The sequence below is a fragment of the Scyliorhinus torazame genome, chromosome 13 (genome assembly GCF_047496885.1).
Source record: "Scyliorhinus torazame isolate Kashiwa2021f chromosome 13, sScyTor2.1, whole genome shotgun sequence".
Taxonomy (NCBI): domain Eukaryota; kingdom Metazoa; phylum Chordata; class Chondrichthyes; order Carcharhiniformes; family Scyliorhinidae; genus Scyliorhinus; species Scyliorhinus torazame.
This window is the reverse complement of record NC_092719.1, coordinates 120,723,810-120,867,988: the sequence shown is the minus strand read 5'-3', so window position 1 is coordinate 120,867,988 and position 144,179 is coordinate 120,723,810. Positions and strand designations below refer to the sequence as shown.

The following is a 144,179-nucleotide window of genomic DNA, read 5'->3' as shown; positions in this document are numbered from 1 at the left end:
CAAAACCCCGGCGTCGGAGAATTTGGCAACCGGCGGGGGCGGGATTCACGCCGCCCCACCAGCAATTCTCCGACGGGGGGGGGGGGGGGTCGGAGAATCCCGCTCATGATGAGAGAGTTTCAAAAATGGAGACCAAGGAAAGAACGAGGATGAAACAACAAATATCAAGACCCCGAAGGAAAAAAAGTGGAAAGATAAATTAAAACACTGGTCCGAACAGGTTGACCTCGCCATGTGCTGAGGGAAGGAAGGTTAAACATCGGGCAGTAGTAGCTTTTCAACACGGAAGGCGAGGAGGTTATTAACTGGTTGGACTCAATTTTAGTGACATGAGATGCTCGCTCCTGTTATTGGGAGAGATGTTTGAGAAGACGGTTTGTAGTGGCAAAGAGAAAGCAGAGGCTGTCTTTGAGCTGCAAGCAGTCCGCAATCTTGAGGAGCCCAGGTAAATATGGAGGTGGGGCCTTGACAAGGGGGGTGGGTGGAGATGTGTGCCAGGTTTAAGAGGCTATGGAGGAGCGTTAAAGAGTAGATGACCTTCGAGGAAGAGTGGGTGCCTCTGATGGGCCCAAAAGAGGTACCCAATAGCAGCAGCCCAACCTCCACCTTGCCCAACACCAGCCCATATAGCTAATGTTATCGGTTTTCCTGCAAGGCATGGACCTCAGACCGCTATGGATAAAGTATAATTGGCAGCAGGATGAGGCTCTTAAGTGACCATTAATGACCTCCTAAGAGCCTCAATGGGCCCAAGGACAGATCTGACCCTGTAAATTTCAGATAGTTTGCGGTCAGGTGAGAAGATGAAGGGAAGCCCACTCGTTGGAGTTTACTTACCCCCGCCTCCCAACTGGTCAGCAGGGTTGCGTAAAATCTAGGCCCCCATGGTGAAGACATTTCTCAAGAATTTGCTAATGGATACATTAGTGACTAACTTATGTTTGGACTCACTCACAAGTGGAAACTGCGGGTGCAATTCTCCTGAAAAGCGGGCATCACTGGTGTGCTTGTGCGTGCGTGTGAACATGCATGTTGCATGTGTGTGCATGTGTCTGTTTGTTCACAAGCATGTGTGTGTGCACATGTATTGCATGTGTGCAAGTGAGTATGTATGCATGTGCCTGTGTGTTTATGCATGTGTTTGCATGTGTGTGCACATGTATTGCATTTGTGTGTGCACGGGTGTGTGTGCATGTGTTAACATGCATATGCGTATGAATGTGTATGTGTGTGTGCATGTGTCTGTGCACATCATGTGTGTATGTGTATTGCACATTTGTGTAGGGGAGGTTTATGTGTGTGCATATATATGTTATTGTCGTGTTGGGTGTTCTGGTTCACAAACAAACCAACAATGCTGGAAGTGGTGTAACGCTATTTTATTAACTGTTCAACTATGCTAACATACTGTAAACGTGGGTATAAGCGATACCAGCTTAACTATGGACCCTTTCCTATCACTAGCTATGGTGAGGCACTCAGCACATGGTGAATGTCTGTGATGCAGGCTGTGAGCTCTGTGCTCTGAGCTGGCTGCTGCTAGAGTGAGCGGGAACTCTCCTGTCCCCTGTCTTTATAGTGCTTGTGCTCTCACTGGTGATTGGCTGCGGTGTTATGTATGCTGGTTGGTCCAACTGCATGTCCATCAGTGTGTGTATGTAATTGCACCATAATGTACTGATGTATATTATGACAGTTATGTGTGTGGTGCATGTGTATATGTGTGTGCACATGTATTGTGTGGGTGTGCACGTGTATGCATATATGTTAGTATGTACATGTGTTCATTTGTGCATGTGCATCCATGTGCGTGTGTGCGTCCGTGTGTGTGTATGTAAGTGAAGTGTGTGTATGTGGGCATGTATGCATGTGGGTGTGCGTGCATGTCAATGTGCATGCGGGTGTGCGTGCATGTCTATGTGTATGTGTGTGCGGGTGTGTGTTTGTGTCCCAGGCTCTCTATGGCTGCTGGCTCAGTTAGTAATGAATGACAAAAGAAAGAGGTGAGAAAGTTACCTGAATAAAAAATGTAATGTAAAATATGTCACTATTGACATGAAAAGAGCAGGAAAGGTGTCTTTGCCAATATTGATCTTTCACTGAATATTACTGAAAAGAGATGATCTGATCATTTATTTTGTTGCCTTTTGTGGGGCCTTGCTGTGCACAAAGGGGTCATTGTGTTTCCTACATTAACTACACATCAAAAGTATTTAATTGGTTGTGAAACAATTTGGGGCTTGAAAATTGCTATGTAAATGAATATTCTTCCCCAAAAGACTGTGAATGCTGGGGCGAGTGGAAATGTCAAAACTGAGGGATTTTGGCAGCACGGTGGCGCAGTGGTTAGCACTGGGACTGCGGCGCTGAGGACCCAGGTTCGAATCCCGGCCCTGGGTCACTGTCCGTGTGGAGTTTGCACATTCTCCCCATGCCTGCGTGGGTTTCACCCCCACAAACCAAAAGATGTGCAGGTTAGGTGGATTGGCCACGCTAAATTGCCCCTTAATTGGAAAAAATAATAATTGGTTACTCTAAATTTATTTTTAAAAAAGAAAAAATAAGAGTATCAAATGCTGTGGAGGTAATCCAGGTGAATGGGAGGTGCAGATTAGCCATGATCTGCGCAATGACTCAGTGCTTAGCACTGCTGCCTCACAGCGCCAGGAGCCCGGGTTCGATTTGAACTTTGGGTGATTGTGTGCAGTTGGCACGTTTTTCCTTTGTCTCTGTGGGTTTCCTCCAGGTGTTCCAGTTTCCTCCCACAGTCCAAAGATATGCAGGTTAGTTGGATTGGCCATGATCAATTGCTCCTTAGTGTCCTAAGGTTAGGTGGGGTTACGGGGGTAGGGCGGTGGATTGGGGCTCGGTCGGGGGCTCTGTCAGAAGGTTGGTGCAGACTCAGTGGGCCAAATGACCTCCTTCTGCGCTGTAGAGATTCTATGATTCTATGATGGTATAATTGAATTAAGCAAATTTGATAGGAGTGTTCAAAAGCAAGGTGCATCTGGACAGAGTAGATACAGAGAAACTGTTCCTATTGGCAGAAGTGTTGTGAACCTGAGGGCACAGATTTAAGGTGATTGTCAAAAGATCTAAAGGTGAAATGAGCAAAAAAATCTTTCAGTGAGCAATTATGGTCTGGGATGCACTGCCTGAGAATGTGGCGGACACAGATTCAATCGGAGCTTTGAAAACGGAATTGGATAAGGACCTGAAGGAAAGTAAATTTGCCTGGCTAGGTGGATGGGCTGAATGACGGCCTTCTGCACTGCACCAACTCCGTGATTCAGTGGAAGCACTGGGGGGACAGGACAAGCCGAGTTGCTCTTGGTAGGAAAGTGATGGGCCGAATGGCCTCCTTCTGTGCTACAACTATTCTGTAATTCTATTTTATGAATGGTGAGCAGGCCAAGGAGCTGAAAAGCCACCTCTCCTTGTTCACAATGTTCCTAATCATCCCTCTTCCCCCTCCGCCAATTCACAGTCCAGGATTCTCCTGGGTCCACTCGATGCATACGGATGTCTGTTGAAATGAGTGTGTGATGACAATCCTGTACAGAGCCTTGGGATCACTTGCTGCACCAGAGGCGCAACGTAAATGCAGAGTGACACTGTAATGCCAAAGCTCGCAGCGAGGAATAGCTGCCCGACCGATGTACCGTGGGCTGACTGCCTACCGCGGAGCCACTCCTTGGCAGACGTTAACACCTTCAAAAGAGGGGAGAAGGAAATAGGAGAAAGTTGTCCTTAAGGAAACATTTTAAGGGTTGAATCAGTGATCAATACCCACCTCTGCAACCAGCTGTTGGACAGGAAATTCTAAAAAGTCACGTTAAGAACATTCAATTTTATTTACACTCACCAGATGTGCAGACAACTTAGAATCGCGAAAAGGACTCCAGAGATTAAAGATACTGGAACAGCAAATATAAGTGAGATGATTCTATAGCACCATAGTTTAGACACTTCAAACAATGCATCACTCCAAATCCAGACTTTGTCAAAACTGTGCACCGAATCAGGCTCTGCAATCACATCTTCAAAGTTTACCTTTAAAGAAACAAATATAAAGCAGGGTTCATTGAAAATCTACTCAATGCAAAGGAGAAATTCATGCACTGGTCACTGATTCCATTCCCCTCCCTCATTCACTCTCATTGTCTTATCCTGGGTTGTGCTTCTGATCTGCTACCCTCCCTATCACCAAGGCTGCCTGTTTCCACCTCAGTAACAGTGCCTATTTCCACCCAGCCGATTACCATTTAAAACTCTCATGCAGGCCTCTGTTATCTCCAGGTTCAACAATTACAATTCACCCCTGGCTGCTCTCTCATTGTTTTACCTGCATTAAACTGCAACTCATCCAAAACTCTTCTGTCCACTCATTGTCTTGCACCAAATCCTCTTGACCGACCACCGTCTTCTCTGACCTGGCTTCTGGGTCCTCAACAGCTTAAATTTAACGTTTTAAATTCTTGTGTTTAAATCATTCCAACACCAAACCCTTTCCTTATCCTTTAATCTCTTCCTTTGCCACCAACCCGTCCAACCTCTCCTTCCTCTGGCACTGCTCCCTGGTTCTCACTGTCCCTCTATTTGCCCTAACCATTGGGGGCCAAAGCGTCAGTTTATAAAGGCTCCTGCCCTATGATTTCTTCCCTAAGCCACCCTGTGTCACCATCTCTCTCTTCATCGCTTTCACTAAACGTTTAGTCCACCCCTCCGATCATCTCCTCATGGGCAGCAACCATTTTGCATTTTTACCCTCAGCCCCTGGGGAGTAAAGGTGCAACATGAGTGCAAACTGTTGTGTTTGTCTTATAGAAAGGATATAGAGACACTGAAGAGGGTGTGGAGAAGATTTACGAGGCTTCACAAAGAAATACGCAGAAATACATATCAGGAAAGAATTGTATATCTTTTCCCTTAAAAGAAAGTGTGAGGGGGCAGCTGAATAGAAGTCTGTAAAATAAGGAAAGATTTTGAGAGAGCGGATACAGAGACAATGTTTCCTCTTTTGGGGAGGAGCATAACTAAACGCCGCCAATCTAAGACAGTCAGTGAGAAATCCAATTCAGAAGAAACGTCTTCATCCAAAGAGTGTGAGAATGTGGAATGCATTAACACAATGGCTGGTTGTAGCTACTAGCATTTAAGGGGAATGTAGACAAGCATTTGAGGGAGAAGGGTGTTACGACCCTCTCGGGGGCCAAGGACTATGCTCTATAAGATTGAACTCCCCCAGTAATTCAGGGTAGGATTTCCCCTTAACAAGGGGGAACCTCTCAGCATAAAAACCCCGACCTGGGTGCAGGTTGAGGAGGGTGGCCCTTCGGGGAGAGGAGTTGTGTGCTCTGTAATTATTGTGTACATCGTAATAAATCCTTGTTCATTCCTATCCCATCATGTGTTCCTGCGACTCTTCCATTGGACTCTACAAAGAGAGTAGCAAGTTATAATGGTACATTTAGGTGAAAAAGATAAGGGGTTTGAGTGGGCATGAGCACCACCATGGACAGGTTGGGGCGAATGGCCTGTTTCTGGGTCATGTATCCTTTGCAATCCTGTGTAATCCTATGAAAGGGGGACAGGCATAAACTATATTTTGAGAGTTGCAGCACTGATTTCTCGACACGGCAAGCTTCCATTTACACAGGGGGAACCTATCATGAACAATCCATATATTATCAGTCGCTGTGAGCGTGCTTGGATGGCATTCCTGTGTCTGCTATTTTAGTGGGAAGCATTATCCCATTTAAAATAAATGCTTTGTGGCCTGCATGAAAATAGTACTCAGAGAAATGTCACGTGAGCCAGTAAGGTAGCCATCCTGTAATTTCACCAACTCCGGCCTCCAGATGAAGTTTTCAGCTTCCATCATTCCTGGCGGCGGAAAGGCTGAATATTCTCGTTGGAATTATGGATCATGTGCTGGTGTCGCCTCGCTCGATCGACGCATTATGATCAGTGTTTATACTCCTGTCACAACCTTGATGATATTTTGATTTTCCAGTTAGAAAGAATTTCTGCTAAGCGTTTGCACAATGGAGCAGGAGTGGGGGATGGTGTTGGAGTGAGCTCGGGACACAAGAGGGGGAGGGATGGGCTGGGCTAGAGGAGGGGACAATGGATCCTCCTGGGGGCCTCAGATGATATGAAAGGACAATTTATTTCAATACAACAACAACTTGCATTTACATGGTACCATTAACATAATAAAACCCCAGGTGCTCCACAGAAGTGTTATTGGACAAAATTATTGACACTGAGTCACAAGGAGATTTTGGGGACACGTGACCAAAGCTCGGTCAATGAAGTATGTTTTAAGCTGCACCTTAAAGCAAAAGAGCAGCAGAGAGAATTCTGAAGGCATGGCCACCAATTATGGAGGAATTTGGAGATGCACTAGAGATCAGAATAGAAGGAACCACAGGCATCGCGGAAGGTTGTAAGGATGGAGGGGGCTTTGTAATTTTTTAACATTCATGCTAATGATGTGAACGTTACTGGCAAGGTCAGGATATTTTGTCCTTCCTTACTTGTCCTGAGTGAGTGACTTGTTGGACCACTTCAGGGGATGGTTCAGAGTTGACCACATTGGTGTGGGTCTGCTATCATACATGGGCCAGGGTAGGTACAGTTGGCAGGTTTCCTCCACTAGAGAACACAGGGGAACCAATTTAATTTTCACATCAGGGTCACTTGTACTCACATCACCTTTTATTCCCAGATTTTCTTTAAATTTCAGGCAATTTTGCAAAGCCTTTCTTCTTCATCAGTCCCTCAGCTTCGAGGATGACTTGCTTCACTCAGGTTTGATGAGATCCAAGTTGGCTGATAAGTCCGAGGTGTGATCTGCAGACTCTGCCGCAAGTGGGGCAGGTGGTGCTTGAAGGGCCGGGTAGATGGGTCGTTTGGAGATTTGTGTGCTCCCTCCAACACCTCGACTTTGCCTCTGTGTTCCCAAAGAAATCTCTTGGCGTTAGGAGTGAACCATCTCCATTTTGATCGTTCACAAGTCAGAGACTCCCATGGGTCTGTGGGGATGTTTGACCCCTTTGGGGATGCTTAGAGGACATTCCCTGAAGTGTTTTCGCTGTCCTCCTGGGAGTCTCCTGCCACGATTGAGTTCCAAGTAAAGCGGTTGCTTCGAGAGTTTGATGCCAGGTATACGAAGGACATGTCCCACCTAGCGTAGCTGGTTTTGAGTGATTGGTACATTGATGGTTGGCTAGGGAGAGAATGCTGCTGTTGGACCGCCTTTCTTGCCTCTTGGAGGGTCTTGCAAAGGCACCATTGGGGGTACTTCCCCGGTGCTTTGAGGTTCCTGGTACGTTACCCAGGTCTTCAAAGCTTATAGGAGTGTGAGGATCGCTGTTGCCCTGTAAGCCATGACCTTAGTCTCAGATTTGGGTTCCAAGCCATCAAAAATCTTTTCCTCAGTCAGCCGAAGGCTGAGCATTGGAGACCACGATGAATTGTGTTGCCTTCGCTGAGAGGAGACTCTCAAGAAGTGGAAGGTGGTCAACATTTGCAAAAGCTAAATGCTGAGGTATAAGTTAAAACTCCCGGGATTATTAGTCCTCCAGATGACTGGCACAATAACATAATTATACACTACCAGACCTTACTATCTAAATTGGACTTTATTTGATATCTTTACTGAAGTAAGTAGCTTCACGGGTGAGAAATGAGCCCTGTACAGCAGTGCAAGGAGTGGAGAAGGCGATTTAAGTTGAATAGAGAGATTTTTGAGGTTTCTCAAGGTGAAGATAAAAGTTGGCGGGATAAGGGATTTAGAGAGCGAGAATTTCCGATTATCGGGTCATCACCTCATTGTGGAATGGTTAAATCTTACTTCCCCACTTGATGCTGATTAAATAACAAGTATTGCCACTGGGGTTGATCAGGTTCATTTTATAACGTTACTCCAATTGCACGGAGTCTAATAGAACATAAAACTGATAAACCCAGCTATACAAAACACAATTTCAACATCTGTGCCCAGGGTCTTCCTCCTATCAATGGCATCCATGTCAGAAATTGCTTGTACATCTTATCTGTGAGACAGCACCTCCCTCAGTGCTGCAATAGCGGATTAACCTTGATCCCGTGTTCAAATCCAGAAGTGGGACATCACCCCGGCACCTTCTGACTTGCAGGCTGGGGTGGTTTCCGGGGGGGTCAAGGTGAGAGTACTACCCAACGGGCCACAGCTTCTATTTGCAGTTCAAGGTAAACAACGTCACACTCAGATAGGTCCTGCATAAACAAAATCTGGAACCCCTTCATTGGCAAAGACTTGGTTTACATTGCACCACTTTAAAATGCCGCATCGAGCCAAATACACAAAGCTGCGTTTAGTGGGATTTCATTGTATATTTGCAAACACACAATACAACCTCAAAAGCGTCACCTGATGACATCGCCAAGTTACAGGGGATGCGTTGTTCCTGCAGATCCTCTTCTCCCCTCTTAACAAAAATATATTTGCCCAAAGTTCAGAAGGGATTATTTATTCATACATCACGAGAATCAGGCTCAGAGATCAACTGTCATAATGTCAGAAACAGTACATATTAAGTGTAGTGCCCAGTGAATGGAGAGCACCATGGATGAGCTATTGGAACCTCTGTGCTCGATTCTCTTATCTGCCTTCTCTTCAAGCTAGACTTCACACTAGGGGGCGGAGTGTCTGAAAATATATCTTTGTATCCTTCATTGACGAGTGTTACAGACATGCTTTCTTAGTAAGCGTACAGTTAACATCGGCACTCCAGGTTACTGCAAGGGTCACTGACTGTATTGCTTAAAGTACTTTAAGTCTTGCTTGCAACCTTACTTGCTGCTGCCATGACAGGGTCACGTGTCACTTACCTTTAAGTGGGCATTGATGCCTTTGGGGTCGCGGTCTTCCAATGGCGAGGACTGCCCCTTGGGCACTGGGACATTTTGATCCGCTCCCCCTTCCCCCTCGCCAAGGTCAATTTTGGTTTCGTTCAAATGCTCGCCTGTGTGCATGCTTGCACATCCGACCACGGAGCTTTGGCTGTCGGGCGGGAGGGCTACGCGGCAGTAGTGGCAGGGGTAGTGCCAGAGTTCTGATGGAAGATGCAGATGCTGCAGATCTAGCCCATGTAAACCTATAGCTGCCTCAGACAGCCTGTGCTATGTGATCAGCCTGTCACTGACCTCAGCTGTTCCCGAAAGCAGCAGAGAACATTCTGCCTCTGACATACCAGAGAAAGGAATGCCCCAGTCGCCTGTGCGCCAATGGCAGCCAACATTTGAGTTTTCAGTCTAATGCTGAATAAATATTGATTGTTTGAACCTGAGGTGACAGATTTCTCTCACTAAATACAGGCACTTTCCTTCAAGTGTTAATGAAACTAGGAGCACTTTCATGGCAGAGTGCAATATTCCAACAATTAAGCTGTCCTGTAATATTACACTTCGGCTTCCAGCTTTCCCATAGTTTCTCCCTCCCACCCCCACCACCAATCCAATTCTATTTAATGCCCCCTTGCCCTATTTATTACTGTTGAAGGGGCACTGTCTTTAAAGGAGCATTGAGTTTAAAGGGTCACTATGTCTCGGCTGAGGAGACAAAAGCTGATTTCCATTATCGTGAAGAGGCATCAGCATTGCTGCTTTTACATCACAACCTGTAAAATGAGATTCCATGTCAAATGTATGATATCATTATTCAAAGGGTTAGGAACTAATGCCATGACTTCGGAGTTCCTCGAGGTCATATTAGGGGAGGTGGTACTCCAAAGTAGTGTTGGGGACCCCGTCTCGGATGTTCACAGGTAAGGTTTGCAATGGCAATTGCTCAGAAGTGCAAGCCTGGACAATTGTCCTACCCTGTGACCCATCCAAAAATGCGATTTAAATAGCAAACTTCCGATAGTTCCAACTGGGTTGCATCAATACTTACCCAGAAAACGTTAAAGGAATTAAAACTGCATCTAACTTCTGGGTAACTATTATACAGACCCAGACCAACCCCTCACAGGACTCATCCATACCCCTAAACCCCATGGGGCTTCCCCATATGGGACTCCCCAGCCACCCCACCCCACCCCACCCCCAACTACCCAGCGCAGGACTCCCCCAACCCTCCAGGGGAGCCCCCCACCTCCCAACCCCTCAGGGGTCTCCCCCCACTCCTGAATGCACCCACAGCCTGCCCAGCTCCAGTTGCCTTTTTTACTCACTATAAATAGAGCAGTCAATAAGGCTGCCCTTTTTTCTTTAGATATCGATATTATATTGCTCAGAGTCGCCAGGTATCAAATGATACCACCACAAGGTTCAACCGGCTATCGATCAAAGAGTCAAACACCAGTTAGTTAGTTCAAGATCAATGGTACTTTATTTACACACACGATTAATCATGCAACATAAACACTACTAATTAAACTACACCTATCAACTATGACAACCTGTACTTAACTTCAGGCACCCAGCTTAGGTCAGAGGAACAGTGGCCTTTGTTCGAATCTGGATCTACTGGGTCTGGAGAAGTAACTGCTGCTCAGCTGGGCTCATCCGTCTGGTAGCGAGCGTTGAACTTGGACTTGCTTCTGGTGGTGCTGCGATTGGAGATGGACGTAGCCGGAGTGCCAGGTCCAAAAGAGATGGAACACATAGCAGTGTCTCTCTTTATCCTTGGGGAGTTTCGCGCTCTTTTGGGCGGTCCTTCGGTTTGGACCTCATTAATTGGGTAGTTCCCAATCACTGTATTCGATCTGAACCAATAAAGGGGCGGGTGCCTTGATGGCTGAGCGTGTCCTAAGCGGTCATTGACCCTGTTGTTTACGCTTCCTGAGTACAGGGAGTGGTGCCGATCTGTCTGGGATTGTGTCGGTTACTCGAGTATCAGTTCTTTGTCTTACGGAGATGGGCCATCAAAATGCAAATCGGCTGGGGGTTTCGATGCTGTCTGGATTCCTTGCTCACAAATATACATTCAGGCTCTGAGCCTGCCTGAATCTTACATTGTCCATATTTCCCATTAGGCTTGGCGAACGTCCAGGGCTGTTTAGCACAGAGCTAAATCGCTGGCTTTGAAAGCTGACCAAGGCAGGCTAGCAGCACGGTTCAATTCCCGTATCAGCCTCCCTGAATAGGTGCCGGAATGTGGCGACTAGGGCCATTTCACAGTAACTTCATTTGAAGCCTACTTGTGACAATAAGCGATTTTCATTTCATTTTTCATTTCATGTTTCTTGTTGTAAGTGGCCATCCCAGATCTCTGATCCTAAACGCGAAGCGTGAAGGATCACACTACTGAATCTTCTCCTGTTGTCTGGAATGCCGGGTACCCTCAATCAGGAAACGGGTTCTATCCTACTCTGTCCTATGGGTCAGAACATTTACCTAAGTTTTCCCTCATACAACACACATCTATAAAGATTCTAAGGGGGCACTACAACATTCAATCATACATTTCAGTTTCTTTACACAAAAGGGGAACCTCTAACTGTCCTTAACTAAACTACACTCATGCTGCTATCTAATAATCAAAGGAACTCATATTACAGTACAAAACAATAGCAGCATCACATTCCTACTTAACACTTATTTCAATTTACAGAGAAGGTAATTTTATTTTTTTTTAAACGCGGAATTTATTAGGGAGAAAAAGGTTCAAAAGGAGTGTGGGGTCTGCTGAAGTCCGAGAAAAGGGGCTCTGAGTGTGTACACAGGAGGGCGGGAGGCTCTCCTTCGCCATTTCCAAAGTCTCATCGTCTGGATGACACTGCAAAGTATAGCTATAACCAGTAGGGCCTCTACTGTGTACGAAAGGGAATACCACTTTATGATATTATCACACCATGTGGGGGTATCAGTGGCTGTGTCTATGTGTGGTGTAGTGTCTGGGCTAGGGGTGTCGTGTTGGGTGGTCATGTTTAGGGCCTGTGTAGTGAGGGGTGTAGGGGCGGATAACGCATGCAACTGTATTGATCCAACGACGATCATGATGCAGATCATCAGGTCCGTCTTCATCTTGTCTGTGTCTTCTTCTGTCTCCTCGTATATTCGTATCTTCCTGGGGGTACAAGCATAATATCTGTTATTATCTTGTTGTTTAATATCTCGTTTGTCTATCTGTTTCTCCTTAACATCAATTTCCCATTTACAATCATCACCATATGTGACTCCCTCATTTTGTTTTTTTTAAAACCAACCATTTGGGAGATAAGCCATCTGAAAAGTAATTCTGTCACAGTGCGGGCACTCTCGCAGCCTGTCTTTGATGGGCTGAGTGAGCGGATAATTTTTCCGTCCAGTGCAAAGTCATTTCAACCAAGTGTTTTAACATGTAAATAGCAGGCGGGGTTTAGCAACCGAAGGGCACCAGAAAGCAATCAAAAGTTGTGGCAGGGTGCATTCTTTAAACCACATTTTTAAAAGAACAGCAAAAGAGTTTCGAAAATAATTTTCCGAATGGGGTGCGTATGAGCCGCAGGGAGGAAGAGGTGGAATCCCCGGGTAGGGCGGTGATCAGTGCCATTACTCCACTACCCAAGCTTGGCTGACCAAATACATAGGGGTCCTCAGGCAGGACGGGGATCAGTGCCGTTACTCCACTGCCTGGGTGACCTCACACGAACGGTAAGAATTTGAATATTTATGGACTTTCAACAAACTTGTGCCTTTAACTACCATGTGGCATCAAAGGAGTAGTCATAACTGTATCAAGAAATTTTGAATGTGATCGACAAACAAAGTCGTACAAGAGAGAAACATTCAACACTAAAAAAAACAAACTAAAGAAGAAAGCGGGCAGGTTCCATCAGAGAATAGGACGCCATAAATCTCAATCGGTTCCTTTCTCTCATCATCTGGACACCTCAGGGTTCCAGTCCAAAAAGGGTCCTAAATGGGTTAGCATGGTGGGAGTCAGACTCTGAGTCATCACCATCTCCCGGTTGCCAAACTCGTGACTGGCGTGTCTATGCCAAAGCAGCGTGGGCCGATGTGGGATCCATCTCGTTGTTTCTTATCAGTCGATAATAATTGTCGCGGTGCCATTGTTTCTTATCCTGTAGGGTGGTAGGGGCAAGGGGGGTGTCGCTATCATCAGGCGGTGGGTCAGGTTCTGGTGACGGCAAAGAAATTGTCTCTGAGGGGCTGAACATATTGTGGTCGGGGTCACTGGAGCCATAGTGACTGGGGCCTGGTCTTTTTTCCATTGGGCAGGAATATCGTTGTGGTTTTGCTGTCGCTATCGCAATGGCTAGCAGCCGAATCAAGTGTGAGGGTGAAGTTCGTCTTTGGGGGCAGAGTCAAGGTCGTGTCTGTGGACGTGCTGTCCTGGCTGGGGGAGGGCTGGATTGGGTTGCCAGTGGGCGGGTCTTCGTTGTCTGCCAGTGCCAGTGAAATGTGGTGTGAGTGGCTGCACTGCATTCCATAAACCTTAAGCTGGTTTGTATGGAACCATCCTGATTTTCCATTTGGATAAGTAATCTTACAAACTGAGGGGCTTACTTTATCAGAAATTGAGTAGGGTCCTGCAAATTTGGGGGAGAGGAATGAACTAGGATTGTATAGGGAGATCATGACTTGCTGTCCGACTGTATACTCTATCGGGTGTACTGTCTTATCAAAGCAGGTCTTATTCTGCTTTTTTCTAGCGCCTAGTCGAACAGCTGCAGCGAGCTGTGCTACTTTAATATTTTCCATTATGTTTTGGACCGCTTTTTCATGGGTAAGGGCGGTGACTGTGGGGCTCATCAAATCAAGTCCAAATAAATACTCGGTACCCTTCATGGGTCGTCCGGTCATGAGGGTATGGGGAGTGTATCCTGTCGAACTCAACACCGTGTTTCTCATAAACATCAGTGCAAATGGGAGCACTGTGTCCCATGTCATATTGTGCTGTTGTACCATCTTCCTAAGTGTTGCCTTTAGGGTTCGGTTCATGCATTCCACAATGCTGCTGAACTGTGGGTGATAGGCAATGTGAAACTTCTGTTTTATTCCGAAAATCGTCAAGACGTTTTTCATTACTCTGCCTGTGAAGTGCGAACCTTGGTCCGACTCAATACTACGGGGGAGTCCCCATCCAGTAAAAATGTGCTCATCAGAATTTTCGCTGTTGCTTTGGCCGTGTTTGTTCTTGAAGGGAATGCTTCTACCCATTTTGTGAAGGTGTCGATGACGACCAACGCACATTTAAATCCATTTCTGCAGGGGGAGGAGGGGACCAATATAGTCTAACTGCAAGTTCGTCCATGGGCCATTAACAGGGCGGGTGTGTTTTAGCTGACCTTTCTTTGCATATCTGTCAGGGTTGTTCTGGGCGCAAATCAAACAATTCTCAATGTAATGGGTTACATCAGTTTTTAAATCGGGCCACCAACAGAGAGGTTTGAGGTGGCAAGGGTGGGTTCTATCCCTTGGTGTCCGTGTCCGTCATGGAATTGACAAATAATCTGGTTCCTGTCCTGGGTGGGGACGACATAAATACCATCCTTTAATATGATTCCCTCGTGTATTGTTAAAGTGTCTCTAAACCTATCATAGGGAGCTGGGAAGTCGCCTTTTAACATTTCCTTTAGCGTGTCATCTTCCTTCTGTGCCTGTGCCAAATCTTGAATATTGGTCGGTGAGACCTGGACTGCGTGTACTGGGGCACTCTCGGGGAGTTGCCAAAAGTGACCATGTCGTGAGCCTGCTTTCGCTAGGGCGTCTGCTTTCACGTCACCGCGTGGGGATGAACGATGGTGGCTTCTAACTTTTATGATTCCATATTTTCGACCTTTCGCTGTCTGGAGAATGTGTTTTAGTAATGGCGCTGAGGGTAGGGGTTTTCCGTCGGCAGATATAAATCCTCTAGATTCCCACAGGGGCAGGAATTCTGTCAAGCTGTTGCACACATATAAACTGTCTGAATATGTCTGCTGGGGTTGGGAACGAATCTGGGTGCTGCACAATGTATGCAATGGCTGCTAACTTGGCTGCCTGCAAACCTAAATGTTGGCCACTTTTTTTTTAACTTTAGAGTACCCAATTCATTTTTTCCAATTAAGGCACAATTTAGCGTGTTCAATCCACCTAACCGGTACATTTTTGGGTTGTGGGGGCGAAACCCACGCAAACACGGGGAGAATGTGCAAATTCCACACGGACAGTGACCCAGAGCCGGGATCGAACCTGGGACCTCAGCGCTGTGAGACTGCAGGGCTAACCCACTGCGCCACCGTGCTGCCCTTGTCCAGGCAACTTTAACGAGATTTCCTCTAAAGCACGTCCCTGCGCGTCCTCTACATAAATTTTTAGAGCTTTGTCTGTGGGCTGGGTCATCTGTGGTCGGATGCCTGTCTTGTTCGGCACCGATTTGGGAACAAAGGGGCCTGTGTTGTGCTTGGGTGCAATGATCTCGCACTCGTGGGGTTCCTGCATAGTGTAAATTGTCGGCCAGAAACGTGTGCGTCTTTGTACTTTTTACCGTAATGTTGCGTCCTTGTAGGAGTAGGGTCCAGCGCGCTGTGCGAATTTGGCTTACTGTGCCGTCTTTTAGTCTACCGTCTAATAGTAGCTATGTCCGGGTGTGCTCGGTCAAAATGGTTATGGGGTTGAGTCCTGTTATGTATGAGAAGTATTGGGCAGCCCAAAAACCTGCGAGCAGGTGTCTTTTGCAGGCTGAAAATCCTTGCTCCACCGGATCTAAAACTCGTGAGGCAGATTCTCTTGGAGAATTTGGGCTTTTTGGGGGTTGATTTTACATCCAATTTCTTTCAGGAGTCCTAATAGTTCCGAAAGAAGCGAAATGTGCTCTTTCTTGGTGTCAGTCTGTAGGAGCAACTCGTCCACATACAGAACGAGGCATTCGGGTCGGGAAAATTTTGCTAATCCGTTCGCCAATTGTCTGTGAAAAATGGAGGGGGAGTTGTGGAAGGCATGTCCACATGTACCGCTGTCCCTGGAAGGTGAACGCAAATTTGTACTGGCACGTTTTGTCCAATGGAATGGACCAAAAGCCATTGCTAATGTCCAAAACATTGAAACATTTTGACTGAAGTCCCTGCTTTAACATGGTCTCGGGACTTGTGGCAACGGTGGGGCTGCTAACGGAGTTACATTGTTTAATTCTCTATAATCGATAGTCAGTCGCCATGAACCACCTGGTTTTCTTACGGGCCAAATCGGAGCATTGTTCATTGAGGCTACGGGCCGAATTACTCCTTGGTCCAATATACTCTGGATTACTTCAGCTATCTCTCCCTCGGCTTGCTGTGGAAAACCGTATTGTTTCTGGGGCTTAGGATCGGGACCTGTAATGTTGACCATTCCTGGAATTTTACCGCAATCGTGCTTGTGCTGGGCAAACGATGCTTTATGTCTCTTCAAGACTTCTCTAACTGTTTTGTCTGTGGTGATGGTTTGTGGATCAAAGCAGTACTCTCCCACTGAGCTAATCCTGTGTGCGTAGTCTCCTACTGTGAGCATGGCGGGGGCTTGTGCTGCTGTAGCCATTTTCCACACACATTTATTTACGAGGTCGAAAGAAAGGTTGTGTGAGCTCATAAAATCTATCCCAAAGATGTGCTCTGCTGTCTGGGGTAAATCTACCAAAACGACTGAGTGCTTGATTTTAATGTTACCGATCTGGATAGCCACAGGGGCCGTAATGTGTCCCTGCTGGAGGTGACCTGTAAAGCCACTAAGAGTGATGGTGTCTGTAGTAGGCCATATATCTCGCTGGTACATCGTGGAGGAGTTTAACGTAGTTCGGGACTCTCCTGTGTCCCAAAGGAACTCTACTGGGTGTCCCCGGACTGTGCCTGCAACGACCGGTCTTTCGGACTTGTCCCAAAGTGTGTTGCAGACCCAAGTTGGGGAGTCCGAACAGCGTCAATCGGTGCCATTTATGGCCAAATTGTCTGCACGAGCGCTAACGCTGTGGATAGGCCTGGCATTGTTCCTAGGTGGGGCATTTGTGGGCTGATTCCGTTGCTGTTTCGGGGGGGGAATTGCATTCTTGGGCGTAATGTCCCTCATGTCCACAATTGTAGCATTCCTGCACTTTCGGGTGCTGCGTGTTACTTCTACCTTCATTTACCCATACGAGGTCTTGGTGTGCCCTTACTGGATTCTTGTTGGCGTCTACTCTCTCCTGCTCTGTCTTTTTCTGTAGGGATTGTTCCCAAGCTCTAGATAGTCACTTCAGTACCCACACATCATTGTGTGCCAGGTCTGAGGGGTCGTAATTCGCCCATGCCTTTTGTCCTACCTCCGTGATGTGGGAGACTAAAATACGGGTCCATTTGGCCATATTGTCTGCAGATAAATGGGCGCGTGTTACATCACCAAATACTGCACTGAAGTGGATCCAGAAGCGTCCAGCAAATGCTGTTGGATGCTCTCCCTTTTTCTGTCTGCACCGGTTCAGTCCTTCTACTGGATCTCCTCTATTATAGCCAATGACATCTAAGGTGACTGTTTTCATATCTTGGATGCTACCTCCTCCTACATTTTGTGGGTCAGGAAAGGCTGAACTAACAGACGGGTCAAGGCTCATTACTATGAGCTTTACTTCTTCCTGCTCGTCCAGACCGTACATGATGGCCTGTTGCCTAACTCATTCAAAAAAGTGGTGTGGGTCTGATGTGGGGTGAAAGGTTTCTGTTTTATCGCGGGCATCTCTTAACTGGGCGATGGTTAGTGGGGTGGTGTACACAGAATTGGGTTGGTCTTCTGTTGTTACTCTACGCTGCGTGGTGACGGGATTCATAGGGTTGGGTGCTGCCTGTGCAGTCGGTGGTGCGGGTGCTTTCTTTTTCGGGGCCTGGGGGGCTCTATTCTGACTTTCTGTTTCGTTCACATATCGTTGGGCCGTTTCATGAAGTTCCTGCCAATCGGGGCCATCTTCCTGATCTAACTGTGGGCCAAAGGTATCTCTGAACCCGTTCTGAACGGATAGCAGGGATTGCAATCTTGCAATTTGCTGCCTGCACTTGGCATGGTCTACCGAACTCTGCCTCTGTTCCATGGTGGAACTGTGGAGTGCTCATCGGGCTGCCTTTAAGTCCTCGCATTGTTTTCTGAATTGTTCTGCTTGGTGTTCTGTTTCCCTGCTTACCAAAACCGCCGTTGCGTGTCCTGGTAGGCCTTATCATATTGGATCTGAAAGCTACTTAGGTGAACGAGACAAATTGGTGTGCCCATTTGACATCAGCCATCCCCTTGTCCTTCGCCGCTAGCTGCTCTCGGAGTTGCTCATTTACTCTCTCACACTCGCTAACATTTCCCTCTCTACTCTTCTCCTTCTCCTCAAACTGTCTACAGAGCATCCTCACGACCTCCTCTGTGCCTCGCAATTGTGCCAAGCAGGATACGATTGCCATCGGCTTACGAACTCTACTCAAATTCTTCTTGTGGATCTCGGTCAGGTTATCCCACCAAGTTTGTCCTCTACTACCAGGACCTGTTTCCTCATTCACACAAAACTCAGACCAACTTTCCCCTTTAGGTACTTCCTAATTTCCTCTTCCCATGTGGGACACTGTTCTGCTCTGTTGGTCGCTGCAACCTCGGGTTCTTGTGGGTGCATAAGGCATTCCATTGCCTTCATTGCCATCTCTACGATTATCTTTGTATCTCTACCGGGAATTTGGGACGGGGGGAATAAAGCCGTGGTGCAAACAGCGGGTATGGCTTAAGCTATTTTCCGGTTTACACAAGTCCCGAAAGTTTCACGCAACAAAATCTATCGAGGTTACCTTGTATCCCTTGTTAGTACGCATGCAAATTACACACTTCCGAACCGTGGAGGTTTGATCGATACTGGTCTCACGCTTGTGGTTTCTTTTACTTTTCCAATTGGATTTCTAATTCAACCGTTTTGTGGGTTCTCTCGTCACTCCTGGGTCGAGTCCCGTCGCCAATAAATGTTGCCTTTTTTACCTGCTATAAATATGGCAATCAATAAGGTTGCCCTTCTTTCTTTAGATTAATCATGCAACATAAACACTACTAGTTAAACAACACCTAACAACTATGACAACCTGTACTTAACTTCAGGCACCCGGCTTAGGTCAGGGGAACAGTGGCCTTTGTTCGAATCTGGATCTACTGGGTCTGGAGGTGTAACTGCTGCTCAGCTGGGCTCATCCGTCTGGTAGCGAGCGTTGAACTTGAACTTGTTTCTCGTGGTGCTGCGTTTCAGCAGGAAGGAGATGAGACGTACCCAGGGTGTAAAGGAGCAGTCAGCATAGCCATTGATATCCAGGTCTATGGTGTTGATGTAAAAGATCACAACCTCCATTTATGTGAAGGTTATGGAAAGAATCAGGAAAGTTAGGATCAAGCTAAAGGCAGACAAATGCTTATTCATCAGAATAGTGAACAAATCTGACGTTGTCAAGCTGAATCCGGGAAACGTCACAGCTATCTCTGAGATGGAATCTCCAAGGGACAGGAAAGAGTTGAGATATATCCTTGGCCTGATACGGTTCATGAACTTTCTCATACCTCACATGTTAGAGCGCACAGCAAACCTGCGAGAACTGATGGACGAAGATGCTGGGTACCAGTGATCAGAGTCACACAAGAGGAGTTTCAACAAAGTCAAAGATGTGATACGCAATGCGACAAATCTGTCTTTCAACGACAGAAGGAAACCGCAAGTAGATGCTTCTACGAAAGCACGATAGCATTCCCATCCAAAACTTCAACAACAGCTCTAACACCAGATACGACAACACTTGGCAGTCGTGTATGGATGTGAGAAGTTTCATACATAACTCTACAGGAGAAAGAGCATAGCCAAGAGTGATCATTGTCATTGGAGTAGGCACAAGAAAAATCTATATTGAGCTCGAGCGGGGCTTCAGATGTTACTCTTGAGACTTCAGAATTATGATGGTGTTAGCAGATACTGACTCCATAGGAGAAATACAAGAGATCATAGATCATAGAATTTACAGTGCAGAAGGAGGCCATTCGGCCCATCGAGTCTGCACCGGCTCTTGGAAAGAGCACCCTACCCAAGGTCAACACCTTCACCCTATCCCCATAACCCAGTAACCCCACCCAACACTAAGGGCAATTTTGGACACTAAGGGCAATTTATCATGGCCAATCCACCTAACCTGCACATCTTTGGACTGTGGGAGGAAACCGGAGCACCCGGAGGAAACCCACGCACACACGGGGAGGATTTGCAGACTCCGCACAGACAGTGACCCAAGCCGGAATCGAACCTGGGACCCTGGAGCTGTGAAGCAATTGTGCTATCCACAATGCTACCGTGCTGCCCGATCTAGGTATAAAGATCTGGGTAGGTATCAGAAAGACACTGAAAGAATGGTGTCTGCATCCAATACATGTCAGAAGTACAGAAATATACGGGAGAAAGAGGAGATGATAGCTACTGAAGTACTGCAGACTATGGCGACATGGTGAATTATTGGTTAGCACTGCTGCCTCACAGCACCATGTACCGGGTTCAATTTCGGCCTTGGGTGACAATTGGAGTTTGCACGTTCTTCCCGTGTCTATGTGGGTTTCCTCCGGGTTCTCCGGTTTCCTCCCACAGTCCAAAGATGTGCAGGTTCGCTGGGGTTACGGTGATAGGGTGGGGGAGTGGGCGCTCTTTCAGAGGGTCGATGTGCGCTCGGTGAGCTGAATGGCCTCCTTCTGCACTGTAGGGATTCCATGAAAATATGGCACACTATGGGAACCTATTTATTCGCACAAAATCAGGAAAGGTATCTTGCAGTTGTAGACTACTACTCAAAGTTCCCTTCTATCTAAAAGGTGAAAGATTTGAGAGCTACAATAATCACCTCAACAGTATGAGTTCTTCTCACTGAGCCAAGCATTTGTGAAAGAAATATATGTGACAATGAAATCCAAATCGCCTCCAGAGAATTTTCAGCAATTTGCTGAACAGTGTGGGTTCAACATCATCGCCTCATCACCAAGTTACCCAAGGGGATACAGGTTTAGAAAAAGATGTTTCCAGGTGGCCAAAAGAACCCTCACAAAATGCTGAGTGACAATAAAAGACCCAAACCTTGAATTATTGTCACTCTGATCTACACCTCTCGAGGCTGGCATGAAATCCCAAATGGAAGAAATGACAAGACAACTCTGCCAAGCAAGATACTCCCTCCAGATAACAAGATGATAAAAACCTGGAATCCATCAAACGTTGTTGGTGAGGTTGAGACTCCAAGGTCACAAATCATTGAGGCGGAAAGCGGAGAGCAAATGAGAAGGAGCAGAGTCCATATTCGGCCTACACCTGAACTAGAAAAGCAGAAACGATCCTCGACATCAACATCGCTAAGCAGCAAGACATCAACCACATCACCAACAAACAGTGACACAACGTTAGTAGCATCAAGCACAACTCCTACAACACCAGGAGTAACAAGCACGACATCAGGGCAGGGCAGCACGGTAGCACAAGTGGATAGCACTGTGACTTCACAGCGCCAAGGTCCCAGGTTCGATTCCCTGCTGGGTCACTGTCTGTGCGGAGTCTGCACGTTCTCCCCGTGTCTGCGTGGGTTTCCTCCGGGTGCTCCGGTTTCCTCTCACAGTCCAAAGACGTGCAGGTTAGGTGGATTAGCCATGATAAATTGTCCTTAGTGTCCAAAAAGATTAGGAGGTGTTATTCGGTTACGAGGATGAGGTGGAAGTGGGGGCTTAAGTGGGTTGGTGCAGACTCGATGGGCCGAATGGCCTCCTTCTGCACTGTATGTTCTATGTTCTATATCACTTGCACAGTACACCAGTACATCACTGGGAGCGATGAATACCAAATTTACAAGATGGAGGCACAGCATCCTATCACCTGAGGCTGTTATAACCTGCCTGCTTACCACTGGCTGGGGACTAATGGCAATCCCCTTAGGGAGTATGAGCTTCCCCAATGAGGGGGGCGGAGAAATCATTTGCAGGCCCCTGCATAAATAAAGCCGGCCAGTATGGAACCAGCGAGAGAGGAGTGAGCAGCAAGGGAGTTACTGCTGCTGTTGTATATATATATTTATTGTAAATAAAGTTTTCTTTCTGTTCCATAAACTCGTGCTGGATTCTTCGTGGCCCTCACAAAACTGGCGACGAGGGTTAAAGTGGACAGCTGTCTACGCTGCTGAAGCCACCTCCCTGGATTTTTTTGGGATACAGGTTGGAAGTTTTTTTCTGTTACACCATGCCTCTTTATGGACATTTGATGCTGCGCTGGAAAGTTAGAACCAGTACACACAACGGATGCGTTACTATTTCCGGGCAAACAACATCACCGAAAACGAGCGCCAGGTGGTCATTTTGCTCACTGCCTGCAGCCCGCACATGTTTGGAGTGATAAGGAGCCTTACATACCCAGCTGTGCCGGACACCAAGACGTTTGATGAACTTGTGACCTTAGTGGGGCAACATTTTAACCCAACCCCGTCCACGATAGTCCAGCATTACCGGGTTAATACCACTGAGAGTTTCTATCCATGCAACGTAGGATTGCGGAGTACTGTGACTATGGTGAGACATTGTCAGAAATGTTACGCGACCGTTTGGTTTGTGGTATTAACAATGCGGCCACCCAGAGAAAGATGTTAGCTGAGCCAACATTGACTTATCAACAGGCCATTCAGATAGTAATGTCCCGAGAGAGCGCAGAACGGGGAGTGCAGGAGCTACAGGGAATGGAGCTGCAAGCCTTGGGGCGCAACCCCTTCCGTCCAAAAACACCTCCCCGCACCCCTGCTGTACCTTGGGCGGGGCGGTGTCCGGATCGACGCCAGTGGCCACCGAACGTTCCTCCCCGAAGGGAGTCTTCTCCAGAACAGATGGATGAGGAGCCATGTCAGTGTCGGACTTGTGGACACCGACCCAGTCGTGGACGCCGGTCCTGGGGGCGCCAGAGGCGCTGCCGTTCCGACAGAAACTGGTGGTCCATACCTTCCATTTGGATGAACCTGCGGGGTCTACTCCCGAGGACATAGAGATGAAGGATGACTGCCTGCAGCTGCATTGTGTGGCAGCTCCCCGTGTGGCCCCCATTAAGGTGACAGTACGGGTCAATGGTCACCCGCTTGAGATGGAGTTGGACACTGGCGCAGCGGTCTCCGTGATCGCCCAGAGGATATTCGACCGCTTCAAGCAGGGTACTCAGACCCTTACATTAACCGATACACAGGCCAGGTAGGCCACCTACACGGGGGAACCATTGGACATCGCTAGAACTACGATGACTCCTGTTGTTTATGGTCGCCAGGAGGGGTGTTTCCCACTTATCGTGATGCACGGCCACGGGCCCAGCCTGTTGGGTCGGAACTGGTTGTGCCATTTGCGGCTGCAGTGGCAGCACATCCTTCAAACTGGTTCTGGAGGGTTGACGGAGGGACTAAGACGGTACCCAGATGTATTCCAGCCCGGTTTGGGGAAGATAAAAGGGGCCAGAGCCCATATCCAGGTCGAACCAGGAGCCATGCCGACCTATTTACCGGCGCGCCCAGTGCCTTACGCCTTGCTCGAGAAGGTAGAAGGGGAGCTCACTCGTTTGGAGTCCTTGGGTATTATCAGGCCCGTCTGTTTCACTGACTGGGCAGCGCCAATTGTACCTGTAATGAAGCCAGATGCCACAGTTCGCTTGTGCGGCGACTATAAACTTACAGTGAATACGGCTTCCCGACTCGACCGATATCCAATGCCCCGCATAGAAGATCTCTACGCGAAGCTTGCAGGCGGACTCTCGTTCACAAAATTAGATATGAGTCACGACTACCTACAGTTGGAGCTGGACCCTGCCTCCCGCCCATATGGAACTATTAATACACACCGGGGCCTGTATGAATATACACGGTTGTCCTTTGGGGTATCCTCTGCCTGCGCTATCTTTCATGCGTCATGGAGGGCATCTTGAGAGGTTTACCACGTGTCGCTGTCTACTTAGACAACGTTTTGATTACAGGGACGTTGGAGCAGGAACATTTGGAAAATTTGGAGGCTGTCCTTCGATGCTTCTCAGAGGCTGGAGTCCATTTACATCATACAAAGTGCGTCTTTCAGGCGAAGGAAATGGTCTATCTGGGTTATCGGGTGGACCGCGAAGGTTTGCACCCTGTCACAGAGAAGGCGCGTGCGATTCAACAGGCCCCCGCCCCGACTGACTCTTCGCATCATCATTGTTTTCTCGGCCTCGTAAATTATTACGGGAAGTTCCTCCCCAATCTGGCAACTACACTGGCCCCGTTGCAACTTCTGCTAAAGAAGAATCACATCTGGGTTTGGGGTCAGCCGCAAGAAACCGCTTTCCGGCACGTAAAACAGCAATTGTCGTCGCCATTGTCGGAGTTACTAACCCACTACGATCCTGGAAAGCGTTTACTCATCATGGGTGATGCATCCCCATATGGTATTGGGGCCGTCCTGTCCCACAAGATGGAGAACGGGACCGAGCGGCTGATAGCTTTCGCCTCCCGCACATTGACCGCAGCGGAAAAGAAATACGCGCAGATCGAGAAGGAGGGCCTGGCAGTGGTTTTTGCGGTGAAACGCTTCCACCAGTACGTGTATGGCCGCCATTTCACTATCGTGACTGATCATAAGCCTCTGCTGGGACTTTTCAGAGAGGATAAGCCAATACCGCCCATTGCTTCCGCACGGATCCAGCGCTGGGCTTTGTTGCTCGCTGCATACGAGTATTCACTGGAGCATAAACCAGGGACCCAGATAGCGAATGCCGACGCACTGAGCTGATTGCCTTTATCGACTGGCCCCATGTCGACCCCACGACCGTTGAGGTGGTTGCAACCCTTAATTTTATGGACTCCTTGCCTGTCACGGCATCACGGACGGAGCCAGTCCTGTCAAAGGTTCGGCACATTGTCCTGTATGGTGGGCAACATAGACAGCTCCCAGGCGAGTTGTGGACATTTTAGGGCAGCACGGTAGCATTGTGGATAGCACAATTGCTTCACAGCTCCAGGGTCCCAGGTTCGATTCTGGCTTGGGTCACTGTCTGTGCAGAGTCTGCACATCCTCCCCGTGTCTGCGTGGGTTTCCTCCGGGTGCTCCGGTTTCCTCCCGCAGGCCAAAGATGTGCAGGTTAGGTGGATTGGCCATGATAAATTGCCCTTAGTGTCCAAAATTGCCCTTAGTGTTGGGTGGGGTTACTGGGTTATGGGGATAGGGTGGAGGTGTTGAAATTGGGTAGGGTGCTCTTTCCAAGAGCCGGTGCAGACTCGATGGGCCGAATGGCGTCCTTCTGCACTGTAAATTCTATGATAATCTATGATTTTCCTCCAAGCTGTCAGAATTTAGCGTGGAAGACGGTATCCTCTTGTGGCGGATGCGTGTAATTGTCCCGGAAAAAGGACAGGACCTGATACCACAGAACTTGCACAATGGGCATCCGGATGTGACCAAAATGAAAATGTTGGCCCGGAGTTATGTCTGGTGGCCAGGCCTCGACACCGACATTGAGAAGGTGGCCCAAAACTGCTCCATTTGCCAAGAGCATCAGAAGCTTCCGTTGGCCGTGCCCCTACATCACTGGGAATGGACAGGGCGGCCTTCGGCGCGCTTGCATGCGGATTTCGCCGGCCCTTTTCAGGGATCCATGTTCCTTCTATTAATCGATGCCCAGTATAAATGGCTAGAGGTGCATAAGATGGTAGGCACAACGTCCTGCACAACGCTCAAGAAGATGCGTTTGTCTTTCAGTACGCATGGCCTCCCCGAGGTGCTCGTCACGGATAACGGCACTCCATTCAAAAGTGAGGAGTTTGCGAGGTTCATGAAGATAAACGGCGTACGTCACATCCGCACTGCTCCATACCACCCTGCTTCCAATGGGTTGGCGGAGCGCACAGTGCAGACATTCAAACGGGACCTAAAGAAGCAGTCTTCAGGGTCTTTGGAGTACGAGACTGGCTCGTTTTTTGTTTTTATATAGGACCACTCCACATGCGGTGACTGGGGTAGCTCCCGTGGAACTCCTAATGGACCAGAGACTTCGCACCCACCTTAGCATGGTTTTCCCGGATATTGGCACAAAAGTACGCCGCACTCAAGAACGGCAGGGACATGGCCTTTTTCAGCATCGGCCGATTCAGCAGTTTGCGCCCGGTGACCCGGTGTTCATTCAAAATTTTGCTGGTGGTGCCCAGTGGGTCCCTGGCGTTATCTTTCGCCGAACGGGCCCTATCTCTTACCAGGTGCAAGCCCAGGATCGTCTCCAACGCAAGCATGTAGACCACGTTCGGTCCAGAAGGCTGCCTCTTCCAAAGATTCCCTGCCCCCGGAGCTCACTTCTACAGCCGCAGAGACCAGACACAGTGGAGGGTGTTCCTCACAATCTTCCTCTGGCGGCGCACTCAAAGCCTGCGCAGGTAGTGGCAGAACCGCGTGGAGATAGGGACGCTGAGATGACAGAGGCTTTGGACTCTGACTCAGGGATGGAGACACAGGACGCCTCAGAAGGGGAGTCCTCGGTCCCACAGGCCATGGATGTACAACTGTTACGCCGTTCATCACGGAAGCGTTGTTCTCCGTCTCGTTACACGCCACCCAATCTAGTGCCTCGTGCAAATGGTGTCCGGCCTGTGGCAAAATGAGTCCAACGCCCTCCTTCGCCAGGGTCATCGGTGGATTCCTTGGACTTTGAGGGGGAGCGATGTTATAACCTGCCTGTTTACCACTGGCTGGGGACTAATGGCAATCCCACGATCCTTAGGGAGTATGAGCTTCCCCAATGAGGGGGGCGGAGAAATCATTAGCAGGTCCCTGCATAAATGGAGCTGGCCAGTATGGAACCAGCCAGAGGAGTGAGCAGCAAGGGAGTTACTGCTGCTGTTGTATATATATATATATGTTATTGTAAATAAAGTTTTCTTTCTGTTCTACAAATTCGTCCTGGATTCTTCATAAAAGAGGCACACCGTGCTGAATTAGACTGAAGTGAAGAACCTGGAGGCCTTTTACTGCATAAATACAAATTACTGTTGATTTTGATTCTGAAATTCTGGTTACCTCATCATCGTTTTTTAAACTCTTGCCTGATAAATATTCACAAATTAAAAATTATTTTTTATAAAATATGTATTTTTATTTTTTAAAATGTTGTTTCATCCGGTTGCCGATTTGTAAGAGGTGGCTGCAGGCTTGGTGATGTCTTCGATTCCAGCTGTTCTTCCCACGTTTTAGATAAAAACTTGCCAAAAATTGAACCTGGTAAGTTTGATGATTGAGGATGCATCAAGCCCAGTGGAAATTGTCCAGAAAAAAGACAGTGGGCGGGATTCTCCCCTACCCGGCGGGGCGGGGTGTCCCGGCGTAATGGAGTGGCGGGAACCACTCCGGCGTCGGGCCGCCCCAAAGGTGTGGAAATCTCCGCACCTTTAGGGGCCAAGCCCTCACCTTAAGGGGCTAGGCTCGCGCCGGAGTGGTTTGCGCTCCACCGGCCGGCGGGAAAGGCCTTTGGCGCCACGCCAACCAGGGCCAAAAGGTCTTCACCGGGCGACGCGGGTCGGCGCATGCGCGGGAGCGTCAGCGGCTGCTGACATCATCCCCGCACATGCGCAGTGGAGGGGGTCTCTTCCGCCTCTGCCACAGTGAAGACCATGGCGAAGGCGGAAGTAAAAGAGTGCCCCCACGGCACAGGCCCGCCCGCGGATCGATGGGCCCCGATCGCGGGCCAGGCTACCGTTGGGGCACCCCCCGTGGCCAGATCGCCCCGCGCCCCCCCCCCCCCCCCCCCCCCCCCCCCCAGGATCCTGGAGCCCGCCCGCGCCGCCTTGTCCCGCCGTTCAAAAGGTGGTTTAATCCACACTGGCAGGACAGGCATTCCAGCAGCAGGACTTCGGCCCATCGCGGGCCGGAGAATCGGCGGGGGTGGGCCCGCCGTTCGTGGCGGCGCGATTCCCGCCCCCGCCGAATCTCTGGTGGCGTAGACTTCGGGACACGGTGGGGGCGGGATTCACGCCAGACCCGGTGATTTTCCGACCCGGCGTGGGGTCGGAGAATCCCGCCCAGTATTAAACGTTTCTCCATCGATGGTGGCAAATTAATGCCTGAGCTCCGAGGAAGGCAGGGTGGAGAAGATAATGCCGCCAGATAGTGCGGCCAAAATGGTGGGAGTTAAGCCGTTGGATGCTGCTGCTGTTGTTGCTGCGCTTATCATAATAATCGCAAATAAAGGTCGAAGCCAGATAGAAGCAAAATAACAGAAGTAATACCATCGGATTGTACAATCAAAATGGCGGATATAAAACCGTCGGGTGGTGCTGCTACATTTGGCACAGTAGACGTTAAGGCTGCTTTGAAAAGCAATTCACCAAACACTTTGAAAGACAAGGTAAAGAGATGATGAACACCCTAAAGCTGTCAGTGGAGCACATATTGACCCCAAGAAAAGAAGGCTTTGAGCAAGACATCAGCGACAGTGCGGGAACATGGGCAAGTGCTGTCAAGACATAGCGACCACCTCAAATCACTAGAAATAATAGTAGCAAGGATTCATACCATAAATAAAGTCAAAGATGGAAGACCCGGAGGACCAGTCGAGATGGAACAATCTTCGGATTGTGGGGTTGTTGGAGGGTCTAGAAGGCCAGTGGCCAACAGAATACTTTGGCAGAATGTTTACAAAGCTGTTGGGTGAAGAAGAGGAGGTTACCCCTTTCGAGCTAGACAGAGCCCACCGATCACTTCGCCTGGAACTACAGGTGAACCAACCACCAAGGGCAGTGATCATTTGCTTCAGCAGGTATCAGGCTAAGGAACGAGTGTTGCAATGGGCGAAGCTGAAATGGGAGGTGAGATGGGAAGACAACGCCATTTGCATCTATCAAGATGTGAAACGGAGCTGGCGATAAAGATGTACTGCTTTCAATAAGGCGAAAGCAGCACTCGACAAGAGGGATATACGATTCGGAATGATCTACCTGGTGAGGTTACAGTGACATACAACTCCCAGGACCATTGATTTGATTCTGCAGAGACGGCAGAGATGTTTGTAAGGGCTGAAGTCCTGCATCTGGATTAAATCTGCCAGGTTTCGGCCAGCCTAGGAAGTGTAAATAAATGGGGAATAGGGGAAAGGATGAGGAAAGTACTTTCAAGAGTAAGTATCTGAGTGATTTGTGGGATAGGGTGGGGGTTTGGGCAAGCCGGCTGACAGAGGTAAGGGATAAGGATTGGGCCTACCCGACGGCTAAGGCCAAAGGTTATAAAAGTGAGTTGAGGAATATGAAATATGGTTGGATCAGCAGACATGTCCCTTGGAAGGGTGATGGTTGAATGGGTGCAGGGTCGGGGGGTGGAGGGGAGGGAGCGACAGAGAATCCCGGTCCAGTTGGTATGTAAGGGGACTGGCTGGTCTGGTAAAGAGGACAAGAGTCCTCTCACATCTGAAGAGTTTGAAAGCCGATGTGGTGCTGCTACAGGAGACTCATTTGAGGGTAAAGATCAGTTGCGGCTCCAAAAGGGATGAGTGAGTCAGGTGTTCCAGTCCGGTTTTAATAGTCGGGCCCGAGCGGGGGAGGGGGGGCACTATTGGTAAGCAAAAGAGTTAGGTTCCAGATGGAGCAAGTAATAGTAGATCAAGGGGGCATGTACGTCATCGTCAAAGGTACATTGGGGGGTAGATCAGTGGTACTGGTCAGTGCATATGCCCTAAAATGGGGCGATGTAGGATTTATGAAAAGGCTGGTGGCAGCCATTCCAAGTCTAGATAGACATCAGTAGGCACTACGTGGGGATTTAAACACTGTACTGAACCTAAAGTTAGATAGTTCGAAGTTGCGCACATTTATTCCTTCAGGTGGGGTGAAAGTGTTGGCAGCATTTATGAAGTAGACCCTGTATATGTATATAGTCAGGTTAGTGAAGGGTTAATAATTACATCTCTGCATAAATCAAACACTGGAGGGTGTCACTACGTCTCTATATTTAAATCAGACCCTAAGGGAATTCTGGGAGTAGCATAAGGAGAAAACATGTTGAAAGCATAAGAAGAAGATTAGATTAGACAGAGTTAACACGAGGTTAGATCATAGTGTAGTTAAGTGACTATTTAGATTATTGAGTACTACTGGACAGATTCAATATTACTTAATTATTATCTGTAGCTCAGTAGAGTGTGCGAACTTCATTTAATTAATAATACTAAATTAATTAGTTTTGTTTCAATCTTTTGATTGGTGGATTCTTTGTCAACAACACATCGGATTATTCTGGAAGAAAAGACAAAGAACAATACATATTAGCACAAGTGGTAATATAACAGACCCATGGCAGTTTTTACACTGGGAGGAAAGAGAATACTCCTTCTTCTCTCAGGTACCCAATGTACATTCAAGGATTGGTTTTTTTCATCATAGTGAGGGCGCTACTACTGGGGGTCAGGAAAGCAAATTATTCTGCCATTCTTATTTCATCGGTCATCTCCCTCCAAAACAGATATACCATTTTGGATACAGTTGGGGGAGATGGCTCATCAGGGGAAAGCGGCAGCAGCCAGGTTCAAGACACCCTGGCTGCGCCTGCTACACAGGAGGACAGGAGAAAGAGTGGCAGAGCTATAGTGATAGGGGACTCAATGGTAAGGGGAATAGATAAGCATTTCTGCAGCTGCAAACTTGACTCCAGGATGGTATGCTGCCCCCTGGTGCAAGGATCAAGGATGTCTCAGCGCAGCTGCAGGGCATTCTGGAGGGGGAAGGTGAACAGCCAGTACAAGATATGCACCAACGATATAGGTAAAGGATGGGATGACGTCCTACAAGCTGAATTTAGGGAGTTAGGAGTTAAACTAACCTCAAAATTAGTAATCTCAGGACTGTGATGTGTTACTCAGAGTAGGAACGGCAGGACAGCTAAAATGAATATGTGGCTTGTGGGCTGGTGCAAGAGGGAGGGATTCAAATTCCTGGGACATTGGAACCAGTTTTGGGGGAGGTGGGGCCAGTACAAAGCGGACAGTCTGCACCTGGGCAGGACCGGAACAAATGTCCTGGGGGGGGGGGGGGGGGGTTTACTAGTACTGTTGGGGAAGGTTTAAACTAATATGGGAACTGATGCAGGAAGTCAGAGGGAAGTAAGGTGAGGACAGAAAAAGCACTAAAGGGAAAAGTGGAAGGCGGAGAAATGAAAGACAAAAATCAAAAAAGGCCACATTACATCATAATTCTAAAAGGGCAATAAATGTCAAAAAAACAAGCCTGAAGGCTCTGTGTCTCAATTTGAGAAGCATTTGTCACAAGGTTAATGAATTAACTGTGCTGACAATCATTAACGGGTATGATATAATTGGGATCACGGAGACCTGGCTCCAGGGTGACCAAGGATGGGAACTCAACATCCAGGGGTATTCAATATTCAGGAAAGATAGAAGGAAAGGAAAAGGAGGGAGGTAGCGTCGCTGATTAAAGAGGAGATTAATGCAATAGTAATGATGGACATTAGCCTGGACGATGTGGAATCTGTATGGGTGGAGCTGCGGAACACTAAAGGACAAAAAACATTAGTGGGAGTTGTGTACTGACCACCAAACAGTAGTTGTGAGGTTGGGGATGGCATCAAACAGGAAATTAGAGATGCGTGTAGTAAAGGTACAGCAGTTATTATGGGTGACTTCAATCTGCATATTGATTGGGCCAATCAAACTGGTAGCAAAGCCATGGAGGAGGATTTCCTGGAATGCATAAGGGATGGTTTTCTCGACCAATATGTCGAGGAGCCAATTAGAGAGCAGGGCATCCTAGACTGGGTATTATGCAATGAGAGCGAATTAATTAGCAATGCTGTGGTGCGAGCTCCTTAGGGAAGAGTGACCATAATATGGTAGAATTCTTCTTTAAGATGGAAAATGACACAGTTAAGTCTGAGACTATGGTCCTGAACGTAAAGAAAGCTAACTTTAATGGTATGAGATGTGCATTGGTTAGGATAAGCTGGCAAAGGATACTTAAGGGGTTGACAGTGGATAGGCAACGGCAGACCTTTAAAGAATACATGGATGAACTTCAACAATTGTACATCCCTGTCTGGTGCAAGAGTAAGACTGGGAAGGTGGCTCAACCACGGCTAACAAGAAAATCAGGGATAGTGCTAAATCCAATGAGGAGGCATATAGATTGGCCAGAAAAAGCAGCAAGCCTGAGGACTGGGAGAAATTTAAAATTCAGCAGAGGAGGACAAAGGGTTTAATTCAGAATGGGAAAATAGAATACGAGAGTAAGCTTCAGAAAACATAAGAACTGACTGCAAAAGCTTCTATAGATGTATGAAGAGAAAAAGACTGGTGAAGGCAAATGTAGGTCCTTTACAGTTAGAATCAGGTGAATTCATAATGGGCAACAAAGGGATGGCAGACCAGTTGAACAAATACTTTGGATTTGTCTTCACGAAGGACATAAATAACCTCCTGGAAATACTAGGGGACAAAGGGTCTAGCATGAATGAGGAACTAAGGAAATCTTTATTAGTCAGGAAATTGTATTGGGAAAATTGATGGGATTAAAACCCCAAGGCCTGATTCTCTGCATCCCAGAGTAATTAAGGAAGTGGCCCTAGAAATGGTGGACGCATTGGTGATAATTTTTCAGGATTCTATAGACTCTGGAAGAGCTCCAATGGATTGGAGGGTAGCTAATGTCACTCCGTTTTTTTAAAAAGGAGGGAGAGAGAAAATGGGGAATTATAGACCAGTTAGCCTGGCATCGGTGGTGGGGAAAATGCTGGAGTCAATTATTTAGGATGAAATAACTGAGTATTTGGAGGAAAGTGGGGACAGGATTGGTCATGCTTGACAAATCGTCTGGAATATTTTGAGGATGTGGCCAGTAGAGTGGACAAGGGTGAACCAGTGGATGTTGTGTATCTGGATTTTCAAAAGGCTTTTGACAAGGTCCCACACAAGAGATTAGTGAGCAAATTAAAGCTCATGGTATTGGGGGTAGTGTTTGACATGGATAGAGAACTGGGGCGAAATTCTCCCCCAACGGCGGGATGCCCGCCGACTGGCGCCAAAGCCGGCGCCAATCAGACGGGCATCGCGCCGGCCCAAAGGTGCGGAAGTCTCCGCATCTTTGGCGGCCTAGCCCCAACATTGAGTGGCTAGGCCGACGCCGGAGGGATTTCCGCCCCGCCAGCTGGCGGAAATGGCGTTTGTTGCCCCGCCAGCTGGCGCGGAAATGCGGCGCATGCGCGGGAGCGTCGGCGGCCGCTGTCAGTTTCCCAGTGCATGCGCGGGAGCGTCAGCGGCCGCTGTCAGTTTCCCGCGCATGCGCAGTGGGGAGAGTCTCTTCCGCCTCCGCCATGGTGGAGGCCGTAGCGGAGGCGGAAGGGAAAGAGTGCCCCCCACGGCACAGGCTCGCCCGCGGATCGGTGGGCCCCAATCACGGGCTAGGCCACCGTGGGGGCACCCCCCGGGGTCAGATCGCCCCGCGCCCCCCCCCCCCAGGACCCCGGAGCCCGCCCACGCCGCCTGGTCCTGCCGGTAAATACCAGGTTTGATTTACGTCGGCGGGACAGGCAATTCCTGGGCGGGACTTCGGCCCATCCGGGCCGGAGAATCCAGCGGGGGGTCCCGCCAACCGGCGCGGCCGGATTCCCGCTCCCGCCCAATCTCCGGGAGCGGAGACTTCGGCGGGGGCGGGATTCACGGCGGCCAACGGCCATTCTCCGACCCGGCGGGGGGTCGGAGAATGACGCCCCTGGTTGGCAGACAGGAAGCAGAGAGTGGGAAAAACGGGTCCTTTTCAGAGTGGCAGGCAGTGACTAGTGGGGTACCGCACGGTTCAGTGCTGGGACCCCAGCTGTTCACAATATACATTAATGATTTGGACGAAGGAATTGCAATATCTCCAGATTTGGAGATGACACTAAGCTGGGTGGCAGTGTGTGCTGTGAGGAAGAGGCAAAGAGGCTGCAGGGTGACTTAGACAGACTGGCTGAGTGGGCAAATACTTGGCAAATGCAATATAATGGGGGTAAATGGGAGGTTATCCACTTTGGTGGCAAAAACAGGAAGGCCGATTATTATCTGAATGATGGCAGTTTAGGAAAAGGGGAAGTGCAACGAGACCTGGTGTCATGGTAGAACAGTCGCTGAAGGTTGGCATGCAGGTATAGACGGCTGTGAAGAACGGTAATGGTATGCTGGCCTTCATAGTGAGAGGATTTGTGTATAGGAGTAGGGATGTCTTGCTGCAGTTATACAGGACTTTGGTGAGGCCACACCTTGGGGATTGTGTGCAGTTTTATCTCCTAGTTTGAGGAAGGACACTCTTGCTACTGAGGGTGTTCAGCTAAGGTTCACCAGACTAATTCCCGGGACGGCAGGACTGGCATATGAAGAAAGACAGGATCGACTGGGCTTGTACTCACTGGAGTTTAGAAGAATGAGAGGAGATCTCATAGAAACATATAAAATCCTGATGGGACTGGGCAGGTTAGATACAAGAAGAATGTTCCCGTGTTGGAGACATCTAGAACTAGGTGTAGTGATCTTTACATGAGTATGTACATAAGGGGTTAATGGGAAATTTAAGGGGCAGCACTTGCGGGTATAAAAGCCAGACGCAAGCGGCTCTCTGCCTCTCTGGGTGATTAGACTGTGACGAGAGCAGGAGTATAGATCTAGCTCAGGGCTACTAGTGTGGTCAGACACAGCGCCTGTATATAAACGTTGTAACCTTTCTACTGGTATTGATCTTAAAGTAAGAACTCATGCAGTTGTTAAATTCTGTTACTCAATAAACCTTTCAATACCTCTGGACGACTTCGAGCCTTCTTCATCAAGGTGGAGAAAGCCTCTGCCGCAACCGGTTTGGGTAACGCATGTTACATACGGTAGTGCTAGCAAACACACTACAGTAAGGTAACAAAAGATAGGGGTCACAGCCTAAGAATAAGGGGAAAACCATTCAGGACTGTGATGAGGAAGAACCCCTCCTCTCAGAGAGTTGTAAGCTTGTGGCATTCTCTACCACAGAAAGTTGTTGGGACCAGGTCATTCGATATATTCAAGAAGGAATTGGATGTGGTCCTTACGGCTAAAAGGATCAAGGGGTATGGAGAGAAAGCAGGAGCGGGATACTGAATTTGCATGATCAGCCATGATCATATTGAATGGTGGTGCAGACTCGGAGGGCCGAATGGCCTGCTCCTGCACCTATTTTCTATGTTCAGACCAAGTAGTGTTGGTGAAGGGGTCGATTCAAAGACCGGCGTGGCGGTGGGGATATTTGGCGGATTTGAGCTTTTGCTGAAGGATGAGTGAAGTTACCGATGAATAATAATAAAGGGGAGGTCCCGCCCTCCTCAATGGTTTGGGAAACTCTAAAGGCAGTAGTGCGGTGGGGGGGGGGGAATGATCTGATACAAGGCACAGATGGATAGGGAAGTAAGGGAGGAACACCAACGGAACTGTGGAGGTGAATGGGAAATATGCAGAGAAGCCCACCCTGGAGTTATTGATCAGCAGGAAGGAGCTTCAAATGAAGTTTGATTCACTACCAACTAGGAAAGCAATATGTCAGTTAAGACAGGCTAGAGGGGAGGTGTATAAATATGGTGATAAGGCTCGTCAGATTTTGGTGAGCCAGCTTAGGCGTCAGGCGGCCTCGAGGGAGATTATACAGGTCTAGGATGAAATGGGGAGGTTCATCACCGGAACAAGTGAATAAGGTGTTCAAGGAGTTTTAAGGAATTCACATAGATCAGAGCCTCTGGGCGATGAGTGGAACATGCAAAAGTTCTTCAAGGAATTTCAATTTCCAATGCTAGATGAAGATAAGGTCTAACTGGAGGGGCCCATTGAGGTGGAGGAATTACAGACTGCAGACAGGGAAGGCAATAGGGCTAAATGGATTCCTGGTGGAGTTCTACAAGAAATTTATGGATAAGCTGGCTCCACTGCTGGTAATGATGTTTAAAGATGCAGTGAAAAGGGGGGTGCTCCCAGAGATGACAGGGGAAGCTTCAATTTTGCTATTGTTGAAGAAAGATAAAGATCTGATGGAGTGTGGGTCATTGAATCATAGAATTTACAGTGCAGAAGAAGGCCATTCGGCCCATCATGTATGCATTGGCCCTTGGAAAGAGCACCGTACTTAAGCCCACACCTCCACCCTATCCCCGTAACCCAGTAGCACCACCTAAACTTTTTGGACACTAAGGAGCAATTTAGCATGGCCAATCCACCTGACCTGCACATCTTTGGACAGTGTGAGGAAACCGGAGCGCCCGGAGGAAACCCACACAGACACGGGGAGAAAGTGCAAACTCCACACAGACAGTGACCCGCGGCCAGAATTGAACCTGGGACCCTGGAGCAGTGCTGACCACTGTGCCACCGTGCCGCCCATATCTGCCGATATCATTATTAAGTGTAGACGTTAAAATATTGACAAAAGTATTGGATCTTAGTTTAGACAAATACCTGCCGCGGATAGTGGGGGAAGATCAGACAAGATTTGGAAAGGGGAGACGCTTAGCTTTGAATGTACAACGCCTGTTAAACATGGTTTTGAGGGGAAGGAGCAGGAGGTAATACTGGCATTAGATGCAGAGAAGGCGTTCTATAGAGTATTTGTTTGCGGTGTTGGAACAGTTTGTAATTGGGCCTAAATTTGTAGCATGGATCAAATCATTGTACACAGATCCGAGGGCGAGTGTGCAGATGAAGCAAGTGAGCTCGGAGTACTTTCGCCTGCAGAGGGGAACATGACAAGGGTGCCCCATGTCCCCTCTACTGTTTTCTTTAGCAATAGAGCCCCTGGCCCTTGCGTTGAGGAGCTCGAATAAATGGAAGGGGGTAATGAGGGGGGTGGAACACAGGGAGTCATTATAGGCCAACAATTTACTTCTATATATATATATATCTGACCCGACACCTATGAGTGGAGACATTAAGGGGCTACTAAAAAGGTTCGGAGGCTTCTCGGGCTATTGTTAAATTTTGAAAAAATTTCAATCTCAACAGCGAGGGAATGACAAACATGGGAGAGATGCCGTTTCTGGCAGCAACCAACCACGTTAGATCCTTGGGGTGCAGTTGGCTCAAGACTGGTCTCAGATACATAAATTACATTTTACAAGCCTGACAGCACGGGTTAAGGAAGCTTTACAAAGATGGGATCGTCTGCCCCTATCGCTTGCGGGCCGAGTGCAAGTGGTAAAAATGAACATTCGACCATGGTTTTTGTTTTTATTTCAGTGTCTCTCGGTCTTTTTATCGAAAGAGTTTTTTGCAAGATGGAACGATTGAGCTCTTTGTCTATATGGGCTGGGAATGTCCCTAAGATTCATAAATCGTTGCTTCAGAGGGGGTGACAATTGAGCGCTTGAGCCCTGCCGAATCTTATACACTATTACTGGACGGTGAATGCCGAGAAGGTTCAGTGCTGGGATAGGGAACTGGATATGGTGTGGGTGCGGATGGAGGAAAGGGCAGATGAGGGGTCGGGGCTATGAATGTTGGCTATAGCGCCACTCCAGTTAGTGCCGTAGAAATACTCGAAGAGCCTGGTTGTGGTGGCAACACTGAAGATATGGAAACATTTTAAATTAGGGACAAGCTCAAAACTGATGCCAGTCCAAGAAAACCATCTGTTGGAACGGGCAAAAATAGATACTGGGTTACAAGACCGGGAGGAAAAAGGTGTGATCACATTGAAAGACTTCTTCCTGGAAGGACATTTTGCAACATTTGAAGAATTGAGGGAGAAATACGAGCTCCTGAGGAGGGAGGCCTTTAGACATATGCAGGTACGTGCTTTCGCAAAGAAGATCTTCCCTACCTTCCCATTGTTACCCCCCCTTCTTTGCTGGGAGAGGTGTTGATAGTGTTGGGATGAGATGGGGGAGTTACCTTGGTCATTTATGGAAAAATTATGGAAGCAGGATCAGAATCCCTGAATGGGGTGAAGACCAAATGGGAGGAGGAATTGGGGGAGACGTTGAAGGAAGAGCAGTAGTGTGAAATTTTACAGGAGTTAAATGCATCGACCTTGTGTGCGAGGTCTAATACGATTGAAGGCAGTTCACAGAACACATTTGACAAAGTCGAGAATGAGGCACCTGTTCGAAGAGGTTGAGGACATTTGTGAAAGATATGGGAGAGGGCCGGCCAATCATGTGCACATGTTTTGGTCATGCCTAAAATTGAGGAGGTTCTGGCACACCTTCTTTAGCACCATCTCGACAATGTTACAGTTGGACCCAGTCCCCTGGGGGGCATATTTGGGGTATCTGACTTGCCGGAGCTCCAGACAGGAGCGGGGTAAATTTCTCAGCCTTTGCCTTGCTGGTGGCAAGGAGGTGGATTCTATTGGGTTGGAAGTCAGTGGTTCCACCCTGTGCTTCAATATGACTGGGAGACCTAATGGAGTTTTTGAGCCTAGAGAAGGTTAGATTTAGCTTAAGAGGGAATGAGGAAGGTTTCACAAGAGATGGTGTCCGTTCATATCTCACTTTAAGGAATTAGCCTCAGTCAGTTGCTAAAAGGGGGTTAGTTAGTTGATTAATTGTTTTCAGATTGAGGGGGGGATTGTTAAACATGTGTAAATGATGTTAAACAATTTGAAAAAGCTAATAAAAATATTTATTTAACAAAATTAAGAAAATATTTTCCATCTAACACCGTAAAAAAACATATTTCACAAGTACGAATCCAATTCTAGACTCAACCCCCACAAAGAAAAACAACCAAGACAACAACCCAAAACCAATCGCGAACACCCCCCTCCCCATCATCTGACAGTGACCAGCTTCCTGCAATAGGAAATGAACGGTTGCCACCTCGAATAGAACCCTTCTGCCCACCCCCTCATGCTATACTTGACCTTTACTAAGTGCAAGAACGTCACAAGGTCACTCAACCATGACGAAGCACTGGGCGGAACTGGAGTACTCCACTCAAGCAGAACTTGCCTTTGGGCTATCAGCCAGGCAAAGGCCAGAGCATTCGCTCTGCACAATGGTCAGCACCATTTGTGAATTCTCAGATACTGAAGCAGTCCATGGGGCGGTGGCACCGTGATTAGCACTGCTGCCTCACAGCGCCAGGGACCTGGGTTTAAATCCGGTCTCAGGTGACTGTTTGTGTGGAGTTCTCCCCGTGTCTGCGTGGGTTTCCTCCGGGTGCTCCAGTTCCCTCCCACATTCCAAGGATGTGCAGGTTAGGTGGATTGGCCATGCTAAATTGCCCCGCAGTGTCCAAAGATGTGCAGGTTAGATGGTGTTATGGCGATAGGGCAGGGGAGGGGTCTAGGTAGGGTGTTCTTTCTGAGGGTCGGTGCAGACTCGATGGGCCGAAGGACCTCCTTCTGCACTGTAGAAATTTCATGTCTAAATGCAGCAAGACCTGGACAATATCCAGGCTGACAAGTGGCAAGTAACATTTGTGCCACACAAATGGCAGGCAATGACCATCTCTAATAAGAAGGATTGAATCTTCACCCCTTGAAATTCAATGTCATTACCATCGCTGAATTCCTCATTGTCAACATCCTGGGGGTTACCATTGATCAGAAACTGAACTGGACTAACCATATAAATACTGTGGCTATCAGAATAGATCAGCGGCTGGGAATTCTGCAGTGGGTAGCTCACCTCCTGACTCCCCAAAGCCTGTCCACCATCTACAAGGCACAAATCAGGAGTGTGATGGAATACGTTTGACTTACCTGGATGAGTGCAGCTCCAACAACACTCAAGAAGCTCAATGCCATCCAGGACAAAGCAGCCCGCTTGATTGGCACCCCCTCCACCACCTTCAGCACTCACTCCCGACACCACCGACGTATAATGGCAGCAGTGTGTACGAGATACATGATTCACTGCAGCATCTTTCCAAGGCTCCCTTGGAAAGCCACAACCAAACCCACAACCTCTACCACTTAGAAGGACAAGGGCAGAAAATGCACAGGGCACACCATCAAGGGTGACACAGTGGCACAATGGTTAGCACGGATGCCTCACAGCACCAGGCACCCGGGTTCCATTCCGGCCTTGGGTGACTGTCTGTGTGGAGTTTGCACGTTCTCCCAGTGTCTGCGTGCGTTTCTCCGGGTGCTCTGGTTTCCTCCCACAGTCCAAAGACGTGAGGGTTAGGTGGAGTTATGAAGTTGCGGGAGAGTGGGCCCAGGTAAAGTGCGTTTCCAAAGTGTCAGTGCAGACTCAATGGACCGAATGGCTTCCTTCTGCACTGTAGGAATTTTATGGTTCTATGAAATGAGCTCCGGGGGCAGGGAATCTTTTGAGGGGATAGTCTTCTGGACCGAACGTGGTCTACATGTTTGCGCTGGAGACGACCCTGGGCTTGCACCTGGTAAGAGAAAGGGCCCGTTTGGCGAAAGATTACACCAGGAACCCACTGGGCACCACCAGCAAAATTCCGAACGAACACTGGGTCACCGGGCGCAAACTGCCAAATCGGCCGATGCCGAGATAATCCCTGTCCCTGCCGTTCTTGTGTGCGGCGTACATTTGCGCCAATGTCCGGGAAAACCATACTTAGGCGGGTGCGAAGTCTCCGGCCCATTAGGAGTTCTGCGGGAGCTACCCCAGTCACCTCATGGGGGGTGGTCCTATACGTAAACAAACAGCGAGCCAGTCTCGTGTCCATTGATCCGGAAGACTGCTTCTTTAGGCCCCGTTTGAATGTCTGCACTGCGCGCTCTGCCAACTTATTTGAAGCCGGGTGGTAAGGGGCAGTGCGGATATGGCGTATGCTGTTCATCTTCGTGAACCTCGCAAACTCCTCACTCGTGAATGGAGTGCCATTATCCGTGACCAGCACCTCGGGAAGGCCATGCGTACTAAACGACAAACGCATCTTTCCAATTGTTGCGCGGGACGTTGTCCCCTGCATCTAATGCACCTCTAGCCATTTAGACTGGGCGTCAATTAATAGAAGGAACATGGATCCTTGTAAAGGGCCTGTGAAATCTGCATGCAAGCATGCCCAAGGCTGCCCTGGCCATTCCCAGTGATGTAGGGGCGCGGCCGGCGGAAGCTTCTGATGCTCCTGGCGAATGGAGCAGTTTTGGGCCACCTTCTCAATGTCGGTGTCGAGGCCTGGCCACCAGACATAACTCCGGGCCACCATTTTCATTTTGGTCACTCCTGGATGCCCATTGTGCAAGTCTGTTAGTATCAGCTCCTGGCCTTTTTCCGGGACAATCACACGCGTCCCCCACAAGAGGATGCCATCTTCCACGCTGAATTCTGACAGCTTGGAGGAAAATGCCCGCAACTCGCCTGGGAGCTGTCTATGCTGCCCACCATACAGGACTATGTGCCGAACCTTTGACAGGACTGGCTCCGTCTGGGTCCACTCACGGATCTGTGATGCCGTGACAGGCAAGGTGTCCATAAAATTTAGGGTTGCAACCACCTCACCGGTCGTGGGGGTCGACATGGGGCCGGTCGATAAAGGCAATCGGCTCAGTGCGTCGGCATTTGCTATCTGCGTACCTGGTTTGTACTCCAGAGAATACTCATATGCAGCAAGCAACAAAGCCCAGCGCTGGATCCGTGCGGAAGCAATGGGCGGTATTGGCTTATCCTCTCTGAAAAGTCCCAGCAGAGGCTTATGATCAGTCACGATAGTGAAATGGCGACCATACACGTACTGGTGGAAGCGTTTCACCGCAAAAACCACTGCCAGGCCCTCCTTCTCGATCTGCGTGTACTTTTTCTCCGCTGCAGTCAATGTGCGGGAGGCAAAAGCTATCGGTCGCTCGGCCCCGTTCGCCATCTTGTGGGACAGGACGGCCCCAATACCATACGGGGATGCATCACATGTGACGAGCAAAGGCTTTCCAGGATCATAGTGGGTTAGTAACCCAGACGGCGACAATTGTTGCTTTACCCGCCGGAAAGCGGTTTCTTGCGGCTGACCCCAAAGCCAGGTGTGATTTTTCTTTAGCAGAAGGTGCAAAGGGGCCAGCGTAGTTGCCAGATTGGGGAGGAACTTCCTGTAATAGTTTACGAGACCGAGAAAAGAACGAAGATGCGAAGTGTCAGTCGGGTCGGGGGCATGTTGAATCGCACGCACCTTCTCTGCGACGGGGTGCAAACCTTCGCGGTCCACCCGATAACCTAGGTAGACTACTTCCTTTGCCTGAAATACGCACTTTGTGCGACGTAAACGGACTCCTGCCTCCGAAAGGCGTCGAAGGACAGCCTCCAGATTTTCCAAATGTTCCTGCTCCGACGTCCCTGTAATCAAAACGTCATCTAAGTAGACAGCAACACGTGGTAAACCTCTCAAAATGCCCTCCATGAAACGTTGAAAAATTGCGCAGGCAGAGGATACTCCAAAGGGCAACCGTGTATATTCATACAGGCCCGGTGTGTATTAATCGTTACATATGGTCGGGAGGCAGGGTCCAGCTCCAACTGCAGGTAGGCGTGACTCATATCTAATTTTGTGAACGAGAGTCCACCTGCAAGCTTCGCGTAGAGATCCTCTCTGCGAGGCATTGGATATCGGTCGAGTCGTGAAGAAGTTTATAGTTGCCACACAAGCGAACTGTGGCATCTGGCTTCATTACAGATACAATTGGTGCTGCCCAGTCAACAAAACGGACGGGCCTGATAATACCCAAACTCTCCAAACGAGTGAGCTCCCCTTCTACTTTCTCGAGCAAGGCGTAAGGCACCGGGCGTGCCCGGAAATAGCGCAGCGTGGCTCCTGGTTCGACTTGGATACGGGCTGCGGCCCCTTTTATTTTTCCCAAACCAGGCTGGAATACATCTGGGTATCGTCCTAGCACCTCAGTCTACCCTTCAGAAACTGTTTGGAGGATATGCTGCCATTGCAACCGCAAATGGCGCAACCAGTCCCGACCCAACAGGCTGGGCCCATGGCCGCGCACCACGATAAGTGGGAAACGCCCCTCCTGGCGTCCATAAACAACAGGGGTCATTGTAGTTCCTGCAATGTCCAGTGGTTCCCCCGTGTAGGTGGCCAACCTGGCCTGTGAGTCGGTTAATGTAAGGGTCTGTATACCCTGCTTGATGCGGTCGAATGTCCTCTGGGCGATCACGGAAACCGCTGCGCCAGTGTCCAACTCCATCTCAAGCGGGTGGCCATTGACCCGTACTGTCACCTTAATGGGGGCCACACGGGGAGCTGCCACACAATGCAACTGCAGGCAGTCGTCCTCCGTCTCCACGTCCTCAGGAGTAGCCGCCGCAGGTTCATCCACATGGAAGGTACGGCCCCTGGGCTGGTCCCAGTTACGGCCCCTGGGCTGGTCCCAGTTTCGGTCGGAACGACGGCCGCCCCCAGGACCGCCGTCCGCGACGGGGTTGGCGCCTACAAGTCTGACACGGACATGGCTCCTCATCCATTGGTTCTGGAGAAGGCTCCCTTCGGGGAGGAATGTCCGACGGCCACTGGCGTCGGTCCGGACGTTGCCTCGCCCAAGGTACCGCAGGAGTGCGGGGGGACGTTTTCGGACGGAAGGGGTTGCGCCCCAAGGCATGCACTTCCAATCCCTGTAGCTCCTGCACTCCTCGTTCTGCGCTCTCTCGGGACAATACTATTTGAATGGCCTGTTGAAAAGTCAATGTTGGCTCCGCTAACAACTTTCTCTGGGTGGCCGCATTGTTAATACTACAAACCAAACGGTCGCGTAACATTTCTGACAAGGTCTCACCATAGTCACAGAACTCCGCAATCCTGCGTAGCCTGGATAGAAAATTGGCAAGGGATTCTCCAGGGGTCCTCTCAGCGGTATTAAACAGGTAACGCTGGACTATCGTGGACGGGGTTGGGTTAAAATGTTGCCCCACTATATTCACATGTTCATCAAACGTTTTGGTGTCCGATGCAGCTGGGTACGTAAGGCTCCTAATCACCCCAAACATATGCGGGCCGCAGGCGGTGAGCAATATGACCACCTGGCGCTCGTTTTTGGTAATATTGTTTGCCCGGAAATAGTAACGCATCCGTTGTGTGTACTGGTTCCAGCTTTCCAGCGCAGCATCAAAAACATCCAAACGTCCGTACAGAGGCATGGTATCATAGAAAACAACTTCCAACCTGTATCCAACAAAAATCCAGGGAGGTGGCTTCAGCAGTGTAGACAGCTATTCACTTCAACCTTCGTCGCCAGTTTTGTGAGGGCCACGAAGAATCCAGCATGAGTTTTAAGGAAACAAAGTAATAACATTTATTTACAATAACATATATATAACAGAAGCAGCAACTTCCCTTGCTGCACACTCCTTCCTGCTGGTTCCTAAACTGGCCAGCTTTATTTATACGAGGAGTTTGCTAATGGTTTCTCTGCCCCCCTCATTGGGGAAGCTCATACTCCCACAGGATTGTGGGATTGTCATTAGTCCCCAGTCAATGGTAAGTTGGCAGGTTATAACACTGGGTCAAAAGTCTGGTACTGGTTCCTAACAGTACTTTAGCTATACCTACACCACAAAGTTCAAGAAGGCAGCTCACCACCACAGGACAACTGTGGATGGGCAATAATGCAGGACAACTAGGGATGGGCAATAAATGCTGGCCAAGACAGTGACACCCACATCCCACAAAATAATACATTTTTTAGAATAAAAAAGGTCTCAGAGTGTTATCCAGAACACAGTCTTTTAAATATGAGGTTCAAAAAATGTCTGGGGCATATCCTCAGCCTGGACTAGAAGTCTGGGGAGCACAGATTCAGAAATGGGTACAATTTTAAACTTGCTGTCTGAGTTCCCCTTGAAATCAGGAACAGTCTAATGGTGCCACCTGCTGGTAAACAAAGCATTAACAGGCTGAGTATGAAAAAAACGAAACAGAACTTGCATTTATTTAGCATGACCTTCCAAAGCTGATTAAATACTTTTGGAGTATCGTCACTGCTGTAATGTCGGAACTATAGCAGCTAATTGCTGCACAGCAAGATCCCAGAAACTGGTAAGATTGGAGAAACCGGGGCTGTTGTGTCAAAGTCAATATTTTCCCACTTCTGTAGTAGAAAGATTCAACACACTCGTTAAGACAGAATAACAACGTTTTATTTTCGAAACAATTGCATGCAGTAATGGCTGAAACTTGAAGTCAGAGAGTATTCAACAAAACTGCTGAGTCTTTCACATTTTCCGCGCTTTCGCACAGAATTAGCTCAATATTTAGACATCATCATTATCAAGATTGTGTGACAACAGTATAGTCAGGAGTTTGATCGGAAATACAAACGGAAGCATAGACCAGACCATGTTTGGTCAGATCACTCATACCATTATTTAGTCCTTGGAGGGAACATTGAAAGGTCGGAATAGACTTGTTTCTTCCTAAGCTTATCTTGTTTTAATTCCTACGGCCCTGGGTTATGACGAGTTAGTTTTATCAGGAGTTGCCGAGGTCCGGTGTTTTGGAATGGCGCGACCTTCGCTGATCTTTTCAGACTTCAAGTTATGCAGAGTTGGCCTATGGCCATACTAGTCTGAAAATAGTTAAGGCAGCATTCTTTACCTGGGCCTGGGGAGCTGGAATGAGTAGTTTCAGTCTTTCTTACATTGTATCACACCTTTTGACCAGTCTTCCCATTGACCAGTTTTCCCATCATGCCATTACTTAATTCGTACCATATCCCAGTTGTCCTTGGAGAAGAGAAGATTCAAAGGAGATTCGAGGAGGTGCTCAAAGGCACGAGCAATCTGGACAGGGCAGAAAGGGTGAAAACTTGACATCTTTCTTTTTTAAATATTTGTTCCACATCAACATACTGCCAATCTAGGCAATCCTCTTCATGCTACTCCACTCCGCAGATCTCAATCCTTGCCTCACTTCGTGTTTGGGGGTAAATATCAAACGTCCCAGAGGATTTACACGAGAACAGAAGCAAAATTCTGCAGATGCTGGAAATCAAAATCAAAACATTCTCTCAAAGCCTGTTCTGAGGAAACACCATGTTCAACTCAAAACGTTAACTCTGTTTTGCTCCCTCCACAGATGCTGCGAATTTCCTGCACTTTTCTATTTTTATTTCTATCTGTAAATGTTCCTCCACACTCACCAGTGGCAGAGCACTTAATATCACTAAACAATTATAATTTAGCCCAGGCCGTTTCAAAAACACACTTGTACCAAAATTAGTCATTCCACTAACATAAACTTACTCTATTTTAGAAGAAATCTGTTTGTTTCCTTCCACCCTTAAAAATTAAAAACACATTGCGGTTCTAGTCCAATATCTTAGCCACTATTGGGATCTGACCAGGGATTCGTAACACATGGCTATGTTGGCCATTCCCACGGTTGTGGAGTGGTCTCTTAGTTTTGCACAGGACTGACATTGACCCACTTGCTCTGCAATTTGAGCATCTAATCCTGGCCACCAAAAGTAACTGTGTTCAAAATCCTTCATCCTCACCACACCAGGAGGTCCCTCATGCAGTTGATCAAGGATTTTATTAAGCAAGCACGGAGGAATAATCACTCGGATTCGCCACAATAAAACTCCATTCTATCATAATCTTTCATCAGTGTCACAAGTAGGCTTACATTAACACTGCAATCAAGTTACTGTGAAAATCTCCTAGTCGTCACAGTCCTGCGCCTGTTCGGGTACACAGAGGGAGAATTCAGAATGTCCAATTCACCTAACAAGCACATCTTTCGGGACTTGTGGGAGGAAACCGGAGCACCCGGAAGAAACCCACGCAGACACGGGGAGAACGTGCAGTCTCCGCACAGACAGTGACCCAATCCGGGAATCGAACCTGGGACCCTGGAACTGTGAAACAACAGTGCTAACCACTGTGCTACCGTGCCGCCCTGGACTCTCAACTCAAGTCTTCTTGTGATGTAGGGCTTGAGGTCTGGATTTTTACCATGTATTTCAGTCATTGTTCCTTTTTGGACCACGTCCATAGCCTTCTCCATCCCTGGATTGTTTATTTTATATGTGTACTTGAGGAGAATTCACAGGTACATTATTCACGTGTGAGAAATATAGGAGGCAGGATTCTCCGTCACCTGACGCCGGAATCGGGAAACGCGATTGGGCGGAGAATCGGTTTTGACACCGAAATTGTGGTAGACGCCGGTTTCACGCCAAAACGCAATTCTCCGGTGCCTCAACAGCAGCATCAATACGGTCCAGAACGTGTGTACGGTAAACACCATTTGCATATCATTAGCGGGCCTCCGCGACTCTCCACCTCCACTGGGGCGAATTCCCCACGGCGAGGTTCACTTGTGCTTTTAAAATTCATGAAGCAGGCGCTGTGGCTGCTGAGGGAGAGGGAGGGGGTACGGAAAGTGTACAACATCACCAGAGCTTGCTGACAGGTGTGCCGTTGGCCAGGGGGGCTTCAGCCAGGGCCTGTTTTGTTACCTGTAAGGCAGATAATCTGTGCTACTCAACTCAGTTACAGTAGACGCTCTGGAAGAAGGCTCAAAGTCGTCCAGAAGTTTTACAGAAGGTTTATTGAGCAACACAACTTAAATAACTGCGTGAGTTCGTACTTTAAGAACTGTACTAGTAGAAAGGTTACAACTTTTCTATACACTCCAACTAGGCCTGACCACACTAGCAGCCCTGAGCTAAATCTCTGCCTCTGTTTTCCTCACGGTCTAATCCACCCAACATCCCAGAGGGCTGCTTGCTCCCCCTTTTTATACACGCCAGTGCTCCCCCTAGTGGTCTTTCCATTACCCATCAGCCCCTTCTATACATACCCAAGTATCTACAAGGCCGAGAGGAAGTAGCGGGGGGGGGTGGGGGGGGGGGGGGGGTGACAAAGGTGGGCTGTGGGGTTGGGGTGGACCGGCACGCAACACCATTGCCACAGCCGGCAAGGCAGCCATGCAGCTGCACACGCTGCTGACTGCCCACTGTGAATGTAAGGACACAGATCATATAGGTGTCTCCCCAGGGCCCCCCCCCCCCCCACAACACCCCGGGTGCCCCTTGGTCCTGGTCCCAGCCGACCCATCAGCGGGATGGGTGTACTCCAGCGTAACCAATGCCACCTTGTTGGCTGGGATGAATATGTGTGGGGCGTGTAATGTGTACATGCGGCTGCAGCTGGTCAGGCTCCCAAGTGTCAATCACAGACCCGGCGAATCCCGCACCGTTTCTCATTAGAATCAATTGTGTTCCACGTCCCTCCACAGTCGCTGAATCAGTCCAAGTTTGGAGCCAGTTTTACCGTCGTGGCAGTCCATGAATTCTGCCCTGGCGTCAACATTTAGTCTCAGGAATGGAGCATCCCGCTGATGATGTTTACAAAATATTCTTCCGAATGCTGTTTGATTTATAACGGCTATCTTGACAAAGCATCAGCGTTCGCACGGTGCTCCGATTTGCGAGATTTAATATTCTAGGTGTGAGATGATAGTATGAAACACCATCTCTGTAACCTACCAGCTGCTGAAGAAGGAAAAGCTTTATACGGCCCAAAGATTGTCGTCAAGGTTCGGCGATCCGTCAAGCAACGAATATGATGTCCATAAAGGTAATGATGAAACCTTCTTCCTCCAAATCTAATGCTCAAGCTTCTTTTTACAGTTTAGCCTAATTTGTTTCTGTGCCAGTGAGAATTTGTGATGCAAATGTTATCAGGCGTTCCTCTACTAAAGGCAGAATGTGTGAGGTAACCGCACCAACCCCATAGAGTGAAGCATCACATACAAGTTGCAACTTCATCTCGGGATTATAATAAACCAACAACAGGGCAGCACCGTTGCGCAGTGGTTAGCATTGCTGCCTCACGGCGATGAGGACCCGGGTTCGAATCCAGGCTCTGGGTCACCGTCCGTGTGGAGTTTGCACATTCTCCCCCTGTCTGCATGGGTCTCACCCCCACAACCCAAAGATGTGCAGGTTAGTTGGATTGGCCACGCTAAATTGTCCCTTAATTTGAAAAGAAAGAATTGGATACTCTAAATTAATTTTAAAAAAATAATGAACCAACAGCTCTGATATCTTTAAGTCTTCTTTTACCTTTTTATCCGCACTTTCACATTCTTCTGTCCCGCACATAACAAAGTGCGTAAAAGCTTCAGTTGCGTTGCTAAATTTGGGATGAATGTATTGTAATAATTGATGAATCCCAGAAACAACCTCAGCTGTGTCACATTTTGAGGACGTGTTGCTCTAAGATCCTGGATGGAATTCTCTGATAATGGGGCTATGTCCCCATGCCCGCAAGAAAATGGGTGCAAATCACTCTGGATTTTTTTCTAGAAAGTCCAGAGTGATTCTCCGTTTTGAAGGGGGCTAGCAAGGCCCCGGAGTAGTCCACGCAGCTCTGGCTGCTGATACGAGGCCCTTCATTTGCGGCCGCGAGTCCGCGCTGTAGCCATCTGGGATGGCCACTTCCCGATTACAAAATGGACACTTTGCAAAGATTGCAGGGGAAATGGACGATACTAAGAAAGCAAGCAGGTGCAGGGTTTGTCTGTTGATTGGAGCCGTAGCTCCCAGACAAAACCGATACTGCAAATCATTTCCATACTAATGAGTCATCCCCAGGGACAAAAAGATAACATTTAAGTAAACAATATCAAGACAGATACCCCGGCGCCAGAGGAGACCAGAACAAAGCAGGCCATCGGCCACCTAGGACACGCCCAGCAATTAGGGCACCCACCCCTCTATTGGAGGAAATCGATAGGAGCAATTGGGAAACGGCCCAATTAATTGGGGCCAAGTTCAAGGCCCGCCCAAAAGCGCACAAAGCCCCTTTTGGGTATAAGAAGAATCCCCCAAGAGAGAATCGCTCTCTTGCGGCCCCGGCTCTCACCAAGGAGAGACCTGCCCAACAGCAACATCACAACAAGTAAGTCCAAGCTCAATGCACGCTACGAGACAGATGCTCCTAGCTGTTATTCCGTACCAATTCGACCCCAGCAGCCTCAGAACCGAACAACGGCCATTGTTCCTCTGACTGAGTGGGCGCCCAAAGCTAAGTATAGGCTTTTAGCAGTAGTGATAGTTTAGTTTGTAGAATTTTATGCATGAGTATATTTGACTGTGTAAATAAATGAGCATTGAGTTTGAACTTACTAACTGGTGTATCGAGTCTTTGATCAATATTCGGTTTTGAACCTTGTGGCGGTATCAAGAGATACCTGGCAACTCTAGAGCAAACGTAATTAGAATTAAGGAAGGGGACCATATTGGCCGCCATCTTCAAAGCCAAATTAAGAAAAACACAATTAGCAACAGCGCCTGTGGCGGTGGCCCCGCGCAACATGGCGGACCTACACAGCGGGCTCACTGCCACAATATAGGCCCACCGTTGCCCCCAATCGTGAGCCTGCCCGTCCTGGAGGCCCCCCCCGGTGACAGATCCCCCCGCGACCCCCCCAACCAGGGCAGCCGTGGACTGTGTCCGCAGCCACCACGCCAAGTGCCCACCATGGGTGGAACCATGATTGAATCACGACGGTGGGAACTCGGCCAGTTGCTAGCAGAGAATTGCCACGGGAGCCTCTTCAAATGGCCCCCGACCCCTGGTGTCCGGAGAATTATGGAAGGCGTCGGACCCGATCGCGGGTCTGACACTCTATTCTCCACCCCCGCGCTGGGCGCGATTGCGATGCGGAGGCTCGGAGAATCCCGGCCCCTTTCTTTTCCGGCTCCATAAGTAAATAATCTTTATCAATGATGTGATCCAGGTTGTTTATGGATGTCTTGAAAAAGGCAAACATTTCCGTTTTAATACTGAGATTATGGTTTTGTAGATGTTCCAGTGTAGCTTCCAAGTTCTTCAACTGCTCTCGTTCACTTGCACCAGTGAGGAGGCTATCATCCAGATAACATTGCATCTCATTTAACCCACTCAAAATCTGATCCATGGACCTATGAAAAAGAACAGGATCAGATGTCATCCCAAATGGTTCTGTTCTAGCTTTGAGACATTTCAGCACACTGTTAGGCATAATGTATTTGGGGTTGGACTTCTCCTGCCATTGATCCCAATGAGTCTTCAAATAGTTTTTAATACTTTTCCAATAGCTGTTGTAGGTCACTCTTTTAATCTGTCAGTTGATTTACCACTCCTCAGTTGATTTAGATTTTTCTTCCTGCCATGTTTTACCAAATAAAGCAGGAAAATCTCCATGGACGAAGTGGAGAGACAACTCCGCTGTTTGTCCATTTACTTCTTCTTTTACCATGATGTAGCCTTTTAATGGTACAGCCTCTTCTGTGTACATCCTTAGGATCACATTTGATGGTTTTAACGGTAGATGCTTCAACTTTTGACTAAAATTTGTTTCAGGTATTAATGATACAGTTCCACCCGTATCCACTTCCATTTTGACTTGGTTACCAACAAGTTTTGGGAATACCAGAAACTTTGTTGATCGCCCTGTACTGACAAGACGTCACGTTTTAGCTTTTGAAGTTGTTCGGGTACATCGTCTCCTGAGGGATCTTGAACTATGTCTGTTAGCTTATCATAGTGGCATAGTGGTATTGTTGCTGGACGAGTAATCCAAATACGCAGAGTCATGCTCTGGAGACCTGGGTTCGAATCCCACCAATGCAGATGGTGAAATCTGAATACAATAAAAATCTGGAATTATAATTCTAATGGTGACCATGAGTCGATTGTCATAAAACCCCATCTGGTTCACTAATGTCCTATAGGGAAATCTACCACCCTTACCTGGTCTGGCCAACATGCGACTCCAGACCCACAGCTATGTGGTTGACTCTTAAATAACCCCAGGGATGGCCAGTGACGTCCACATTCCATGAACTAAAAACAATCGACTTGACTAATGTGCTTGGTTGTGTTTTATTTTCCTGCACATCTTGGGTGTTGGTGAGGTTTTGCCAAACCCAGCATGCTTTGGCAATTTTGCCAAGTTCTTGCACTTATTTTCTCTACTCCAGCATTCCCCCGCTGAGTGTTCCACTTGTTTACAGCGATGACACGGTTGTACCCTTGTAGTCATGTTTTTGGTGGTCTCCGTCTAATGGATCTTCACTCCAGCTCCTATCTGCTAGTTGCTAGCTCCATCAACGTGACAATTTCAACAATTTGAGAGTTAAGTCACTTACAATAGCTTAATTGGAGAGTCCACATACCAGCCTATCATGAAGAGTGTTGTCTCGTGTTGCACCAAATTCACGGTATTTTTCTAACTTTCTTAAGGTCGCCACAAATTGTAAGATGCTTTCACCTTCTTCCCAACCTTTCTGCAATTAGGCAAGGTTGTGGTGAGAAATGCCCCTCTAGAATCCTCAGTAATTTGTTGTCGGTTTTCTCTCCCAGCTTGCTGGATAAACAGTTTTTTCACTGTAACTTTATTGCAGTGTTAATGTAAGCCTACTTGTGACAATCAAGATTATTCTTATTACTATGATTTATTGTTGTACAAATGTGACCCCAACTGCCCTTATACTCTGATGGTGCTGCCTCACCTCCCCACCCCTCCACCCCCTTCTCCGCTCCCCTTAACCTCCACCGCCCTCCATCGCGCCTTCTCCACCACAGTGCCCGCTCAGTGATCCCCTCGATGCTCCGCCATTACGATTGATGTGTCCGCAGGATGCATATCAGCAGTGGAGGCAGCCTGCTGCTTACCACGTCTCCTGGCCTTTGATGCCAATGGTGGGTGTCCTCTGGGGGCCCTGGGGCCAGAGGGCCCTAGCCCACTTGCTGGCGGCACATGGCCTGCCATGCCATCATGTTCCGGATGCTGACTCCAAGCCACGCAGTTGTCAAGGGAGGGACTCAGGGGAGCTGGTGGCCGCCATCAGCAAACCATAGGGCAGCTCCAATGTGCCCTCCTCCCAACCAGTGCCCGTACGGCCCTGGGGGTCTCCTTGGGACAGAGGGGCAACTGGATTAAGCTCTTGGTCCCCCTGCATCAGCTGTCTTTGCCAGCCCTGGTGGCTCCCCAATGTCTGCACCATGGTGTTGATGGCCTCAGCGATGCCCCTCTGTGAGTGGGCCATGCTCTGCAGCGTCTCGTCAATGTCCAACTCCATCTGGGACACAGTCCTTGGTGACCGGGACAGCTCTGGAGCGCCTCAGCAATGCCCAGCTGAGACTGGGATATGCTCCGCAGCTTTCCGGCAAGGTCCATCTGAGACTGTGACAAGTCACCCAGCGACTGGGACTTGCTGCCGAGGCTCTCAGTCATGGCAGTTAGTGACTGAGCAATGCCTTGGACACCCCCACTCATGGTGCTGACATTGTTCTGCAGGCTCTCCACTGCGGGCACCACCCTATCAGTATTGACCTCGCTGCCACATATTGCTGGTGCCACCTCCAGCACCCGCAGCCTTTGGGATTCCTCCAATCAGCTGTGGACCTGCTGGAGTGTCGCTGGCATCCCCTCTGAATCTCTCGACCGCACCATATCGACTGCATCAGCTCCGGGTAAACCTGGTCCAGAGGCTCAGCATCTGACTGGGACCCAGCTGGGCCCTGTGCTCCAGCAGACCCCGGCTGCTGTCTCACCTGGGTGTTCCTGCCTCCACCTGGTGTGCTGCGACACAGTAGCAAGTGGTTAGCACTGATACTTCAGGGCGCCATGGTCCCAGGTTCGCTTCCCGACTTGGGTCACTGTCGGTGCGGAGTCTACACGTTCTCCCCGTGTCTGCGTGGGTTTCCTCCGGGTGCTCTGGTTTCCTCCCACAAGCCCCGAAAGACGTGCTGTTAGGTAATTGCGACATTCTGAATTCTCCCTCTGTTTGTACCCGAACAGGTGCCGGAATGTGGCGACTCGGGGATATTCACAGTAATGTCATTGCAGTGTTAATGTCAGCCTACTTGTGACACTAAATATTATTATTATTATTCAGCAACTGTGTGGTGCTCACCAGATTGTGCTCCAGAAGCCTATCCAACGAGGTCTGTCTCTGCGCTAGTGGAGGGTGGGAATGACACGATGATGGTGGCATCCTCAGAGCTCTCCTCCAAGATGTTCTCATGGGAAGCAGGAGGGAGGACCATCCCGGATGGGCCGGCACCATCGGATGGAGATTCTGTGGGAGAATGGACGTGTGGTCAGTGGGAGGGAAGGATCAACATGCTGGCATGAACAACGTATGTGCGACAGAACATCTGGGTGGGGGCCTCTGTGGCATAGGCCAATCTCAACGTCTGTGACCAATCTGTCCTCGGCCACTCCCATGACCTCCAGGCCCCGTTCCTCATGCGGGGTGAGGACCCCGCCACCCGTCTGGGCCCTCTCCAGTGTGTTGTGGGCCAACATCTCCTGCAGGGACTTAGACTGGGCATCGTAAGCCGCACAAATCATGCATCAAGGGAGGAAGAGGAGGAACCGTGGGTGGGTGGCGGGAGGAACAGGTGTGGGCACCATTGCTGGGCATGGGTGGGCTGGGGCACGGTATGGTGCTGGGCGGGGACGGTTCAAGGCAGGCCGGTGCCAACTTACCCAGGCAGCCTGGTGGAAATCATTCAGCTTTCGTACAGCACTGGAGCCGGTCCACACTCCCTGCGCTGACGGCTGCAGTCACTTCCTCCCAGGCGGCATTGGTTGCCCTGTGGCTGACTCTCCAAGCCCCTCAGGGGAACAGGGTATCCCATCTGGACTCCACTGCGTCCAGCAGTCCTGCCAGGTCGGCATCTCCGAATCGTGGGGCTGGTCTGCGCGGTGGCGTGGCTGTGTGGGGTTTGCTCCACGGGATCGGTTTAGGTGCTGATCCCCGTCGTTATCAGGGAGCTGCCGGGCACAGTCCTTGCAAATCAGCCGGCAGGATAGTCATTTGTAATATGAAGCCCTTCGGGCCACGTTAAGTGCACCAATTAATGTTACCTACTGGTGATGGCCTCACGGGGTTGGCTTTCAGGAAACACCCGTCATTTTCCACTCACTAACACACTTAGAACGAATTTAGTTAGGTCACACCCTGTGTCTCTAACCCCGTACTGTACCTGCCCGGGGAGAGTTTGATGGGGATAGTGTAGAGGGAGCTTTACTCTGTATCTAACCCCGTACTGTACCTGTCCTGGGAGTGTTTGATGGGGACAGTGTATAGGGAACTTTACTCTGTATCTAACCCCGTGCTGTACCTGTCCTGGGAGTGTTTGATGGGGACAGTGTAGAGGGAGCTTTACTCTGTATCTAACCCCATGCTGTACCTGTCCTGGGAGTGTTTGATGGGGACAGTGTAGAGGGAGCTTTACTCTGTATCTAACCCCATGCTGTACCTGTCCTGGGAGTGTTTGATGGGGACAGTGTAGAGGGAGCTTTACTCTGTATCTAACCCCGTGCTGTACCTGTCCTGGGAGTGTTTGATGGGGACAGTGTAGAGGGAGCTTTACTCTGTATCTAACCCCGTGCTGTACCTGTCCTGGGAGTGTTTGATGGGGACAGTGTAGAGGGAGCTTTACTCTGTATCTAACCCCGTGCTGTACCTGTCCTGGGAGTGTTTGATGGGGACAGTGTAGAGGGAGCTTTACTCTGTATCTAACCCCGTGCTGTACCTGTCCTGGGAGTGTTTGATGGGGACAGTGTAGAGGGAGCTTTACTCTGTATCTAACCCCATGCTGTACCTGTCCTGGGAGTGTTTGATGGGGACAGTGTAGAGGGAGCTTTACTCTGTATCTAACCCCGTGCTGTACCTGTCCTGGGAGTGTTTGATGGGGACAGTGTAGAGGGAGCTTTACTCTGTATCTAACCCCGTGCTGTACCTGTCCTGGGAGTGTTTGATGGGGACAGTGTAGAGGGAGCTTTACTCTGTATCTAACCCCGTGCTGTACCTGTCCTGGGAGTGTTTGATGGGGACAGTGTAGAGGGAGCTTTACTCTGTATCTAACCCCATGCTGTACCTGTCCTGGGAGTGTTTGATGGGGACAGTGTAGAGGGAGCTTTACTCTGTATCTAACCCCGTGCTGTACCTGTCCTGGGAGTGTTTGATGGGGACAGTGTAGAGGGAGCTTTACTCTGTATCTAACCCCGTGCTGTACCTGTCCTGGGAGTGTTTGATGGGGACAGTGTAGAGGGAGCTTTACTCTGTATCTAACCCCGTACTGTACCTGTCCTGGGAGTGTTTGATGGGAATAGTGTAGAGGGAGCTTTACTCTGTATCTAGCCCCATGCTGTACCTGTCCTGGGAATGTTTGATGGGGATAGTGTAGAGAGAGTTTTACTCTGTATCTAACCCCGTGCTGTACCTGTCCTGGAAATGTTTGATGGGGTAGTGTAGAGGGGGCTTTACTCTGTATCTATCCCCGTGCTGTATCTGTCCTGGGAATGTTTGATGGGAATAGTGTAGAGAGAGTTTTACTCTGTATCTAACCCCGTACTGTACCTGTCCTGGGAGTGTTTGATGGGGATAGTGTAGAGGGAGCTTTACTCTGTATCTAACCCCGTACTGTACCTGTCCTGGGAGTGTTTGATGGGGATAGTGTAGAGGGAGCTTTACTCTGTATCTAACCCCGTACTGTACCTGTCCTGGGAGTGTTTGATGGGGTCAGTGTAGAAACAGCTTTACTCTGTATCTAACCCCATGCTGCACCTGCCCTGGGAGTGTTCAGAAGTACACACACAAATTTTTATTCAGAAAGTGTACTTTATTGACAAAATCTGAAAAGAAATATTAAAACCAGTTGAAATATGGCAGTTCACATGATGCAATACTGACCAATTTAGCTGATTGCAGCATATGGCCTCCGGGGTGCCTTGTTGCACTTACAATGCAGACTACTTTTATATTCACATTGCATCAAACATTTCTTGACACATAAAGTCCAAGGGGTTTCACACAGGATCCAGACTTTATTATAGTGGCAGGGTTATAGGCCGTGGCCTCTCCCGCCAGAGCTTTTTCAGAGTTTCCCGAAGTTTCAGTGCAGCCTTTAGTGCGTAATCCTGGATTTTGGAATGTGACAGAGTTAGAGTATAGAATCCTGGGTTACAGGACTGCCCAGAATATACTTTGACAAAAAGCATTGTAATGTTTTTTAGACCTGCTTTGCAAGCACACACTCCAGAAGGAGATAGATGACAGTCTCCCCCCCCCCCCCCCCCCCCCCACTACAGTCACCCGAAGGACAGCATGCAGTGGCGCAGAGTCATTGGATGTACATGAAGGATCTGACGGGGCTGGAGGGCCCCTCTCACCACCAGCCAAGCTTTATCTTGATGCTTGTTTGGTAATGACTGCCAAATGATGTTAGCTGTCCTCTAGGGGGCAACCACCATCTCCTTTTTTTCCACAGGATCTTGAGGATTTTACATGTAGACCACAGCCATATCGACTTGTGGTCTAATTCAACAGGCAAGAGCAGCCATTGAGGTGGATGGGTTGATGTTACTGATGGTGAGATGGAAGTGGTGGAGCCAGTCTCACTTCACAACCCTGATCGGGTGTCTGGGGATTGGTGTACAGCTCCCCTGTCCACGCCAATCGGCTGGAAATATGTGCGCCACATCCTCTTTATTGCATGGTAAACATGAGTAAGAGTCACACCTTTTTGCTGTGCGTATTGATGAGTCTTAATGTGAAAATCTATACCCACCCGCAATAGAGAGCGTCATCCAATGAATTGGAGTTGGGTTGTCAAAATACCTTCTAGAGGAAACAGAGCTCATGACCAAATTAACAGTGAGGAGACTGACTTACCCAGCAAAATGCAGTGGCTTGAGGGTAGTTAAAGAATACAACTTCCATGTTAAAATCAATCCCAGTCTCACAACAGTGTGGTCTCCAGGCATTATTGATGGAGAAGTTATGGAATCATATCCATGTTGGCCAGGAATAGTAGTGTCATTTTATCTATTCACTTCCCAAGAGCTGAGTTGTTTGTTGTAACAAACTTTACTTTAGATTCCAACCTGTTAGCTCACACATGGAGGTCCATTATTGTGCATGTAAACCATCCAAATCCTCTACTTCATTCCCAGGTGTATTAATTCCAGGAGGGATGGAGCGAGAGGCCAAACTAGCTTATTTTAAACTGAAAATAAAGCAGCTGCTGTGACACACAAAACTGGCTTCCCTGCCCAGGACTATCGGGAACTCCCGGTCCAGGTCTGGGAGCTGTATTTAAAGGTCCCGCTAACGAGCCCTAGCTAGGGAGGGGCCTCCTCCCACTCAGCATGGGAACTTGTATTCTACAAAGCAAATCAGAGATCAATCAGCGATCCTCCATGGTCCTCTTGAGGATTATCATATTCCTCCACCCTCAAATCCATATCATCCCCCTCACTCTTGCAGCGATGAGGATTCTTTCGCCGCTTGGCACAGGGCCTCGAGTCGGTTGCAGGTTAAGCCGAATCGGGAAGTGAGGCAGATTGGGAATCATTTTTTCTTTGTTGAGTGCCGAAGGGCCACTGACGGAGGCTCATCTTTAGTGCTGACATCCGGTGGAGAATCAATCTCCCCAGTCTCCATTTAAGACTCTGAATCTTCATCATCAGGAAGAATGACTCTCGGGTCTTCCATAGGCCGAGTCCCCTTGCCGGTCCTCCATAGGCTGAGTCCCCTTGCTGGTCGCCCATAGGCTGAGTCCCCTTGCCGGAGGTAGCCCAATGGGCCTCAAGGACGTCATCTCTACTGAAAGTGTCTCTGCTGGAGTGGGTTCCCTGCTTCTCAGGTGGTCCAGGTGTTCTTTCATCGCCTTCCCTTGAACTTTGCCTTTGTAAGAAACCAGATGAGTCTTATCCAGCACAAGGCCTGGGATCCATTGGAGCCATCTCCAAAGTTCCACATATAGACAGCATCTCCTTTTCTGAAGGTCCTTTCAGGTCTTCTGGTGTCCTAGTTCCTTGTGTGGGCTCCTACTTTTCCAAGTTGGTAAACAGCAGGCAGAGTCTGGTGCACAGTCATCGTCTCATTGACAATTCCACTGGTGCGACTCATGTCGTCGTGTGCAGCATGGTTGTATAATCAAAGAGCAGCTGGGCTAATTTCATATCCAGGGAGCCAGCAGGCTGCTTCTTGTTCCGGTTTTGAATGTTTGAACCGCCCGTTTGGCCAGGCCATTAGACAATGGATGGTACAGCACCGTTCAGGTGTGTTCAATGCCGTTTGACTTTGTGAATACCTGAAAGTCTCCACTGGTAAAGGGGGTGCCGTTATCAGACACGAGGACCTTTGGTATGCCATGGGTGCAGAAGCTTTTCCGGAGTTTTTTCTATTGTTGCATGAGAAGTCGTGGAGGACATACAATGTACTTTTAACCATTCCAGTGGGTGCCGACCATAATAAGGAACATTGATCCCAGGAACGAGCTAGCAAAGTTCACGTGCACCCATACCCATGGTCTTCCTGGCCATTCCTATGGGTGCAAGGAGGTCGAAGGTGGGAGTTTCCGGTTCTCCTGGGACAAGGGGCACTGCTTCATCAGATTCTCAATGTCTATATCAAGCCAGGCCACCACACGGAGCTCCTTGAAGACATTTTCATCTTGGATTCCCCGGGGTGTCCACTGTGTAATTCTGTCAGGATTGGGCACTGACCTGGGTGGCGATGACTACTCGGGCTCCCCACAGGATGATGTCACTTTCGACACCCAGACCTGGTCATTTAGTGAGAAAGGACTACACGTCATCTGTGGGGTGTCCACAGATGATCATATGGTGCAATTTTACCAATGTGGGGTCCCTCTAGGCCTATGCTTGAATCCTATTCGCGCACACTGGCAAGGTATCCAGAAAGTTCTGGATCATAATAAATTCTTCCAGTGCCCGCAAAGGGGACCAAGCTTGTGGGCAGCAGGAGGGACTCTGGGCATCAATGTTGGCAATGTGTGTTCCTTGGCGGTGCTTGAGGGAGCATTCGTAGGCCGTGATGGGGGCAATCGCTGAATCCTCTTTGAAAAGGCCCAGCAGGGGTTTATGGTCTGTCACAATTATGAAATGTCGGCTGCAGACATCTGGGCAGAATTTATTCACCCCAAAATTAACAACCAATCCTTCCTTTTGAATCTGAGAATAGTGTCTTTCCGTGTGTGCCAAAGTCCTGGATACATACGTTATAGGCATCACATGATAACACCAGTTCTCTCTCGGGGTCGCAATGATGTTTGATGATAGTATCTGCTGCTTCACCCTCACAAAGGCTTCATCCTGTGGCACCTGCCACGAACACTTCTGGTGTTTTTTTCACAGTGTGCCGGGGTAACAATGAAGTGGTCAGATTTGAGATATAAATCTTCTATGCGTGGCACAGAGTACCAAACAAAACGTGAGGTTTTACTAACCGTTAGGTTATAGTCCTGCAAAGGCAGACTTGTGTCAGGCTTGAAGACAGGGACTACTGGTGCAGTCCACCCTGCGAACTGTACGAGTCATATTGTCCCGAAGCTCTCTAGCCACTAGAGTTCAGTCTCTATTTTGGTAAGTAAAGCGTATGGGATTGGCCGTGCCCCAAAATATTTGGGTAGGGCGTCAGGGTATACATGAATCTTTGCTTTTGCTCCCGTTATTCTACCAAGGCTTTCTTGGAATACCTTGAGGTATTTGCCAATGACCTTGTACAGTCCGCCGCTGCCCAGTTTTTAATCAAGAGGCTGGGTCCTGATTCTCATACAACTATGAGGTGCCAGGCCATCTGCTGCCCATAGATAACCAGGGCCATAGCAGTCCCCAAAATCTTCAACGGTCTCCCTGGCTATCTGACCAACCTGGCTTTGGTGTCTCACAGGCCAAAGGGCAAGATACCCATCTGGAGATGCCTCATAGCCTGTTCCCTGGCGATGGAGATGGCAGATCCCGTATACACCTCCATTTCTAGGGAATGGCCATTGACCAAAAGCGTATCCTTAACAGGGCAACCTTGGGGGTGATAATGCAGTTTTGTTGCATCGTTTCGTCCCCTACAGGCTGATAGACTTGCAACACCCAGGCCTGAAGTGGCTTTGGCTTCCGGGCTGGGCAGCACGTGTACTGCTAATTCTGGCAGCCTTGCCTGGGTCGTGTCTTTTGGCCACACTTACAAAAGCAGTGATTCATAGATTAATAGAATTTACAGTGCAGAAGGAGGCCATTCGGCCCATCGAGTCTGCACCGGATCTTACAAAGAGCACCCTACTGAAGTCCACATATCTACCCTATCCCCGTACCCCAGTAACCCCCACTTAACATTTTTTGGGCACGAAGGGCAATTTAGCATGGCCAATCCACCTAACCCACACATCTTTGGACTGTGGGAGGAAACTGGAGCACCCGGAGGAAACCCACGCAGACACGGGGAGAATGTGCAGATTCCGCAGAGACAGTGACCCAGCCGGGAATCGAACCTGGGACCCTGGAGCTGTGAAGCAACTGTGCTAACCACTATGCTCCCGTGCTGCCCCTCGGTGCTCCTGACACTTGCAGTCCTCCGGGAGGCTTCCCTAGTACTTCTAGGATTATCCGCTGTCTTTTGAGATGCCAGAATGCCCTGGCTGAATGTTGAATTGGTGGTGGGTGAGGCATGTGGGAGCTTTCTCTGGGAATGCTGGCTTTTCTGTATGAGGGTCCTCCCCTCTCCCAGTCTGAGAACACTATTGTCCATCATCCCTTGGAGTTCTTGAGCCCCTTTCCCGGGGTTCTCCAAGGATAGAGATAATTCTATAACCTTTTGGAGGTCTAGGGTGGGCTCTGCCAATGATGTTTTTTGTATCGTGACATTATGGATGCCACACACTAACCACTAGTGTAGCATCTCAGTCAGGGATGGACCAAGCTTGGAGTGTTAGGCCAGCTTCCTTACCTTAGCCAGGAATTCTGTCATGGGTTTCCCAGGAGTCCTCGCAGCCATGTTGAATAGTTAATGCCGGAAGATTACAGATGGCTTTGGGTCATAATGGTTTTTTTACTAGATCCACAAGCTCGTTGAACGTTTTAGTGTCAGGGGCTGCAGGATAAGTTAAACCCTTAATAATGCTGAACATCGGGAACCTTCATGCCGTCATGAAGATTACTTTATGTCTTTCATTCCCTTCAAAGTTGCTGGCGGAGATGTAGTGAATGTGTTTGGCATACTGGGCCCAGTCCGCCACGTCATGAGGCTCGAGTTTCCCAAACAACGGCACTTCCAGGTTTCTCGTTTTGCTTTTTTTCTTCCCAGAGTAGCCGTTGGGGAGTTTCAAAAAGACTGCTCAGAATCCTATGCTTGCTCCTCATTGCCAATGTAATCATTCCAGGAGACACAGGATGCACAATTAGCACTGTGACTTCACAGCACCAGGGACCCGGGTTCGATTCCCGGCTTGGGTCTCTGCCTGTGCGGAGTCTGCACGTTCTCCCCTTGTCTGCGTGGGTTTCCTCCGGGCGCTCCGGTTTTCTCCCACAAGTCCCGAAAAACATGCTGTTCGGTTAATTGGACATTCTGAATTCTCCCTCCGTGTACCCGAACAGGTGCCGGAGTGTGGCGACTAGGGGATTTTCACAGTAACTTCATTGCAATGTGAATGTGAGCCTACTTGTGACAATAAAGATTATTATGAAAGGCCAAACTGGTTTATTGTAAACTGAAAATAAATCCGCTATCATGGGACACAAAACAAATGTCCCAGCCCAGGAATATCAGGAACTCCCGATCCGAGTTTGGGAGCTACGTTTAAAGGTCCCGCTAATGATCCCCAGCACATTCTCCCCGTGTTTGCGTGGGTTTCACCCCTACAACCGGAAGGTGGGTTGGCCAGGCTAAATTACCCCTTAATTGGAAAAAATGAATTGGGCACTCTAAACTTTTTTTTTAAAGTGTGTTCCTCTGTTTATCAATATTTCTTCCAGTGTAAAGTTTCTCCTTGTCTATTCTGTCAGTCCACCCTACTTTTAAACACCTTGATCAATCTCCTCATACCCTTCTCAGTTCTGAGGAAAGCCATTTCAGCTCCTCCAGTCTCTGCACATACCTGAGGTTCCTCATCCCTGGTACCAGTCTTCACCGTTCCTTCACTATTGCTGGGTCAAAATCCTGGAACTCCCTCCCTTAACAGCACTGGGGGAGTACCGGCACCATAGGGATTGCGGAGGTTCAAGGAGGCAGCTCACCACCACCTTCTCAAGGGCAATTAGGGATGGGCAACGACCATCCCATAAATAAATTAAACTCTAAAAAATTTCTTCAGCATCTTTTCTGAGACATTAACATCCTTCTTGACGTTTGGTGCCCAGAATTGGACATAACACTCAAACTGAGGCCTAACCATTGTTTCATAAATGATGACCAATACCTTTGTTGCCTTTGACTCTACGCTTCGATTTAAAAAGTATCCCATATGCTTTTCCAACTTGCTCTGCCAACTTCATGATCTATGCAAGTGAACGCCCACTCCAGCTCTCTGGTCCTGTTTACCGTTTAAATTGGCCCATTTAAAGTTATGTGGTTGATGCACAATCAATTACTCGAGAGGCAAGGTGAGTCATAACTAATAGGCTTTAATCAGCTAGAACTGTACCCAGCAGCCTCAATACAGAAAGTGAAGGCTGCTGGGACGGCATTGGTTCTTATACCCCGCCTCTCAGGGCGGAGCTATGTACGTTAGCCAATGGTAGACTCCTAGGTCTAGCCAATGGTCATCCACCTCTCAGGTACTGCAATACCTGGTATTACCACATTCACCCCCTGTTAAAAAAAGAACCCAGCGGGGTGCTGGCCAGCGTTACTGTCGCTTTTTTGTATGGTAGGACCAGGTATGGAGGTACCGTGACGTCGAGGGTAACAGAAAAAGTTTTTTTTGTTTGTTTTATGGTGCAGCAATCAGACGATCGGGTGGCCTGGTCGTCCTTCTGGCGCATTTGGGCTTCGGCGATGATCCTGTTGGGGGCCCCCGGCGGTTGTGGCTCGGGGAACGTGGTGTCTTCCTCCCAAGCAGCTTTGTCACCCCTAGGTGGCGCTGTTGGGGTGAAAAGTGGGCAGAGGGGAGGGGCGCCTGTAGGGGGCGTCGGTGCCTGTTCGGCGCTGGGTAGGGGCGGCAGCAGTACTGACCCTCCGGTCAGGTGCTGCGGGGAGGGTGGGGGTGGGGGCAATGGTGCGGGTGCGCGTGGGGCTCCGGCGGGCGCCAGGTCCCGAAGGGAGACCGTGTCTTGGCGGCCGTCGGGGAACGCTACGTAGGCGTACTGGGGGTTGGCATGCAGCAGGTGGACCCTCTCGACCAATGGGTCCGACTTGTGCGCCCTCACATGTTTCCGCAGTAGGGCGGGTCCGGGTGTCGCTAGCCAGGTTGGGAGCAAGGTCCCGGAGGAGGACTTCCTGGGGAAAACAAGGAGATGTTCATGAGGTGTCTGGTTTGTGGTAGTACAAAGCAGCGACCGGATGGAGTGAAGGGCCACTGGGAGGACTTCTTGCCAGCGGGAGACTGGGAGATTCCTGGACCGTAGGGCCAGTAGGACGGTCTTCCAGACCGTTCCATTCTCCCTTTCTACCTGCCCGTTTCCCCGGGGGTTGTAACTGGTCGTCCTGCTGGAGGCAATGCCTTTGCTGAGCAGGAATTGACGCAGTTCGTCACTCATAAAGGAGGACCCCCTATCACTGTGAATGTATGCGGGGAAACCGAACAGTGTAAAAATACCCTGGAGGGCCTTGATGACGGTGGTCGTGGTCATGTCCGGGCAGGGGATGGCGAATGGGAACCAGGAGTATTCGTCAATCACGCTCAGGAAGTACGTGTTGCGGTTGGTGGAGGGGAGGGGACCCTTGAAATCCATGCTGAGGCGTTCAAAGGGACGGAAAGCCTTTATCAGATGCGCTCTCTCTGGCCGGTAGACGTACGGTTTGCACTCCGCGCAGATTCGGCAGTCCCTGGTGACTGTCCTGACCTCCTCGATGGAGTAGGGCAGGTTGCGGGTCTTAATGAAATGAAAGAAACGAGTGACCCCCGGGTGGCAGAGGTCCTCGTGGAGGGCTCGGAGGCGGTCCACTTGAGCGGTGGCACAAGTGCCGCGGGACAGGGCATCAGGAGGCTCGTTCAGCTTCCCGGGACGGTACAAGATCTCGTAATTGTAGGTGGAGAGTTCGATCCTCCACCGCAGGATCTTGTCATTTTTCATCTTGCCCCGCTGCGCATTATCGAACATGAAGGCCACCGACCGTTGGTCCATGAGGAGAGTGAATCTCCTGCCGGCCAGGTAATGCCTCCAGTGTCGCACAGCTTCTACTATGGCCTGGGCCTCCTTTTCGACCGATGAGTGGCGAATCTCGGAGGCATGGAGAGTGTGGGAGAAGAAAGCCACGGGCCTGCCCGCTTGGTTGAGGGTGGCGGCCAGAGCTACGTCGGGCGCGTCGCTCTCGACCTGGAAGGGGAGGGACTCGTCGATGGCGTGCATCGTGGCTTTTGCAATGTCCGCTTTGATGCGGTAGAAGGCCTGGCGGGCCTCCGTCGACAGGGGAAAGGTTGTGGACTGGATCAGGGGTCGAGCCTTGTCTGCGTAATTAGGGACCCATTGTGCATAATAGCTAAAGAAGCCGAGGCAGCGCTTTAGGGCCTTGGGGCAGTGAGGGAGGGGGAACTCCATGAGGGGGCGCATGTGTTCAGGGTCGGGGCCTATGACTCCATTTTGCACTACGTAGCCTAGGATGGCTAGACGGTCGGTGCTAAACACGCATTTATCCTTATTGTAGGTCAGATTAATAATATTCGCGGTCTGGAGACATATTTGGAGGTTGGTGTCGTGGTCCTGCTGGTCATGGTCGCAGATGGTGACGTTATCAAGATACGGGAACGTTGCGCGTTAGCCGTACCGGTCAACCATTCGGTCCATCTCACGTTGGAAGACCGAGACCCGGTTCGTGACACCGAAGGGAACCCTTAAAAAGTGATAGAGCTGCCCATCTGCTTCGAAGGCAGTGTACTGGCGGTCACCATGACGGCGGGGCAGCTGGTGGTAGGCAGACTTGAGATCCACCGTGGAGAAAACCTTGTATTGCGCGATCCTGTTCACCAGGTCGGCTATACGGGGGAGAGGGTACGCGTCCAGTTGCGTAAACCTGTTGATGGTCTGGCTATAGTCGATGACCATCCTATGTTTCTCCCCGGTCTATACCACCACTACTTGAGCCCTCCAGGGGCTGTTGCTTGCTTCAATGACCCCTTCCTTCAGCAGCCTTTGGACCTCGGACCTGATGAAGGTCCGGTCCTGGGCACTGTACCATCTGCTCCTGGTGGTGACGGGTTTGCAATCTGGGGTGAGGTTCGCAAACAGGGAAGGCGGGTCGACCTTAAGGGTCGCGAGGCCGCAGACAGTAAAGGGGGGTATAGGGCCGCCAAATTTAAAGGTCAGGCTTTGTAGGTGGCACTGGAAATCCAGCCCAAGAAGGGTGGCTGTGCAGAGGTGCGGCAGAACGTACAGGCGGAAATTGCGGAATTCCCTGCCTTGGACAGTGAGGTTCGCTAGGCAGAACCCCTTTATCTCCACTGCGTGTGACCCGGAGGCCGGGGAGATCCGCTGATTTACGGGATGGTGACAAGAGAACAGCGCCTTACCGTGTCGGGGTGGACAAAGCTTTCCGTGCTCCCGGAGTCGATCAGGCACGACGTCACGTGGCCGTTGATGGCGAACGTTGTGGTGGCTTTCGCTCGCGTCCGGGGCCGATTCTGGTCCAGGGTAACGGAGGCCAGCTGCAGCAAGGGGGAGTTCTGGTCAGGCAGCGTGGAGTCGGCTGTGCTGGGGGCTTGAGGCCCCATCCAAGATGGCATCAGCCACGGGTCGCACATGGAGTCTGGGGATGCCGAAGATGGCGGCGGCGAGGGACAAAATGGCGGCACCCGCCCATCCAGCGTGGTGGCCGGGGGGGGCAATATGGCCACGCCCGTGGATCGCACGCGGCCAGGGGATAGGAGGGCGGCGGTGGGCTTTGGACGGCCGGGACCTGAACTAAAGGCTGCCGATAGTCGCTGGAGACTGCGGCCACGGCGCGGGCCTGGCAGACCCCGACATAGTCGCCCTTCTTGCCACACCCTTTGCAGGTGGCGGTGCGGGCCGGGCAGCGCGGGCCGGGATGATTCGCCTGCCCGCAGAAAAAGCAGCATTGGCCGGTAGCAATAGTGGGTTATCTCATCGCGCAGGTTTGCGGGGTTAGGGGATAGGTCTGGGGGGCTGCCGTTATGGGTTGCCACGCAGCCCAGGGGGGCGCCGCGCGTCCGGGGGCAAAGGCCAGCGCGTTTTTATACGCAACGTCCATAGACCCCGCCAGGGCCCATGCCTCAGTAAGTCCTAGTGTGTCCATTTCTAGGAACCTTTGGCGGATATCGGGAGAAGTCATAACTGCCACAAAAGCAACCCTAATCAAAAGTTCCGTGTGCTCGTTCCCCAAAACTGGTGGCATCCACAGTTCCGGCCCAGCACTAGCAGTGCCCGATAGAAGTTTTCCAGTGTTTCTTCAGGGCTTTGCCTTCTAGTTGCCAGCAGGTGACGGGCGTAGACCTGGTTTACAGGTCAGATATAGTGTCCTTCCAACAGTTCGATAGCTGTAGCATAATTCTCCGCCTCCTCGATCAGAGGGTAAATTGCAGGGCTGACCCAGGAGCGTAGAAGGTGCATTTTCTGCCTTTCCGTGGGGGTGTCGGCGGCCGTGTCGACGAAGCTCTTAAAACACGCCAGCCAATGCTTGAAGATAGCAGCGGAGTTGTCTGCGTGGGGGCTGAGCTGAAGGCACTCCGGCTTGATGCGGAGATCCATCCTTTCAGAAGTAAAGCTGGTTAAATTAATGCACAATCAATTACTCGAGAGACAAGGTGAGTCATAACTAATAGGCTTTAATCAGCTAGAACTGTACCCAGCAGCTTCGATACAGAAAGTGAAGGCTGCTGGGGCGGCATTGGTTCTTATACCCCGCCTCTCAGGGCAGAGCTATGTACATTAGCCAATGGTAGACTCCTAGGTCTAGCCAATGGTCATCCACCTCTCAGGTACTGCAATACCTGGTATTACCACAGTGGTATATCTTGACTTTTTTTCCCCCAAAATGCAAGAGAATTCCCTGCATTAAACGACATTTCTCATTCCGTTTCATGCCCTGTTACTATCCTCACTCTTTCTTACATTTGCCAGCTTGGCATCATTAGCAAACCTTGGAGTTATGCCTGTAATCCAGGTCGTTACTATATTTCAAACAGAGAGTGGACACAACACCAACCCTGGGGGATATCACTGTCCACCCCCAGACTGAATATCAACCATTCATCTTGACTCTCTGCTCTTGATACAGAAGTATTTAACCCTGAAGATTCTGCACTTCAACATAAAATTGATGGGGTCGCAATTTAACGCCCAAAATGGCAAAAACCTTCTTTGGTTCTGCGTGCGTTTTTTTTTTGCCTTCTTATGAAAGAAGTAGATTTATTGCTGGCAAAAAAAACACTCCGCATTTTTCCCCGCGCCTCCCCATTGCATCATTGATTGTCACACATGCTTCTCTTTCCTGTTGAACAGACATCCCGTAAAATTAAGAAATAAATGAGTCACATCAGCAGCTCGGTCAATTTATCCAGCAAGTAACAGCGCCTTAAACTTAGATGTTAAACTGGGACCCTAAGTGCTCTATCAGGTGGTTGCAAAAGATCCCACAACACCACTTTGAAGAAGAGCAAGTGAATTCTCCCTGGTTTCTTCGTCAATATTTTTCCTTCAATCAATACCTAAAAGGAACAGCTTAACTGGTCATTTTCCTTATTGCTGTGTGTAGCAGTTTGCTGTGTGGAACATACCTGACACATTTCTATATCAGAACAGAATCATAGAATCCCGACAGTGCAGAAGGAGGCCATTCAGCCCATCGAGTCTCACCAATCTTTTGAAAGACCATCTTAACCTAGGGTCACTCCCCCGTCCTATCCCCGTAACCCCACCTCACCTTTGGATACTAAGGGGCAATTTAACACGGCCAAACTACCTAACCTGCACATCTTTGGACTGTGGGAGGAAACTGTAGCACCCGGAGGAAACCCACGCAGACACGGGGAGAACGTGCAAACTCTCCACAGTCACCTGAGGCCGGAGGTGAACCCGACTCCATGGCACTGTGACGTAGCAATGCCACTGAGCCACCATGCCACCCTGACAGCACTATGACTTGCTTCAAAAGCTTTTGAATTTCCTGTGGTTGCGCAAGGTGCTAAATAAGGGCAAGTTCTTTCTTTCAAACCAGGAGCTCCAACTCCAAAAAGTTTTTAAAAACAGGAACCAGATGGCTCGAGCACACTGGTAGGTATAGCCCCCCCCCCCCCCCCCCCCACCCCCCACCCCCCCTCTCCCCGGAGGAGCGGGGTGTGGAGTCATGGCTGAGCTTCATTATCACTTGGGGGGGCGGAGGGGGATGGGGTGTTCCCTTGTGTGTGTGTGGGGGGGGGGGGGGGGGGGGCGGGCTTCCCCATGTCCTTGTGTGGGGCTCCCCATCCCTGGGGGGGGGGGGGGGGGGCAGTCACGTTGTGCATGGTGGGAGGACGGATTCATGTCTTTCCTCCTGTCTCGGGGTTCCTGGCTGCTGGCTGCCACCTTTTGCTGGCCCTACCCTGGCAGTGTGATGGCATGGACCATGTCTGCAGATTTTGTCTGCACAGAGTGCTGGATTATCTGGCAAGAAAAGCTGACTGTGCAGTCTGTGAGCTGCAAGCCGGGTTTCTCGCCTCACTCAACACCCAGGGCGGGATTCTCCGCCGGTGGGATTCTCCGTTTTGCCAGCACCCGGGGGTTTCCCGACGGCCTGGGACTGCCCGACAATGGGAAATCCCATTGACCAGCCGGCGTAACAGAGAATCCTGCCGGCGTGTCGGGGCAGAAATGTGGCGGGGCGGAGAATCCAGCCCCCAGTGTCTTTCACACAATGAAATGTCCCAGGATGCTTCACAGGAGCATCACAAAACAAAGTACGACACCAAGATGATCAAAATCTTGGTCAGAGGTTTACTTTCAGAACTGTTGTAAAAGGAGGAAAGCAAGTTAGAGAGGAGTAGGATGGAATTTCCAGATCTCTGAAGTCCAGCCAACTGAATGGTGGAGCAGTTATAACAAGGAATGCACAAGAGGCCAGAATGAAAGGAGTGTGATTACCTGGGCTGGAGGAAATTATCAAATTAGGAAGGGGCAAAGCTATGGAGAGATTTAAAAACAAGGATTACAATGTTAAAATCGAGATCAGCCAGCGGGCACAGGGATGAAAGGGGAGAACTCGTTGCGAGTTAAGTCAAGAATAGGAGAGTTTTGGATGGCCTCAGGTTCACCGAGCGTGGAATGTGGAAGAGCAGCCAGCAGTGTGTTAGGATAGTCAAGTCCAGAGGTAGCAAAGGCCTGGATGAGGGTTTCAGCTATGGAATAGGGGTGAAGTCAAGCGATGTTCTGGAGGTGGAAATAGGCGGTCTTACTAATTCTCGCTTCTGATTGCCATTTTTTGACTCCTGCTTCATGTGTGATGCAAATTTCTCCCTACTCAAAAAGTCACCTCAAACACCCCCTCCCCACCCACCCCACCCCACACTCCCGTACCAGCCTCCCCGTACAGGCGCTGGAATGTGGCGACGAGGGGCTTTTCACAGTAACTTCATTTGAAGCCGACTTGTGACAATAAGCGATTTTCATTTCACCAATGATTTTCTCTGCCAAGGGGAGTCTAGCCCACTGAGCTTCATAGAATCCCTACAGTACAGAGGAGGCTATTCAACCCATCGAGTCTGCACAGACCATTTGAAAGACCACCCTACATAGACTCATCCCCACCTAACCTTTGGACACTTAGGGGCAATTTAGCCTGGCCAATCCACATCTTTGGATTGTGGGACCAAACTGGAGCACCCAGAGGAAGCCCATCCAGATATGGCTGAGTTTCATTAATATCTGGTCTGCTGTCAGGAAGGCGAGCGACCCAGGACAGTCCACTGCCTTCAGACTGCCAGCCTCGATATTGTCCTGATATTGCACCACCACCCCCAGGCTGCAACAAGGGAGGCCTGTTGGTTGGGTGAAGGGTTAGATCTCAAGAAAGATGTGGGAGACCTTTATTGTCAAGAGCCCAGGCTGGTTCCAGGGGGGCCAGAGACAGGCTTACTTACCTGATAGCTCCTCTTATAATATAATAATAATAGCTTATTGGCACAAGTAGGCTTCAATGAAGTTACTGTGAAAAGCCCCTAGTCGCCACATTCCGGCGCCCTGTTCGGGGAGGCGGTACGGGAATTGAACCTGTGCTGCTGGCTTTGTTTATCATTACAAGCCAGCTATTTATCCCACTGTGCGAAACCAGCTTCAGCTTATAATGGGAGGAATGTGCAGAACCAATTCTGTGCACACTGGTGTCATAAAATGGTAAACATAAGACATAAAACTCCAGCTGACTTTTGAAAGGGGTCTCTCTCCTGACTCAGGCCAGCACTCTCTGTGCCCAGTGGATGAGTAGCACTGGCATGGAAACCACAGGAACTGGCTGGGAAGTCATTACTCACCATTTTCGGTACACCGTGCAAAGTGAGAGCATGCGGCGGGTTGGGGGGGGGGGGGGGGGGGGGTCCTCCTCAGGTTCATCAATATCTCACTGAATGATGGTACAGGCTCCAGGAGCAAGATGGTCTCTTAGAATCCATCGAATCCCTAGCGCAGGAGGCCATTTGTCCCATCGAGTCTGCACCGACCCCACCAACAGCACCCTCCCTCCCTCTAACCCCATAACCCCACCTGACCTACACCTCTTTGGGACAGTGGGAGGTAACCAGTGGACCCGGAGGAAACCCACGCAGTCACAGGGAGAACGTAAAAACTCCACACAGTCACCCGAGGCCGGAATTGAACCCGGGTCCCTGGTGCCGTGAGGCAGAAGTGCTAACCACTGTGCTACCTCCCATTCCTATCAAAATCTCTGCCCACGTGCAGTTATCTGCCAAGGGTTGGGTCAGGCTGTAGGTGCAATGCCACAACTACCTTGCCAAAACTGCCCAGGTGGGGAGCTCTGGTGTGGTATCCAAGGGAGCCAACATCTGTTCTGTGTTCCACAGTGGGGGTAACACGGTGGGAAGGCTGGGCTTGAACTGTTCAATATTTAAGAAACTAAAGATTTGAATATCAGAGTCGGTCATGTGGGTTTACTGATAAATAGTCAGGGGCCCTGTTCTGGTACGGCTCTGACCAGAGGCACTGCAATGAAAGAGTGTGTGATTCCCATTCTGAGAGGCTGCCTCACAGAAAGGAAGGAGGGGTCAAAACAAAGGCGTGGAAAAAGTGTTGGTGAAAGCAGGAAACGAAACTGACTGAGCCTGAGAGGCCACGGAGAGTGAAAGTGATCCAGCCGGGAGACTTGGGGACATCGCTGGATACAGACACTGACCTGTCTATCCCCCCCAAAAACTATGGAAAAACAAGCGCTGCTCAGGTAAGAACACCAATCGTCAGAAACTTTCAGGGTGCAGCTTCAACACCCCCCCACCCCCCCGGTGTTGACTAGAACCGCGATTACAATCGTACAGTAAAAGAGACTTCTTGCAAATGTTTTTGTCGCTATTGCCAGGTTGCGATTCCCGGGTTCCCAGGTGGGGCGGTTCCTCCACCGCAGTTCTTTATTTAATTGCCTTCAATGGGCCCTGCACAGAGCCTCATGCAACAGGTAACCTCGGTGCAGTGACCGTCTTCCAGGCTTCACTTTGTTACAGGGTCTGAGACCTTGGTGTATCCCGAGCTGAGCCACTGGGGGAATCTGCTGCAACTCAAAGCCAATCAGTGGGGAAATTCAGAGGGGCATGAAAACATGGTGGTGTTTTTCTTTCTCTCGGTTTTCTTTAAACCCCATGTTTATTGGCTATTGAACACATGAGATTGATTGTTTGCTTAACAGTCAATGATCATCCAATTGGAAAATAGAGTTTCTCTCCGCTTTCCTATTGGTTATGGGACGGTGGGGTACTGCTGAAGATGGATGATGCCCAGTGGTCAACTATGGGAGAGTGAGGGTGGGCAGTTGGAGACTTGAGGCCTGTATTAAATCCACTGGGAACACCTCCAACCAGGATTGATTTGATTTATTTATTGTCACGTGTACCGAGGTACAGTGAACAGTATTGTTCTACTTACAGTCCTGGCAGATCGCTCCACATGTGAATACATATAGCCTCCTATAATTCTGCCCCCCGATCCACACAGCTTCCACCGCCCTCTCCCTGTAACAAGGGCTGTGACCGATGGCCCCGCCGCCGAAACGGTCCCGAAAAACCAGAACATCTGGAAGTTCTTACACTGCTTACTCCAGATGCTTACTCCAGAATGCAAAGCACCTATTCAGTCCTGCAGTCATGCCCTCAGTCCCCACAGAGGATTTCTTTTTTTTGTCCATAAAAAGATTTTTGAGTTCTCTCGAAGATAAACGCAAATTACTGTGGATGCTGGAATCTGAAACAAAAACAGAAAATACTGGATAATCATCACCCATCTCCCACACCTCTGCTCTCACCCCACCCCCTCCCTCCCAGAACCAGGATAGGATCCCCCTTGTCCTCATTTTTCACCTCACCAGCCTCCGCATTCAAAGAATCATCCTTTGCCCATTCTGCCAACTCCAGCATGATGCCACCACCATCACATCCCCCCCCCCCCCCTCACCCCCCTGTCAGCATTCCGTAGGGATAATTCCCTCCGCGATACCCTGGTCCACTCCTCCATCACCCCCAACACTCGCCCTCCTCCCATGCCACCTTCTCATGCAATCGCAGATGGTGTAACAGCTGCACCTTTACCTCCATTCACCTGAGGAAGGAGCAGCGCTCCGAAAGCTAGTTATTTGAAACAAACCTGTTGGACTTTAACTTGGTGTTGTAAGACTTCTTACTGTGCTCACCCCAGTCCAACGTCGGCATCTCCGCATCATCACCTTTACCTCTGCCCTGCTCACCATCCAAGGGTCTGAACAACCTTTTCAAGTGAGGCAGCGCTTCACGTGCACCTCCATCAATCTGGTCTACTGCATTTGCTGCTCTCAATGAGGTCTACACTATATCAGAGAGATTAAACACAGACTGGGTGACCCCTTTGCAGAACACCTTCGGTCCGTCTGCAAGCAGGACCCTGACCATCCGCTTGTTGCTGCCATTTCAACTCGCGTCCTGCTTTCATGTCCATCCTTGGCCTGCTGCAATGTTCCAGTGAAGCCCAGCACAAACTGGAGGAACAGCACCTCATCTTCCAATTCGGCATGTTACAGCCTTCTGGATTTAACATAGAATTCACAATCTGATGTTATTGAATTCACTCCATCACCATCACCCACACTCGGCTAAATTGCTGGCTTTTAAAGCAGACCAAGGCAGGCCAGCAGCACAGTTCGATTCCCGTACCAGCCTCCCCGAACAGGCGCCGGAATGTGGCGACTAGGGGCTTTTCACAGTAACTTCATTGAAGCCTACTTGTGACAATAAGCGATTTTCATTTCATTTTCATTTTTATTTCTATCAACTTATTTTCATTTATACCATTGATCTGTCTTTCCCTCACCATTTCCGCCCCCCCTCCCCTCCCCACATATCTTCCCCCACACCACTTGTGCCATCTGTTCCTTATTCTGAGTTACCCTTTGATGCGCTTCTTACCTTTGTTCTGCCATTGACACATTCTTATCTCTTTATGTGCCACTATCAGCACCCTTCTTAGCCTTAATCACCTCCATTTACATTACTTTTGTCTTTCTGTCCTCTACTTCTTTGTTTCCACAGACGAGCTACAAGGAAATCCATTGGAAAGTTTCAGTGAAATATTTCCACATTATTTTTAACCATATCCCTGGCCCCTATCCAGCCCCACTGCTCTACCCTCCCCCCCCCCCTTCCACCGTATAAATCTGACCCTATTTCCAGTTCTTTCCAGCTTTAGCAAATAGTCATCCAGACTCAAAACGTCAGCTCCCTTTTCTCTCCACAGATTCTGTCAGATCTGCTAAGATTGTCCAATATTTTTTGTTTTTCAGTTCTCTGCTGGTTTACAGCTGATCCCTCTTTGCCCGTCTTGTATTCTTTCTCAACCTCCCGTTGCACTCACCGTCCTGACTTGGGGCTTTTCGCCGTAACTTCATTGAAGCCTACTTGTGACAATAAACAATTATTATTATTATCGCTGTTTCTTCACTGCCGCTAGATCAAAATCCTGGAACTCCCTTCCTAACAGCACTGTGGGTGTTCCTACACCACATGGGCTGCAAAGTATTTACAACACAGGAACAGCTCATTTGGCTCCACAGATCCATGTCAGTGTTTATGCTGGACCCAAACTTCCTGTTCTTTGTCTAGCCCCAGTTATAGATCTTTCTCTTCCTTTCTCCTCTATGTATTAACCTAGCTTCCCCTTAATTGCAATATTTGAAGAAGAACAGAGCGGGTCACCCCAGTGTCTAACGCAATATTAATCCTTCAACCACAAAACCACTTAAACATATTATCAACTTTGACAAAGAGTCATCCAGACTCAAAACTTTAGCTCCCTTCTCTCTCTACAGATGCTGTCAGACCTGCTGATATCGTCCAGTATGTTTTTGTTCAATATTCCAGCATCCACAGTAATTTGTTTCCCTAAACATATTATCTAGATCAGCAATTTCATCTCATCGCTGTGTAAAGATTTGCTGCTGCACAAGAGTAAAGTGCTTTTGGGACATCCTGTGCTCATAAAAGACACTACATAAATAAAATTACCTTTTCGCTCTTTTAAGATCCCTGTGAGAATTCAGTTTTGATAGATGGTAAATGATACCTAGCATAAAAAGGCATGGTTTGAATTGGCTGTCCTCAGTATGTCCAAATGGAGCTGATTATACATGTGACGTTGACAGTGCAATAATCTTCAATTCACACTAATCGATTCTTGTATTTTTGATTCAGTGCCACTGGATCTCCAGGTTACGATGACTCTATCAACCCTGCACCTATCCCAGCATCCTCAGTTGCAGGTAAAGCCTAGTCTAAATTAAATAAAGGTATTAAATGTTGTGACCCCTGCCAGGTGGTGCGAAGCATGTCTGAGGTGATTGTGGGCACGTAGCGGGTAATGTTCTGTGACTGCCAGTCTCTGTTGAGAATCCCTGATCCCGCTGTTACCTCTTCAAAATGCTCCTTGGGACGAGCTACAAGGAAATCCATTGGAAAGTTTCAGTGAAATATTTCCACATTATTTTTAACCATTTTAGTGTGGAACCTGAACAATTGTAAACCCATTCTGGAGGAGCATCAGCTTCAAGGGATGGTCACAGCGCTGTGACAAATGAAAATGCTGTCTTCTCGAGTGAATTAAGATATACTGGGGCAATGCAGAGGGAGCTTTACCTAGTGCCTAACCTAGCCCAACAACAACTTGGATTTGTATAGCTGCTTTAATGTTGTTCAACATCCCAAGGCACTTCACAGGAGCGTATTGAAACACAATTTGACACTAAGTCACATAACGAGATATTATAACAGATGACCAAACATTTGCCAAAGAGATAGGTTTAAGAAGGAGAGAGAGTTAGCGAGACAACAAGTTTTAGTGAGGGAATTCCAGAGCATAGACCCCTGAAGGTACAACCACCAACGGTGGGGGCATGGGGGTGGTGTTTGGTAAGGAAATTGAGGACGTGCAAGAGGTGGCACATAATGTTTGGGGAGAGTTGCTTCAGTTGGTGTGAGAGAAGAGCCGTCCTCTATATGCAAATGGAAGAAAGATTAGCAGGTGTGGGAGGGCAGTGGGGGCAACTGGCAGGCCTTGCTCTCCTGATGGCGAACCAGTGTATGTCGGATGATGCCTGGATCAAGCTCCACTGTGGTAACATCAGACCTTTCCCCTCCTTCGTGGTTGCCTGACCGTCTGTCCAATGCACAAATTAATGGTTGCCTAGGAGATTTACTGCTGAGTCACTGGTGTGGTTGAACCCTGTCAGGTAGAGAGGAGAGGAATGCAAGTGAGCAGCTGACTCGGAGACAGGAGTGTGATTAACCTGGCTGTCTCTTCAAGTTCAGAAATACACCAATACACAGTTCTGAGTTATGGAAGTGGTACCCTACAAGCAGCCGGCCTTCATCAGTTTCACCAACGTTTTTAGCTGTACGTTCTTAGGAAAGGCGGCACAGAAATAGGTTATTGGGTCCAACCATTCCATGTCGGTGTTTATGCTCCACACAAAGTCTCCTTCATCTTTCCTCATCCAAGTCCATTGTGACCTTCCATTCCCTTCTCTCTCATATGTCTAGCGTCCCTTAAACGCATCTAATGGTTCAACCACTCCCTGTGGCAGCAGGTTTCAGATTCTTATCGTTCTCTGGGTGAAGAAATTCCTTCTGAATTCCCTATTGGATTACTTGGTGACTTCTTCATCATTCCTTCACTGTCACAAGATCAAAATCCTGGAACTCCCTTCCTAACAGCACTGAGGGTGTGCCTACACCACATGGACTGCAAAGTATTTACAACACAGAAACAGGTCATTTGGCTCCACTGGTCCATGTTAGTTTTTATGCTCGAGCTGAACCTCCTCCCACTGTTCTTCACCCAGCCCCATTAATAGATCTTTCTCATCCTTTGTCTTCTATGTATTTACCTAGGTTCACCTAACCTGTATGGGGCAGCAGAGTGGCACAGTGGTTAGCACTGCTGCTTCACATAGCCAGGGATCTGGATTCAATTTGGGCCTTGGGTGACTGTGTGGGGTTTGCACGCTCTCCCCATGTCTGCGTGGGTTTCTTCCGGATGCTCCGATTTCCTCCCACAGTCCAAAGATATGCAGGCTAGATGGATTGGCCATGCTAAATTGACCCTTAGTGTCCAGTGATGTGCAGTTTAGGTTACAGGGGATAGGGCTGGGTGAGTGGGAGAGTGAGCCTAGGTTTGGGTGCTCTTTCAGAGGGTCAGTGCAAACTCGATGGGCCGAATGACCACCTTCTGTGCTGTAGGGATTCCATGAACCTGCACATCTTTAAACACTAAGGTGCAATTTAGCATGGCCAGTCCACCTAACCTGCACATCTTTCATTTTGATGGCCTCTGGCTATGCTCTTCCCCACAAGAGAAAACATTGGCCGGAATTTTCCGGTCCTGCCGAAATCAATGGACTTCTGAGTTAACAGCCCCGGCCTCATTGCTACAGGGCCGCAATTCCATCCAATCTCTCCATATCCCACGCTGTCAGAACCTTTCATAATTTAAACACTTCTATTAGTGCACCCCTCATTCTTCTGCAAGAGGAAAGAGGTGCAGCGTGGCAACCTTTTTTGATATATTTGATCTTTCATCACCTTAAGTTTTAAGGAGTTGGCTGGGGGAAGGAAATGGGAATTCTAGTTTGGTCACATTGTGTCCTCTGTAAAAGTAAACATCATCTCCATCTGATTGAAACCTAAGTGAGAATGACGGCAATGGGGACGGAACTGAAGCAAATTTATCTCCATACTGGCCTGAGTCCTTCACAGTAAAGCTAAAGACAGGAATTGGCAGTGGCAATGCAAACGAGGTGGTGATTTTCTAACACTATTGACCTGTGGTACACATATTTTGCACAGAATAAAACTACAGCAGCATATTCAAAATCTGTGGCTAAACCACAGCGCCTTGCTTCAAAACAACCTCAAATGTTGCAAACACGTTACATGCTTTGTCTGAGAGGATGACTGCTTGCTTTGTCAGGTACTTTTTTGGCTGGAGTTTACAAAAAACAGAGAGCAATTGCTAGGACATGGAGTGAGTTCTTTTTGTTGTTAAAGGTGGGAATGAGGAGGCTGAATATTTATCATAGAATTTACATTGCAGAAGGAGACAATTCGGCCCATCGAGTCTGCACTGGCCCTTGGAAAGAGCACTCTACTTAAGCCCACGCCTCCACCCTATCCCCGTAACCCAATAACCCCACCTAACTTTTTTGGTCACTAAGGGCAATTTATCGTGGCCAATCCACCTAAACTGCACATCTTTGGACTGTGGGAGGAAACCGGAACACCCGTAGGAAACCCACGCACACACTGGGAGAACGTGCAGACTCCACACAGACAGTGACCCAAGCCGGGAAATGAACCTGAGAACCTGGAGCTGTGAAGCAACTGTGATAACCACTGTGCTACCGTGCTGCTACTTATCAAGACAAATGCTCAGATCAGCAAGTGAAGTGGTTGGGGGAACCTAATCCCAGCTACATTCTGGGACTTCCAGTACATTGGTGGCTTAAGCCCAGCCTGTAAACAAAGGTAGTTAAAGGAGAACAAAGATGCAGGAGGAACAACTCTCTCTGGGCGTCGAGAGAATGAGCAGAAAGAAGAGCTTCCCTTTGTGTGGTGCAGACAGCTGCTGAGCGCTTATGTGGTGAGGAATCATCCCTTGCAATTTCCTCAGCATTTTAAGATACATTTCCATGATATTAAAGGAAGTGCCCTCATTGCTGCTGGGAACTCTGCTGTGGGAAAATAGCAGGGAGGGAACACATTACTGTCATTAGCTTTACTGTGAAGGACTAGGACATCGTAAGGAGATAAATTTGCAAGTCTACCTTGCTTCAGCTCTGTCTTAGGTTTCAATAGGATAGAGGCAATATTTATGTTTACACAGAACACGATGTGAGCAAATTATAATTCCCATATCCATTCCTCACCCAACTCCTTAAAACTTAAGGTGATGAAAGATCAAATATATCAATCAAGGTTAGCATTGCAACCATGTGTTCTGAATTTCCACGCACCACTGCACCCACCCATTCAGCAAGTGTAGGGAAAGTTGAAACAAAAAAAGCCCCTTGGTTATTTTTAAGCAGCTTAAAAGCACAGCATTGATGCCACAAGGTCTGCCAGTAACTCTACAAGAGGATCATACACAGAAGGGCTGGATTCTCCTTTTTTGGGACCAAGTCCCCACGAAAACTGGTGTCAAAAGGCCACAGATTCCCCGTTTTGCTGGGGGTTAGCAGGAAGCCGTTGTAGAGCTCACATCTCTAGGTGTCGATACGGCCCCCAGAACATCCGGGTCAGAGGCCACGTCAGCGGCCGCACCATGCCCCATGGCGGAGTCGGCCTGCAGACCTGGACCGGCAATGTAGTGCCCCGCATCAGCCGCTCGTGCACCCCGGACCACCTGCCCACATTGCCCGCCGATCGGCCCTCCCCCGACTGTGGCAGCCCCGGACTGAGTCCGCAGCCGCCACGCGAGGATCCCGGACGGTGTGAGCACAGGTAAGCCACGCAGTCGGGAATTCGGCCGGTCGGGTCGGAGCACCGTGGGGCGGGCCTCAGGCGATGGCCCGAGGCCGTGGATACTCAGCGCAGTACGCCCATTTTCGGGGGGCGGAGAATTTAAAAAACGGTGCCGATCCTGATTTCGCCGCCAAAACGGATTCTCCACCCCGTCGCCGAACACTATTTCGGCGTTGGGGAGCGGAGAATCCAGCCCAAGGTGAAACATGCCTGGTGGGCACCGCGTGGACTGAGGTGTGTTATCGGCCCCTTCAACCTTTGAGATTCTGTTTTTTCTTTGATGCAGTATCACATTGAGGAGCTGCATTTTAATTTAGCCTATAGTTTCTGGTTTAGTTTATCTGATTAACCAAAGGAAGCACAAGGGAGAAACGGATATGCTGCTAGAATTAGTTGAAGGGGGTTGAGATGAGGTACATGTGGAGTATAAAGACTAATATGGGCAAGTTGGAACCAAAGACCTACTTCTGTGAATTATATGAGGCGTACAGTGATGATAAAAGACGAGAGTGAATTTCTAAGGGTCTACGGTTCTCTTTAATGACTGGTCAAGTTTGCTTCATGAAGGCAGTTGCTGGACTTGCGGTGATGGTCATGGAGTTGACGATTGCACATTTGATGGTTCCCCCTCAAGGTGGAATTGTCTGGTCCATTTCACCTGATATAGGGGGTGTTTGCTAGTGCAAAGCGCATGAACAGTGAGAGAGGGGAATTCTCCTCCGGAAGGGCCGGTTTGTGGCTTATCGAACAAGGAGTGTAATAAGCAAGGGGCAGCAGTCTGGTCGGGAGGTCTTTCGAAGTGCGACAGAGGGAAAGATGGTGGAGGGCTCTGGGGCATCATTGACTGCCCAGTGATCGACCGAGCAAAGGGTGGATATTTTGAAAACCAAGTTCCAGCAACAGCGGCAAGAGGCCTTGGACAACCTGACTAAAGTGGTGGAGTCAATCAGGATGGTTATTGAGAGAGTGCAGCAAAGGCTGGAGTTGCAGAGTTCAGCACTCAGAATGTTGAGGAGTCGGCGGTCGATCATGAGGACCGGGTGGCCCTGTTGAAGGCAGATATAGTGCTTGTGGTGGAAGGCCAGAAGTGACTGAGGGAGAAGGTGGTGGATCTGGCGATTCGCTGACGTGGGCGGAGTTGGTGTGGTGCAGTTGGTTAAGGGGAGATGGCGGCAGACATCTTGGGAGGCCCAGAAGATGAGCGAGGTGTGGACCTGGGGGAGCTGATTAAAGTCGGGATGGGGGGGGTCCAGTTGATTACATGGAACGTTCGAGGGTTGAATGTGCCGATCAAAAGGTCTCGCGCATTTAAGAAGTTTTAAGGCAGACGTAGTGTTTCTTCAGGAGTCTCATTTGAAGGTGGAGGACCAGACGAGGGTGAGGAAGGGCTGGGTGGGACATGTTTTCCATTCGGGGTTAGATATGAAGATGAGGGGGGGTGGCAGTGTTGATCAATAAGAGGGTGGCTTTTGAGGTGGGAAATATAGTGACGGACTTTGGGGGTAGAATTGTGAAGATAAGTGGGAGGTTAGAGCGGGTGTCTGTGGTGCTGGTGAATGTGTATGCCCCAAATTGGGATGACGTGGAGTTTTTGAGGTGGGTGTTGGCAAAGATTCTGGACCTGAACATGCACCGCCTGATTATTGGGGGGGATTTTAATATGATGCTGGATGGTCATGCCCCAAGTCCCTGAAAGTGTCGACCATGGCAAAGAAGTTGTTGAAGTTTATGGAAAGCGTGGGAAGAGAGACCATGGCTGCTTGAGAGGCCGACGGCGAAGGAATTTTCATACTTCTTGCATGTCCACCGGGTGTACTCCTGGATTGGCTTCTTTGTCCTGGACAACGCGCTGTTGGCGGGGGTGGGTGGATTGGAGTATTCGGCGATCGTGGTATCTGACCACACGCTGCATTGGTTGGTTTGCGGGTGTCAAGTCCCCAATGGCCGGAGAGGAGGTTGGATGCGGGGTTGTTGGCAGATAGGGAGGTTTGTGAAAAGATAGGGGTGGCTATCCAGAACTATGTGGAGCAGGATAAGACGGGGGAGGTTTCTGCCTCCAAGTTGTGGGAGGCACTGAAGGTGGTGGTAAGAGGAGAGTGTATCTTGATATCGGGCACACAAGGAGAGGGTCGACAGGCCCAGAGGTTGAGATTGGTTGTTGCCATTCTGAGGGTTGACCGGAGGTACTTGCCGGCTCCTGAGGAGGCGCTGTTGAGGGAGAGACAGAAGCTCCAGATGGAGTTTAGGCTTGTGTCCATGGGATAGGTAGTGGGGCAATTGCACATGGCCAGGGGGGTAGTATATGAATAGGAGGAGGAAGCCAGCAGGATGCTTGTGCATCAGTTGAGGAGGCAGGTGGTGGCAAAGGAAATTGGGAGGATGAGAAATGGTGGGGGAAGGGTGGTAATGGAGCCGGAGGAGGTGAATGGGGCGTTTGAGGCGTTTCACTGGAAATTATACAGCTCTGAGCCTCCAGGGGGGGATGAGGGTATGAGGTGGTTTTCAGATGGGCTGGAGTCCGAGGGTGGCAGAGGCAAAGGTGCAGGAATTGGGGGCATGATCGGGCTGAAGGAGGTAATGGAATGTGTGGGGTCGATCCAGACAGCGAAGGCCCCTGGTCCGGATGGATTCCCAACCGAGTTCTACAAGAAGTTTGGGTCGGGGGTACGCCCCTGTTAGTTGAGATGCATAATGAGTCGATGTGGAAGGGAGAGCGCCCCCCCCCCCCCCCCCCCCCCCCCACCACCACATTGTCTCAGGCTTCGTTATCGCTCATTTTAAAGAAGGACAAAGACCTGGAGCAAGGTGGGTCGTATCGCCCAATTTCGCGATTGAATGTAGATGCAAAGCTATTAGCAAAGGTAATGGCGATGCGGATAGAGGATTGTGTGCTTGGGAGATAGTTGAGGACCAGACAAGATTTGTGAAGGGGCGGCTGATATCGACGAATGTCCGGAGGTTATTGAATATCATTATGATGCCGGCCAAGAACCGACAAGTAGAAGTGCTTGTGGTGATGGATGCAGAGAAAGCTTTTGATCGGATGGGGTGGGCGGACTTATTCAAGGTGTTGGGGCGGTTTGTGTTTAGGCAAGGATTTGTGGACTGGGTTCGGCTGTTGTATAAGACATCTAAGGAGAGTGTTCAGACTAACAAGGTCAGCTCGGAGTACTTTGGGTTGCACCGGGGGACAAGGCAAAGGTGTCCGCTTTCCCTGGAGCTCTTTGCCCACGCGATTGAACCCTTGACAATAGCACATAGGGGCTCAAGGGGGTGGAGGGGTATTGAGTGGGGGAAGAGGGGTGGAGGGGGGGGGATTCGCAACAGTGTAGCGCTGAATTTCGTTGTATGTGGATGATCTGCTGTATATTTCGGACCCAGTCGGGTGTTTTAACAGGATCATGGGGATTTTGGGGGAGTTTGGCCTCTTTTTGGGGTAGAAGCTCAACTTGGGGAAAAGTGAGATATTCTCAATTAATGCCTAGGGACAGGGAAGGAGTTTGGGCAGGCTGCTGCCTCAGTTGGTAGGGGCGAGTTTTCATTACCTTGGATACAGGTGGCGCGAGGTTGCGCCAAGTTGCATAAATTGAATTTGGCGCAGTTGGTGGAGGGAATGAAGTCATACTTTAAGAGGTGGGATGTGCTGCATTGTCATTTGCTGGTCGTGTCCAGAGGGTAAAGATGAAGGTGTTGCCAAAGTTTTGTTTGTGTTTCAGAACCTCCTGATCTTTGTGCCCAAGTCCTTTTTTAGGAAGGTTAATGGGATGATTTTAAGGTTTGTGTGGGTGGGTAAGGCTCCACGGGCTAGGGGGTGTTCCTGGAGAGGCATCACCAGGAAGGTTTAGTGTTGCCGAACTTGCAAAACTATTACTGGGCAGCAAACATGGCAATGATTAGGAAATGGGCGGTGGAGGAGTGGTTGGTGTGGGGCGGATGGAGCCGACCTTGTATAAAGGAACCAGTTTGAGTGGCGAGGGGCTGGAGGGGTATTGAGTGGGGAGGGGGGTTTGAGGAACAGCGAGTTTCTCTGTATGTGGATGATCCCCTGCTGTATATTTCGGACCGGTCGTGATCCCCAGCTCCTGATTTCTGGTGCCCTTTCTCTTCTCGCCAGTCAGGTACTCCACGAGGCCGGTGGTGGTATCAGCGTTGAGGGTGTGGAACCAGTGGACAGCACGGTAGCACAAGTGGATAGCACTGTGACTTCACAGCGCCAGGGTCCCAGGCTCGATTCCCTGCTAGGTCACTGTCTGTGCGGAGTCTGCACGTTCTCCCCGTGGCTGTGTGGGTTTCCTCCGCGTGTTCCGGTTTCCTCCCACAGTCCAGAGGCGTGAAGGTTAGGTGGATTCACCATGCTAAATTGCCTTTAGTGACCAAAAAGGTTAGGGGGGGTTATTGGGTTACGGGGATAGGGTGGAAGTGAGGGCTTAAGTGGGTCGGTGCAGACTCGATGGGCCGAATGGCCTCCTGCACTGTATGTTCTATGTTCAGTGCCAGCAGCATTTTAGAATGGAAGGCATGTCCCAGTGGGCGTCAATTTGCAACAATCAGCGGGTTGCCCCAGCGGGGTTGGATGCGAGATTCTGGGGGTAGTGGCTCATGGGGGTAGAATAGAACATACAACATACAGTACAGAAGGCACGTAACCCCTCCTAACCGTTTTGGACACTAAGGGCAATTTATCATGGCCAATCCACCTAACCTGCATGTCTTTGGACTGTGGGAGGAAACCGGAGCACCCGGAGGAAACCCACACAGACATACTTTAGGATTTATTTCTTATAGGGAAGTTTGCAGACCTGGAGGAGCTGAAGGGAACATATCAGTTGCCAAAGGGGAATGGGTTCAGGTATCTGCAGGTTCGGGACTTTGTGAGGAAGGAGGTGCCTTCGCCTCTGATGCTGCCACCCCAAGTGCTGCAGGACAAACTCCTGTGCGAGGAGGAAATAGGAGAGGGCAGGGTCCTGGAGATAGATGGGGAGCTGCTGAAGAGAGAGAGTGCCCTGTGGAGGAGGTTCGGCAAAGTGGAAGGAGGAGCTGGGGGCTGGAGTATGGAGTGAGGCTTTACGGAGGGTTAATGTGTCCTCGTCGTGTGCAAGACGAAGACTCACCCAGTTTAAAGTGATACACAGGGCCTACATGACGGTGTCCAGAATGAGCCGATTCTTTCCAGCGGTGGAGGATAGGTGTGCGCAGTGTGAACCATGTCCATATGTTTTGGGCATGTCTGAGGTTGAGGTGTTTTGGATGGGATTTGCACATATAATGTCGAAGATTTTGGGGGTAATGGTAGCTCTTTGAGTCAGGAGGTGGCAATATTTGGCGTGTTGGAGGATCTGGGACTGCTGGTGGGAAGAGGCCGATGTATTGGCACAGTGGTTAGCACAGTTGCTTCACAGCTCCTGGGTCCCAGGTTCGATTCCCGGCTTGGGTCACTGTCTCTGGGAGTCTGCATGTTCTCCCAGTGTGCGCGTGGGTTTCCTCTGGGTGCTCCGGTTTCCGCCCCACAGTTCAGAGATATTCAGGTTAAATGAGGGTCATGATAAATTGCCCTTAGTGTCCAAAAACGTTAGGTATGGGGACAGGGTGGAGATGTGAGCTTAAGTGGGTGCTCTTTCCAAGGGCCGGTGCAGACTCGATGGGCCGAATGGTCTCCTTCGGCACTGTAAATTCTATGATTAGCCTTTGCCTCCCTGGTAGCCCGAGATGGATTTTGTTGTACTGGTGGGGGTATTTAGTCATCAGTGGGGGGGATACTTTTTCTGTTCGGGCTGGGTTAAAAGTTTAAAAAGGTGGTAGGAGGGGTATGTGTCGGGGAGGGGGTGCGGGGAGTGGGTAGAGTTGTGGGGGTGGGTAAGGATGTTTTGGCTGTTTGCAGTTGCCACGGTTGTTTTTTGTTTGTGTTTTTCTTTTCTTATTTGTTGTGTATATATTTGAAAATGGCCCCAATGAAATGTTTTCCAGAAAAAATGTTGCCACAGTGTGAGCAGTTCAATCAAGTGATTAATGAAAGCGAATGCCACCTTCTTCTTTGCAGCTTTCCCTGAAGTGCCGCAGGATGAGGAATGGGCATCAGCACCACCAGCTGAGATGCTGGATGACGTGGCTGGGTATGAAGGAACCATAGCAGGTGGCGGTAAGAGGCATCGGTTCAGAGGGTTTGTTAGCTAAGTACAGCAGCTTAGGTGCCATATGCAAATATCACCCTCGCTAATCAAAGAGGCTTCACTCAAGTGGTAGGGTAGAACCCCAGCTCCCGGGGTAAAGGCAAATTACTGCGGATGCTGTAATCCCTAGGTGTGATCTACCGGCTTTTCACGCCGGCGGATATTTGGTCCCACGTCGGTGCATGGGTTTTGCAGCGACGTGGGGTGCAGTCACCGGGAAATCCCGTTGACAACGGTGGGTTCGGTAAATCCCCTGGCGGGCTGCCTCTGCTGCCGAAAAACAGGCGGTGGGTTGGTCGGTAAATCCTGCCCCCTATTTGCATAGCAACGTTCCGATTAGTGCCAGTTGGAATTCACTAGTTGTGGGTTAAATGGACCCAGAAACTGTACTGACAGCAGTTGAGGCAGCAGTAGAGCCAGTCGCGGGATTGCCACTACTCCTGCCTATTGCATTGAGCAGGGAAGAAAGAAAGACTTACTTTTCTACAGCGTGGCTTAGAATTCCTACAGTGCAGAAGGAGGCCATTCAGCCCATCGAGTCTGCAGCAACCCTCTGAAAGAGCACCCTATCTAGGTCCACTCCCTCGCCCGTAACCCCACCTAACCTGCACATTTTTGGACTGTGGGAGGAAACCGGAGCACCCAGGGGAAACCCACGTAGACAAGGGGAGAAAACACAAACCCACACAGTCACCTAAGGCTGGAATTGAACCCGTGTCCTTGGTGCCGTGAGGCAGCAGTGCTAACCACTGTGCCACCGTGACACCTGTTTTTTCCCTTTCTTTTACAAGAAGTACAAGTTATTTTGCACTCCTCAAGACACTACACCCAGCAATGGGAGGAATGAAAAACTTGTATGTGCTGCTGTTAGATTGAAAGCTGTTTGTTGACCAGGACACTACAAGAACTCACTGCTCCTCTCCGAGTAGTGCATTGAGATTATTCTACCGCCACCTGAGGCAATGGAATAAACAGGTAGAACCTCTACTTTGTGTTGCATCTGTTGAACGGCATCTCTGGCAATGCAGCACTCCCTTAGCACTGTACTGGAATGCGGTTGTGTGGCCACTTTAAGAGTGCAGCATCTGACTCAGACTATCGGATGAGCCAAGCTGATAGTCTATGGCTATATATACAGTGATCTATGGCTACATATACAGTGAAATTGGGGCAGCAATGTGCCATTCACTTTAACTTGTTACATCCATCTGAATCAAATTTTAATGCCCCAACTGAGGTGAGCGTAGAGTAGCATTCCAACATAAGATTTTCCCAATGTGTGTGGCTCAGCCCTCACTGCTTCAGTTGGTTAAACTAGCAGTAATTGGGGTGGGGTTGACAGCAATGGGTTGGTGGGGAGGCGGCGGGGGCTTTCAGATTAATGTCTGGGTTCCACAACTGACAGACTAATAGCCTGCATTTATTCACAGAGGGAAACTTTGTTCTCCCACCTATTTCTATAACGGAAGGAACACGGAGGGATGAGCCTCGTCCGCAGAGAGAGTGGAGGTGAGATCCTAAATCTGGCAAGTTGCAGTTAGCCCTGCTGCACTTGAATCCCATTTTTGGCCCTGCACTTTGAGGCCTTGCAGGTTTCCTGAAGCCTGAATGGCAGCTCCTGGGGTAACAGGTGAAACAAAACAGCTGCAAAGTTCAGTAAACAACCTGAGAACTCTCTGGGCATTTACCAGCAAGTCAAAGGGACTCAAACCGCTGTCTGGTTCACCAAGTGGATGAGTTAGTGAATGAGGGCACGGGAACAGTCCATGGTTCTCCATACTCACTGGGCTTTCAATGGCGAGCTTGTAGGCTTGTTAGTAAACGTCAGCATGAATTGCTTTTGTTACCTTCTGATAGCAGGAGGAGAACGGAAAAGGTGCCCTGCATTGCTGCATGAAAACTGTCTTTACCAGCAGCAACGTTCACGTCCTTGGGTACAGCTGCTGAATTGCCTTTGAAGTGTAGTCACTGGTATTGTGTAAGCAAGCACAGCCATCAGTTTTTGCACAGCAAACTCCCAGAAAGAGGAATTGACCTGATACTCGGTTCGTAGTCACATTGGCTAAAGGATAGATGTTGACCAGATCAGCGGGATCTGCTCTTCTTCAGGTAGCTGACGAGGATTTTTCTTTCACTTCCACCTGAGAGGGCAGTTGGGGCCTCGATTTAAGACCTTTTCTGAAAGGCGGCATCTTCGGCAGAGTAGTACTCCTTCAGTAAGACACTGGAATGTGAGCCTAGATTCTTTGGCCCAGTCCCTGGGGTGGGACTTCCATCTTCTGATTTGAGGCAACAGTGCTACCACTGACACCAGAGTCACAAGCAGTTTTTAGAGATCTGCAATTAAAACATTTTCAGTTAATTTGTCCCTCAAACCTGTTTTTAATCTTTGGGTGGGATTTCTGCTCCCCATCCCACCCCCCCCCCCCCCCCCACCACCAAACGCCGAGGTGCGTTTTGCGGTGATGGAGGCAGCCTGCCACTGGCTCGCAGCGGGATTTTCCAGGGAGTTGGGGGGGGGGGGCTCACCATTGGCAGGACCAGAAGATTTGGAATTTTGATATGGCTATATTTATATCATGATTATTTATATTTTGCAAGCTGTCTCTATTCAAATCTAGAATATATGTTGAACACGTCAATCGCCCTTGGAAGGGCCAAATTTGCAAGTGTGTGTCACACTTGCATCCGATTGGCGCAGATGTCCCAGTCGTAAAACAGAAACGAATTACAATTAAACCACCTGAATAAGCAGAGGAAAGGGAAAAACAGTCAAGTTTCGTGGTCGGTCTCTCCTCCTGGGAGAACCAGAGACAGACGAACCTCCATGAGCTATAGCAATTGGCCTTCACTGAGCTCGGAGTTTGCATATTTCAAGAATTCTCAGGTTTGAGCTCTTAAGCATGAGGTTTCAGGAGCATTAAAGGACTGAACCCAGCATGCCTCTGAATTGGAAAGGAAGAACCTGACTGGATTCTCCCAAAATGGGGCTATGTCCCCATGCTGGCGTAAAAACGCTGGCGTTGCCTCCCCAGATTCCTGCAAAAAATAAAAGGCGATTCACTTACCTTCTGGGGCTAGCAAGGACCCGGGGAGCTTCACGCTGCTTTGGCTGCGGATATGGGCCCCTGCACCTCCGGTTCCGAGTCCGAACATGCTCACGGCGACGGCCTCCAGCAATTGCGCCGAGCGACATGGCGGACTCTGGCCGCGGTCCAACACTAACAATCTAGGCGCCCCCCCCCCCCCAGTGCTCGATTCCCCCGCCCCCCCACCAGAGCAGCCGCGCAAGAGTCCCGGCCAGCCATACCACTTTAGTTCCACGCCGTCGGGAACTTGGCCGGTCGGGAGCAAAGTATCGCTGGGTGGGCCTCTGGCAATGCCCCCCCCCCCCCCCCCCCACCCAGCCACGCGGCATAATTCGCGGACGCGCGATTCTACAGGGCCCGGAGAATCGCCGGAGCAGCGCCGGGCCCGATTCGGTCAGGAACTTCGATTTTCCGCTCCCACGTCAAATGTAATTTTGGGGCGGGGCTGCAGAGAATCCAGCCCCCTATGTTCATATAGCACCTTTCATGAACTCAGGATGCTCCAAAACACTTTATAGTCAGTGGAAGCACCTTTAAAATATAAGCACAGTTGTAATATAGAGAAACGCAACAACCAATCTGCACACATCAAGGTCCCCCATCAGTAATGAAAGAAGTGACCAGATATCTGATTTTTGGTGTTGATTGAGAGTCCGAACACCCGGGAGAGCAGCAATGTGGGATCTTCCATCCGCACTTCAGAGGACAGACGGGCCTCGGTTTAACAATGCATTTGAAATACAAAACCTCCGACAATGCAGCACTCCATCAAGTACTGCTCTAGACTGCCAACTTAGATTGCTTGCTTCTGCAACCGAGTTTGAATCCACAATGGCCTCATTCCAAAGCAGAAATACTAAGGCGCATGATCAAACTTGCTGACTTTGACATTGGCCATGATGTGGAGATGCCGATGTTGGACTGGGGTGAGCACAGTAAGAAGTTTTACAACACCAGGTTAAAGTCCAACAAGTTTGTTTCGATGTCACTAGCTTTCGGAGCGCTGCTCCTTCCTCAGGTGAATTAAGAGGTATGTTCCAGAAACATATATATAGACAGATTCAAAGATGCCAGACAATGCTTGGAATGCGAGCATTAGCAGGTGATTAAATCTTTACAGATCCAGAGATGGGGTAACCCCAGGTTAAAGAGGTGTGAATTGCGTCAAGCCAGGACAGTTGGTAGGATTTCGCAGGCCAGATGGTGGGGGATGAATGTAATGCAACATGAATCCCAGGTCCCGGTTGAGGCCGCACTCATGTGTGCGGAACTTGGCTATAAGCTTCTGCTCGGCGATTCTGCGTTGTCGCGCGTCCTGAAGGCCGCCTTGGAGAACGCTTACCCGGAGATCAGAGGCTGAATGCCCTTGACTGCTGAAGTGTTCCCCGACTGGAAGGGAACATTCCTGCCTGGTGATTGTCGCACGATGTCCGTTCATTCGTTGTCGCAGCGTCTGCATGGTCTCGCCAATGTACCACGCTTCGGGACATCCTTTCCTGCAGCGTATGAGGTAGACCACGTTGGCCGAGTCGCACGAGTATGTACCGCGTACCTGGTGGGTGGTGTTCTCACGTGTAATGGTGGTATCCATGTCGATGATCTGGCACGTCTTGCAGAGATTGTCATGGCAGGGTTGTGTGGTGTCGTGGTCACTGTTCTGAAGACTGGGTAGTTTGCTGCAAACAATGGTTTGTTTGAGGTTACGCAGTTGTTTGAACATTGGCGACATACTTTCCTATCCCAGTAATTCACCTCAATCTTTTTGGTGCAACATTGGCTTTCGGATTTGGTCCAAAATGCCGTGACTGGGCTCAGCGCCAACTCTACAATGAGCTGTAGGTTCTGATCGGAAGGAGCAGGAAGAGTACAAAGTGACAATTCAGCATTTCAAAATAAAGAGAACTGTGACCAGACCAACTCTTCTGGTTTGTCTGCTGAGAGGTTATGTCGTACATTGGGGAGCAAGTGGGGACTTGCCTACCAATCAGTGCTTTTTGGGCAGTAGGTTTGTGCAGATGATTCAGCATTGCAGTATCATTCAGCACATTCAGCCAGAGGCTGTTTAGCACAGGGCTAAATCACTGGCTTTGAAAGCAGACCAAAATAGCTTATTGTCACAAGTGGGCTTCAAATTAAGTTACTGTGAAAAGCCCCTAGTCGCCACATTCCGGCGCCTGTTCGGGGAAGCTGGTACGGGAATTGAACTGTGCTGCTGGCCTGCCTTAGTCTGCTTTAAAAGCCAACTATCTAGCCCTGTGCTAAACCAGCCCCAGGAAAATCACTTATTGTTGCAAGTGGGCTTCAAATTAAGTTACTGTGAAAAGCCCCTAGTCGCCACATTCCGGCGCCTGTTCGGGGAAGCTGGTACGGGAATTGAACTGTGCTGCTGGCCTGCCTTAGTCTGCTTTAAAAGCCAACTATCTAGCCCTGTGCTAAACCAGCCCCAGGAAAATCACTTATTGTTGCAAGTAGGCTTCAAATGAAGTTACTGTGAAAAGCCACATTCCGGCGCCTGTTCGGGGAGGCTGGTACGGGAATTGAACCGTGCTGCTGGCCTGCCTTGGTCTGCTTTAAAAGCCAGCTCTTTAGTCCTGTGCTAAACCAGCTCACCAGGTGGGACGAAGTGCAAATTTCCATGAGCTTTTTTTGGTGTAGAAGTGCTTTCTGACATCGCCTTTGAATGGGTTCGCTTTAAATTTTGCTGTACCAAATTGGTGCTCAGTTCCCAGGCAAGAGGGAAAATGTTTCTCCTTATCTACATTGTCAACTCTGTTTTTGGATACAATAATGGACGAAATTGAGTCCTCGAGTGATAGGTTTTTCTCATTATCTTTTTGTACGTTCTGCATGTACTTCGATTTGATCGACCGACTCGCATAGTTAATGGTGTGACTTCCAACATATGAAGGCTCCATTGTCTGCATTGTTAAGGACAACACATCCAATAGCAGGAGCCCAGTCTGTTTTGAGTTAGTTACCCACGGCTAAGTTAGCAGTAGCTGGGAGGCAATACTTGACCTCTGCACAGGAGGTAGGCCATGATTTCCACTTCTTTTTTTTAGTAAATTTAAAGTGCCCAATTTTTTTTTCCAATTAAGGGTCAATTTAGTGTGGCCAATCCACCTACCCTGCACATCTTTGGGCGGTGGGGGTGAGACACACACAAACACTGGGAGAATGTGCAAACTCCACACGAACAGTGATTCGGGGCAGGGACTGAACCTGGGACTTCAGTGCCGTGAGGCAGTAGTGCTAACCAGTGCACCACCGTGCCGCCCCTCGGATTTCCACTTCTAATCATGTGTCTGTGTGTGCATCTGACAGGATTGGGCAGAGCTAAGACACACCTCCGATTGCATTCCGTGTCTAGTCTTACACAGATGGAACAGCTACTTGGGCAGTTGGCAACTGTAGAGCTGTGAGGTAACCTTTCCACTGGGTTCCTTAAGAAATGAGTCATCGGTTCCATGTATTTTCAATTTCCAAAAATGGGTTTAGTCCTGCACAAGGATGGTATGGGGGTAAAGTCACTGGAATAGTAATACAGAGGCACTGGCTGATTCTCTGGGGACATGGGTTCAAATTTCACCACAGCAGCTGGTGGAATTTGAATTCAATTAACAAATCTGGAATTGAAAGATAGTCCCACGAATGGCGACCAAGACAACGATCATCAATTGTTGCAAAAAGTCATCTTTTTCTTTTCTTTTAGGGAAGGAAACTTGCCATCGTTACCCAGTCTGGCCTACATGTGACTCGAAGCACTGTGGTTGACTCCTAACAGCCCTCTGAAATGGCCTATGAAGCCACCTGGTTCAAAGATAATTAGAGATGGACAACAAGTGCCACTGATGCCCACAGCCCATAAGATATATATTTTTAAAGAAGTACCTCAATGTCTTTCGCAGAGAACTGAGAACAACAGATTGTGGCATATTGAAAGAAAAGCCTGGCTGGGATTTTCCAGACCCACCCAATTGGTGTTACTTTCCACGCTCCCCATAGCGTGTTTTGCAGTGCCAGCCCGCCATTGGCCGGCGGCGGGATCTTCTGACCCTGCCGTTGTCAACGGGTTTTCCCGTTGTATGGAACCCCCGCACCGGGAAAACCACGGTGAAGGTTTGCCGTCACCTGGACTGGACGATCCCACTGGCATGAATGGCCGGAAAATTCCCTTCAAAATCGTATGGCTAGCCTGCCGTGTCCCCCAGGGCGGAACCGGAAAATTTCAACCCTTGCCTTTTAGTCTGCTTTTGGGATGTGACCAAAGCTGTATTTATTGCCTGAAGAAGTTGGTGAACATTAACAACCATTTTTATCGACTTCCGGGCGCGGCGATGACCAGCTGAGTCGCACGTTTCGGCACCTCCCGTTGGAACGGACTTTTGGGCTCTTATTAGGAGCCCCAACGGCAATTTTTAACGGCCAAAATCACTGTGCGGTGAAATAGAACATAGAACATAGAACAATACAGCACAGTACAGGCCCTTCGGCCCACGATGTTGCACCGAAACAAAAGCCATCTAACCTACACTATGCCATTATCATCCATATGTTTATCCAATAAACTTTTAAATGCCCTCAATGTTGGCGAGTTCACTACTGTAGCAGGTAGGGCATTCCACGGCCTCACTACTCTTTGCGTAAAGAACCTACCTCTGACCTCTGTCCTATATCTATTACCCCTCAGTTTAAAGTTATGTCCCCTCGTGCCAGCCATATCCATCCGCGGGAGAAGGCTCTCACTGTCCACCCTATCCAACCCCCTGATCATTTTGTATGCCTCTATTAAGTCTCCTCTTAACCTTCTTCTCTCCAATGAAAACAACCTCAAGTCCGTCAGCCTTTCCTCATAAGATTTTCCCTCCATACCAGGCAACATCCTGGTAAATCTCCTCTGCACCCGCTCCAAAGCCTCCACGTCCTTCCTATAATGCGGTGACCAGAACTGTACGCAATACTCCAAATGCGGCCGGACCAGAGTTCTGTACAGCTGCAACATGACCTCCCGACTCCGGAACTCAATCCCTCTACCAATAAAGGCCAACACTCCATAGGCCTTCTTCACAACCCTATCAACCTGGGTGGCAACTTTCAGGGATCTATGTACATGGACACCTAGATCCCTCTGCTCAGCCACACTTTCAAGAACTTTACCATTAGCCAAATATTCCGCATTCCTGTTATTCCTTCCAAAGTGAATCACCTCACACTTCTCTACATTAAACTCCATTTGCCACCTCTCAGCCCAGCTCTGCAGCTTATCTATATCCCTCTGTAACCTGCTACATCCTTCCACACTATCGACAACACCACCGACTTTAGTATCGTCTGCAAATTTACTCACCCACCCTTCTGCGCCTTCCTCTAGGTCATTGATAAAAATGACAAACAGCAACGGCCCCAGAACAGATCCTTGTGGTACTCCACTTGTGACTGTACTCCATTCTGAACATTTCCCATCAACCACCACCCTCTGTCTTCTTTCAGCTAGCTAATTTCTGATCCACATCTCTAAATCACCCTCAATCCCCAGCCTCCGTATTTTTTGCAATAGCCTACCGTGGGGAACCTTATCAAACGCTTTGCTGAAATCCATATACACCACATCAACTGCTCCACCCTCGTCTACCTGTTCAGTCACCTTCTCAAAGAACTCAATAAGGTTTGTGAGGCATGACCTACCCTTCACAAAGCCATGCTGACTATCCCTGATCATATTATTCCTATCTAGATGATTATAAATCTTGTCCCTTATAATCCCCTCCAAGACTTTACCCACTACAGACGTGAGGCTCACCGGTCTATAGTTGCCGGGGTTGTCTCTGCTCCCCTTTTTGAACAAAGGGACCACATTTGCTGTCCTCCAGTCCTCTGGCACTATTCCTGTAGCCAATGATGACATAAAAATCAAAGCCAAAGGTCCAGCAATCTCTTCCCTGGCCTCCCATAGAATCCTAGGATAAATCCCATCAGGTCCCGGGGACTTATCTATTTTCAGCCTGTCCAGAATTGCCAACACCTCTTCCCTACGTACCTCAATGCCATCTATTCTATTAGCCTGGGGCTCAGCATTCTCCTCCACAACATTATCTTTTTCCTGAGTGAATACTGACGAAAAATATTCATTTAGTATCTCGCCTATCTCTTCAGACTCCACACACAATTTCCCATCCCTGTCCTTGACTGGTCCTACTCTTTCCCTAGTCATTCGCTTATTCCTGACATACCTATAGAAAGCTTTTGGGTTTTCCTTGATCCTTCCTGCCAAATACTTCTCATGTCCCCTCCTTGCTCGTCTTAGCTCTCTCTTTAGATCCTTCCTCGCTACCTTGTAACTATCCATCGACCCAACCGAAACTTCACACTTCATCTTCACATAGGCCTTCTTCTTCCTCTTAACAAGAGATTCCACTTCCTTGGTAAACCACGGTTCCCTCGCTCGACGCCTTCCTCCCTGTCTGACCGGTACATACTTATCAAGAACACGCAGTAGCTGATCCTTGAACAAGCCCCACTTATCCAGTGTGCCCAACACTTGCAGCCTACTTCTCCACCTTATCCCCCCCAAGTCACGTCTAATGGCATCATAATTGCCCTTCCCCCAGCTATAACTCTTGCCCTGCGGTGTATACTTATCCCTTTCCATCATTAACGTAAACGTCACCGAATTGTGGTCACTGTCCCCAAAGTGCTCTCCTACCTCCAAATCCAACACCTGGCCTGGTTCATTACCCAAAACCAAATCCAACGTGGCCTCGCCTCTTGTTGGCCTGTCAACATATTGTTTCAGGAAACCCTCCTGCACACACTGTACAAAAAACGACCCATCTGTTGTACTCGAACTATATATTTTCCAGTCAATATTTGGAAAGTTAAAGTCTCCCATAGAAGGGAATCCCCCCGGATATATATGGAAAAAGGAGAGGATAGCGGCCGGATTGCAGTGGTTCCTTTGGAGCTGCGGCAAGGAAGGGAAGCTCGAAGCAAGATGGCGTCGGAAGGTGGCCGTTTGGTATGGGGCCCGGAGCAACAAGAGTTCCTGCGGCGCTGTGTGGAAGAGCTGAAGAAGGAGGTGTTAGCCCCGATGCTACAGGCGATTGAAGGGCTAAAGGAGGCGCAGAGGACCCAGGAGCTGGAGCTTCGGGTCGTGAAGGCAAAGGCTGCTGAAAATGAAGATGAAATACAGGGCCTCGTGGTGAAGACAGAGACGCACGAGGCACAGCACAAACGGTATGTGGAGAGGTTGGAAGCCCTGGAGAATAATTCGAGGAGGAAGAATTTAAGAGTCCTGGGTCTTCCCGAAGGCGCAGAGGGGGCGGACGTCGGGGCATATGTGAGCACGCTGCTTCACTCGCTAATGGGATCGGAGGCCCCGACGTGTCCTTTGGAGGTGGAGGGAGCTTATCGAGTTCTGGCACGAAGACCAAAGGCTGGAGAAATACCTCGAGCCATAGTGGTGAGGTTCCACCACTACAACGACAGAGAGATGGTCCTAAGATGGGCGAAGAAAACTCGGAGCTGTAGGTGGGAGAACGCGGTGATCCACGTATACCAGGATTGGAGTGCGGAGGTGGCGAGAAGGAGGGCAGGTTTCAATCGGGCTAAGGCAGTGCTTCACAAAAAGAAGGTTACATTTGGAATGTTACAACCGGCGAGATTGTGGGTCACACACCAAGGGAAGCACCACTACTTTGAGACGGCAGAAGAGGCGTGGATATTCATTGTGGACGAGAAGCTGGAATAGTCTGGCGAGAGAAAGAGCTTCTGGGATAAAGTGGTGGGGTGATTATGTGGGGTGAGGAAGGGGGGGGGATGATTTTTCAATTTGTTAATTTTTCAATCCTGTAACTTTTCTCTCTTCCCCTCGTTGAGGGGGGGAGTATGAGGAACTGTGGGCGCCGGTGGGAAGGAAAGGGGAAGTAGAAGGGAATTGCGTCATTAGGGGCGGGGCCGAGTGGGAAACGCGGGAGTTGCTCCCGCGCTATGGTAATTATGGCGGGAACAGGGACGTAGGAAGGAGTGGGCCTTGCACAGTGAGGGGCCGAGGGCAAACGGGGAGGCCGAGGTCAGCCAGAGTTCGCTGACTTCTGGGAGCAACATGGGGGGTGTAATTACGCTAGAGGGGGATCTAGCGGAGTGGGGGGGGGAGGGAGTTAGCTGGGTTGCTGCTGCTAAGGGGAAGGGAGAGCTGTTATGGGGCGGGGTGGTCGAGACGGGAGGGCACCGTCGGTGGGATATACGGGTACGTGGGAACCGGGTAAAGAGCTGGGTTAAAAAAGGGGATGGCTAGTCGACAAGGGGGGGCTGAATGGGCCGATTAAAAGGGCACGGGTACTCGCACACCTAAAGAAATTAAAGGCAGATGTGGTTATGTTGCAGGAGACGCACCTGAAACGGACAGACCAGGTTAGACTACGTAAAGGATGGGTGGGACAGGTGTTTCAGGTTTAGATGCGAAGCATAGCGGGGTGGCTATTTTAGTGGGGAAACGGGTACTGTTTGAGGCAAAGACCATAGCGGCGGACAGTGGGGGTAGATACGTGATGGTGAATGGCAGATTGCAAGGGGAGGCGGTGGTTCTGGTGAACGTATACGCCCCGAACTGGGATGATGCAAACTTCATGAGGCGTATGTTGGGGCGTATCCCGGACCTGGAGGTGGGAAAGTTGGTAATGGGGGAGACTTCAATACGGTGCTTGATCCAGGGCTGGACCGGTCGAGGTCCAGGACCGGGAGGAGGCTGGCAGCGGCCAAGGTGCTTAAGGACTTCATGGAGCAGATGGGAGGAGTAGACCCCTGGAGATTTATTAGGCCTAGGAGTAAGGAGTTCTCATTTTTCTCCCATGTACACAAGGTATATTCACGGATAGACTTTTTTGTCCTGGGAAGGGCACTGATCCCGAAGGTGACAGGGACGGAGTATACGGCCATAGCCATCTCGGACCACGCTCCACATTGGGTAGATCTGGAGGTAGGAGAGGAAAAAGAACAGCACCCACTCTGGAGAATGGATATGGGCTTATTGGCGGATGAGGGGGTATGTCTAAGGGTGAGGGGGTGTATCGAAAGGTACTTGGAGCTTATTGACAACGGAGAGGTTCAGGTGGGAGTGGTCTGGGAGGCGTTGAAGGCGGTGGTCAGAGGGGAACTGATATTCATAAGGGCGCATAAAGGGAAGCAAGAGAGTAAAGAAAGGGAGCGACTGTTGAGAGAACTTCTGAGGATGGACAAGCAATATGTAGAGGCACCGGAGGAGGGACTGTACAGGGAAAGACAAAGGTTACATGTGGAATTTGACCTGCTGACCACGGGTAAGGCAGAGGCACAGTGGAGGAGGGCACCAGGTGTACAGTATGAGTATGGAGAGAAGGCGAGCCGGCTACTGGCCCAACAATTGAGGAAGAGGGGAGCGGCGAGGGAGATAGGTGGGGTGAGAGATGAGGAGGGAGAGATGGAACGGGGAGCGGAGAGAGTGAACGGGGTGTTCAAGGCATTCTATGAGAGGTTGTATAAGGCTCAGCCCCCGGAAGGGAAGGAGGGAATGATGCATTTCCTGGATCAGCTGGAATTCCCGAAGGTGGAGGAGCAGGAAAGGGCGGGACTGGGAGCACAGATTGAGGTGGAGGAGGTGATAAAGGGGATCGGGAGCATGCAGGCGGGGAAGGCTCCAGGACCGGATGGGTTCCCGGTGGAATTTTATAGGAAATATATGGACCTACTGGCCCCGCTTTTGACGAGAACCTTTAATGAGGCCAGGGAAAGGGGGAAGCTGCCCCCGACCATGTCGGAGGCGACGATATCGTTACTTTTGAAGAAGGAAAAAGACCCGCTGCAGTGTGGGTCCTACAGGCCCATTTCCCTTTTGAACGTAGATGCTAAGCTCCTGGCCAAGGTGATGGCGACGAGGATAGAAGATTGTGTCCCAGGGGTGGTCCACGAGGATCAAACTGGGTTCGTTAAGGGGAGACAGCTGAACACGAACATACGGAGGCTGCTAGGGGTGATGATGATGCCCCCACCAGAGGGGGAGGCGGAGATAGTGGTGGCGATGGACGCCGAGAAAGCATTCGACAGAGTGGAGTGGGAATACCTGTGGGAAGTATTGAGGAGATTTGGTTTTGGAGAAGGGTTTATTGGATGGGTACAGCTGCTCTATAGGGTCCCGGTGGCAAGTGTGATCACGAACAGGCAGAAGTCTGACTACTTCCGTCTTTATAGAGGGACGAGGCAGGGGTGCCCCCTGTCTCCGTTACTGTTTGCATTGGCAATTGAGCCCATGGCCGTAGCATTGAGGGGCTCCAGGAAGTGGAGGGGAGTACTCGGGGGAGGAGAAGAACACCGGGTATTATTGTATGCAGATGATTTATTGCTGTATGTTGCGGACCCAGTGGAGGGGATGCCTGAGATAATGCAGACACTCAGGGAGTTTGGGGAATTCTCGGGGTACAAATTGAATATGGGGAAGAGTGAGTTTGTGGTGCATCCGGGGGAGTAGAGTAGGGGAATAGATGATTTACCGCTGAGGAAGGTAACAAGAGATTTCCGGTACTTAGGGATTCAGATAGCCAGGAGTTGGGGAACCTTACATAGGCTAAATCTAACACGATTGGTGGAACAGATGGAGGAGGATTTTAAGAGATGGGACATGGTGCCCCTGTCACTGGTGGGTAGGGTGCAGGCGGTCAAAATGGTAGTCCTCCCGAGATTCCTTTTTGTGTTTCAGTGCCTCCCGGTGATGGTCACGAAGGCTTTTTTCAAGAAAATCGAGAAAAGTGTCATGAGTTTTGTGTGGGCTGGGAAGACCCCGAGAGTCAGGAGGGGTTTTTTGCAGCATAGCAGGGATAGGGGGGGACTAGCACTACCAAGCTTAAGTGAGTACTATTGGGCCGCCAATATCTCAATGGTGTGTAAGTGGATGGGAGAAGGGGAGGGAGCGGCGTGGAAGAGATTGGAGATGGCGTCCTGTAAAGGAACCAGCCTACAAGCACTGGCGACGGCGCCTTTGCCGTTCTCCCCGAAGAAATACACCACAAGTCCAGTGGTGGTGGCAACACTGAAAATTTGGGGGCAGTGGAGACGGCATAGGGGAATGACGGGAGCCTCGGTGCGGTCCCCGATAAGAAATAATCGTAGGTTTGTCCCGGGGAGAATAGATGGGGGATTTAGAGCATGGCAGAGAGCTGGGATTGTGCAACTGAGGGATCTGTTCTTAGACGGGACGTTTGCGAGTCTGGGAGCGCTGACGGAAAAATATGGGTTGCCCCAAGGGAATGCATTTCGGTACATGCAACTGAGGGCTTTTGCGAGGCAACAGGGCAGGGAATTCCCGCAGCTCCCGACGCAGGAGATTCAGGATAGAGTGATCTCAGGGACATGGGTGGGGGATGGTAGGGTGTCGGATATATACAGGGAAATGAGAGACGAGGGGGAGATCATGGTGGATGAGCTGAAGGGAAAATGGGAAGAGCTGGGGGAAGAGATCGAAGAGGGGCTGTGGGCAGATGCCCTGCGTAGGGTAAACTCTTCGTCCTCATGCGCCAGGCTTAGCCTGATACAATTCAAGGTTTTGCACAGGGCGCACATGACCGGAGCAAGGCTCAGTAAATTTTTCGGGGTAAAGGATAGGTGTGGGAGATGCTCGAGGAGCCCAGCAAACCACACCCACATGTTTTGGTCAGGCCCGGCATTGCAGGGGTTCTGGGTGGGGGTGGCGAATGTGCTTTTGAAGGTGGTGGGGGTCCGGGTCGAGCCAAGCTGGGGGTTGGCTATATTTGGGGTTGCAGAAGAGCCGGGAGTGCAGGAGGCGAGAGAGGCTGATGCTTTGGCCTTTGCGTCTCTAGTAGCCCGGCGAAGGATATTGCTTATGTGGAAGGAAGCCAAACCCCCGGGCGTGGAGAGCTGGATAAACGACATGGCAGGGTTTATAAAACTAGAACGGATAAAGTTTGCACTAAGGGGTTCGGCTCAAGGGTTCACCAGGCGGTGGCGACCGTTCATTAACTACCTCGCAGAACGATAAAGGAAATGGGAAGGTAACAGCAGCAACCCAGGGGGGAGGGGGGGGGGGGGCTCGGGTGGGTCCTCGGGGGTGTTTTTGTATAGATATTTGTACTTGGTTATGTATATTGGATTGCTTGATTTAATTATTTGGGAGAGCTATTATTTTTGTTATGGCAGTTGCCATTTAGTTTATACATTATTTATTTATTTGTTAAAAACGGTCACTGTTATTTATATTGTTTTATTGTTGTAAAAAGGGAAAACCTTTTGTACTGTTTTGTTTGGCCGAAAAATTTGAATAAAATATATATTTTTTAAAAAACAACCATTTTTATCTTATAACTGAGTGGCTTGCAGAATCACATCTGTTGGCATTAAGAGTCAGCCATCTCGTATGTTCTACAATCGTGTGTTGTCGTGGTAAGTTCCTTTGTGTGAAGGCCATTTGGTGAGGCCGTTTTGTTTGAATATCAATCTGACAGACCTTCCTGTGTAAACACACAAATTAATAAGCTGATCAAATTCTGTTTCATAAAGGTTCCATGGTGGGATTTGAACTCTTAACCTTTGAGTTAGTCTAGTGCCATCACCATTACACTGATATCACCATGTTTGGATCAGTGTGTGCACATTGGAGTGACTTGAACTCAATATATGTTATGAAACTTGTGGAACAATGGTAACATCTTTGTGCTTTTCTTGCCTCCCCTTTCTTGTTCCCTCCTCCCCAGTGTTCCAACCATCACTGAAGATATGGCTAGAGAAGCATTCATTCAGTTTGCATCCAGCAAATGTTGCTACAGCAGCAGGCCTGCTAAAGAGATGGTCTTTCGAGATTTACAAGCATTTAACACCTATAGAGTAAGTAGCACCCTTTTTAAAAGAAAGGAAAAACTTTCTCATCTTGTCACACCTCCAAGAAACATCTCGGTGCTTTGAATTATTTTTGAAGTTTTCCTGTAGCCGTTCTGCATCAGCTATGGTTCAGCTGGCACCATTCTTACCTTTGTGTCTCTAGGTTCAAGTCCCTCTCCAGGACTTGAGTGCTAGAATCAAAGCTCCTACTCCAATACAGTACTGAGGGAATGCTGCACTGTCAAAAGGTGCCAGGTTTTGGATGAGATGTTAAAAATGAAGCCCCATACAGGGTGAGCAACTCTCAAGGGATGGTTGTGGTGGGGGAATTCAAGGGATACTTTGGTGTGATGGATATAGTGGCTGGCTCCTTTTAAGGGGCAATCGTCTGAAGGATCATATGACTCACTCATCCAATCGGAATTGGGAAAAGTGCTATGAATATAAATACACATTTTTTGTTCGATCTCACTTTGTTCTTTGTGCTGATGAAAAATGGTGCATAATTCATCATCGCTTATGACACAGGCCTTTGATTTGCTGATTGTAATCAACTCATTCAAATCTGGCCTGGATTCTCTGTTCTGGTGCCTAAGTTGCTTGCACCAAGGGAGAATCGCTACTGGTCCCTACTGGTGCTGGGAGTGGGGCCCTCTCTCCTAGACCATGCTAATTTATGCATGGGGGAAAGCTCGTCAGATTCCATCGGAATGGCAGCCCGATGGCGAGGTCTGGCAGCGAGTCCCCCTTTCCCACATAATGCAAATCCTGCCCCCGACCCCACATTAACAAGTAGGGGCATCCTTACCCCACCATAGGAATAACAGGTCAGCCTCCACAGCATGTACACATGAGAGTGACACGACCCCCAATCAGTGACCCCCATCAGAGAACAGCCCCCCCCCCCCCCCAATCAGAGCCTTCATCAGAGACCCCATCAGAACCCCGAGAGCCCGGTTGGAGATCCCCATCGGTCACCCCTGCCTGAAAACAGAAGAGCAGTCCAGGCAGCAGAGTGAAAAATCACTGCATTTTCACTTAGATTGTCTAACATATGCTGCCTCAGACAAAAGTGTTCAAAGCAGTACAAGTGTCAGAGGCTTCCTCAAAAGCCAAGAACACTTCAAAGGGCTTCAAATTTCTTGATAGCTTTTGGAAAGCAAACGTTCCAATCAATTTCAAAGAGCAATACATTGCATTAGCCAGTGATCGACAATTTTATTTCTCCAATGACAGGTACTTGGTGGATTGTTTATCTATCTTTCCCTACGCGCTTGAATGTATCTCAAGTACCCGACTTTGATGCTAACCACTATGTTTATAATCACTCTTGCTATTATTGACAGCTCCCCACCACATCAAAAGTAGCTCAGTACTTTCCTGCTGTGAAAAAGAGGAAGTGAACTGCCACTTGCAACAGCTGCTGCTTTAAACACTTTTGGCTGAGGCAGCAGATGTTGGGGAGGAGTAAGTGATAATGCAGTGATTTTCCATTGTACTGCCTGGACTACTCTTCAGCTTTAAGCCAGGGGTGCCTGATGGCGATTTCTGATGGGGGTGTCTGATGGGGGAGTCGGGTCTCCCTCATGCGTGCATGCTGTGGAGTGGGACATGTGATTCCTGTGGTGAGGGGAGAGGGTGCCCCTACTGGTCAGTGAGGGGGGGATGGGGGGGGGCAGGATTTGCATTCTGGGGGGGGAGCATTCTGATGGACTCCTCAGTTATACACTGACTTCCTTGAGCCACCCCGGGGTCTGGCATGTCAGGGCCACGCTTGGGAAAATCTGCACCAAAGGCCACCTGGTGGATTTCCTGTTATCGGGGTCGGTGCAGAATGATAAGTTGGGGTGAGGGATGAATCAGGCCTCCAACCCATGAATCAAATAGAAATGGATGTATATCACCGATTTGTATCCTTCTACTGGCATATGATGGATAGCGTGCTGGGGCCACTGGCGAGGCACGGAGCTACGCGGCCCCAAACCCACTTTTCCCTCAACACTCCATTCCAGACCAGGAATCCCGAAACCCACGTCAGGTGATGGAGCATCCACGCCTGCATCATGACTGGACAACCAAAGCCTTGCTGTCTTTCTTCAATTCCACTGGCCAAGGGTGGAGTTTTCCGGCCCCGTTGTGGCAGGGGTGGGATTGGAAAATGTGGTAAACCATTCTATTATAACCTTGCATTGGACTCATCCAGATGGGGATCTTTGTTCCCTGGTGAGGATTGGGCTGAGTTAACCAGCACTAGTATAACAGCTGACAGAAAGGAGTGAGGACCCTGAGATGTGTAACTGGGTCCTGTGTAAATACTACTGTTATGCTGAATAAACGTCTTTCTTATGACCTCTTTGAACTCCCCCTATGCCATTTACTTCACATTCAAAGGTCCATTCACTTTGGCGGGTCTGGAAGATTCCGCCAGTAGGAGGGGCTCCAAAATCTCTCCAAGTGTTTTTCACAATAGTTTATTGGATGGCTGGTGCTCGATTTGCCCCTGTCTGGGAAGGTTGGTGCCTAATTATGTGGACGCGAATAGCCCCAGGATCATTCTTTCATCAAAAAGTTTACAAATGGGATGGCACGGTGGCACAGTGGTTAGCACTGCTGGCTCACAGCACCAGGGTCCCAGGTTCAATTCCCACCTCGGGTTACTGTCTGTGTGGAGTTTGCACGTTCTCCCCATGTCTGCGTGGGTTTCCTCCGGATGCTCCGGTTTCCTCCCACAGTCCAAAGTTGTTTAGGTTAGGTAATTTGGCCATGCTAAATTGCCCTGTAGCGTGGGGTTGCAGGAAAAGGGTGGGGGTTTGGGCCTAGGTAGGGTGGGGGATCTTTCAAAGGGTCAGTGCAGATTCGATGAGCCAAATGGACTCCTTCTGCACTCTAGGGATTCTATGAAATGATTGTGGGAATCGATTTAACCAGGACCGTCTGCCTGTTGTGCAAAGAGCACTCCACTTTCTGGTAGGCAATGTGGTCGGAATTAAACCGTTGCGTTTAATAGTCCCAATTCGAACTTTGGCCATAATTGACTGTTTGGGATGTTCTCTATGGGATTTACGTTGCATAATGTTGTAGGATGTTGAATATCCTCTGGTAGGTCTTAATTAAATCTTTGCAGTCTTAGGTAGATTAACTGTATGCATTTATTAACTGCAATTTTAACAAATTCATTCAAGGGATAGGGGCATCACTGGCTAGACCAGCATTTCTTGCCCATTCCTAATTGCTCTCCAGAGATTGGTGGTGAGCTGTCTCCTTGTGCATATATACAGTCAACGGTTCAAGCTAGGAGCTGTCTCCATGCTGGCTGGTGCACATGGACCTGTCCAGCATTACACTGACCCATAGGTATGGTGATGAATTCTCCACATTAGTGTGTGGGCGGGAATCAGTCCCACATTAGCCCTATGTGTGCCAGACCCTTATACTACATATAGGTCTTCTGTCAAATAGATAAATATAACAATGTGCGAACTTGAGTCCAATTTTCATAAAGGCAAGTATCCTCTGCCAAATGGAACTCCTATTCAATGGAGAAATGGGATTCTAATGCTGGATTTATATTACCATCATCACTTTCTGTGGTACAGTCAAGGCAGAAGAGCATCACTGTTTTTGATGCTTCGCTTTTGAATGTGGCATCAAAGAATGGTTCCCAAGTCAAAGAAATCCTCAGGTCACTCAATTGCATTGCTACACAGGACCCTCTGAAGTGGAGCAGAGAGAGGTTTAAGAATAAAATTGACAATGCAGCTTTTTTTAAAGAGAGCTTTGAGGGAGAGGAGAAAGGGTAGCAAAGTGAATACTCTCGCTACAAAAAGCAAATACAGTAACTGAGCAATTGTCTGCGTGGTGGAGGGAGTGAAGCAGGTACGGTAAGTCAGCTTCAGTGCAATGTATGGTAGAAGTTGGGAAAGGGGAGCCAGATAGACTGGAGTGAGATCTTGCAGGAGTTTCAAAAGCAGCAGCTCAAAATGAATAGACTGGGGCTTGGCGTGGATGGGGCAGCAAATCAGATCTGTGCCTCCATTGAGCCAATAACCCGGTGCTGGTGAAAGCAAACTGAGCTCTATGGGCTAGATTTAATGACTGTGAAAACGTCCACCACCACCCACTCTGGCTATTGTTGGGAGCTCTAATGGGATTAAATCCCAATCATGCACTTACCTGCCTGCCATCAGTGTTCCGCAGAGGCTGGTAGTTAGACCCAGCAATGCCACCAGGGGTGATGGTTATTGTTGGGATTGCTGTAGACTGGAGGCAGGAGAAGCAATCAAAGCCCTGGACGAGAGCTAAGTGGGGCAGCTTCGCTGGGTCGGTTAGGCAGGTTATGGGGTGGGAGAGAGGGAGGGGGTTCCTTGTGCAAAGCGGAGAGGTGGAGGCTTGGGGGCTGGGTATTCTTCAAGGGATGGCTGTTGCTACTGGCAGGCACCCCCACCCCCCAATCCAGCCCGTAACGGAGCTGCCAACGTTTACTCAGGGGCCTGTTGGCATGGCATGCGCCTCTCTGCCGCTGATAGATTTTGAGTGTTATTAGGTTGAGACCCTTAAGGGCCATTTAAGTGCTTCAATTGACCCAGGAGAAAAAAGGGTAACCTGAACCTTCCCTACCTCTGACTTAATCGGGGACGAGTCGGGAAGGTTATCCAACCAATACGTTCCCTCTCAATTAAATGGCCCCACTGCCACCCAGCCAGCTTCCGATGAGTGGGGGCATGAACTCTGCCCTATATTGCGGAGTCTTATGCTAGAAATGTAACTTCTAATAAAATGTTATGAATGTAATGCATTTATGGATCCTGCAGCATTGCTAAACAAGATTAATTTCACTTCAGTATCGCCTAGAAAGCTTCACTGAATCCAGATCAACCGAGTGGAAGATGGTACCTTTTAAAGGTGAGCATGTAACACGCAGAACAACCTAAATCTGAAGTACTTCACAGGGATTGGATAACAGATACACTTTGAAGGCACACTATTGCCGATATTTTTACCATTTAACCCTTGGCATCCCCACAGTTGTATCTTTGCATCCAATCCCCAAGGGAACCCCCATGAGTGCCGTTCCTCCTGGTCCCATTTGTGGAGACCAGGAAGTTAGATCCCAAGCTGTGGTTAGATCTTAGGAACGCATATTAGAGTGAGACCAGCTATCTCACTCTAGTATGAAGATTTGCCAGAATGTGATCCTGCCCATAATGGGCGGGATTCACATCACATCTCGCGAGATCGCGTTAGATCTCCCGAGGATTGGCTAGCCAGGTAGATCCCGGGTGGGATCGCACAGCATCTACCGATCGGGTTGTGCCATGCTGTGCTGCTTTTTGGGCACAATGCAACCAGTAGATCCAGCCCCTGGTGTGGGAGAGGGGAAGCACTTGGAAAAACTGCTGCTTCCTTACTGTCTAGCACCATCCATAACTCTCTTATAATGATCTTCTCTGATTTTTGAAAATATGTATTTAATCCAAACATCCTCAAAGAAAATCCACATAGCACAAACCAAACATAATACATACAGTTTGTTCAACCCAAAAAACACTACCATCGGGTCTGGCATCAGCTTCACCCCCACAGTCCCCAACAGACTCTTGAACACCGCCTCCCAAAAGCTGTCCAATTTCGTACACCCCCAAAACATGTGGGAATGGTTCGCCGACCCCCTTCTGACACCTCTCGCAAAAATTCACCACTCCCGGGAAGAAGCAACTCATTCGGGCCCGAGTCATTTGGGCCCTATGCACCACCATGAACTGTATAAGGCTCACCTCTTGCGCAGGAGGAGGTTGAGTCACTCCAAACCTCCCACCCCATCTCCATCCCCCAACTCCTCCTCCCACTTCCACATAATCCCTTTCATTAATGTCATTCACTTCTCCCCCAACCACCCATATATATCCCCAATCCTTCCATTCTCCCCACACATCTGGGAGCAATACTTCTTCAGCAGCGTGTACTCCGGCACCTGGGAAATTAGGGCAGTTCCTTCCGTGCAAAGTCCCGCACCTGCCAATACCTAAACTCACTCCCTCTTGGTAGCTTAAATCTCTCCCGCAACTCCTCCAAATCCGTAAACTTGCCCTCCACAAACCTCTCCCTAGCCCACACTATCCCTTCCTCCTGACACTTTCTGTACTCCAACCAGCCCCCCTGCACAAAGCTATGATTCCCACAGAACGGGGCCAACACCGACATGTGCCCTCGTTTAAGTACCTCCTCAGCTGGTTCCAAATTCTAAATTGATGTCGCCACCACTGGGCTACTTGTATACTTCCCCGGGAAGAATGGCAACAGGTGTTGCTAACTTTTGGTTGGTTCTTAATTTGGCTCTATTTAATCACGTTTGCTCAAGAGTCGCCAAGTATCTTTCGACACTGCCACAAGGTTCAGAACCGAATACTGATCAATGATTCGATACACCAGTTAGTAAGTTCAAAAGCAATGCTCATTTATTTACACACAGTCAAATCTACTCATGCATAAATTCTACAATCTAAACTACCACTATTACTAAGGCCTATACTTAGCTTTGGGCGCCCACTCAGTCAGAGGAACAATGGCCGTTGCTCGGTTCTGAGGCTGCTGGGTTGAGCTGTTTACAGGGTAGCAACTAGGAGCGTATATCTCGTAGCGTGCATTGACTTGGAACTTACTTGGTCTGCTGTAGCTGCTAGGCTGGTCTCTCTCTTCGCTGAGAGCCAAAGGAGGAAGATTCTCCCTTGGGTGATACCTCTTATACTGCAAAGGGCTTTGCGCGCTTTTGGGCGGGCCTTGAACTTGGCCTCAACTAATTGGGTTTTTCCCAATCATCGGTATCGATTTTCCTCCAATAGAGGGGTGGTTCCCTGATCACTGGGCGTGTCCTGGTGACTGTCAGTCTGCTTTGTCTTAGCTTCTTCTGGCACCGGGGAATCTGTCCTAACATTGTGTACCTAAATGTTTCCATTTTGTCCCCGGAGATGGCTCATTAGTAAATCGTTTGGTAGTTTCTGTCCTGTCTGAGCATTTAAGGTTCTAATCCAGAGACCGAGCTTGCACCTGCTTGTTTCTTAGCATTGTCCAATTTTCCCTGCATTCTTTGCAAGTATCCATTTTGTAATCGGGACGTGGCCATCCCAGATGGCTACACAGGGCTATGACCAGGGCCCTCAGACTCATCCCCTTGCACGAGATCTCCTCAAACCAGACCCAATCTGACCCCCCCCCCCCCCCCCCCCCCCCCATACATCGCATCTTTTGCCACCCAATAATAATGCAACTGATTCGGGAGCGCTAGCTCCTCATCCCGTCGTCGTCTTTGCAACAGGGTCCTACTAATCCTCGGCATCCTGCCCACCCAAACAATCTCCAATATCAACTCGAACACTCTCCAAATAAAGGCCTTCGGGAGAAATATTGAGAGGAACTGGAAAATAAACAAAAATCTTGGCAGTACATTCAGTTTTAGCACTTGCACCCTCCCTGCCAGAGTGTAAGTGCAGCGTATCCCACCTTTTAAAGTCCCTTCCAACCTCCTCTACCAAGCCTGTCAGGTTCCATTTGTGCATTGTGGCCCAGTCATGCGCCACCTGAATTCCCAAATACTGGAATCTGACCCCCGCCACTTTAAACGGCAAGGCCCCCAAGTTCGCCCTCCTCACCAACAAACATTTACCAGATAGACTTCACTTTTCCCAACGTTCAGTTTGTATCCTGAAAGACCCCAAATTTCCCTAACATGTCCATGATCCTCCCCATACTCTCCAATGGGTTTGCCACAACAACAATAAGTCATCGACATACAATGACACCCTGTGCTACCTGTCGTCGCACATAATCCCCTGCCACTCTGGAGGCAAAGCTATCGGCAGGGGGTCAGTCGCCAGCGCAAACAGCAGTGACGAAAGTGGGCACCCATGACCCGTCCCAAAATATCCCAAATTCATCTCATTTGTCCTCGCGCTAGCCATGGGGGACGCGTGCAATAGCCGCACCCACGTCAAGAATTTCAGCCCAAACCAAATCTCTCAAGGATTTCGAACAGGTATTGCCACTCTACTTGGTCAAGGGCCTTCTCCGCGTCCATGGACACAATCATTTCCGGCTCCCGCCCCACCTCGGAATCTTTCTCCAGGAACTTGTGCATTCGCACAATCACAGCTTGTGGCAGCTCCCCCGCTCTCAGCTTCTGCCTCAATGGCCTATGAGTCCAGTCCCCCTCCTGGGCCTTGTCGGGAACCTACTTCTCCATCAACTTCGCGAACATCTTTGCGACATAACTCGTGGTGCACATTCCGTCAACTCCCTCCAGTAAGCCCACAATTCTCAAGTTGTGCTGGCGGGATCGATTCTCTTGCTGCTCCACCCTCGCCCACAGCACGTTGCAAACGTCTCCCAGGATCACATAAGACCTAGGAGCAGGAGTAGGCCATCTGGCCCCTCGAGCTTTCTCCGCCATTCAATAAGATCATGGCTGATCTTTTGGTGGACTCCGCTTCACTTATCCGCCCGCTCACCATAACCCTTCATTCCTTTCCTGTTCACCATCTCAGCTTCCAGCGATACATTTCGGTCGCTCTGGTCAGACACTACCTTCTCCACCTCTTGGATTGTTGCGCTTCCAAGGGTGGAACTGCCCCCTCAATCACCTTCGACCAGTCCCCATTCATCTCCTTCCTTTGCTGCTGAAATTCCCCCTTGATCAAACTCATCAACTGATCCATTGGCAGTTACGCCATCGATGACGGCCCTTCCCCCTTAGCCATCTTCTCAGCTTGTGCTGCGCCACATGTCCCCTCCAACACTTGGGCAGAGCTCTCGTCGTCTTTACACGGGTCTGAAATCCCATCGACATCCCAGTCTGGGAGATAACTGATCACGTTACACTCTCCGCACTAATTTCCACCAAAGTCCCCAAAAATCGGATAAAAAGCTCCAAAACCAACGCCTTTCAGCAGGAACCACCTTGTGTGCAGTCGATCACACCATGGACACCACCGGAAGCCCTTCTCTGTGATTAACTCACATCCATCTTTCACATTCTTGCCCCTCACGGCTGGTTTGGGTTTGGTTGGGAGATCTAATGATGCATTTATCTGAGTTTAGTGACAAGTATTACAGCACTCCTAATAGCATGGAATGTGATATTGTCCCCAGAACTCAGTCGTATCCCATTTTTTGCCTGTTTGGGAAAGATTTTGTTTTTTCTGATTTTAGTATCTGTCTATGGTTTCTGAAGTTTGTAATGGTCTATTGCACTTTTAGGTCAATTTGTTGATAGCAGTGCATACGGAATGGCTCCCCTCCCCTGGAATATAATAGTGCCGATGCCTCCAATGTTTCAGGACAATGTCAGTAAAGTCCCAGTGCCACACACCTCATCCACAAAGGTTAGTCTTCACCTGATGGAACGTATGCTCTGTGCCATTTGTGGGGAAATTACATGCTGTCTTGGTAAAGAATACATTACGGTTATTGCTGCACTCGCTGACAAAATTGAGCTAGTTTTGGAAGCAGTATCAAATGTGTAAATGGCAAATAGTAAAGTTAAAAATTTAATTTATGGGATTAAATTCCTCATAGTGTCCAGAAGGTCCAACCTACCACAGCGATGGTCATTAAAGTTGTCCATCATTTACACCAAATAGATTGTCAGAATATATGTGTGTCTGTGTATATATGCTGAACTCCACATGATAATTATACCCCATCTCCTTTTGTGTAAATTTTTGATGGCTTTCAACAAGGGAAATTGGAACAATTAAGTGAACTTGCCTCTGCTTGTGTCAAATGTGTTTTAAAATGTTACAGCGTGTTTCTGAAGATGCAGGAATAAAACCATCTCCACAATAAACTTTGCTGATGATTCTTTGTCAGTCGACATTGAACATGTTCATCAAAATCATGATCACCTCCGGACTTCGGAAGGTCCATGATCTTTGAACGGAATTGCTTAAAGTTACAATTTTTAAAATCTGCCAAATTCTGCTTAAAGTACACAGCCTCTTTAAAGGTCATTCTTCCTATTGGTTTTAAAAAACACTTTGCCCAAATTTTGGAATGCAAAACAAGAAAGAAGTCAGCATTTACAGTATTGCCGACCTCGTATTGTTATGTATCCTTAAAGAGTGTTGTCTGCACGACAGAGTGCTTTCTGGAGCACATTTTTACTTAGCCAGATGTTTTTCTCACAATTATACCATGCATAATAAGAATTTCACACAGGGTGTCCCCGCAAGAGTTTATTAAGTTAGATTGAGAAACATTGCAACATGAAGTTGACATCCAGCTCTGTAGGATTTCTGTGCAGATCTCTGAATAAATTCACTTCTCCTGGTCAAAGTTAACCTCGTTTTGTAACCCTTACAAGATTCACGGGCTGTGGACTGTCAGGTTCCCCTTGACCTTGGAAGAATACGAGCTTTCCCTTTAGGGGCCGGGACTTTCCCTTATCAAGGGAAGTCAACCGGACATAAAAACCAGGACCCAGATTTGGGTCAAGGTGGGAGACCCTTCAAGGAGTAGAGATGTATATTGTGGATTAAAACCATTGTTAACTTTCAGCATTGCTTCCTTTGGTCGCTCTGTCTAGATCTTACTCTCGTGTAATTGTGTTTTTCTCTCTCAGGGTTGTCACTCATGCATGACATTGGGCAAAATAGCATGTACAAAATGCACTGCAACTGGAATGGTAAGTAGTGAGCTTGACAGCTTCATATTTGGTTTTGCAGTAGTTTTATCTGGAGGTTACTTCTGAAGACCAAAGGATACATTTAGCAAGGTTATTCTCCCAAGTGTGGAGCCTCATTCAGTAGAAATGCAGATTGCAGATTGACCTGAGGTATTAAAAGCCTATCTGTGACACATACTCCCGTTGAGCAATGTTCTGTGCTGGGGTCACAGCCTCGCTGAATTTATACAAATGCGTCTCTCTTTCATCAGGGTTTTTCACATCATAGGACCCTTTAAAATGGTATCATATTAGACCCATCGTGCTTGATCAGCTCTTTGATAAAACTATTCAATTAATCTCATTCACCTACTCTTTCTCCAAAGCCATGTAAATGTTTTCACGACAAGTATTTATCTAATTCCCTTTTCAAGGTAACTACAGAATCAGCTTCCACCAACCTTTCAGGCCGTGCATTCCAGATCATAGTAACTTGCTGTGTTTCTTTAAAAAAATCTTTCTGGTCACTGTCTGTGTGGAGTTTGCACATTCTCCCCGTGTTTGCGTGGGTTTTGCCCCCACAACCCAGAGATGTGCAGGTAGGTGGATTGGCCACGCTAAATTGCCCCTTAATTGGAAAAAATGAATTGGGTACTCTAAATTTATAAATTAAAAAATGCTTTCTCATTCTGCCTCTGGTTCTTTTGCCAATCATGTTAAATCTCCGGCCTCTGGTTCCCTATCTTCCACCACTGGAAACAGTTTCTCCGTATTTCCTTCAATAAAACTGTTCATAATTTTGAACACGCCAACCAAATCTCCTCTTAGCCAACTTAGTTCTAAAAAGAACAGCTCCAGCTTCTCCACCCTCTCCACATTTTGTGAAGGGATATCATGTATAACCAACTTATTGGTGTTCTTTGAAGGAGTCATATGTACTGTGAATAAAGGGGGACCAGTGGATGTACTGTATTTAGATTTCTGGGAAACATTTCATAAGGTGCCACATTAAACTGAAGAAAATAATAGCTCATGGGATAGAGGGTGACATATTGGCATGGATTGAAGAATGGATAGCTAACAGGAAACAGAGTTGGCTGTTACAGGTTGGCAAGATGTGAAGTGGTGTTCCACAGGGATCAGTGCTGGGGCTTCAACTTGTTACAATTTATATAAATGACTTTGATGAGGAGATTGAAGGTATGGTTGCTAAATTTGCTGACCACCTAAAGATAGATAGGAAAGTAAATTGTGAAGAGGATGTAGTTGGGTAAAATGAGTGGGCAAAGATCTGGCATATGGAGTATAATGTGAAATTGCCCATTTTGGCTGGAAGAATAAAAAAGAAGCTTATTATCTCCATGGCAAGAGATTGCAGAGCTCTGAGGTGCAGAGGGAACTGGGTGTCCACGTGCACGAGTCACAAAAGGCTAGCATACGGGTGCAGCAAGTAATTCGGAAAGCTAATAGGATGTTATAATTTATTGTGAGGGAATTCAATACAAAATTACGGAGGTTGTGCTTCAGTTGTACAAGGGCATTAGTGAGACCACATCTGGAGTACTGTGTACAGTATTGGCGGATCAGGGGGCAGATGTGTGATGGTATCGGGGGGTGATGGAGGGCAGATCGGTAGTTTTGGTTAATGGGGGATATGCTCAAAATTGGGATGATGTAGAGTTTATGAAGAGGGTGGTGGCGACTTCCCCCTGTCTGCCATCTTCCTGTTGTGCTGCAGCTCAAGATGAACAACTATAACCCCCATGACCGAAAGCAAACTTTCTGCTGATAGGTCTTCAAACTCCTCTGAATTACAGAGAAATCCTGTTCCACTTTTTCTATCTTCAGCAACTGATCAGAATTCCGCCCACTACACAGGAAGCTATTTTCACTCGTGCTGCACACTTTGTCCAGCCTGCCTGGACCCCATGTCCTACCTATCCTCGCCCATCTCCGCATCCTCCTCATCAGGCGAGGCCTGGCGTTCCTCCTCCAGCACATCGTCCCTCTACTTTGTGATATTGTTGAGGACGCAGCAGGCCGCCACGATGCGGTGACCCTCTCAGCTTCACACTGGAGCGGTCCAGGCACCTGAAATGCAACTTCAGGAGGTCGAAGCACCGCTCAATCACACTCCTGGTCGCTGCATGGGCTTGGTTGTAGTGCGTCTCCACGTCGGTCTGTGGCCTTCGGATAGATGTCATCAGCCAAGACCGCAGTGGATAGCCCAGGAGCCAACCCCCAGCCGAGGGGGGGTCGTCCCCAACATGTCAGGTATCATCGAGTGTGCCAAGGTGAAGGTGTCCTGCACACTGCCCGGGTATTGAGCGCAGACATGTATGATGCGCAGCTGATGGTCACGTACCAGCTGCTCGTTCATCGAGTGGAACCCCTTTCAGTTGGTATTGAGCAGCCTGTCATCTACAGGCACTCGCAGGGGGACAGGCATCCCATCGATTAGCCGGGGCATCCTGAGGATGGCGGCGAGGCCTGCTGCCCGGGCAGCCTGGTGGGCTCAGTCCACATTGAAATGGATGTATTGAGCTGCCTGCATAGAAAGGGCCTCCGTTACTGCGCGGATGCACCTGTGCACCGAGTCTGTGAGATCCCAGACAGGTCCCAACTCGGAGCCTGGAAGGACCCCGTGGTGTAAAAGGTCAGGGCGGCCATCACCTTGACAGTCACCGGGAGCAGGTGTCCTCCCCCATACCCCTGCGGTGCCAGGTGTGCTATCATTTGGCAGATATTTCACACTGTCTCTCTGCTCAGCCGGAGTCTTCGATGGTATGCCCAGTCCGGCAGGTCCTTGAATGACAGGCGGTACACACGAGGCCTCATGCGGCACCTCCTCCTCGGTGTGTTAGCCAGCCTGCTCGCCAACCTGGGTGGCTGCCACCTGTCCCTCTGCTGCCTGCTCTGCTGCTGCAGCTTCCTCCTCCTCCTCGAGCAGCTCCAGCTGTACAGCCACAGGGCATCTCCAGGGCTGCGGTGACTAGAGGAAGGCCACCATTGCTGGTTGAATTCCAATATCCATTGTTTGCAGGGGTGAAAGGCCGACATGTTAGTATTGTGCGTACCCCTGTGCCCAACCAGGTCCAACGTGCTACACAGTGGCCTCAGTTGGCACCGCGGACTCTGCCCCCCCCCCCACCTACGCCATCTCCATACTCCTGCCTCCATCGGTGGCCGGCACCATTGGGGGCCTCTGGTCCTGCTGTCCATCCCTGATGCCAGGGGTACCATTGGCTGGCACTGCCCTCACCAGGGGTATGCACCGTGGTCCCTGTAGGGCCTACTGTGAATGTCGCCCTGGATGGGCAGCCAGGTGGGGAGAGTCTGGCAGAGGGGTTGTGGTTGTGTCACTGTGCAGAACCAGGGTCCAAGGTGGGTGCGCAGCAAGATGGCCGCGGTAATGGCGGTCCAAGCCTGGGTACCGCTCCAGTCCCATGGTTGGCCATCCAGGCACTCAGCCTGTTCCCCACCCTCCCCCAGCCCTGGCAGGGCCCCACCTCCACTCCAGCCAGCCAGGCCAGTGTCCTGCCCGGCAAGCTGTAGTCGCTCCTCTCAATGACCTACTTCCTCTCTCATTCCCTCAGCAGCTACCACGCTGGTTTCACAATTTTTGAAAGCACAAGTGAACCGCGCCATCGGGAACTCGGCCCATCAGAGGAGGAGAATCGCGGAGGCCCCGGATCAGGCCTGCTAATGATATGTAAACAGTGTTTACTATATGTGCATTCCGGTACACATTGACACTGCTGTCGAGGTGACGGAAAATCGGGATTTGGCGTCAAATTGGTGCCGCTGCGTTTTCGGCGATGGAACCTATTCTCCGCCCAATCGGGTTTCACGATTTTGGTGTTGGCAAACTGAGAATCCCGCCCAGTACCTCTGACCCTCTCAGTACTGCATTGGAGTGCCAAACGAGATTCTGTGCGTAACTCTCTGGAGACTTGACTCCACACCTTTCTGACCCTTGTTTGAAGTCTGTGGAGGCAACCAATTAATGACTCTGCATTTATAGAGCAGACGATGACTCCAACTGATATGAATGATCAATCCCCATCTGGGTAATGCATGAAAATTAGATTTTGGTGACTCACGAACCACTCAGATAGTATTTGCGAAGGTATTCCAACTTGAGACACTGGTTATTGGGGGGTGGGGGGTAGTTTTGTTTTTAGAATGGTGTGAGGAATCACCCAGAACCCTAGTGTGAATAAGCAGCCCAGTCATCATGTAACAATTATTAAAGACTATAAAATTAAATTAATGAAAAGGCAAATACACACAAACAGGACTACACTACCCTAGGTGTTCTGGTACCTTGACCAGATGCCCATCTATATTAGGGAACCAGAGGAGAAACCCCAACAATGTTCTACTTGTAAACTGTAAGAAAATGATACTTCACCCCAGGAGTGTTTCCACTGACAAATAAGGATCTTTTATATGAAAACAAACAATATTATTAACACAGGATTTACCATATTGATATCACAGAAAAATAGCTCTACAATTAACAGTTTAACAGTTCAAAAAAAAAACAGGGAAACAGGTTAACTACTACCTTATACCTTCTCAATCTCCAATTAAGCAAAGCCCATTACAGGTCAAAAGCCACTAGTAAATAAAGTTAGAAAACACAGCTGCACACTTGTATAGAGATTTATTGGCAAGACATTTTGGAGAGAGAGAGACCCTTTCAGGGACAGGCTGCATATCCTTCAGTCTTTGTCAGACTCCTGTTTAGCCTGACAGCATTTTGCAAAACTGCTGCTCAACTTAACTCCTAGCAGACTGCCAATCCTATACAAAACTGCAAAACTACAGACAGACCTAGCTCCTCCCAGTAATTACATCATATTTATCCCACTCAGATCCGAAGTCTAAACACATTGTCTCAAATTATCTACTCTCCAGGGTATCTCCAACAGTCATAAAAAAGTTCCATTGGGCATTTCTTTGTAAATAAGCACATGGTTGGACTGAATGATTATCTCACTTTTATGGCATTATAATTGCACCTGTTGCAGACACACTGCCTGCCTGTATGTTAAACCAGGATTTTAAAAGAATATTACTGCAAAATATATCGAAACCTTAACCCAGGCTTTTAATAACATTACTACAACAGATATATATTATATATATAATACAATCTATATAAAATTTTCCTACATACATGAGATAAGGCAATTAACTATACGAATCACTAAACACACATTGGTTTATGTACCCAGGACATACCCCAAGTTCCAAAATATATCTGCAATCCCTGAACTCCTTAAGACTTTCCCCTTTCCTCAAACAACATCAAAGAAAATCAATCTATAAGCTTGTAGTTACCACACAATTCAGGGCTGACAATAAAGTCTGGGAAATATCTTTTCCTGGTCCACCAAAGATATTTAAACTGCCTTTACGAAGGTTATTGCATGGCCTTGGCTTGAACAGTTGTGGACTGCCTCACAGGCTGTGAGATTTAAACTGGCCGTCCAGGCTGTTAGATGTAAACAGACCTATCTGCTTCTGAGGGTGCTAGCAATTATACAATTTCTACCCTTTGTTTCTGCATTCTGTGCATTTGACTGTCTCAAATTCATTGACTCTAGAAATTAGCATGTGTATACCTCCACTGATCTCTCCATTATCTAGATAAACTATTCTACTAATAGGCAATTTATATCTGACTCTATCTAGATGTCTGTTAATTTCATTACTGGGAAAGTTGCATCACATCCTGTCTTTTGAATGCTGCTTCTGCAGACTCTTGGCAGATTTGTATGTGTTGCTGGGCAGATCGCATCCTATCAAGTCTGGTTAAACTACTGTTACTGCTGTTACTAGGCAGATCCATGACAGTGACTACTTCACAGTGGTCAGCGACCTATACTCTACTTGCCAGCTTGAACAGCATTGTTCCCTTTGGAGCAAGCTGGAATATTGACCATATACCTGGATTAGGTTTAGTTCTTTTTTTTAAAGTGCTGTAGAACAGTGTTTTCCAAACTTTTTTTCCGGGGACCCATTTTTTACCAACCGGCCAACCTTCGGGAATGACGCCGGCCGACCTTCGTGACCCACCATTTTCTCTTGCCTTGTTTGCTGCTGACAAAAATGGAGGAAATCGTTTTGGGTCCCTTTGGCCCTCATACCCGCTCCTCCAATGGAAATTGTTGGATGACGGTGAAGCCTTCCGGTGTCGGAAAGTATGGAGTCTCCATCTGTCCAAAGTTCTGCATTTTTTTCCTGTAAAACTTTATCAAATAACCCTAATAAAAATAAAAAGAATAAAATAAATGAATACAATAAAATGAATAAACCCCCCCCCCCCCCGAACTTGTAAAAAAAAAGCTGCGCCCATTTAAAAAAAGGGAGGTAGCACTGCGCATGCGTGCCTGATCATCGGCAAGCATGCGCATAGTTTAGCACATGCGCACCGATGATCGGGAACGCATGCGCAGTGCGGCCGCATTTTTTTTACATGTTTGCGGCCATTTTGAAGGCCGCTTGCAGCCGGCGTTATTAACAGCCGGCTGCTGCGGCTATTGCGCGCAGATTTGCGCGATTGGGAGCGCCGCGCCGGATGGCACCGTAACCCACCCAACACCCAATTGCGGGTCGCGCCCCCGAGTTTGACAATGCCTGATGTAGAATGTGTGATTGACTCCTGAATATGGCATATTAAGTCAACTGAGTTCCCAATTTTGAGGATTTAAAATAAACCAAACCCTTTAACCAGCAGCATAATGCTTGACCTCAAGCTACTTAAATATGAATGCAAGTTCCCTTATTCTTTACCTGTAAGATTCACGATCTGAATCACATATCTTCTGTACACCTTCCAATTCATTGTATATCAAGCATTGGATTATCCTTCATCAGCCAATGGTTGCCACCCATGAGATATATATGTGTATACATATAAAGTAACATTGCTGTTTTGTAAACACAGGTGAAATGCTGGGTGTGTAAAGGTCGAGGATACCAGTTTAACGACAATCGATGCACCCACTGTAATGGCACTGGGCTTCAGCGGTAAGAAAACATGATCAAGATACTATGCCAAATCCATGAGCCCCATTAAGGTCTGGCACCCCAGTATGAGTAGAATGTGTGTTTGGAGCTGGGCTGTGTGCGTGGATGCTAGGACCTTTTTTAATTCAATTGTACACCAAATAGTGAGTTCTCTGTAATAGGCGTGTATCTTTCTTCTACCCAAGAAGTGTGAAAAACAAGTAAATGCTGAAAGCTGCTAATACGAGCTTAAGGAATATTGGGCGGATTCTCCCATGCCGCGCCATATGGGAGAATTGCCGTTCGTGCCATTTTTTCCCGCGGCGCCGGTCTGACACCGGCAGGAGATTCTCCGAGGAGCGGAGAATCGCCGCCATTTGCGCTGCTGCGTTTGGCGGCGCCGCCGGTCGCGGGCCGCTGTCTGCGGCCGTGCCGCCGATTCTCCGGCCTTGATGGGCCGCGCGGAAAGGCAGAGTCCTGCCAGCGCCGTTCAAACCTGCTCGCAGCCGGCGGGAACTCTGCGCGTACGGTCGGGGGGGGCGGCCTGTGGGGCGGGGAAAAGCGCTCCTTCACCGGTGGGGGGGGCCTCCGATGGGGTCTGGCCGACGATTGGGGCCCACCAATTTAAAATCAGTCTCTCAATGGTGGGTTAATGGCGCACCGCTCTTCCATTTGATAGGTGGTCCAAAGGCCATTTGCATCTCATGAATGCGGCAAGGCCAGTTGTAGCATCCTAACTGTTGCCTGGTTATGTTAACAAACAGAACACAGGCCAGGAATCAAGCCCAGGATGTTCTAATTTATGATAACCTAACACAAACAGTCCATTTTATACATTACAAAACCCTAAAAAGTAGAAACTGTTTCCACCTGTAGATGTGTCAGTAACCAGTGGACACAGATTTAAGATAATCGGCAAAATAATTACATTTATAATCTGGAATGTACTGCTTCAAGGGGTGATGGAAAGAGGTAACAGTAACTCCCAAAGGAGAATTGAATTCATAATTGAAAAATAGGAATTTGTGAGGATAGTGGGGAAAGATCAGGGGAGCGAGAGTAATTAAAGCTCTTTCAAAGGGCTAGCACAGGACTCCAGGGCAGGCTGTCCTCCACTTGAGTGGTAAGATTTTATGACTACACAAATAATGGGAATGAGTGTCCATCCCATCACACCAGTTTTCTGGTGTGGCACGCCCCCGCCGCCGGCGGGATTCTCCATCACGCCAGCCGGCCAATGGGATTTCCCATTGTTGGCAGCCCCGCGCCATCGGGAAATTCCCAGGCGCGAGTGCGCTGCCGGTGCAATAGAGAATTGCGACAGCAGAGAATCTAGCCCAGCGTTCTTGATAAAAACTTAATGGGATTCCTGGTTGTGATTCAGCTTCAAGCTCTCACATCTTACCTCCTCAGTAGCCAAATTAGACCTTTCTTCCAAGCTTTCTTCCATCTCCCAAAGCACAAAAGAAACAAACATAAATACTTTTGATCATCAGCGATGATCTTTTAAATACTACGGGTGTAATTCTGCCATTTTGAGACTAAGCGCAGTGGTGGGTAGCTCCGATGCCACCTGCCTCATGAAATCCCATGCCAGATTCGGCGTTTGGAAACTCGTTAATTGTGCCCAAGGGAGTTCCTCTCTGGTCTCCTGGCCTCAGCTGATGGGTTCGTAGGTCCCGGCGCCATATTTAAATACCAGTCCAGCACACTCTTATCTTCTCTCCAGCACACCTGTCTTCACCAGACCATGCAGGATGTCAGCAACCCAGAGGGAAAAGGCTAACAGCCTCAAGGGGACGTCTTTCAACCACCTTCCCCCATGTGCCTATTACCTGGGAGGTGTCCATGTCCCACATGGACCTTTACTCACCGCGTCTCGAGTCTTTGTACATCCCCTTCCAGTATACAATCTGAGTCCTCACACTTCGCCCCAACTTACACAGCCTTCCTTTCACGTTGCCCCCGGTCTTCATTAGGCCACACCCGCCTCAAACCCCCCCCCCCCCCCCCCCCCCCCGGGTGGACTTCGGGCCCCCCCCCCCCCCGGGTGGACTTCGGGCCTTTGTTGCGGGTGCTGCATGATTGTGATGGCTTCATGGGCATGGTGTTGCCCAGGCAGACACTGCTATGTGGCACCAAGGGGAAGGAGACCGTGTACTACCTAATGCCAGGAGCGGTACTGATCCCACTCAGGGACACCGGAAAGTCCATGGGTCCAACAGCACGGTGCTGTCCGTGAAGACCAGCCCAGCATGGATATGAAGGGCAGGAACCGATCTGCCCTGGCAGAGTAGTGAACAGCACATCAAGAGCAGCGCAGAACTATGGCAGAACGTTGTTGCACTCACCCTAATGTCTCTGGCTAACTGAGGACATCTTGTGCAGGCTGCTTATTTGCAATCTGATTTGATGCCGACGTAAATTCCCGCTGGCAGGAAGCCAGATTGAAAGGCCGGATGGGATTCCAATGGACAGCATTCGGCCAGTGGAGGGGCATGTTGGCCTATTCCCCAGCTCCAGATCATTATCCTGTGATTTGGCTGTAAAGTGCACAACCTATTGATTCAGGACAGGGACAGAATGAAGTTATACTGTGGTGCCCACCACCATGAGGGAAAACTACCAGCACTAACAGTTTAGGTTCACACGCCAATAAAGCCACCTGCATGCAATATCAGTGGGCCGCTGGTGCCTTTTGCACCTTACTGCAGAAAGAATGAGTGTCAATGAGTTTCCTGAGTATTGTGGAGCAGCACCATACGGCCGTGTGTCTTGTCACTCAGACAATGTGCTAAAGTGGAATCAGTCATATGATTGACAGAACATTAAATCTAGGATGCAAAATATCCTGGATTTAATTTTTTTAACTATCTTCAGCGAATCAAGGCTACCATGGGTTGGAATCTTAAACTGAGATTGTGCAACATGCAGCACCTATATTGAGGTGAGCAACAAGCATACGAGTAGAGTTGGTTGGATAGAAAAAATAATGATGTATATCTGACTTCGGTTTCTTGTTGGTCCTCAGCTGTGATAACTGTTCCGGCCATGGCACAAGAGCTTGTCAAACGTGCAGAGGAAGCGGACAACTAATGTTATTCATCCAGCTTACAGTCAAGTGGTAAGTGTAACGCATTTATAGTATGTTGGAATGCTATTGAACAGCAATGTTGAGGGGTGTGGGAATTTTATATAAGAATGCTGCCCTGGAGCACTGTTTTCTCTCCGCCGGCGCCGGGTCGGAGAATCGCCGGGGGGGGGGGCGGCGTGAATCCCGCCGGTTGACGGCCGCTGGCAGCGCACGCTTCCGCCCCGGCGATTCTCCGGCCCGTGATGGGCCGAGCGGCCGCTCGTTCTCAGTGGATCCCGCCAGCGCAAATTAGACCAGGTACTTACCGGCGGGACCTGACACTACGGGTGGCCTGCAGAGTCCTCGGGAGGGCGCAGGGGGATCTGGCCCCGGGGGGGTGCCCCCACGATGGCCTGGCCCGCGATAGGGGCCCACCGATCTGCGGGCGGGCCTGCGCCGTGGGGGCACTCATTCCCTCCGCACTAGCCGCTGTCAACCCCCCCCTGCTCATGCGCTGGGATGACGCCAGCACACGCTGGCGCTCCTGCGCATGCACAGGCCCTTTGGCGCCGGTTTGCGTGGCGCCAAGCCCCTTCCGGGCCATCTGGCGCGGTGCCAAACACTCCGGCACCGGCCTAGCCCCTGAAGGTGCAGAGGATTCCACACGTTCGGGGCGGCCCGACGCCGGAGTGGTTCACGCCACTCCTTGGCGCCGGAGTGGCCCGGCTCGCGGAGAGTCCCGCCCATTGTTCAGATCCCATTCAGTTAAAAGGAGCACATCGAGACTTTGGAAATATGCTGCCTATTCTGCCCATTATGTAAGATGGCAATCTCAATGCAGGTTCCATGAGAATGTATCCATAATATACACCTATGAACTTTAATTGGCAGATCCCACTCTGATCAATCTCAAGGGTGGCTGATGAAATAAATAAGACAATTACACTCATAGCACTCCTGAAATTGGAGCCAATCTCCATTTGGTGCAGAAATGCTTTGCCATACTCATAACTTAGGCTATTTTATTTTTCTGGCAATTCCCCGTGCCAAACACAGGGGGCGGGATTTTCCACCCCCGCGCCGAAGTGGCCGCGCCGTCGTGAACGCCGTCGAGGTTCACGGCGGCGCGAAACGGCCCCGAGAAAACAATAAGCTTGCATGAACTCATCATTTGAAGGTAGGAGGAGGAACATTACAGCAGGAATATTCTAACGTAGAAGGCATGTGAGTTTCCCATTCACGGAAAAAGTTTCTGGAGTGGAAAGAACATTTGAGTAGAGAGGAGATTTTGTTTGAGACGTCCAAGTCAAATTTAACAATGGACAGACCCGTACCATACGTATGCAGCTCTGCAACATGTAGAAAGCCATTGCAGAAATAATTGCTTGGTGCAAAGCTCTGATGAAAGATGGGACGTAAAGACCAGTGAAAGCAGGAGCAAGGATAAAAGCAAATTACTGCGGATGCTGGAATCTGAAACAAAAACAGAAAATTCTGAAAAACCTCAGCAGGTCTGACAGCATCTGCAGAGAGAGAACAGAACTAACGTTTCGAGTCTGGATGACTCTTCATCAGTTCTGACGAAGACTCATCCAGACTCGAAACATTAGCTGAGTTCTCTCTCTGCAGAAGCAAAGAGGTTGTTCAATGGGTTGACGGAGCTGGAATACCAATGGAGGGTCAAGTAGAGTAATCTTTGGATTAGGGAGCTGGGAATAGTTTTCCTTCAGGGGTGGGTTGGTAATAGCGAGATCGGATGTGGACAGGGATATTTGAATTCTAAAGGAAATAAAGTAATATGAGATGGGATCATTGGTTTTCGTGTGCACCTTATATACGCCTTGTGAGGTGCGGTGGGGATGGAAGGGCTCTGGGCTGCCGATAAAGCTGGGCCTTTTGGTAAAGAAATGGTTGGAAGAAGGTGGCCACTTTTACTGCTGAGGGGTCAAAGGCCTGCTGGAGGAGGTCTTGCAACAAAGTGTGGCCCTGTTTGAAGGAGAAGTCCACCCAACGATACAGGATAGCATTTTTCAAAAGCCCACCCCTCATATGCCCATAAAAAAAGGAATGCTAGTGTCTGCTGCACTCTTCAGGTCACATTACGGGGTTTTATCCAAATGGTCAGATAATCTGTGGAGTTTAGGAGCTTTGAATATAATGGGTGGCATTTTACAGGCACCACCTGGTGTGTTTTCAGCAGGGGGAGGGGAGAAGTAAAATAGGATGGGTGTCCACCTCGGATTTATTGAGAAAACAGCCTCATGGCTACAGCTAGCTAACCTGGGGTGATTCCCGACTCTGCGTCTCAATTGGCCTCCCAAGCCAGATGACCCTTACTCTGCTGTGTTGTCCTTCAAGGGACAATCACCACATCCTTCCCCTTTAACTCCTTTATACAATCTTCAATAACTAATTTATTCAGCCATAAATTTAAACTAAACATTATATACATGGGTTGGGCAATTATCAATCAGAGGTCTTTGAGGGGTTTTTCTGTTTCCTGTAGAGCGGTGTAATTCTGTCACCTGAGTTGCTTCCACAGGATCAAGATTAACAGGGACTGCAATTAACAGGGACTAGCACATTACTACTTGCTTCCATGGAGACATCAGTTCATAGAATCATAGAATTTACAGTACAGAAGGAGGCCATTCGGCCCGTCAAGTCTGCACTGGCTCTTGGAAAGAGCACCCTACCCAAGGTCAACACCCCCACCCTATCCCCATAACCCAGTAACCCCACCCAACTAAGGGCAATTTTGGACTCTAAAGGCAATTTATCATGGCCAATCCGCCTAACCTGCACATCTTTGGACTGTGGGAGGAAGCCGGAGCACCCGGAGGAAACCCACGCAGACACAGGGAGAACGTGCAGACTCCACACAGACAGTGACCCAAGCCGGAATCGAACCTGGGACCCTGGAGCTGTGAAGCAACTGTGTTAAGCACTGTACTACCGTGCTGCCCAAACAGTTCAACTCAGTATTGAACTCAGGAACTGAAACGCCCAACGTGTTCTTAAATTCGCTGCTTCCAGGTTCGAAAACATTTCTTGATGGCAACACTGACTCCTGAAGCATCTCTCTACTCCTCAAGTGGTCCACGTGTTTACGAATGATCCACCCATCCATGTCCACTTGGCATGAAAGGGTCCCAGTCTCAGAGACAATAATTCCAGGGATCTAACTTAATCTACTACCGAAGGTCCAAATTATGTACTTAATTTGGGTTTTTTATTCTTGAAGTAATGATGGCTCATTGATAAGCTCTTGAGGCTTGTGTGTTTAAACATAAACACTTCTATTGGTAGGCTTTAACAGTGTGTTCCAAATATGGTCTTGCATGGAGTTATTCCATACAAGCTTGTAGCTTGCTGAGTTTGGTTCAAGACTGTTCTTTGACCATGTGACACTTTGTGGGCGGTGCCAATCGCCAGTCACACGTTATGCAGACACATATCACAATACAACAAAGTCTGATGTCTTGACAGTTCTTTCACAATCTCAGTCTGTTACGTGTGAAGGAGTGGTCATGGTACTCTGTTTCTGGTACTTAGGTGGTGTGATAAAGTTTCCTTTCTTTCCAGCATTTCAATTCAGCATCATTTTCCTCGGCCATATTGGTTCTTGTGTTTTTCCATTTGAGTGACCATTTCAGCAATCTTGTTCCAGTACGCAATCTCAGTTTCTTTCTTTGCCTGAGTTGCTGATTTTGCATTAATTTTGATGTCTTTACCACTTCAGTTAATTTCTCATTGCCGAGTTTTCCTTCTTCAAGTTCTTACTCTCCCGATTCAATTCTTCCCTGGACTTATTATTTTCTAGTTGCTTTTTCATGGAGTTCAGCTTATTCTACATTGTCTCATTCATTTCTCCTTCTTCTTAAATTAATCATTTATTGCAACGTTTATTAAGTGTGCTGTGAGTCATTTCACCTTTTTGTTTTCATGTCTTCTCTAGAGCTTTAATTGTTTTTGCTTATTCCTCTTTATGTTGAATAGTTCTCAGTTTCGAAGTCTTTAATTTCTGCATTTCTTCTAAGGGGAATCTATCATATTCTTACTGGACACATACACTTCATAAATGGAACCTTCATTTCTACTTATCTTAACTTCAGCCAAACATCTCTGGCTTCAGTTTTGGTCAAGTCTTCCTCCAACCAAGTGTTAACTTGTTTCCATTCTGCAATTCTCTTGCTGCCCTTCTTGTGGGATCTTTGGTTGCCCTCCTTCTGGGGCCTTTCATAGGACTTCTTTTTGGGAGCTTTCATTGGACTCCTTTTAGGATCTTTCATTGCCCTCTTTCTGGGCTAATCTATTGCCACCTTTCAGAAGTCTTCCATTGCCTCTTCCTCGAGTTCTTCATTGCCTCCTCTGTGGTCTTCCATTGCCTCTTCTTTGAGATTTTTTCTGTTCATTGGTCTTTTTCGAGAGTTGCCTTCTATCTGGGGTCTTCTCCAATTTTCCTGTTCATAATCGTTTCTTTCTTCTCGCAGTTGTTGCTTTAAGTGTATTACCCCTTTCAATGCATTGCCGCTTTAAGACTGTCTCTTTATTCACTCGGCTGTCAGCAGCAGTAGGCTTTCTCTGTGTTTTTCCCGCATTTTGGAGTTTTGTCGCAAACCTGACTGCTCCGTTTTGAACTTTTAAAACTTCTCTTTTTAGTAAAGGAAAGCACTTTCAGCGATCACTGGGGGTTTTCTTTCTTCTGGCCGTTCAGAGAGTCCATTCCTTCTTTTCTTGTTAATTTTCTTTTTGAAGTGCCGTTTTTTTGACCATTTCACTCTGAGACCCCATGCAGGTCCATGGGCCCGCCGTTCTTAAAAACTTGTTAACTTTTTTTTTAACTTCAGAACTTCTCTGTTTGATTGAAGGTGATCAGTGCAGCGATTGCTTCCAGGACCCCCCTCAGGCTCGCTCCCCCCTGACCCTGCAGATTGGGAGCTTGTCAGGTTCGGCTCTGTGATTTTGTCCATGCTACATAATGCCTCGCAGTTCACTTGGGGCATTTTTTTTTTACTTAAAGCATTTTCTGTTTCCTCTTTTTTAAAAATCTCTGCAGCAACTTATTTTTGCTTTAAGTTCCTTTTTTTAAAAACTTAAAGCCACAACTCTTCCTTCGCAGGGTTAATTTCTCTTGTTTCTTTCTCTGTATGTTTCTTTCTGAACTTTTGACATGCCGGTCAATTCAGGATTATTCTGCATCTGCCTCACAGCCTCTCCAATGCACTGAACCCCCTAGTCTACAATGTAAATGGAGGTACGTTGCAGCATTTCATTCACCCTCCTTGTGGATTCTGACCAGGGGTCCTGCCGTGTCCTCTGCATTGCCCATGCAGCTTGACGTTGTCCATCTTTTCTAATTCGATATTACCCAGGGTCTGGCAATATCTCAAGTTTGCCCAAAGACAGGGTGAGTACTTTTTTTCAAGACTTTGATTAAAACAGAATACTCACAGGTGTTAGGCCAGAGGCTGTGTCATGATCATTTTATCCCTGTCGCAAGATGTATTGGTGCACCTTTACAGACTTCATTTGTGAACACAAAAGGATTTATTAGTAAGAAAATAGAAACCTCATGGGTGCACCTAGCTCCCTACATGTCTCCTGCCTAAGAGGGAGCTCCACCCCCACTCTGAGTCTCAATTAGACCCCAAGCCAGGTGACCCTTACTCTGCTGTGTTGCCCTTAAAGGGACGCTCACCACCACCTTCTTGCCCACCCCATCATACAGTGCTGAAATGAACAACCTGCCCACCATATATAAATAAATAGTCAAGGATCACGTTAATTGAGCCAGTAATGCGCTTCCCAGCGCCATAATGTGGTATGCGTGGAGAATCGGACAGGAGTGGGCAGGCTGTTTAAAAAAATATATTATATTTTTAAAAAGTCAGGAAGGAAGGAGGATCAGGGAGTGCAAACCTCCCCCCCATAAGATATTACTCCACTTTTTTCCTACCTGCTTACTTTGTAAAATCCACCACCCTGTCCCCTCCCCTCCCAACACCCCGCTTACCCTGGCCAGGATCTATGGGTCTTCTCCTTGAGCCTGCTTGCAGTCCTGGCAGTGGCCATTAATGCACTGTTTGGCTGGCAGCTCCTGAGGGCGGGACTTTCTCCCATTGAGGGGTGGAGGTCTTATTGGCAACCTATTTAGCCCACCCACAGCATGCAGGACGGACTGGGGTGGTGTGAGTTGGTTCCACGCAAGCTTTGCTTCTGGGTCTGTGGGGTGGGTTGGGGTACGTGTGAGGCGAGCCGTCCACCACCCACCCCCTCCCCTGGAAAACGTTGAACATGCGTATAGGCTTGAAGTGCTGAGAATACCTCATAATACCATATGCTCAATGCGAATGGGATGCTGGATAGTCCTTGGGCTTCTAATGGTCAACAGCAATCATGCTTTGACCTCATTAAATCATTACTTAATCCATGGTTGTTAAGGTAGTGAACTAAATAGGAATGAAGATAAATGGAGTGATCTTGTGTTAGGAGTTGTTTGTGTTCAGTTTTGTTCCAAGCCAGTATCCACACACAATGGAATACCATCTGTTTACACACGGGAGAGTGAAAACGTCAAGGCAAAGCTGCATTAACAGAGGCCCAGAAACAGCTTGACACCCCTCGGTGTCTGCTGTCGATGGTGTGCAATATCAATGTTTACAGTATTGCTCAATTAAAGAAAGGATATTCTACTGGTGGCTTACAGAACAGAGTGAAGTGAGCTCCATTTCAAGGGGGGTGGCTAAATCTAACTTTACTTATCTTTACTTCCTCAATTAGGAAAAATAACATTTTTGAAGGAATTGCTGATCGAGAAAGTGGACTTCCCTTGGGATTGTACAGCAAAATTAATGGCCAGAACATCTTCACTGAACAACAATCCAGGGTAAGAAATAGAATTAAAGCTCCACATAATTAAAGGATCATCACACAATTTTAATTCAGTTGCTGATTTTGGGCCAATGTTGCTGAGTGAGGTTACCAAATTAGCTTTAGAAAGATGGTTTGGTATGGGCGATGGGGAAGGGACACTGCTGGAGTACTGTACTTCTGAGATTGTATCCGACTGCACTAAACCTGATCTGGGAGTGCTTGATTATGGAATTGGGTGACTAACACTGAGCTGCCCGTCCTTGTTAACTACAAAGTTCATGTAGGAGCTTTGATGTTTGGGATAGTTCGCATGTGTCAATTTTTGTGCCTGAATGGGGAGGTTAGCAGCACCCCTGATTATTGTGGCTCAATCGCATTGCAATCTGGCAATGGCCTCCCAGCCGCGCGGCATAATTCGCGGCCCGGAGAATCGCCAGGGCGGCGCCGGGCCCGATTCCGTCGGGAAAGTTGATTCTCCGCTCCCGTGCCAAACGCGATTTCGGCGCGGGGCTGCGGAGAATCCAGCCCAATGTGTGCATTGCTGGCTAGGCCAGCATTTAATGCCCCTGAGAAGGTGGTGGTGAGCTGCCTTTTTGAATCACTGCAGTCCATGTGGTGTAGGCACACACTGTGCTGTTGAGGAGGGTGTTCCAGGAGTTTGCCCCAGTGACAGTGAAGGGGCGGCGATATATTTCCAAATCAGGGTGGTGAGTGGCTGGGAAGAGAATTCCGGTGGTGCTGTCCCCATGTGTTGGCGACCCTTATTTTTCCAGGTGGTAGTGGTCACGGGTTTGAAAGGTGCTATCGAGGGAGCATTGGTGAGTCGCTGCAGTGCATCTTGTATATAGTACACACAGCTGACACTGTGTGTCGGTGGTGGAGGGAGTGAATATTTAAGGAAAACAACCTTTCAGTGTCTACTGTCAAAACTCCTTCTGAATCTTGTATGCTACAGTGAGGTCACTGAAGAATCCTGCTACAGAAGCCATGAAGTAGGCACCATAGTCTTGAATATATTAACAACAAGCCTTTATTCACAGCTCCTAACTTTATACATACCTACAGTAGAGGGTACAAATATGGAGATGACTCCATCCTGGGTCATTACACATTTTGTCCATCTCTAGACTAAAGCTGGCTCTGGGTCATGTGCCTTCTTACATCACTGTGTGGGTGGCACTGCACTCAGTCCCACATTAACCCTGTATATACCAGACCCTACTACTAGAATCACAACTCTTCTAAACACCAGAGAGTATAGGCCCAATTTAGTCGGCCTCTCATCATTGGGAAATTCTCTCGTCCCAGGGACCAATCTAGTGAATTCACTGCTTCCAATGTAAGTATATCCTTCCTTAAATATGGAGACCAGTACAGTACTCCAGGTGTGGGTTCACCAAAGTTCTGTACAATTGTAGCAAGGCTTCCTAATTCTTGGACTCCAGTTCCCTTGCAATTAAGATCAACCTGCCATTTGCCTTCCCCATTGTTTGCTGCACCTGCAAGCTAATTTGTAATGCACACACAGGTCTTTCTGAACATCAACACAGGTTTCTCACATATTAAAAGTATTTTGTTGGTGCGGACGTAGATATAGAGCCAGAATTTAGAGGATGGATGGATTTTGTTTATTGTCACGTGTACCGAGGTACAGTGAAAAGTATTTTTCTACCAGCAGCTCAACAGATCATTAAGTACATGGAAATAAAAGAAAATACATAATAGGAGGGGGTGTTGGTTAAATTCCAGCACCTGCAAGTACAACTGGAGGAATCCAATTGCCTTCAATCGCAGGGCATGGTGCCGACAATGCATGGCACCCAGGTGAACACTGAAAGGGTGGCGGCTGCGGTGGAAGGCCTGGGGCAAGGCTTCAGAGCCAAGTGTCAGGACGTCCAAGGCTTGGGGGACACTGTGCTGTCCATGGTTGAGGCGCAGGACAGGAGGACCCAGTCACAGGCGGACATGTCCGATGTGCAGATGGGTATTGCTGCGGCGTCCAGAGCTTGGCCCATTCACAGAGGGTCATGGCTGAGGGCACTGAAACCATGGTTCAAACGAGGGTGGGCCTCCAGGACAAGTAGCATCAGGTGACACGGCGCCTCCGGCCTCCCCTCCATCCCATGGAGCAGCCCAGGAGCCAGCAAGCATCCCGAGTGAGGTGGAAGTGATGGGGTCTATATCGTGCCTCCCACAAGGGGGCTGCTGAGACAGCTCTGCCCCTCTGATTCCCCTCCACCTGACACTGGCGCATCTGCGGGGCAATGGGCAGAACAAGCTGACGTGTAGTTACTTATGACACCCAAAGATCGGCTGTGCCCATCCAGGTCCATGCCCTTCAGAGGACCAACGGCAAGGGCATCACAGGGCAGAGGGTGGGACACGCAGCAGGCTGCCTCCAATTCTGATGTGCTGTCTGGGGATACCTAAAAGAAGCCGGAGGCCAAAAAACATGAATGGATCAACCGGTCGGACATCGGTATGTTACCTTAGAGACAGGAGTCAAACTTTGTCAGACAATGAGGAGCAGCAGAGCTCATCTCAGAGCGAGTCGTCATCATCCTCATCAGTCCCGTGGACAAGACCCGCTGATACTGCCAACTCCGGGCCAACACCCTATGGTGATGCTGGTATGACCCTGGAGGAGGGGGGGTGGGTGGCGGGGAGGATGAGCTGTGGTAGTGGGAAGAAGTGAAGATCTGGGGGAATGTGAAGTGAGGGACTAAGTGAGAGGGAATGAGCGCCACCCTCAATAAGTAATGCCGACCCCTCCCAGGCCCCTTCCCCAGCCGGGAAGTGGTCCGCACTGCACCTCTGTCCCCATCAGTGACTGACACCCGGCTGGTCAGCTTTCCTGGGCGGGGGCAGGATGGATGGGATCAGGAGCGCCGTGGATTGGCAGGGCTTGGAGACATCTCGTGATCCTCAGGGATGGGTCAACTGATAGTGTCCCAGGTGAGGCTTTTACTCTGAGAGGTATTGCGATCCCAGACCAGACCCCAACAGTGGCTTGGATACTGGACAGAAACCCCAATATTTGGTGGTAGCACGGTGGCGCAGTGGTTAGCATTGCTGCCTCACGGCGCTGAGGTTCCAGGTTCGATACCGTCTCTGGATCACTGTCCGTGTGGAGTTTGTACATTCGCCCCGTGTCTGCATGGGTTTCACCCCCACAACCCAAAAATGTGCAGGGGAGGTCAATTGGCCACGCTAAATTGCCCCTTAATTGGAAAAAATGAATTGGGTGTTCTAAAATTAAAAACAAAAAGAAACCCCAATATTTTAGTTTAATTTTGTAAGACTGTGAGGAAAGGATACCTTGCATGCCAAAGAGGGGTATGGCGCAGGATTGTCCGTTTCAGAGACTAAGTGCTGACGGCGGGACAGAATCTGTGGGCTTCTACGACAGCAAGATTGCCGCTGCTCCTGGAGCAATTCGAGGGGCTAACAAGCTGCAGCTGCATGTTAGTACTCCACTCCACACGAACACTCATCCTAGCCAACAAGATGGCACTGGTTGCACTGGAGTGGGCCCATCCTGAAGATGGGTCGGCTGAGGCCAGAGGGTACCTGGGGGGGTGGCCTGTGGAGACACCCGTACGACCAGTGGTCCTGCGTTCACAGTGGGCAGTCAGTGGCATGTGCAGGCCCGCTAATGATATGCCAACAACGTTTACTGTACATAGATCATAGAATTTACAGAGCAGAAGGAGGCCATTCGGCCCATCGAGTCTGCGTTGGCCCTTGGAAAGAGCACCCTACCTAAGCCCAGGCCTCCACCCTATCACCGTAACCCTGTAACCCCACCTAACATTTTTGGACACTAAGGGCAATTTATCATGGCCAATCCACCTAACCTGCACATCTTTGGACTGTGGGAGGAAACCGGAGCACCCGGAGGAAACCCACGCAGGCACGGGGAGAACGTGCAAACTCCGCCCAGACAGTGACCCAAGCCGGGAATCGAACCTGGGACTCTGGAGCTGTGAAACAACTGTGCTAACTACTGTGCTACCATGCTGCCCAAAAGAATGATGAGAACGTTACTTATTGCACACCCACCCTAATTGCACATAAAGTCTGAATTGGAAGCTGTTTCTCTTCCTCAGTTTGAAACTCGCGAAGTGGCGCACAGATTTCCAATCAAATAATTATTGCAATGACCGGGAATCAAAACCGGGTCAACTGCCTGGAAGGCAGCTATGCTCACCACTATACTACCATCGCTTACTGAAGGGGAGACTTCAAACGGAATCTCCTTCTGTACTATTCCATGAAGTTTCATGAAGAAAAGGGTATCTCACCTGGTGTCCTGCTGGCCAGCATTTACCTCGCAATCTACGTCACTCAACAGATTACCTGGTCATTTACCTCATTGCTGGTTGTGGGACTTAGATATGTGTGCATTGATTGGCTGTTGCATTTCCCTCAATTACAAAAGTGGCTATACTTCATTGATTGTGGGGTGAACTTTGGAATGTTCTTAACGCAGAAAAAGGTGCTATGCAAATGCAAGTTTTTTCCTGCCTTTGTTCTTTACCAGCCTTTTACCAACATCCTCTGCTGGGCAAATAAATATGGTTTAATAAACGACATTGTCAAACGTGCTGCAAATAACTGCGAACATCAATTAACTAGTACAGGTAGTGAATTGTGCGTTCTGGTTCTGAACAATGGGTTTAGCGCTCTGGATTGAAGTGGTCTTTGCGTTTGTCATCCTAGGTCAATCCTATAGTTTCATTTCCAGACAGTCAGATCAATCGGGCCTCCCAGACGGCCATCCAAGAGCATGCGGCCCAGTTGGCTCGAACCTCCCCCATAATCCAACAGGTGAGTTACAAACTGTGCACAGAACCTGCCGTAATCCATTGTGAATCCCTGCACTTGCAGGTGTGAAGATGTTTGTGTTTGGTGGAATTCTCACACAATATTCAGGCATTTTGTGTGCAATCATGTGTAATCTGACCAAATAGTAGCTCAATAACTGATGGCGGAAATCACTGTATTTTGTTACTTTAGACTAAAGCTCTTGGGCTGTATATCAACGTGGTGGCAGGAACCTGACAGCCGGATCATTTTTGGGTCCTGAGTGTGCACCACGTCATTGACTGTTAAAGGGGAGGCCTTTAAAGGTCCTGGGAGTGATTTATGGCACCCAATTAGCCACGCTAGCCGCATGGAGGAGGTTGCAAGTAGTCCTGGAGGGAAATTCTAAAAGGCAAAGTGCAGCCATTGCTGGGCGTGCCGATGCCTGGGGATATGGAGCAAGCAGGACGGTTGAGGGCCATCAGTCTACCAGTCCACTGAAGTGCCCAAATGCTCATTAATCAGGTAATTAAGCCGCTCTGCACAAGCCGTTATTTGAAAATGTGATCCTAACCCTTCCCAGCCTGTTAACAAACTTTTCAATGAGCCAAACAGCAAGTTCAATGGAGACACATGGGTTGCCAGCTTACCCACGTCCCTCTCCCACACCCCTGTTAAAAATTCTAGCACATCATGAAGGTGCCGGAGGATTGACAAGTCATCCAATTGCGTCATTTTCTGAGCTTGCCCCCATGTGCAATTGAAAATTGAGGCCTTTGTGTCAGGATTCATTTTCTGTTGGTAAAGCCTCCCATTTTTGTCAGGTTTCATGTGAACCTTTTCCATGTAGGAACTCCTCGTGTTCACAATGGGAATTGTCTACGTGATTATACCCACTGGGCAATGGTGGCACTCTAGTGCCTCAGTTTTGGACTTCCCATCTTTTCAGTCTGCCGACATAGAAATGAATAAGCTGTAACCTGCCCTGCTTTGTGCTCCCCACATTTCCCGCAGTAATAATATCAAACAATTCGACTAAAAAATGTATAATATGACTTTGAAAATGGAGTGGATAACATCTGTGCATACTGGTACAATTATCAACTACCTTTTAACTCACTTCACCTACAAGCTGCACATGTTCCTTTTATATCCTGTTTCCAACACCACAGGAAGAGTTTTTTTTTTTTTATAAACATTTTATTGAGGTATTTATGGTTTTACAATAACAACAAAATAAACAATGTACATGAAATTATAAACATAGTGCAAAAGCCGTCTTCCCCCTTACAGGTCCCACCTTTACTAACCCCCTACTCTAAACTGAGCTAACCCCCAACCCCCCCCCCCCCCCCCCCCCCTTCTGCTGACGGTTAATTTTCCGCGGAGAAGTCGACGAATGGCTGCCACCTCCGGGCGAACCCTAACACTGACCCTCTCAGGGCGAACTTGATTTTCTCCAAATAGAGAAAGCTAGCCATGTCAGATAGCCAAGTCTCCGACTTCGGGGGCTTTGACTCCTCCAAGCTAATAATATCCGTCTCCGTGCTACCAAGGAAGCAAAAGCCAGAACGTCTGCCTCTTTCTCCTCCTGGGTTCCCGGGTCTTCCGACACCCTGAAAATCGCCACTTCTGGACTCGGTGCCACCCTTGTTTTTAACACCTTGGACATGACATCCGCAAACCCCTGCCAGAATCCCCTAAGCTTCGGGCATGCCCAGAACATATGGACATGGTTCGCTGGCCCTCCCGCACACCTTGCGCACCTATCTTCTACCCCAAAGAACCTGCTCATCCGGGCCACTGTCATGTGGGCTCAGTGAACAACCATACATTTTATCAGGCTGAGCCTGGCACATGTTGTCGACAAGTTGACTTTAATCAACGCGTCCGCCCAGAGACCACCCTCTATCTCTCCTCCTAACTCCTCTTCCCACTGGCGTTTCACCTCCTCGATCTGCGTCTCCTCTGATCCCATGAGTTCCTTGTAAATGGCAGAAACCCTCCCTTCTCCCACCCACACTCTAGAAACTACCCTGTCCTGTATCCCCCTTGGTGGTAGGAGCAGGAAGGTTGAGACCTGCCTGCGTAGGAAGTCCTGCACCTTCAGGTACCTAAATTCATTTCTCCTAACCACTATAAATTTCTCCTCCAGCTCCCTCAGGCTAGAAAAGCTCCCCTCCCTAAACATATCCCCCATCCTCTCAATCCCTGCTTTCTCTGCCATCTCCGGAACCTTCCACCCAGCCTTCCCGGGGCAAACCGATGATTATTACAGATTGGAGACCACACCGAAGCTCCCTCCGCTCCCACATGTTTCCTCCATTGCCCCCTGACTCTCAGGGCCGCGACCAGCATGGGGCTGGTGGAGTACCTTGCTGGAGGGAACAGCGGAGGCGCCGTTACCAATGCCCCCAAACTAGTGCCCTTGCACGATGCAGCCTCTTCTCGCTCCCAGACCGACCCTCCCCCCACCACCCACTTCCTGATCATGGCTATATTCGCCGCCCAATAATAATTACACAAGTTCGGCAGCGCCAGCCCACCCTCCCCCCAGCTCCTCTCCAGCATCCCCTTTTTTACTCACTGGGTCTTACCCGCCCATACAAAGCCAGTGATCACCTTATTGACCCGTTTAAAGAAGGACGCAGGGGGGTTCTTCTCCGCGCCGGCCATGGCGGAGCCCTACAGAGGCCGGCACAGAGGGAAAGAGTGCCCCACGGCACAGGCCCGCCCGCTGATCAGTGGGTCCTGATCGCAGGCCAGGCCACCGTGGACCCCCCTCCCCCAGGGTCGGATCCCCCCCCCGAGGACTCCGCTAGCCGCCCTCCAAGCAAGGTCCCGCCGGGATGGACCATGTCCATTTCACGCCGGTGGGACTGGCCAGGAACGCGCAGCTGCTCGGCCCATCGGGGCCCAGAGAATTGCGAGGGGTCAGAGAATCCGGCCCCAGGAATCTCGGGAGAACCGTCATTTTCACCGTCTGCACCCTCCCAGCTAGTGACAACGGAAGCACGTCCCACCTTCAAAAATCGTCCTTCATTTGGTCTACTAATCGGGCCAAATTTAACTTGTGTAGCCGTTCCCATCCCTCAGCGCAATTGCCAGCAGCTCTATGGCTAACGCGAACAGCAGTGGGGAGAGGGGGCATCCCTGTCTCACGTCCCCCGATGCAGCCTGAAATAATCCGATGTTGACCTGTTTGTCCGTACGCTCGCAACAGGAGCCTGATACAACAACCTAACCCAGTCAGTAAAGCCCGCCCAAATCCAAACCGTCCCAGTACCTCCCACAGATATTCCCATTCCACCCGATCAAAAGCCTTTTCTGCGCCACACCACAGGAAGAGTTGACTAGTAAATAGTATCATCCAATTTGCACAGATTGATCTGAAACTTCTCTTCCCATTCCTGCAACGCTGCCCCTCGAGCTCCCCAAGAATCTGGCATTGGCATAATAATATGAATAATCTTTATTGTCACAAGTAGGCTCACATTAACACTGCAATGAAGTTACTGTGAAAAGTCCCTCGTCACCACATTCCGGCACCTGTTTGGGAACACGGAGGGAGAATTCAGAATGTCCAATTCACCTAACAGCACGTCTTTCGGGACTTGTAGGAGGGAACCGGAGCATCCGGAGGAAGCCCACGCAGATACTGGGAGAGCGTGCAGACTCCGCACAAACAGTGACCCAAATCAGGGATCGAACCGGGGACCTTGGCACTGTGAAGCAACAGTGCTAACCACCGTGCTACCTGTTTCTCACAATACAAACTGCCGTTCAGCGACATCATCTGAAAACACAGCATCAGTTTCCACATGTATGCTGACTGCGAGGGCAGCATGGTGGCGCAGTGGGTTAGCCCTGCTGCCTCACGGCGCCAAGGTCCCAGGTTCGATCCCGGCTCTGGGTCACTGTCCGTGTGGAGTTTGCACATTCTCCCCGTGTTTGCGTGTGTTTCGCCCCCACAACCCAAAGATGTGCAGGGTAGGTCGATTAGCCACACTAAATTGACCCTTAATTGGAAAAATGAATTGAGTACTCTAAAAAAAATTTTTTTTAATGTATGCTGACTGCACCTAGCTCTCCCCCATTACGATCACCCTAATCCCTTCCACTGTCCCTAAACTGCCAGACTGCTTGGCTGACATCCAGTACTGGATGAGCAGAAAATGCCTGCAGCTAAATATTCATAGAATTTACAGTGCAGAAGGAGGCCATTCGGCCCATCGAGTCTGCACCGGCTCTTGGAAAGAGCACCCTATCCCCACAACCCAGCAACCCCACCCAACACTAAGGGCAATTTTGGACACTAAGGGCAATTTATCACGGCCAATCCACCTAACCTGCACATCTTTGGACTGTGGGAGGAAACCGGAGCACCCGGAGAAAATCCACGCACACACGGGGAGGACATGCAGACTCCCCACAGACAGTGACCCAAGCCGGAATCGAACCTGGGACCCTGGAGCTGTGAAGCAATTGTGCTATCCACAATGCTACCGTGCTGCCCTATTAGAAAGGCCAAAGCCACTGACTCCATTCCTGTCTCCCTGGTAACTGAGACTGAACCAGACAGTTCACAACCTTGGTGTCCTGTTTGACCCCAAGGTGAGATTCTGACCACTTTTCTGCACCATCGCTACATCCAGCTTCGTGACTTTGCCCTGCATCTGCGGCTGAAATCCTCATCCACCCTTTGTCACCTCTAAACTTGACTATGCCAACGTCATGGATGGTCTTTCATCTTCACATGCTACCCTCACTAAACTTCAACCTATTGAAGAAGCTCTGCTGCCCAAATCTCACACCAAGTCTCATCCCTCCCTGCCTCACCCCTGTGCTCACTGATCCACATTAGCTTCCAGCTGAGCCTTAATATTAAAATTCTCATCCTTGTTTTCAAATCCCTCCATGCACCACTCCTCCCTATTGATTAGACATAGTCAACACAGTTTTGTGAAGGGTAGGTCGTGCCTCACAAACCTTATTGAGTTCTTTGAGAAGGTGACCAAACAGGTGGATGAGGGTAAAGCAGTTGATGTGGTGTATATGGATTTCAGTAAAGCGTTTGATAAGGTTCCCCACGGTAGGCTACTGCAGAAAATATGGAAGCATGGGATTCAGGGAGATTTAGCAGTTTGGATCAGAAATTGGCTAGCTGGAAGAAGACAAAAGGTGGTGGTTGATGGGAAGTGTTCAGACTGGAGTCCAGTTACTAGTGGTGTACCACAAGGATCTGTTTTGGAGCCACTGCTGTTTGTCATTTTTATAAATGACCTGGAGGAGGGCGTAGAAGGATGGGTGAGTAAATTTGCAGATGACGCTAAAGTCGGTGGAGTTGTGGACAGTGCGGAAGGATGTTACAAGTTACAGAGGTACATAGATAAGCTGCAGTGCTGGGCTGAGAGGTGGCAAATGGAGTTTAATGCAGAAAAGTGTGAGGTGATTCATTTTGGAAGGAATAACAGGAAGACAGAGTACTGGGCTAATGGTAAGATTCTTGGCAGTGCGGATGAGCAGAGAGATCTCGGTGTCCATGTACATAGATCCCTGAAAGTTGCCACTCGGGTTGAGAGGGTTGTTAAGAAGGCGTACGGTGTGTTAGCTTTTATTGGTAGAGGGATTGCGTTTCGGAGCCATGAGGTCATGTTGCAGCTGTACAAAACTCTGGTGCGGCCGCATTTAGAGTATTGCGTGCAATTCTGGTCACCGCATTATAGGAAGGATGTGGAAGCTTTGGAAAGGGTGCAGAGGAGATTTACCAGAATGTTGCCTGGTATGGGGGGAAGATCTTACGAGGAAAGGCTGAGGGACTTGAGGCTGTTTTCGTTAGAGAGAAGAAGGTTAAGAGGTAACTTAATTGAGGCATACAAGCTGATCAGAGGATTGGATAGGGTGGACAGTGAGAGCCTTTTTCCTCGGATGGTGATGTCTAGCACGAGGGGACATAGCTTTAAATTGAGGGGAGATAGATATAGGACAGATGTCAGAGGTAGGTTCTTTACTCAGAGAGTAGTAAGGGTGTGGAATGCCCTGCCTGCAACAGTAGTGGACTCGCCAACACTAAGGGTATTCAAATGGTCATTGGATAGACATATGAACGATAAGGGGCTTTAGAGTGGTTTCACAGGTCGGCGCAACATCGAGGGCTGAAGGGCCTGTACTGCGCTGTAATGTTCTATGTTCTCTATGTTCTATTTCTATCGTCTCCTCCAGGCCTACGCCCCCCCTGAAATATCTGTATTCATCAAATTCCTGAGCATCTCGATTTGAAGCACTCCACAATTAGTGGCTAATTCCTTTCCTAAACCTCTCTACCTCTTTTCCCTCCTCATAAAACATCCCTTTAAACCAAACTATTTGACCGAGCTTTGGGTCATTTGCCCTAAAATCTCCTCGTATGTTAAATTTTGTTTGATAACGCCTCTGAAGCACTTTGGATGTTGTACTTTGCGAAAAGCACGATTTAAATGTAAACCGTTAACTTGAAGCCACTTTGATTTCCTGTGTAAATATTGAAATCATTGCAATGTCTACTATTTTTGAGTTGCACGCAGGAAATTTAACCTCTGGTCATGTCTGGAATAACTAATCTCAGGATGCAATCGGGAAACTCAGGAAATTTGACTAAATTGCACCTTTCTTTCTTCTTGGCAGCGTCAGACGATCGAGTTCATTCCCATCACTCAAGTGCACTATGAGTGGAAGGAAAAGGAATACAGTTACTTTACATGTGGTACTGAGAATAGAGTGTATTCCCCAGATTACCCTGCAAAGTGCTGCTGCTGCAGCATCCTGTAATCATACCAATCAGAAATTGCTGCTCCTCTCTGAAGTACTGTCCACACAACAGCTAAAATGCATAATCTCCCTACCTACATGCCTAAACCTCAGCATTTTGTTGGTGAGTTAATTCTGCCAAAAGCACGTCGATTATTCCCATCAATAATCAATCAAGACAACGGATCAATCTTTGAATGCCCCGGCCGGTGAGTTCTAGTCCGGGATGACTCCTTGTTTAATCAGTGATCTTTGCTGGTCTCGGCCCTGGTCATGGAATGGGCACCGCAGTTGCTGAAGGAGAATTTTAAAAGATAGTTAAGGCTCCTGCAATGGTTCAATGACTTCTGCTGGGAGTGTGTCGCTGTTTGGTGAAGTGGAGGCAGGCTTGGCTGTATCCAAGGTGGTGGAAGACTGGAAGCATCTATGGATCTGTGTCCCTTTGTGAATCACTGTCCGGGATTTTCCAAGTGGAAAATGTGACGGGGCAGACAAAGGTCTATTGACCTGCAGGACTGGAAAATCCCAGACACTGTTTCTGGATGAGGGTGGAGAAGAATCTCACCAGTAACTATTCACCTACAGAAGAAGACTATTTGGATAAAGCTCCATATCCACTTGCATGTGGAATCTCTGTCATGCTAAACACTAATTCCAAACTATTGAGACTATGCAACAAAAACCTTGGCCGGGATTCTCCGACCCATCCCCCGGGGGGAGACGCGAATCCCACCTCGACGCCAGCTGCCCCATGCTCCGGCACTGTTTTTTGGGCGGGGGCGGGATTCCCGCCACGCCAGTCGGGGGCCATCGACAGCGGCCCCCCCCCCCCCGGTGATTCTCCGGGTCCCGATGGGCCGAGCGGCCGTCCATTTTTGGCCAGTCCCACCAGCTTGAATTACTCACCTGACGCACGGCGGGACCTGGCAGGTGAGTATGCCGGGGTGGTCCTCGGGTGGGGGGGGCACGGGGTGATCCGACCCCAGGGGGGGCCCCCCACGGTGGCCTGGCCCGCGATCAGGGCCCACCGATCTGCAGGTGGGGTTGTTCCCTGGGGGGATCTCTTTCCTCCACGTCGGGCCCCTGTAGGGCTCTGCCATATTTCCCGGGGACACGCGGAGAAGAGAACCCCTGCGCATGCTCGAAATGTGCCGGCCCTTTCGACTCTGGCGGCAACCCAGCCCTGTAGAAAGGTGAAAATTCCTCACCTTGGGGGTCGTTGACACCGGTTTTCCCGCCGGCATGGGACACAGCCCCATTTTCTGAGAATCCCGCCCTTGACACAGTCCACAGCCGTCACGCTAGATTTACACAAGTTGAGAGGACACACGACCGACGCCTTCGGGAAGTCGGCCCATCAGGGGCGGAGTATCGGGGGAGGGCCTGAGGCCGTCCCAACGGCGTGCGGCGTACTCCTCGCGTATGCTGGTTTTGAGGAGGCGGAGCATCGGAAAAACGGCGCCACTCCCCGATTTCACCATAAAAATGGATTCGGCGGCCGATCGCCGAACGCGATTTCGGCGTTGGCGATCGGAGAATCCCGCCCATTGACTCAGTTTCTTTCTCCACAGACCGGCTGAGTACTGACAGTATTTTCTGCTTTTATCACAATACATTTGGAGATGAGCCTTTCCAAACAACTGTTGTTCTCGGGAAAGAGTGTTCTGGATTGTGCTGCACTGAAGTGGCTTTAGGCATGAAGGTGTTTGGAAGCATTAGCTAAAGCCCACTTTTCCAAATAGCTATTTGAGAACAATACCACAATAAGCCTAATACTAACACTGCAAATTGTAATTGCTGTAATTATAAGGCTGAGAAAAGGCAGTGTGAATGGAGTGAATTGGTTACACATTTTCATACCTAAACTGTACATACACTGAGCTTTTTATAAACATACTTCAAATACCATGCTGAGAATGAACCTTTTTATAATGTCTCACATTTTAATTGCAATGAATCTTGATTCTGTGATTGTCAAATTTTATGTATTGGAATATTTGGTGAAAGGGATCAATGTCACTTTATTAAAACAATTTCAGACCATGCTGCTCTGTCTACTCATTCATTTTTTCATACCTCCAGTTTCAATAAAATACTGTAGGTGGAATTCTCCCCCAAATGACTACGGGCGCAATTTAATGGCCACGTTGTAGCTTGAGCAAGAGCGCAATGCGGGCGTTAGATCGCAGGAGAGGCCAAAAGTGCAAAAGGCGCCGGGCGCACATCGGTTGACGATCTAACTGGCCCACTTCTGTAGGTGAAATCAGGATCCCGCCTTAGCGTGGCAAGAAACTAATAATCACCAATTAAGACCAATCTCCATATAATTAATGGGAGGGCCCCCCTCTCACAGCCTCCCGCGATCTAACCGTCTCCCCAGCAAGTGGTCAAGCAGGCACCAATTAGTACATCTTTTAAAAATGTGAAGCTGGCGGAAGGGGTGGCATGGTGGCACAGTGGTTAGCACTGCTGCATCACAGTATCAGGGACCCCCTGCCTCAATTCCTGCCTCGGGTGACTGTCCATGTGGAGTTTGCTATTCCTCCCCGTGTCTGTATTGGCTGCGTCCGGGTGCTCCGGTTTCCTTCCACAGTCCAAAGGTGTGCAGGTTAGGTATATTTGTCATGCTAAAATTGCCAATTTAGTGTCCAGGGATGGGTGGGGTTACTGGAATAGGACAGGGGAGCAGGCCTAGGTAGGGTGATCTTTCAAAGATAAAAGCAAATTACTGCAGATGCTGGAATCTGAAACGAAAGAGAAAATGCTGGCAAATCTCAGCAAGTCTGGCAGCATCGGTAAGGAGAGAAAAGAGCTAACGTTTCAAG

The 144,179-nt window shown here is 49.1% G+C and overlaps 2 protein-coding genes across 2 annotated transcripts in view; one reads left to right on the top strand and one right to left on the bottom strand.

Annotated features, from left to right (window-relative positions):
• The window catches only part of LOC140388261 (caveolin-2-like), a 12,452-nt gene extending 3,257 nt beyond the window's left edge, over positions 1 to 9,195 (bottom strand). The window contains exons 1-2 of the mRNA XM_072472119.1: positions 8,881 to 9,195; positions 3,866 to 4,053 (exon numbers count right to left, since the gene is read on the bottom strand). Coding sequence (XP_072328220.1) covers positions 3,866 to 4,053; positions 8,881 to 9,024 — 332 coding nt within the window. The 5' untranslated portion in view covers positions 9,025 to 9,195. The remainder of the gene's footprint in view (positions 1 to 3,865; positions 4,054 to 8,880) is intronic.
• A 62,848-nt stretch (positions 9,196 to 72,043) lies between these two features.
• Positions 72,044 to 143,401, top strand: LOC140388260 (protein SSUH2 homolog). Its single transcript, XM_072472118.1, has 13 exons — positions 72,044 to 72,218; positions 75,703 to 75,770; positions 86,063 to 86,161; positions 87,623 to 87,701; positions 102,016 to 102,145; positions 106,981 to 107,041; positions 111,389 to 111,513; positions 112,752 to 112,814; positions 119,752 to 119,834; positions 122,845 to 122,937; positions 129,670 to 129,775; positions 134,485 to 134,592; positions 141,232 to 143,401. Exons 1-13 carry the CDS (start codon positions 72,196 to 72,198, stop codon positions 141,373 to 141,375), a joined length of 1,182 nt encoding a protein of 393 aa, XP_072328219.1. The 5' UTR covers positions 72,044 to 72,195; the 3' UTR covers positions 141,376 to 143,401.
• The last annotated feature ends 778 nt before the right edge of the window (positions 143,402 to 144,179 follow it).

Excerpts from the sequence above, each read along its gene's own strand:
- LOC140388260 (XM_072472118.1), top strand. The coding sequence starts at position 72,196 with ATGGAAAAACAAGCGCTGCTCAG. Across the intron at positions 107,042-111,388 it reads GAAGATGGTACCTTTTAAAG|GTCAATTTGTTGATAGCAGT; the intron begins GTGAGCATGTAA and ends TTGCACTTTTAG. Across the intron at positions 129,776-134,484 it reads TCACTGAACAACAATCCAGG|GTCAATCCTATAGTTTCATT; the intron begins GTAAGAAATAGA and ends TTGTCATCCTAG.